The 119,359-nt window shown below is 40.5% G+C and overlaps 3 protein-coding genes across 6 annotated transcripts; all 3 read left to right on the forward strand.

Moving 5' to 3' along the window:
* Window positions 1–2,672: 2,672 nt before the first annotated feature.
* Window positions 2,673–38,269, forward strand: ATOSA (atos homolog A). Of its 3 annotated transcripts, none has more exons than XM_063314400.1 (12): window positions 2,673–3,247; window positions 21,243–21,427; window positions 22,214–22,416; window positions 23,705–23,830; window positions 24,077–25,913; window positions 26,912–27,022; window positions 28,237–28,316; window positions 29,285–29,396; window positions 30,217–30,375; window positions 33,376–33,444; window positions 35,508–35,707; window positions 37,674–38,269. In XM_063314400.1, exons 1-12 carry the CDS (start codon window positions 3,232–3,234, stop codon window positions 37,825–37,827), a joined length of 3,252 nt encoding a protein of 1,083 aa, XP_063170470.1. In that variant the 5' UTR covers window positions 2,673–3,231; the 3' UTR covers window positions 37,828–38,269. The 3 variants fall into 3 exon arrangements, with proteins under 3 accessions (XP_063170470.1, XP_063170469.1, XP_063170472.1); XM_063314399.1 differs by lacking the exon at window positions 2,673–3,247 and adding an exon at window positions 12,686–12,821 and having other exon boundaries at window positions 29,288–29,396; XM_063314402.1 differs by lacking the exons at window positions 2,673–3,247; window positions 21,243–21,427 and having other exon boundaries at window positions 22,396–22,416; window positions 23,775–23,830.
* A 1,903-nt stretch (window positions 38,270–40,172) lies between these two features.
* Window positions 40,173–47,044, forward strand: ARPP19 (cAMP regulated phosphoprotein 19). The gene is made up of 3 exons (XM_063313880.1): window positions 40,173–40,400; window positions 41,680–41,802; window positions 46,396–47,044. The coding sequence occupies exons 1-3, from the start codon at window positions 40,356–40,358 to the stop codon at window positions 46,564–46,566; spliced, it is 339 nt and encodes a 112-aa protein (XP_063169950.1). The 5' UTR covers window positions 40,173–40,355; the 3' UTR covers window positions 46,567–47,044.
* An 8,813-nt stretch (window positions 47,045–55,857) lies between these two features.
* MYO5A (myosin VA) lies at window positions 55,858–119,041 on the forward strand. Of its 2 annotated transcripts, XM_063313879.1 has the most exons (40): window positions 55,877–55,959; window positions 70,119–70,229; window positions 70,568–70,739; window positions 72,616–72,760; window positions 75,069–75,225; window positions 77,572–77,715; window positions 78,648–78,729; window positions 79,167–79,274; window positions 80,576–80,682; window positions 81,004–81,269; window positions 82,046–82,127; window positions 82,772–82,912; window positions 83,377–83,502; window positions 83,869–83,952; window positions 84,891–85,046; window positions 85,486–85,583; window positions 86,135–86,221; window positions 86,312–86,420; window positions 87,735–87,946; window positions 89,588–89,744; window positions 91,433–91,672; window positions 92,956–93,204; window positions 93,685–93,778; window positions 94,802–94,950; window positions 95,260–95,373; window positions 96,393–96,536; window positions 97,134–97,187; window positions 98,238–98,465; window positions 99,560–99,660; window positions 101,041–101,121; window positions 103,863–104,061; window positions 106,573–106,666; window positions 108,047–108,193; window positions 108,860–109,014; window positions 109,341–109,430; window positions 109,650–109,800; window positions 110,707–110,989; window positions 112,585–112,759; window positions 113,339–113,419; window positions 114,471–119,041. In XM_063313879.1, exons 1-40 carry the CDS (start codon window positions 55,933–55,935, stop codon window positions 114,621–114,623), a joined length of 5,553 nt encoding a protein of 1,850 aa, XP_063169949.1. In that variant the 5' UTR covers window positions 55,877–55,932; the 3' UTR covers window positions 114,624–119,041. The 2 variants fall into 2 exon arrangements, with proteins under 2 accessions (XP_063169948.1, XP_063169949.1); XM_063313878.1 differs by lacking the exon at window positions 101,041–101,121 and having other exon boundaries at window positions 55,858–55,959; window positions 98,238–98,487; window positions 99,573–99,660.
* Window positions 119,042–119,359: the final 318 nt, after the last annotated feature.

A 119,359-nucleotide genomic window follows, 5' to 3' on the forward strand; every position in this document is an offset into this window, starting at 1 on the left:
ATTTGGGGTCAGTCACTTCTCTCTTACACAGTGTTTCTCACCCTTGACAACTTTAAGAAGTGTGGACTTCAATTCCCAGAGGGTCCTCCATAGCATCCCTGGAGCTAGTCAGGCCAGGCCGGGAATAAGTGCTTTACTGGCTAGATTCAAAGGCTGCTTCTTCCGCCTCTCATGGTTTACAGATTGGAGGATTCAGAATCAGGCTTTTGCAGTGAACTTGACAGCCCTGATTTCTGTCCCAATTACACCTGGGGGAGAGGAAGGATAAACCTTCACGCATCAACTGATTAAGATTAACAGTCCTTCCCATTACCACATCCAAACTTTTGTGGAATATATTCATGGTTCAGGAACAGTTACATTAATTGGTCTTCAATGATTTGAGATCTAGGTCGATTTTGCAACCAGTATGGTAATCAGGGTCAGCTTTGGTTATTAATGAACAGGAGACCACAAAGAAATCATAGAGCTGTAGTCTAGACTGGGAACTTGTGAAAAGACCCATCAGAAGACAATGGCAGAGCACCTCCCTATGGCTTTTAAGAAAACCACACATCCACAAAATCACCAGCTTGAGTTATGTTTCACAGACCTGCTTCTACAGCTAGTACAAGGACAAATCATGAAATGTCTAATGTGACAACTGCCATTCTGGTGATTAACAAATGTCCTTGTATATTTGCCAAGATTCTGGCAGTATCTGTAAAAAAAGCCAAACAATGGGCTGGAAATGGGAAGTTGGAATCAACTTTGCCCTCTCATAAAAGCAAGAAAATTAAAGGTAGTGTAACTCATTAGGCCCTTTGATCCACTGCAATTACCAGCCTGCTGATGGAGTCCTCAGTCTCCTGTTGTGAAGGCAAGTGGGATGGGGGTGGATTAGGACCAAGGAGCGCCAAGTCCACCCTCAGCCATGAAAACGCACTGGGTAACTTTGGGCCTGTCATGCTTCCTCAGCCCAACCTACCTCCTAGGGTTGTTGTGAGGAAAAACAGGAAGGCTTGCAAACTCCTGGAGGAAAGGTGACATATAAATATAAATGTATTTGTAATTTATAATTACACATACATATAATTTAACAATTTGTAAGCCTCCCCAGAATAGCTGGGAGTCGGGCAGCACATCAATTTAATGATAATAATAATAAATGACAGTGGGCAGTGGTTTAAGTGTAATACCGGCAATGGGGAGACCCACGTTCAAGTTCAAACTCGATAGGAAAGCTCACGGAGCGCCTTCGGCCGGTCCCTCTGTTTCCACCCAGCCTACCTTGATTTCCTGGCGAAAAGGAGGGAGGTAAATCTAGCAAACTAAAGAATCAATAAAAGAGCACCTGCCTCGCGTCAGGAAACCTGAAAGCACGGCTCGCATAGGACGCTGGAGGCAACTTCCACAGACGGCCGGGGAGAACAGGAGTTCAACTCCAGTGCTGTTGGAGGGCGCGAAACAGCCGAGCTGTGACGGCTGCCCCCCAAGCCGCAAGAGAACCGGGGTCGCCGCTCGTCTCGCTCGGCCTCCCCCGGCGGCCCAGCGGGCCGATTTGGGCCTCGCCCCTCAACCCAGGCCTAACTTTGACGGGGTCACGGTTGCTGTGGCAACGGAGCGCCTCTCCGGGCTCCGGCGCGAGCGGAGCCGCGATTGGCCCCCGCCACTCCACGTGACCGCGGCCGCGTGAGCCCGCTTGACGGAGCTCAACCGGCCAGTCTCGGGGGCGCTGCGCGCGCGGGGGCGGCGGGATGGCGGCCAAGGCGGGCGGTGGGGCGGCGTTCCGCGAGGGGCTCGGCGCCGCCGCATGAGAGGCGGGGCTGAGACCCTGCGCCGGCCGCCGCGGTGTCCGCGGGGCTGGGCTGCGTGCGCCCGCTGGGCTGCCGCCCGAAGCGTGTCAGGAGGCGGAGAGTTAGTCAGGCGCCGCGGCGGAGGAGGGAGAGGAGGGCCCGGCGGAGCCATGGCGAACCCCCTGCGGCCGCCGCGGGAGCGCCCCCAGCCCGGCGGGCGACGAGGGGCGGCGTCGTGCGGCTGAAGCCCCCCGGCGCGGCTGGCTCCTGCCGAGGACGGAGGCCCACCGCCGCCCCGGCCCCCTCGGGCTTGGCCGAGGGAGGAGAGTCGCCGCCGCCGACGAGCAGGAGAAGCAGGAGGCGGGCGGCGCAGCGTGATGAGGCTGTGACGCCTCCCGGGAGGGCGGCGGTGGTGGCGGCGGGGAGAGGGACGGTTCCAGGCGGAGGCGCTCGCGGAGGGGCCGCTGCCGGGCGGGGGGGGGGCGGCGGCGGCGGCGGCGGCTCCTCGGGCCCCTCGCGGGGGAAGGCGGCGGGGACGGAGCGGCGTCCGTTGCTGGGCGGAAATGAGGCCGTGAGCCTCCCCGTCCCTTTTCGTCCCCCGCTCCCCGCCGGGTCGGTCCCTGGGGCGCGGATCCCGTTCGACCCCAGGCGTGGCGGGGAGCTCCGTTCAGACGTGGGTTAGTTTGCGTCACTCCCTGCCCCGAATCCGGCCGCGTTGCGTCTGGACGGGGATGTTTTCCTCCCGCCGGGATTAAGCGGCGACGCGGCCGGGCGGCGTTGTGTGTCTCAGGAGCTCCCCCTCCTTCCTTTGATGACGAGCCGCCGCTCCTGCTAGACTGCCCTGTTTGAAAAGGATGATTTAGGCTAGACGCGAGCAGAGAATCGGGGGAGGAGGAGGAGGAGGAGGAGGTCGGGCGCCTGGGAGGCCTCCTCCCGGCGGGCGGTAGAACAGGTATAACGCCATGGACTCCAGGCTGGGGTGACACTGCCCGGAGGCTCTGGGCTTCGGAGCCTTTGATTTGGGTGTGCGCGTGTGGATGCAGAGGGGAGGGGGTTAGCATTCGTTGTCTTAAGCGTTTACCCCGGCAGGTTATAAATAGACCGGTTCAGACGCCGTGTCAGAGGAGGACACTTTGGCAAGTAGGTTCCAGGGAGGGAGGGAGGGAGAGACGGACTGCCTTTAGCTTCTCCCTCTCTATCAAACTGCTGTTGCCACCACAATGAATGCCAGGAGGAGGCCTGGCTGCTACCGATTTTTGTAAGCTACCAAGGAGAAGGGCTAGATTTTTTTTTCCGCTTTGGGGTCTCTGACGGCACCAGTGAAAAGGACGAACGGAGGAAGAACCTGGTGGGAAGCAACATCAGGGAGACTACCAAGGCCAGGGGAGAAAAACAGCCAGGGAACCCGAAGGCCTCTTTTGCTGGGACTTGCCAGGAAGAAAAGATTGGCGTGAAAATGAAGCCGGATCGAGGTAAATGAGTTTGAAAAGCCTGTTGCTTTCTGTTGTTTTATAATTGGGCAAGTGGCTTTGTAATTCTGCTGTTTTATTATTGGGCAAGTGGCTTTGTAACGTACAGCAGTGTTGTTGGGAAGTGGTTTGGTTGAGGTCCTAAGTCTAAAAAGAAATGAAGGAATTTGGAATTGATCAGGAAGGGTTAAAACCTGGAACTGATAATTAGGATATTGTTCTAACATGTTTTTATTTAAGGCTGTTGAATTAACTTGGTTTATTTTGTCAATCAGGAACTGGGATATGGGAACTCATTGTGGAAAACACCTTTTGCCTTCTGAGAGAGTGTAATTTTAAATGTTAAGTATTTTTTCTGAAGCTATTACCATACAATTAAAAAATAAAAAATATTTATTATAATCAGGAATTAAGTAGCAAAACAATCTCTATGTAATACACACAAATATAATAGCCTGAAACTAATGCAAAACAGTTAAACCTATTTAAATTCTTGTAAGCAATTCTGGTAGGATCTTTTCTGGTTTCACCTCTAATTGTGTTTAGAGATAAGCTCAGTAAGACAAATATGCACCAATTCAGAATTTATATAGCTGTTTTAAGAAATTCCTTATCATTAACTAAACCATGACTGCTAATATAGCAAATAAGCTGTTAAGGATTTACTGCTGGAAATCTATTTTACTGTATTAACCAACCTGAAAAATATTTTCAGGTAACAACATACAGTACTTAATTCTCAAAACTCAGACATCCTGTTGAATAGGATTATATTGTCAATTTAATAATACCCCATACTAGAACGATGGTCTGTCTCAACATTTGCTATAATTTAGAACACTTAAACTGTCTATGGCAGGGTTCACATAAGCTGTTATGTGCTTGTTTGTGTGAAGCTAGCCCTTATGGTTTGCAAATTATGATTTATGGTTTAGCATGTTGTGTCAAGCTAGCTAATTATAGTTTGTTCAGTAACCCCTGGTTAAGCAAACCTTGGCTTAGAGTGTTTTGAATTCAACTGCTGAACAGCAGAATACCACAGATGCTGAGGAGTATTAAGATACAGAAGTGCTTTTTTTTTTTTAAAGTATAAGTTAAAGTATTTCTTCAATTGCTTAAGGAGACAGGATACAAGTAAAAACATCTTACTGTTTTAAGGCTGCTTGAAACTTAAAAGAAGAAACATTGATGGGGCACAAATGAATATTACATTTTAAAATATATGCTAAATCCAGGTTAACTTGATTTATACCCTAGCAATATTAAAGGCTACCCAATCTGGGGTGCAAACATCTTGGCAGCCACTAGATGGCAGCAAAGGATGAAGTATCTGTTTCTTTGCTGCCAGCTGGTGGCCATATGGATTTTTGCACCCCAGTTCTTTAGCCTCCAAAGTGTCCTTTAGTATTGCAGCCTAAACTCCCCATAGGAATAGAATAAATTATAAAATATACTGATACGTAACTAAAGGTTCATATCTAACTCCTTTCATAGTCCAGAAGCTTGATGCATATTTGAAATTTTGATAATGTACAGCTGTGAGGCAAATGATCTTTTATAATTAGATATCTCTAAAGTAGTCCATGTAAAGCAGGAAGTATAAGTTAAAATTTCCTGTAGAAAAGCAATATTTAGCATATTGAAACTTTAATGTGTCTAAGATGTTCAAAGAGTTTAATAAATGTAAAATGTATTTTAATTTACTTTTTTTAAAAGCAGGTTCAGTTATAGTTAGAACTGTGTATATCTAATTTAACAATGTTGCTGCACTTTGACCACAGGGGGTTAAAAGTGTGGCCTAAGTGCCACGTTTAATCTACAGATGCTCTTATGAAGGCACAATCATGCAGTGTTTACAAAGCAGCTGCACTACAGGCAACCAGTCAAGTGTGCCATCAAGTGCTTTCATTAGTTGCAAATTAATAGTGGAGGATGCTGGATGAGCAGGGCTTTTAACTAAACTGCAGTAGAATCTGTTTAATATCAGACTAACAGGAATAAGCAGTATTAAGCTGTAAATGAGATTTTGTTGCTGTTGTCTATGTTAATATATGAGACCTTAGTGATTAATAGCTGTATTGAATTAGACCCAGATTTAATACTAATTTGAGTAGACCTACTGATGTAATGGAACTTAAATAATTGAGGGAGAACTTAAGCAAAATTGAGTTCAGCATTTCTGTTTAAAGTATGACTGGCACTGGGTTTCACTTTTTGCTTTCTTCCTTGAATATAATAAACATTCTAAAAAACATCTGTTTGAATGTACATGCACCCTGTTTATTTCAAATAGGATTTTAGGTAGAAAATGAAGAAATGGTACAGCCAAAATCTTGGTTTTGAGAGAGGAAAGAAATGTTTATTGGTCATTATAGAAAACAGGTAATAATATTAAGGTTCAGACTTGGTAACAGTAAAAGATGGTTGAGCCAGAGTGTAACAAAATAATGGTTATGAAATTAATAATCCCATTAATTTAAACTTTCAATTTGTATGAGGAAATGTATCCATTAATGGGATTATTAGATAAATATATGGATAAAAACTTTTTGTGACATACAATTTTGCTTGTTATACAGTATTTCCATTATTGCTGGTTTGTTTTAATTTTGAAGTAAGAGCTAATTAGCATTTCTGCACCTTTTTCATTTAGTTTCTACTTATAGGTCCCTCACAAAATGATTTGTAGCTCACTAGTAATCTTAATTAAATTGCTGACTTAAACTAAAGAAAGTAAAATAATCAGATACCATTGTAGCAGTGTTCCATATGATTATCTGAGGAAGGTAAAGACTAGATTTAATGGATTAGATTTCATTAATAAAGTGCCTGAAGAATTTTGAAATGTGCGACATAATTGAAGATAAAATGAACAACAACAACAAAAAGGAAAAAGAAAAATGACTGTCTGATATATTGGAAAGGCAACAGACAGGAAATTTTGCCCAATTGGTGAGTTCTAGAAGAGGGGAAGAAAATAAGGAGTTATATCTAATAAGCAATGCAAACAAATTGAGGGTAACGATCAGTGGGAAGGACAAGAGATTTATTTAAGAAAATTACAAGAATCATGGGACCCTTTCATGCAAAGATGGATACAATAGAAGGCAAATATCTACAGAAGGAAGGAAGGAAGATACAAAGAAAAGATGGCACAAATATGGAAGAACTATACAAAAAATAAAAAGGGTCGTGGTGGTGCTGCGGGTTAAACTGCTGAGCTTGCCGATCAGAAGGTCAGCGGTTTGAATCCCCGTGACGGGGTGAGCTCCCGTTGCTAGTCCCAGCTCCTGCCAACCTAGCAGTTCGAAAACATGCAAATGTGAGTAGATTAATAGGTACCGCTTTGGCGGGCAGGTAACGGCGTTCCATTTAGTCACGCCGGCCACATGACCATGGAAGTGTCTACGGACAAACGCCGGCTCTCTGGCTTTGAAACGGAGATGAGCACCGCCCCCTAGAGTCGGACACGACTGGACTTAATGTCAAGGGAAACCCCAATACAAAAAATATCCCCAGATTAATGCACTAACTAGATCCAGACATAATGTAAAGTGAAGTGCAGTTAAATGGGCCCTAGAAAACATTGCTAACAAAGCTGCAAGAACTGAAAATGTTTCTTGAAGTTTGTAAGTAGTATGGTAGTATGGAAAACACAGTTTCAAAATTCTGAAAAGTCAGAATACCGTGATCCATATGGATTCCTTCAGCTAGCAAAAATGTTTTAAAAAATCAATCAATGCCTACCCCCAGCCACTACAGATTACACAGAAATCTCTCCAGTCCACACAGAAGGGGAGCAAAATCAATGGTCGATATTCCCCTAAATTCCTGTCCGTGTTTTCAGTGCATCTGTTGGGCCATTTATTGAAAAGTTGGAGCTGTTGATATGTTGGGAAGGTGTATAGCTCCAAATTCTATCATTCCATTGTATGTAAAATCCACTGTGAACCATTATGGTGAAATAACAGTATGTCAACACCTTTGCAGCAAAACATTTTTTTCAGTAGTTGTAGCAGCTGGAAGGTAGGGAGGAATTCATTCTAAACTGCAGAAACTAGGAACACTAGGTTCTGAAGCTCTAGGGATGGGTTTAGTCCAAGACCCCAGAGGTAGGGTGAGGCAGTATTTGTGTCAGAAAAAAGTCTATCCATAATTTCCACAAAACCATAGCTTGTCAAAACTATAACAAACTAACTTTGATATGTTTTTGGATAAACTAGTTTGGAGCCAGCAAAAGAAATCAACTCAGCACTCAGCAAACCAGCTGATGATGGGTGATCAGGCAGAAACAAAACTGATGTCAAACTGCTGCAGAGCCCTTGTGTGGAAATGTGCTAAGGCAGATCCTGCCAATGCTGAGTATTTCTAAGTTTCCCTTTGATTTCAGTGAGTAGTAGTATCACCAGATGTTTAAAGGTTGAGTAAAAATAAATATTACTGCACTTTGGTTCTCTGAAAATGAGAGCCAGCATTTTCCCATTGTATTGACCATGACACTAATATTTGAAGGGCAGAAATGTAAATATACACATGTGGGAACTGAGATTATTTCTTTTCAAGTGTTGCAAGAAAAACACTGTTTAGTATATTGCAGAAATGTATAGATTTTGCAGCTTCTACCTTAATAGTACTTTCAATTGATTTTAAAGAAAATGCATTTAGGATTGGACATCCCAAGAGATGAGCTGTTAGTATTATGATAGGGTAAAGGTTTCCCTTGACATTAAGTCAAGTCGTGTCCGACTCTAGGGGGCGGTGCTCATTTCTGTTTCAAAGCTGAAGAGCCGGCGTTTGTCTGTAGACACTTCCATGGTCATGTGGCCGGCATGACTAAACGGAACGCCGTTACCTGCCTGCCGAAGCAGTACCTATTAATCTACTCACATGTTTTCGAACTGCTAGGTTGGCAGGAGCTGGGACTAGCAACGGGAGCTCACCCCATCATGCAGATTCGAACCGCCGACCTTCCGATCGGCAAGCTCAGCAGCTCAGCGGTTTAACCCACAGGGCAAGCTTAAAAATGGTTTGGAAGAAATTCTTGTGAGCTTGAAAAAAGATGTGACCGCTTTAATGAAAAACTGAGAGGTGCTGCACTTGCACTTGGTCCAAAGCACTTCTTCCAAATAATTTTCAGAGTGTGACTATTCTGTATTACTAGCTAGAATATCCCTGAAGTTCACTGATTTATTTTGTCTAATACTAAACAATGCATCGTTTTTAAAGTGCCAATTTAAGAGTGTTTTGCTGTCATAATATGGTTATCCTATTAATGCTTAGCAGCATAAATTCCATCTCTGGAAAATACAGAACAAAATATATTGAGATATAAAATGTGCTGAGATATAGAGAGATGAACCAACACTTGCCACTCCTTCCTTCCTTAGCAGGGAGAGTTTCTGAATGCAGCAGCCCCATTCAGGTTACGTTTGTTCTTGACTTACAAGAAATAAATTAGAATTCCTCGCCTTGCACACACTGCTAAATAACCCATGGACAGAACGGGCCTCATTTGTTTTCCTGCCTGTGCTCCCAGAGAAAAGCAGGGGCAGTCCTGCTTATTTAGTAGTAAACTAGAATTTGTTTCAGTTCTGGTTTACCACAATGTGTGTTAGAAGTCAACCAGGGGAATGTATTTCCCAGTGTAGGCCTGCAAGGTTAATTTTCACAGAGAGGAATGCTAGATTTGATTCTGGGAGATGAATAATAAACACAAGTGTATGAGTTGTAGATGATGTACTTCCTGTTGAGCAGGCAACACTCCGGCAAAGACTTGTGCTTCTAGTTAGTGATGCCGCAGGTATATGCAAGGAGGAGAGAGTACACTGGAAGTGATGCTGTTTCCTGTTGCAGTAGGGAAGCTGTTTTGGCTGTTTTTCTGGCTGTGGAATTGTACTGAGAAATAAATACAGAGGAGGGATCTGTGATGTATGTTTACGTCTACACAAAATGAGATGGATTATGCAAGAGAGATTTCAAACTGTTAGGTCCCTATAGTAAGCTTTCCAGCCAATAATGCAACCTTGTAGTTGCTAGACTGTTGGGCCTTCACGTAGGCAGCATCTGCCATTGTTATCTATGACTCTTTGACCTTGACATGGTATTTCATTTTTTCCTGGATTAGCTGAGGACTAATGTACACTGTGCACTGTATTGCCTACTGTGAATTAACTTTTTGCTCGGTGAGCAACTGGTCTATTTTCCTAATCAAAATATATTGATAGAACATATACTGAACTCAGAATTTGTGTTGTATATGAAAGGAAGCAGTTACAATTAAAGATTGTTGATTAAATTTAGCACTAGTGTTGAGTTTTGAGGATAATGTTGTCTGATCTGATATTTTTCCTGCCTATTTGCATTTCCTGCTCAGTTTTGCCCTTTTTATGGGGTCACTGTGACCTTGTGCTAAGGTAAAAAAATTTGTTTTGCACTATGATGCACTGTCTTCCTCTTATTACATACTATTACCAAATACTGTAAGTCACTCCCTGCATGTCATGCTGGCAAGCTGGATGTTTGTCTTCTGATTCATTTTTTAAATTAAACTGTATTGTCTTAGATAAAAATGTATTTCAAAAGCAGTCGTCTTTCTGACATCATATGATGGGGTCTAATATAATTACCTATTAACTTCAAATTTACAACATAGATATAAATTCTGTAGAGTGTCATAGAGCATCTCATCTGTTAAAGATCTTAAATCATAGCTTTTAATATATAATTTACATGAAAATGAGTTCTGATTGTTTTGTTTATTCTGTAGTATAAACTACGGTGAGTTTTTTGTAACTGAGTGTAGAAAATCTAAACCTAGTTAACTGTTAAGCCATCATTTTATTTTATTTTATTTTATTTTGTAAAACATACTAAGTGTTAAACACAGTTTATGGCTTAATATACCGTATGAACCCATCCAATTGTGGTTTTTGTGTGTGTGTGTGTTTTTAATAATTGTAAGTGAAATTATTAACACCATGGTTTTGGCATAACAGTCCTTTGATCAAGGAATATTGAGATCAAGTGGAACATGAATAAAATGACGTTGGGTTCAATTTCAGACATTCAGTCTCGAACCATTTTTGTCTGTTTTCAGAATCTTAGAAAATCTTAAATGTTAACTGGCGTTCCAAATTATACCTTTTGTACAGTGCCTAGCATTAACAAACATTTTGGTATTCTCTACAAGGAAACTTGCAGATGTACCATCTCTATTTCCAGCATTTCTGGCTTGAAATAGTTTTCCCTGTAACCCCAATTATTTGCCAATGATGATTCTTAATGGAGCAGAACTGAACAATGAACGTGACTACAAAATTATATTTAGGAAAAGTGGAACAGAATAACTGCTGTCTGATTTAGTATAAGGCTCAGACTATTCCAAGACTGACAAATTACAGATGCATGCCTACTGTGAAAGATTTGTAGCTGCTCGGGTATGCTGTTTGGAATATTTGGAATGAAAGAAATCCTAACCTGCTGTTAACTTTCCATTTGTAACTGTTCTTGCTAATTTCCTGCTAGACTTGTAACCAAGAAGGACTTTGGGAGCTGGACAAGATGGTGCAATGGACTGGGCCAACCAAGGAGCTAGTGGCAGAGCAGCAATAGCACGGCCAATCAGCTGTTTGATGGCAGTGGGGGCACTTAGTGCTATGCTAGAGATGCTGTCAATCAGCTGCTGGAGTTGAGTTTTGTTTCGGTTATAGTGGTGACAAATGCAGCTGTGACTGATATCTTGGGGACTCTGTTTTTCTGCTCAACAGAGGTGATGGCAGTAACTGGGGAAGCCAAGTCTCAATGTTTCAGAGGATCTAGGCAGTGAGTGCAGTGGGAGCGCGATCAGGCCGAAGGCTGAATTGGAGGCCAGCCTGAATTCTGCAGAGCCCATCGTTCTGGGCAGCATCCATCTTGCCATTCGCATGTGGCATTGGGACTGAGGGGGAGAGGATCATATGCCATATTTTGACAATATGTGTCCAAGGACTCTTTTTGCAGAATCCAAAAGAACTGGAATTAGACTGGATTGTGATGACAGTTTCAAGGCCTGAACTAACGTATATAACTTCAGTACAGAACTATTTACTTCCGAGAATATCATGGACAGCCAAGAAAACAAACAAATGGATCATCAGACAAATCAACCCAGAGTTCTTACTCAAGATACAAATGACCAGGCTCAAATTATCCTACTTTGCATACATTATGTGGAGACCTAGCTCTCTGGAGAAACCTCTGATGCTAGGAAGGTGGAAGGAAAAGAAGATCATCACCTGAAAAAAACCCTCTGTGGTTGCTAAGAGTTGACACCGACTTGATGGCACATAATCAATAGATATATTTTAGATTCACTAAAATACAGCTATAGATAGAGGTAAAGACTTGGGGGTTAAGGACAAATAACACATTTCTCTATAAGGAAATTGTTTTAAAGAACCTGTATGGGGAAAAAAATCATTAATAGATGCCTGCATTTCTAAAGGCTGTTAAACTCTCTTGACAGAAAAAAAATACAGTATGAAAGTAAGGTTATAAGAATGTAACTGGGTGACATAAAGATCCTAACTCTTAATGTGCTTTGCTTTAGTCATGGCTTCACATGTTGTGTGCCCCTAACTATTGCAGCTGATTAACCATGGTTGATGGTTCAGTGTGTTGTGGGAGCCAAACCAATTGCAGCTTGTTCCGTGAGCCATGGTTAAACAAACTAGGTGTTGTGTAATGTAGTGTAATGTCTACATATTTCATTGCATCAGAAAGAAACCATGGAAGCAGAAGAGTTCCAGTCATTTCTTCTCAACAGATATGGGCAGTGTCATTGGCTTCTTAATTCATTTTCCTTCAAAGTCCTCCTTTACACCTGGCTTCAGAACTTTCCTGTATCTTGAATATTTTCTCCTCTCCTGCCTTCTGACTGCAAATGCCTGGAATGGGTGGCTTCCTTCCATTCTTTGGGTTATGTGTGATTCTGTTATGTAGACCCAGAAATAGTAGTCAAAGGATCAGCTGGCATTTCTCAGTGGTTTCTGTTCTTTAACAAGGCCTGTAAATTACACGGATTGCCAGCAAAATGGTTTTTGAGAAAAGTTGCCTTGTATGACTCTGTTTTATGTTTAAGAGGAAAATGCTGTTTTTTTAAAGGGGTAGGTAATGACAGCAACCTTCAGTGCCATGTTTAGGGTGTCCTGTTCCTTGTTGTTCTGCTTTTCTTTCCTCTCCTCTTGCCCAAACACAGCTGGGTTCACAAGAGGCAAAAAGAAAACACGATACTCCTGCCAAACAGACAGGAAACTGGAGTAGCCCTTGCGAGCAGCGGAGGCTTGAAGCATGCCTTCCGTCCAATCAGCTGCGAGCTCTGTTGCTATGTGCACTCTTTACTCTGCCTTCTTTGTGGAAAAAATGTCTTGCACAGAAAGGCTGAATATGTACCCAAAGCTGAACATTTTTGTGTTCGCTACTGCAGACATCTGGATCCTCGTGACACTGACAGTGTAGTCCCTTCTGCTGCCAGGGCACCTTCTTTTCCACCACGATTCCAGTATGGTTTACAGTGGAAACAAAGGGCTGCACAGAGAAGGTGTGTAATCAAAAAGAAATAATTCTAAATGCTTAAACGCTCTTAAGTTGTTTATGAACCCAAATGTGTCTGTTTTTTCCTCCTCCTCCTCCTCCTCCTCCTTCTTCTTCTTCTTCTTCTTCTTCTTCTTCTTTGAACTGGAGTTAACCATAGGCTGCAGTTTCTTTGTCTACATGAAAATAATACCCATGGATAATTTTAACAGTTTTTAAGCTCACTTCTGAGGACAAAGAATATTGGAAAGAGTTAAATATTGTTGATTCTGAACAAAGGAGGAAGGAGAAATGATAAGAGGGGAAAGATGTGGTCAAATTCTTCTAGAAGTAACATTTCACAAAGGAATAAAACACTTTGGTGAAGTTGAGCCGTGCTTTTTGATTATCGAATAGCCCCATTATTAATCTCAAAGCCTACAATTGTTTGAACACCACTGAAGTGATAGCATCACGTACTGAGTTGAGATTTTGCATTGCTACATATTCTCTCTTCCCGTAGTGTTCTAGAGATATACCTGTTCAAATACACCGGCTTTGGAATATCAAACCTGCTTGGGTATTTTTTTTGTGACACGGGTTTATGATAAAGAGCAGGTAATAGCCATAGATGCCTTATTATTCACTGTTAAAATGTAAGATTAACTGTGTATTCTTTTGTGTGCATAGGTAAAATTTCAAAGCATGGAGAAATTATTACTGATTCCTGAAAATCATGTGTCATAGTTGTGAATTCACAGTTTGGTATTATACAATTCACAGAAAAGTTGATACAATTATTTAAAACATAGTCATGACTTGAAATCAGACTGGTGGTATGTATCTTTTTTTAAGCTACTACTCAACAAAGGGTGGGGGAGGTAAGGAAACACAAAAAGCCAACACATCACCTTTCATTGTTGCCCTGTGTGGGAGACATAAGGTTTCCAAAGAAATAGAAAAAAATCACGATTAGCTAATTTTCGCTCTATATTCAACATCTTAGTAGCTCAGAAGGTATAGACATTTGATTTAAGTGATCATTGTAATCTCTGTTTACATTCTTCATGGAGGGAGTGTGGGAGAAGAATATTTCCATTGGACTCTCGTGTTTCACAGTTAGAAAAATACTATGCTTTAATCAGAAATAGTATAGCAGAGATTATAGAAAGCAACACCCCTTTTAGGCTATCCTAGTACAATTATGGATAAACATGCCCTTTGAATCTACTTAGGTCTTTGTCGTAGAAACAAATTCACAGGCTTGAATTTCTCAGGTTTTAGCAGTTAGGAAGCTTTGCAAATGTACCAAACATTTAACGTCAGTTGGTGGGGAGATAAACTATGGAAAACTTGAGAATGTTTGACCTTGGTCATTGTAGGCAGTATCACATTACTGAAATCTTTCTAGTGCAATGTAAAGATTCAGTAATACAATGGTGAGAAATTAGTCACTCTCTGGATGTCATAGTCAGTAGTCAAGGATGCTGGGAGTTGTAGTTCAGTAACATTTGGAGGCCAAATATTCCTATATAGACTAGCGTAGCAACATTCTTGGTTCATTGGAGTGGATGTACCTTTTCTTCTCCATGGATATAGCTACTGCTTCTGTATAAATAAGTTGAATTACACTGGAATAAGAATTATTTCCACATACATGTTATTGTTTGCCCATATTGCTAGGCTGAGTTATGGTGTTTTCATATGCACTACTCACACTGGATATTTCTAACTTAGGCTGCCTTGTTTTAAAACCAAATGTTTCCTTACTGTATATATAAACCCAAATAAGTATATTTTGTGTGTAAACTCTCTCTTGGTAATAACTAAGTACTTACATTGTCAGATTTCTTTGTAGGGTTGATTCAATTTGAATTTTGATCAAAATGGCTGTGTTCACACACTAAACCATGATTTATTTAACCATAGTTAAATGAATTTCAGTGAATTCATACAATATGCTAATCTAAACATTGAAATACCTGGTTGAGCATGACGGGTAAACTCACTCTAAACCAGAGAGCAGTCATCACTTCTGACCCAGAGCTGGAGATGTCGAACGTGAGCGATTGAGCAGAGTTCTTATTTACCATCATGGTGTCTATATGTGTCTTTTGTGATGTCAAGGGTCAGCAGCCATTTTATAGCAGCTTGGAGTTGGGAGTGGATGCCTTTGGAGATGCAAAATAGTGAATGGAAAGCAAAGCAGGACTTCTCACATTTCTGGACGTAGTAAGATATGAATGTTATCCTCACTTTCACTATATTTTACCACAGAATTAATGGCAAAACTCTGGGCAATACCTACAGCTAAACTTACGCAAAGCAAACAGTTCTATTATTTCTGTGCAGTCTTATGCAATGTATCTTTGGAGTCTTTGTTTAAGAAGCAGAAATCTGTAGAGGCAGGAGAAAAATTTCCTTAATGGTTGTATGTTAAATGAGTGTTTCTTGTTCATTTCCAAAGATGTTTCCAGTTTAGGCACTGGAAAATATAATCTAAACATGAGCTAAAAATGGGGGATTTGCTTCAAGAAACTAAGTCTGAACAAGTGACCACCATTTCCCAATATTTATAGGGCTATGTATCAACTGTGTTGTGGAGGTGGGATTTAGCCAACGGTGGCTGAGTCTGCATTATGTAATAAGCTAAAATATGGCTGGCTGGTCTGTGTTTTGTGCAGATCTGAAGTAGCTTGTTTGTGGGTCAGTGTGTTGTACAAACCCAATGTGTTGGTTGACTAATTAATTGATGGTTAGTTGACTGTCATGCTAGCACAGCAGTAATGTGTCTTCTAGTCTCAAATGTGCAATACAGGCAGAAGATTGATGATAGATATATAAAGCTTGGGATAAAATACGAGGGCTTTTTAAAAAAATGTTTTAGAACCAGTTTAACTTTAGGGAGTATCTTTTTTCTTTTTCTCCAGAAGAGGCTTTAATAAGCAAGCATAACCTGGAGGGAAAAGAAGCAGTTCCAGAATCTAAAAAGGATTATAATATTCCCCACTTAATTGTGTGACTTCCGTTAGTGACTTTTGTATCAGAGTATGGTGAGCAGTTTGGATAAAAGCAATGACTAAAACATTTCTCAAGGCTGAGTAGGACTGTACAACCATTCATGTCCCCGAATATGCTGGAAATATATTCATTCATTGGCAGCAAAATCTGGAAGAGTAACCAGCTTAAAAGTTTTGTTTTTTCCAGTCCTCTCTAAATAAGAAACACATTACCTGAAATCTTAGAGTTTTCCTGAATGTTACTAATTTCTTACTATATTTCATGTTGAGACTAGGTCTCCTTTCCTTTTTCTTGTTCAGGACTGGAAGAACACAGCTGTTGTTTAGAAAAAGCCATGCAGCCCTGAGCCTGTTCTGATAGGAGGTTCAGAGGATACTGGGACTAACCGACAGTGGAGAAGCTTGTTTTGAGCGGTGAATCCTTTCTCTCAGAAAATGTGTTCTAAGAATATGCTGCCCTGGCTGTTAAAAAACACATATTCAGTAATAACCTTCCTGCAGGAAAGGCTTGCAACTGGGTTAACTCCCTGGGATAAGAAGGGTGAAACTAGGTCAGAGCTGTGCAAGGATCCTTTTGTAGATCATCCTGTGCTTTGTGGCTTCAAACGTCAACTTTCATAAAAGGAATCATTTCCTTTTTTTTTTTTTACCTTAGCATTCATTATTTTAAAGATACAGATTTTTTTGTATATGTATATATGTCTATTAATATTGTACATTGCAAAATAGAACTATAATTAAGCATCAAAGGCATGAGATGTTGAAGTGATATTAGTATATTGGCCAATTTGGACTTTATGCAAGTGCTAGAGAGTCAAGGAAATACCTGCCTTTTCAGCTATGTATAGCTGATGTTCTTATTAAGAAATAATACATAAATTTAATAAATGTTCTTATTAAATATGTTCTTATTTCTTATTAACCTGATTGAATGGGGGACCTCTAGGAAAATCCAGTGCTGTAGGGCTTGCAATACATTTAGGCTGTATTTGCACAACATGTTTAGTTAAGTGTTTGTTTGTGGCTTTGCATGCAGCCCTAGTGTGTGCGCGTGTGTGTGGGTGATAAGAGATTCTCCAAGCACATGTCTGGGCACAGTGCATGGTGATGGTATGGATTCAGCTTGGTCAGTTGCAAATAGTGCAAGCCTCAGATAGCTAAATAGATATTGCTCTGTGGAGGTTATTCCTAAGAAGTAGTCGTGCTAGACTTTTATAATGAAAAGCAAAGGAAGTTTTCTGGACCAGAGTCGACTGTAACACTTGCATGCCACGTGATCCTGAATTGGTGCACAGATATGACTATAGTGAGAAGGAAGAAAGTGTTACTGAGGTCAGAGCTTGTGTTTTGGAATTTTATCCTGTTTTAGTTGAATGTTGATCACAAGACTATAATAATAAGACTTCCTGATAGGGAGCCTCAGATTATCTGAGGGCTTGTGCAAGAAGTAAGTTGTATTGTTTAAGGAAACAGACCATTTTCTCATTATGCATTTATACGTGATATATACGTATTTCTCGTATATGTCTTCTAGCCTCTTTTTCTAAAGAACTTGGGAAAATGATCTTGTATCTGTTCTGTAACATGTAGACCTGAAACTTTATGGAATTATTAATCAATGAAATAAAAGAAATGGCACTTTAAAAAATAATGGGCAAATCCTGTATTGCTTGCTTAAATGTTTGTATTTCTGAAATCTCAGGTTCATTCCATATTTGAAGAGATTTGTAGACCATTCTTTGAAATAATCTTTTTTTTAAAGATTTATCATTTACTGCCTTTGTGGCCAGTCTAAACAGAAAACAAAGCTGAATCCTTCCTCCCTCCCTCCCTCCCTCCCTTCCTGGGCTTGTTTCAGAGGAGATAATCTATTAAATGTAATAGCTTGAATGGCTTTCTTAGTATGCTGATTGTGGCCAACGGAAGGATTGATGTGACCTGATCCCTGCTAGGCAAGAGATCAGTAGAACCAACATTGTCCAAACTTGTTGAAAAAGCACCTTACACAACTTGGGATGTACCTCCTTCTTCAGTTTCATCTCCCTGTTCTGGTTTATCCCTCAATTATTGCACACAACAGTGTGTGTGTTTGGAAGCAGTTTAAATGCCTCTTACTGACTTTTCCTCTTTATTGTGTGCACTATTCATAAAGATTTTGATCTCGTCTAAGTTTGAAGATACATTATTTTTTTCATGATAGTCAGTTGGTTTGTGTATCACATTAATTTATGATTTATTTAACCATGATTTATGGAGTAAAACCAGATGATTAGTGTGATCTATAAATAGAATTAATCTATTAATTGGCTCAGTGAATAGGATGATCAATTTTTGACCATATTCTTCTGGTTTCACAGTTATGTATAAATAATAGGCATTCTTAAAACTAAAACTAATAACTCTATATTCTTGACACACAAAGGTGGTGAATTTATGCTGCCCATCTTGAGTTCCCATCTGATGGAGACTCTCACTCAAGCTATACCACCTAATGGAACATTTATGCTCTCAAAATGCTAAGCAGACCAGGTTAGTACTCGGATGGGAAGCCACCTGGGCAGTAAGCTAGACTGGAAAGTTGAAAAACAAAACTTGCTGGACTTGCTGGAAAAAGGCAAAACATATCCAAAAGCAATGGCAAAATACTTGAATATTGCTTCCAAGAAAATTCCATGAATGTATATTATTACATGGACATTTCCCAGATCAAGCTTGATTGAAAAGCGTCTGCTTTATTTTTCTGTGTTGGATGGATTGCACTTCTGAGGCATTTGAACACACATATACAATGACTGCTGCATATATTTGGAAGGTATTGTATAATACCACGGTTTACTCCTGGTTATGACCTATTACGTGAAAATTTATTCTGGGCAACTGCATGAATTTGGCTAGATGGGACTGGGAAAGTATTATATTATGATTCTGATTTTAGATAACAGGCCTTAGAGTGAAATTCAGAATTTCTTAAGCTTATGAAATAGTTTGAAGTATTTACAATACTTAGACAAAGAGGTAATGTTCAGTTACCAATTTTAAAAAGGGCCTATTCAGACTACTCAATCGTAAATTGCTGTTCCAGATTTTCCTAGCTTTCATGTGTTAAATAGAAATATTCCATATTTCTTCACTGTTTTTTTTTACTAAAAATCTGTTATCTATTCTCTAATTTACAACAGTATTGTTTAAAACTGCAGTCTGAAACATTTACTAGATAATAAAGGAAACCCTGCTGAATAGGAGCAAACATGCATCAGATTGTGTTGTAGATATACAAAGTTCGGATTTGAATTACCATCACAATGCAGACAAAAGCTATCTTACTTTGAATCCTAAGGGGGATCTGCCTGATATCTGTGTTGCTTTTGGATTTGTACATGATCTGAATGCTGGTTGTGACCCTATAGAAGCTTTAGATTGGCTGGAAGCAAAATGCATCAACAGCACCTCATCCTTCTCCTTCCCTCCCACCACCTTAAATCTCTTTCCTATCTAAGATCAAGATGATAGGCAGCATTATCAGCAGTGACACAAAGGATTTGAGATTGTCATTACAAGAAAGGTATGCCTAGCCTCTTGCTGGCTTTTAAGGAGTGGCAAAACTCATTTTATTTAGGGAGCACTCTTCAGAATGCTATTTTTAACAGGATTTCTGCAGCTGTTTCTTTGGCATGTTGATAATGTTTCCAGATTGTTATATTTTGAGTGTGTTTGTACTAAACCAGTGTTCTGTAAGCCACTTTGTATACTCTGGGAAACAGAACTGAATCATGTTAGAAATCCATTTTTCCTACATGGAGGAATCCAGAGTTAGTCAGATTTGGAATAAAACCATAACAATCAATGGGACATGTTAGATGTGGTTGAAATCCAATTGGTTACAGTACTGTAGATGAAACATATAACGAAATATGGATACAGTTCATTGTTTTATACCAGTAAAGTAGTAAGTTAATATCAGATTATGCAAAGGAAATATAAAGGCTATTTATTTGGCCTTCTAACGTAGTTGTGGATTCACATACTAGCATTTTAGATTCTTAATTCACTGCCAAGCAAATTGCCTTATCATGATACTGTCCCTTGGTTTGCTGTATTAGAAATCATATTTAACTAGTTCGAGAAGCTGGCGTTAAAAGGTTGTGTTCTTCTGTAACTAAACTTTTATGAATCATAAACTTACAATAATTAAAAATGCTTAGACACTAAAGCAGGGTGCAAATGCAGTCTTCAGTGTGTCATACTGGGGTGATTGTGATAAAAACATAACAATTAGTTACATAATTCCAGCAGATGCATAATTTTTGAAGACACTGCCAGCTGCTGCTTTATCTACTGAGAATTGCTGAATTTTATTTCTTTGTATTAGTTTAGACTAGACTTGCACTGTAACAATTAATACTCTGTTCCTTGCAAAGCTAGCTTGGGAAAGAAGATGCCCATTAGTCAAAGCTTTTAAAAATCATTAAAATGATAGGTGAGCAAGTTCTTCAAAATTTACCTGAAATGGTATTTATAAAGATAAGATACCTTCTCATCTAAAAAATACTTCAGTTTCTACATTCTTATATGTTCCTGATTTAACAGGACACTGATACAATGCAGAATTATTATTCTTCACATGTGTTCTAACAATGAAAGTTCCATCTTAAACCCCAGGAAAAACATAATCTTAGAATACTCCTGCCACTTAGGAACACTGAGCTCTATGAGCCTTTGAGCTAGAATGTTTCTCATATCGACGGGTCCCGTATTTATAGGTAATAATCTTGGCATGTTTTTTTTTTGAAATAGTGCAGAGTTTATCCATTTAAGAAAATTTGGCTTCTAACACTGATGCCTTGATCTTTTAGTGAGATAATATATATCCCTTGATCAGCAGTAAACAAGAGGATTCAACTACATAAACTTTTAATTAACAAAGCTGAAAATAGCTTAAGCTGGTTTAGCAGATAAAAGGACCTGCCCACCCTGCCTGATCTTGAAAAAGGTTGTGCCTGCTTAGTGCATGGATGGGAAACCACTAAGAAAGCCCAGGATTGTAGGCTAGGCTGAAAAGTCAAGAAGAAAAATCCTGAAAGAAGGAAGGAGCCAACCACTCCTTATTTTGTCAAGAAAACTACATGGTGGTATCCATGAAGCCACCACTAGGCAGCACCTAGCTGACCTTAGCTGATCTCAAAAGCTAAGCGGGTTGGGTCACTTCCTTATTGTTACCAGGATTGTTGTTGTTATCTAGATGTGTTGATGTGGTCACCAAGAATTTATTCTTTACAAGATAAAAAGAACATGTGTAGCAGTATAAAAACATGGTTGGGTTTTGTTGAAGAAAATTAAATGTATGAGCACACACACACATGTATACTTCAAGCTATTTATATAAACTAATTATAGTTTATATAACTGGATCCTTTGTTTTCTCTATTAAGACACCTTAGATGAATACTTTGAATATGAAGCTGAGGAATTCCTTGTCAACTTGGCCTTGCTGATTACTGAAGGTAGAACACCAGAATACTCGATTAAGGGCAGGACTGAAGGTTTCCACTGCCCTCCAGCACAGTCAAGTCAACCAATAACAACTAAACATGAATGCAGTGACAAATTGGCTCAGGTATGATGATCCATGCTTACGATTGTTGGCCAGTTGGTTCTTCTGGAAAATCAGCATTGAATACTATAACATACCATCACTGATGCATTGAATGAAATGCTTTTGGTGCTTGTTGTTTGAGAATGTATTAAACTGTTGCTAACCTTCTCAAAACCCTGTTTTACTCATTGGTCAAATGTATGGAGGTTAAGTGATAGGAGGTTTCATCACACAAGAATTCTCTAACTTGTAGAAAAATAGTAAAACCACCAGCAACAAAACCTGAATGATATATTCAAGTTTGAATCTCTAGATCAGGCCGGGCTGTATTTTATCCTCTAATATTCAGTGATGATAAAACAGTAATAATTATTTCAATTTATATTCCTCCTTTCTGAGCATAGGGTGTAGAACAGCTGAAAGTAGAATCTGAAATAATTCAGAAAGGGCAGTATCAATAAATGTATACTGTTATTAAAAAATGATTGAATCCCTGTTATTTATGGTTCAGTCTCTCACTGTTTGGCCAACTCTATTTTATCTCCTGTTTATGTTAGGCAAGCAATGTATTTAGAAAGTAAATACATTTGATTGTGGGTCTGCCAAATTAACTTCTTATACATTATAATGGTGTCAGCTGGATTAACTGAAAACCACAGGGTTTGATAAATGGAGTTAACCTCTCAAAAATGCATTACAGACTTTTGCCACTTCCATTTTGCATTATTAGAGTTGGGAAAGATCCATGTGGTTTATTCACAGGCTGATGTAAATGTAATATTGGGTTGTTTGATTCTTTTGTTCAAGTGCCGTCAAGCTAGGCATACCCGATCTGAAGTTGCACTGCTGTGGAAGAATAATATCCCTATTATGATAGAAGTGATGCTACTTCCAGACTGTTGCTATAGTGATGAAGGACCCACCACCGAAGGGAATGACTTAAATGATCCTGCAATCAAGCAAGATGCATTGTTGTTGGAAAGGTGGATTTTGGAGCCAGTTCCACGACAGTAAGTTTTTTTATTATGTGAGTTGGTCTGGACTGAAGTTTACTGCAAGCTTTCAAAAATTTCCATTTTGTAACATTCCTTACTACTTTTCATGCAAAGTAGATACTGATTTTCAAGGCAAGTTGATTTTTATTGGAGTTAGTGAAGGTCGGGGCAAGGATTTGGAGGGTTATAGTGGTATAAAAACAGTTTTTTTTTTTAACAAACAGAATTAAAACTTCAACATTTAAGTTCAGGTGCAAGTAAAAAAAATTACCTCACAGATGGACTATCACAGTGCATTCTACATGGGGCTGCCCTTGAAGACCATTCAGAAGCTGTTTCTGGGCCAGAAACAGTGGCACGATAATGAAAAATATATAGTCATAGCTAGCCTTGCTATGACTTTATAACTCCTCTGTTTTTTGAGCTGTACTGGTTACCAGTAAACGTACGGATAAAATCCAAGGTGCTCGTCATTACCTGAGCTCTACTCAGCATAGGGCTTAGTTATCAGAGGGACTGCCTGTCTCCCATAGTGTCTGCCCATCCCATATGATCCAGCTGTTTCAATGCATCCCCCTAGCAGGATCCAGGAAGGGAACCTTCTCTGTTGTTGCCCCTGTCCTCTGGAACAGCCTCCCTTCAGAGAATCATACAGTCCCCACTCTCCCTACCTGTAAACAAGCTTTAAAGACCTGGCTCTCCCCCCAGACTTTGATTAATGTGTGGTTTGGAGGTAGCACAAGTGTTTTTTGGATTTGCTCCCTCTGTGATAATATCTCTGTCGGTTTTTATTGTGAAGCCTCCCAAAATTGTTATTGGAATCAGGGAGCCTAGAAGGTGGATGGATGGATGGATGGATGAATATAAATCAGTAGTCAATCATCAGTTAACTGAATTCAAATTATATGAACTAGGTAATAGGCGCTAGTAAGGCAGAATCTGTTTTTTTTCCCCTACAGTTGCATATATTCATTGAATAGGCAAACAGCTTTCCACTTCCCAGCACTATGTATTCACGTCTTGAAATTGCTAGAAGCCAATTGCCACATAAGGTGGAAAGTCAGTAGTACATCTGGATTAAAATTATAGTTCCGTTGAGTCAAGGTGGATTCTCAGTACATGAATGTGTCCGTGCAGTTTGCTTGGCAATAATACGAAAGGGGAAAAATGGTCATGAATGATTTGGTTATGGGGAATATGCCAGATCTTTTATTTGGGGAGGATAATTGCATTCGGCTACGTTGTTCTGCCATTTCTGTGTATTTTTCATCAATATGTATGTTTCTCTTTGATATGTTTTTAGAAGTGGTGATCGATTTATTGAAGAGAAGACCCTCTTATTGGCTGTCCGCTCTTTTGTGTTCTTTTCTCAGTTAAGTGCTTGGCTGAGTGTTTCACATGGAGCAGCGCCTCGTAATATTCTTTACAGGTAGGTTTTCAGCAGAAAACACCCTCTGTTCATTCTCAGCAGGCCTGTGATGATGAGAAGTATGCTTTTACATGCTACTTTTGATTCCATTAGTCTGCATGATCCCATTTAGGAGAGGTTTAGCTTTATTTTTAGAAAGTCGTTATTTTATATTGTGTGCCCAAAGCCTCAGGAACTAGAATGCGAATTGCACTAAATTATGTCATGAGCTGGCTTTGAAATTGTATCTTGCTTTTAATTTTTCAGAGTAAGCGCCGCTCATGTGGATCTGCAGTGGACGTTTTCCCAGGCACCAACGGAACACCTTTTCCCTGTCCCCAACGTTTCTCACAATGTGGCCTTGAAAGTCAGTGTCCAGTCTTTGCCTAGACAATCTAACTACCCAGTCCTGACTTGCAGTATCCATACCAACTTTGGCTTCTATGAAAAGAGAAGAGAAGAGGATAAAGTATATCAGCACTGTGATTTCGTTAAGACCGAACAGTCCAGTGTGCCCATCTCACAGCATTCTTGTGGCAAACTGATGTGGGCTGAAAGTGTGCTTGGTATGAAACAAGGCCCTGAGTTTAATCCCACTGTCAGAAACCTGAAACTTTTTCCATTAACTGGCCTTGGATCTGACTTTGGATCATTAGAATCTAAAGTTCCGGGCTACACCGCTGCTGTGGACAGTAGGACAGTATTGAAAGAAACATCAGAGAGAGCTTTAAAATCATCTGGCCTGGCTGATACCCATGTTCATAATGGCTACTCTTCCCGCCAGCCATTGGGAGAGTCTATCCCTTTGATAGGGTCTTTACTCCAAGAGCGGCATGAAGTTATAGCAAGGATTGCCCAGCATCTCGTTCACTGTGATCCAGCAGCATCGCCTGTCACGAGGAAGGCTTTTGGTACAAATGACAAGGGTGTGGCAAACACCAAGGCCCTCCATCATGCCTATGAAGAGAAAAGCTTGCTGAAGAAAGGAAGAGAATTGTCCTCTTCTGCTGCTAACTTGGAACACAGTTCTTCAGAGAACGTTGGAAAAGCCCAAATAATACCAGAAACGCCCTTGTCTCACTCCTGTGTCCCCATGAACCAGTGCTTCCGCCAAGTGAGAGAGGAAACTAACCCGCTCATAAGCTCTTTGCTTCAAGAGAGGCAGGAGGTTATAACAAGGATTGCCCAACATTTGATTCACTGTGATCCCCCGATACCACAAGTTGCACGTCCTGTGTTCAGTTTTCATGACATTAGCGCACTTAATCCAAAGGCTTTTCATGGTTCCTGTGAAGAGGACAGCCTGCTGAAGAAAAACAAGGAAGTCTCCTCTGATTCCTTCTCTAATTCTAGATTGGCTTTATCAGCAGATAACCCCAAAACAAAAGTTAAAACATCAACAACCCCATTGCATTCGCTTAGATACGATGTAGACCAGAAGGTATCTCCCAACTCTCATTTTAGAAGAAAGCTGCTGCTAGCAGAGACCAGTGAAGTAGTCCAAAACACATTTCATCAGTCTCCTTCCAGCAGAAGTAAAAGTCCTCCAACTTGCATGACCCAGTCATGTAGCAAAGAAGGTTATAAATCAGAATTGACAGATAAATCAGAGTCTGTGCTTTCTGGTTGTCCCCATAAGCCTCAAGTAGCAAAGAGAGGTATTGCCAAGCAGTGTTCACATTTCAGTTGTAGTAATGAACTGGTTTGTAGAAGTAAATTTAAAGACACAACAATCTCTTGTGAAAATAGTAACCCACACTGTTCAAATAGTCCCCAGTTGGATCGGTACAGAATACTTGAAAACGTGAAGGTGGCTGCAGTGCAGGCATCTGACAGCTGGCACAGATACGAGCCTAAGCGCTTAAATAAAGAATCCAAACAATCAAATATCGGTGAACAAAACTCTCAGCTGACTAGTATTGAAAACTATTTGCACAAAGACCATGAAATTCTCAAATGCAAAAATAAACAAGACAAAGTGAAAAATACAAATGATGAGAATGAAGAGCCAACGTACTATGAAGGACAGAAGCATTGTCAGAAGAAGCCTGTAGAAGGTTCCTTGGCTGCCTCGTTTGAACAAAAGAAGAACGCAGAGGTGCTGGTGGGTGATACTTAATTTACATATGTTCAGTTTCTGTTGTATGTTCCTCCCTAAAGCACTGAAGATGACTTAGAAAAAAGTTAATCTCTGCCTATAGCGTGTGGGTGTAATATACACACACACACTCAAAATGACAGCACCCAGGGGAACAAACTTTAGCAACATGAGGAATAAGAAAGATGTGTGCAGACACTTGACACTGTTTTCTCGCTGAAGCAGTGTTAATTGTTTTCAGGAGGGGATTTTTCTTTCTTTTGGCTTGATTTTTAACCATACATAATTCTGTAAAGTGGGTGACCGAAATCCTTATACTTCACAAAATTTTATTGAGCGTGAAGCTGAATATCCATAAATGCTTTATTGGTTTTGTTAATAATACATGTAGAGCGTACGTAGGAAAGTTGTGACTTGGCTACTGTGCTGCTGAAAGCTTATTGCATTATTTATTTATTTGTGTCTTTATTGCTCGCATTTATATGGCCGCCCATCTCAAACAAGGCAACTTTCTCAAGGAAAAGCATCTTGGCCCATGGAATTTTTCCATCTTTACTTGGCAATCCTAAGATTCATGCTATATAATGGACACCGTATTTTACAAATAAAATATCCCTATTTGCTATGGTAATGAGAATAGAAAGTGAACCAGCGTGTCCTTTATACTTGAATCAAAATATAAATTAGTTTCATTTGTGGCATTTTAGCCCTCTGAAGCCAACTGTCATCTTTTAAAAGAAGTTACCATTGAAAGCACATCTACAAAGGGAATGCAGCAGGTATTATGATAGGACAATGTTTCCTGAGTTTCCTTGATCTGTAGTTCCATCAGCAAAGGAATAAGTAGGAATAAATTATCTCCTAAGTTGTTTTAAAGATTAGATATCCGTAGGATGGGGATTGTCCATGAGAAACCTGTGCCCGGCTATCATCCTAAAGTACTTAGGAAAATGGAGTCATAATTGCACCCTTTATAACAGGATGTTGTCGTCTTGTTTGGACAGAAAACAATACCACTCAAGCATGTGTGGCGCAAAAGTAATTTTCACCACTTGGATGGGACGTCTACTAAGGCCTTCCACCCTCGAACTGGATTGCCTCTCCTTTCCAGTCCTGTAAGTTGCTATTTTAGAGCCATGCTCCATCTTTCCTTTGTTTTCCAGGTTTTTCAATAATAGCTTATAAACGCTTTACGTAACTAATTTCATAATTGGGTAAAGATGTTGTGTTTTGTTTGTGCATTTTAATTTTTTTATACTGCAAAACACCCAGAGGTTATTTGGCAGTATTGATACGGTATGTTATGTTACATTATTTATATTTCATATTTAGTCACCGCTCATCTCACTCAGAGAGCAACTCTGGGTGGTTTACAATAAAATATAAAGAATGCAGGCAAATAAATAAATAGGTGGTACAAATATTTTACTGCTTTTTACAAATATAAACAAAACAAAGATTAAATTTGAAAAAATGCTTAGTTTGATAGCTGTTTTGAGTGTTGATGTCCCAATTACATTTGCAGAAGCTTAGAAGTACTTTTGTCAAGTTCTTTACTGCCCCACCTCCACAGAAAGCAAGATTCTTTCAGGACTTCTTTACCAAGATGTATTAAAAGAGGATAGGATAAGGTTACAGAAATCTCAGCTACTGGATTGTTTTCCCCCTTTAGGATTCAATTTATCTCCCAGGTCCTTAAGGCGGGGACTTTCTCTGCTGTACTCATGGATTCTGGATGAACTGGTGAAGAGGCTGGTTCTCTTAAGTGAGAAAGGAGGAATGTCCAGCTGTTTAGAATGTGAACCTCTCTCTGGTTCTAAATGTACTACAACTGTGGATATTCTATAGCATTATGTGTAGACGACTTTGTTTTTTCCTCTATGCCACCTTTTTTCACAATTCCATGCAGATCCCTTTTTGAGTTAGTTTCCAGTTGCATAATTCATGTGCCATTCTTTAAAACTAAGTAATCATTGCACAAACTGAGGTGGAAATATATTTGAACATAGATATATTTCTGGATTGGCATATCTTATGTATATTGATTCCAATTAAATTCAGTAAAGTCACTCTGCATCATGACAATTGTAGCACTGTATCAAATCATGATGGTGGTAGTAGTGGTAGTGGTGAAGCAATCCATCATATTTGGCCTTCAGAATATCTGCTTGAAAGCTCCAGTTCTGGCACCTGGAGACATACGTCTCATCTGGCCAATTGGTGGTGGTCTCCATTGTTTAATTTCAGTTATCACCATCAATGTTGTATTCACTAAAATTTCATACTCTGTCTTGCAGTGCAAAAACGTACTGTGTTTCTGCCTTTTCAGGTTCCTGAAAGAAAAACACAAACAGGATACTTTGATCTTGATGCATCATTATTGCATCTGAAATGTTTCGCCCCCAAAAGGTATTTTTTAAAATTTTCTAATGTTTGTGTATTCTAAAATATACTTTGGAGCAAATTAGTATTTTGGAAAAAGGATGAATGAGTTGAAGCAGTTCTGTAAAGAAGAGAATATCTTCAGGCTGATGTGCAGGGTTGATCAACAAGTACAGGAAACTTTTGATTGAAATTGCTGCTAAAGGAAATGCCACCCACTACTAAATGTAAAGTTCATATACTCTCCAATAAAGACAGTGAGCGTTGGCTCAAGTGTGTTCAGTAAAATACGACACAATACATTATATTGGATGTTCGTTTATGAAAATCAGATTACATTGTAGGCCACAGTAATGTATGATTACACATCGTTCTGAGACAGTGTTTTCCAAACTTGGCAACTTTAAGATGTGTGGACTTCAACTTCCAGAATTCCCCAGCCACCATGCTGCCTGGGGAATTCTTGCCAAGTTTGGAAAACACTGTTCTAAAGGGTTCACAAATGTTCAGTCATCAGTGTATGTTTTTCCTGAATTCCTATACCATGTTACAAAGATCACAATATAATAGCAGAAGAAATTGCTTCCATAACTTTTTAATTTATTATTGATAAATGTTGCACTGCCCAGATTGCATAATTTGACCTGAAGTAATTGTTGTCTAACCAGTGAGAAAAAAGCAGATTGGTAGCTTAGTTGTGTCTGGCTTGAAGAGCTAAAGGCTCATCATGAAATGCTATAGACTGCTGATGAATCCTGAGGATTGCAGAGAGAGATGTCCTTGTATTACCCATACTAGCATTTTTTTCAAAGTACTATCTATGCAGTGAGTTAATGTTCTTTTGAGACAGCCTTATCAGTATTATAGTGCTGAAATTCTGTACATTCCTTTTACTTCAAAGCCTAAGTATTTGAAGCCTGTGTCTTGAAAACAAATTACTGCAATGCATGTGACTGGAGGAAAAAAGTTAGGCCTCTGTATTTATTTTTTTTTAGTAGTCCACAACGATATATAAGCAAAGAGAATGATTCTGACATCCATGAGAAAGCACTTCTAAGTTCCAGTGCTCCATCTGTTACAAGTCTTAGCCTTCTTGGAAACTTTGAGGTAACTTAAATATTCCAAACACTTTCTTTTTGTAACTGACAAACTGAGTTATGTGTAAGATGATTGAAAATTCACCTCGTTGGTAAGGCTGTTTGTTTGCATGGAGAAGATCCCTGGTTCAGGCAGCTGATCTTCAGTTAAAGGAATCTGGTATTACCAATAACTTCTTCCTGAGACTTATGGAAGCCACTGCCAGTTGGATGGGCCAGTGCTTCTCAACCTTGGCCACTTTAAGCATGTGGAGTCCTTGGTGCTCTCTGAGCCTTGTTGTTTTCTTGCAGACATTTCACTGATAGACTAGGCAACATCTTCAGTGTGGACCCCATTCTCTTTTCACGCTGAAGATGTTGCCTAGCCTGGCAATGAAACGTCTGCAAGAAAACAAGGCTCAGAGAGCACCAAGGACTCCACAGTTCAACCCTGAGCTACAAATATTCGCTTTGATTGGTACTTTAAGCATGCTGGCAGGGGAATTTTGGGAGCTGAAGTCCACACACCTTAAAAATGCCAAGATTGAGAAACACTGACCTAGACTTCCATTCTTCCCAAAGTGCTACAACCTGTTCCTTCAATAGTTGCCTTGGTTCCTTCTCTCTCCATTTTAGAAGACAAATCAAGACTGACCTCTTAGGATCATATTTTCAGTCTTCAGGGTTTAAGATTTTAACAATCATGCATGCATTTTAGTGATTTTACCTCTCTGTTTGGGCAGTTAAGCTCCTTGATCTTCCAGATGGAGGGAAAGGCTGGGAACACGTTGAGCAGTAGAATCATAACTGTCCATGCGCAGGATTTTTCAATGTTACATTTGTCCTTTTAGGAATCTGTGCTGAACTATCGTTTAGATCCCCTGGGTATTGTAGACGGCTTCACAGCTGAAGTGGGAGCAAGTGGAATTTTCTGTCCAACTCACATGACTCTTCCCGTTGAAGTTTCTTTTTACAGTGTTTCTGAGGACAACGCACCCTCTCCCTATATGGTCGGTGTTTGAGCTTTCTGTGCATTTGTTCTGTTTGGTGGGTTTTTTTTTTTTCCTGTTTTGAAAGAAAGCGATTGTTTTATAAACAAATCCCAGGGTTTTTCATGCCTCGAAAATGATACAGAAAAGGAGCTTTAGGCTCTGCCCCGGCACAGCACCTGTTTGCTGTTCATTAAAGTAGCTTGCCTTTTTTCAGGCTTCCGCGTGACCTGAGATTAACTTTAAGAAGCCCATTCCGTAAGCAGTAACGTTTTTTTCAGGCTTGCACAGAAGCTTGAAAAACACCAGGCGGCTTTAATAAATAATAGAAAAACGCCGCAACTTGTGCAAGATGTGTAACACTAATAATCCCCCATCCTTCTCAAAATGCACACAGTTCTAATGTGTACAGATACCCCTTGCTGTCCTTTTTCTGGTACATGTTTGTATTTAACTGTTAAAGTACTCCAGTTAAGATGGAAAAATACCAAAGCCATGCCATCGGCTTTCAAAAGCGCAGACGCACATTTATGTTGCTAGCTTTGTCTGCCATTGACATGGAAGCATGCACACATTCGTCCCTGGCATCTCTGCAGTTTGAATAAGCAAGCCGAGCTATGATTATTACAGCTCGTCTTTGTCTTGCTATTCAAACTCCGAAGGTTCCAGGCTCCAAAATAGACATTATGAATCAGCTGTGACTCCTTTTAGATTGGCGGGAAGTTAATGCAGCTTCTTAGAAGCTGTCTCATATGTTGCCCATTTTAATTTTTGTGGAGAAATGAGCAGCCTGTATGTGAACAAGTATCAGGAGTTCTCAAAGTGTGGGCCAGGATGCCCAGGGGCTTCATGAGCACCTTTTGGGGGGCACAGGTTTTGTTTTGTTTTGAAACCTAATTAGCCTTGCACAGGCAGCATGGAAGTGTGCAAACCCAACTCCAAACATGCAGGCTTTGCTCCTTCCTTTGCCTGGAAAGGTCCTGTGGGGCAGTTGAAAGGTGAAAGGTCCCCTGTGCAAGCACCGAGTCACGTCTGACCCTTTGGGGGGACACTGCTTTCGTGACGTTTTCTTGGCAGATTATAGCGGGGTGGTTTGCCATTGCCTTCCCCCATCGTCACCTTCCCCAGCAAGCTGGGTGCTCATTTGACCGACCTCGGAGGGATGGAGGGCTGAGTCGACCTGAGCCCGCTACCCGAGAGAGGATCCAGCTTCCGCTGGGATCAAACTCTGGTCAAGGGGAGAGTTTTCGGCTGCAATACTGCCGCCTACCACTCTGCGCCACACGAGGCGCAGTTACAGTATTGCACACAGTTACAGTACTGCAAAGCTTGAGAATCCTTGTGACATAGAATTACATGTAATAATTAAAAGTATTATATTCTTTCCAATTCCTAATTCATGAAACTATTACCCGTATTAATGGGAGTCACACAAATTCATTTTTCAGTGTGGCTTGAGTGACATATCCTTTATCCGTATCCTAGGCAAAACAAATGCATAAATAGCTACTCTGCAATGGCCACTGGTTAATCAAAATAAGAGGATTTGTTATTTTTATTAACTTATTAGCCATACTATTTGTTCCCAGAAGGAAAATATGCATGTTTAAAGGTATTTATAAGACAATTACTGGAAGATAGATTCCATCCCTAGAGCTGACAAAACCTTAGTACAGGTAGTCCTCACTTAATGACAGTAATTGGGACCAGTGATGCAGTCGTAAAGTGTGATGTCACGTGACCACATCACTCAGTGATGGCAATCCTGGCACTCCCCGTTGCTGCTGTTAAGTGAGGATTGTGAGTTGTTAAGCAAGTCCCAGGCAGCTTACAGGCAGGCAGGCAAGGTGCGGCATGAGAGCGGCAGGGCTGGGGGTGGCTGCTGCCAGGCAGAGGAGGGTGCGAGTGACCTGCGACCTTCCGTGCCAGCTTCCCCATTGACTTTGCTTGTTGGAAGCTGGCAGGGAAGATAGCAAATGGTGATCACGTGATCACTGGATGCTGCAACTGTTGTAAGTGCGAGCTGGTTGCCAAGTGCCCAGATCACAATCACGTGATTGTTGGGGTGCTGGGACAGCTGGAACTTCAAGGACCAATCATAAGTCTCCTTGTTGAACACCGTCGTAACTTTGAACGGTTGCTGAACAAGTAGTCATTAATCGAGCTGTGTAACTTTACTGGGATTACCCTGGGACATTACCTCCTTTGGATTGAATGAGAGATTCTATGTTGACTTTTTAAAGTGTACTATTGAGTGAGGTGAGAGCCAGTTGGGTGTCGTGGTTCAGGCACCAGGCCAGAAACTGAGAGACCATGGGTTCTGGTCCTGCCTTAGGCACAAAGCAGCTGGGTGACCTTGGGCCTGTCCCCCCCTCTCAGCCCTAGACAGAAAAAGGCAATGGCAAACCACCTCTGAAAATCCTTGCCAAGAAAACTGCAGGGACTTGTCCAGGCAATCTCTGAGAATCAGACACGATTGAATGGATTAAAAAAAAGTGAGTGTGGTTGCTTTGCCTTCCCTTACAAGCACAGCTGTTATTTTCTCAGTGGGTTGCAACTGCCATTCAGTATTAAAAATACGTGACTATTGTTGGCAACTAATAATCAGTGCAAATGCAATTTGTAAACTAAACAGTCACCTAATATTCTATAGTGATTAGGGTTGTGCAGAATCTTAGATTTAAAGGATGATTCCAAGTGTGCAAGGGCACATATGTAGCATCTTACATTTTCTACATCTTCTAGTTTCATGTGGCTGCCACATCATCGCAAGAGAAGATGCATTTGATCCGAGCCACATTTTGCCCTTCAAATCCAGTATTGTGCATAGCCCCAGTAGAGATACTAGGCAGGACTGTAATGCTTCTTACTAATTGCATTCTTGAATGTTGTGACTATGCAAAAATACTTAACAGTTTCTCTTAGGTATAATTTTGTGAATTAATTACTTTGATGTGCTAATGCTTATGTTCATATGCCTAGTTGTAATCTTATGCTTGTTTTCTGTTCCTTCCCTCTCAGGGTGTAATTGCTTTAGAGTCCCTTGGTAAAAGGGGTTATCGGGTACCTCCTTCAGGAACAATACAAGTGGTATGTACTGTGTGGCAGATAATTACATTAACTTCATGGTATCATCGAATTGGAAGGAACCATTTGGGCCATGGAGTCCAACTCCCTGCTCAGTGCAGGAATCCAAATGGAAGCATCTCAGATGGAGGGCTTTGCTTGAACACAGCTAATGAAGTGGGGGAGGGGGGTACCACGTCTTTGGGTAAGTAGTTCCACCATTGAATTGCTCATACTATTAGGAAGCTTCTTTTAATATTCATTTGGAATTTGCCTTCCTGTAACTGAAATCAAGTATTTTGCATCTTGTATATTAGAGAGCGAGAAAACAAGTCCCGTCCTCCTTGTAGTGGGGTAAGCTTTTAGGTAGTTGAAGACTTCTGTCCTGTCCCTCCTCAGTCATCTTTGCTTAAGGCTAAACTTACCAGATCCTTCAGTTGTCTCTCTTTCTGGGACTTAGTTTCTAGTGCTCTGATCTTAATTGCCTTCTTGATGCTCTTCCAATGTCTCTCATTAATGAAATTATTTTTATGTATTAATTTTTCATTATATTTCTCATTAATAAAAACGTTGAAGAGTAGAACACCCAGGACAAATTCTTGTGGCACCTCACCTGATACTACTCTCTAACTTGATGAGGCACCATTGATGAAATCTCTTTTGAGTCAGCTGTGCATCTACTGAATTTTCATGCCCACACTTAACTAGCTTGCTAATCAGTAGGTCATAGAAAGGCTTTGGTACAGCTGAACATTTGCTTCTGAAGAAAGCTTGACATATCCACTTATTAGGATATTCTTAGTTGCCCATCTTGGCCAAGACAAGGAGAATGAAAATAAGCTGGTGCTGTGTTTCATTGTTTTGGGTGAAAGAGTACACTTCTGACCATATTGAAGTCAATTTTGGCTAATTGAGAAATAGGGAGATAGTGTTTATGAAGGTGCATGGTTAATTGCAGAGGCCACATTGCTTTAGGTTGAGAAAAGTCAGAAGGAAACTTACTCTTCACTATTTTTTTCCCACTGAGGATGGGGCTTATTTCTGTGAACCCTGGAGGCCTGCTTGGCAGTAAAGTCTAAATGTTTGCTCTTGGTTCCCACTGCAAATCGGCAACAGATAAGCAAGTGTTCAAAGGAGCTGATTTGTTTCCTATTGAGAAATTTAATTTAATTTAATTTTAAATTAAAATTAAACTGTTTGCAAAATACACAGGTTTTGCAGAGTGTGATTCCTAATGGAATCAGTTCTATTAAGCAATGATTAAGTCAAGGCAAAGGTTTTTATCACACTTAACATGAATTAATTAGCTCACTAAAGCAAAAGTGTCTATGTCACACCTAGAATTGTTTTGTGAAAGGCAGTAATCAATATGCATTTATCAGGTGTCTGCATCTCCAGCATTTCATTTCCTTTTGCACCTCAATTTTGTTACTCTCCTGATGTGTCCGTCTGCCAGTTAATTTTGTTCAGGCTAAAACTCCATAGATAATTTGTAGTTCATGGAAACTGATGTTGTAATACATTTATTAGTTTTTTGGGTGCGAAGTAATGTATGGTTTTTGCTGCAATACCCTAACATACCTAGCTCTTTAATCAAAATATTTAGTAATTATTTGGAATACCGTCCCTGAACAAATGAGAGTATAGTGCTCAAGAAATTATGAACAGAAAGGCAGAAAACCAAGCTTGGACATTGTAAAGAGATTTTTTTTCTCTCTCTTAGAAGTTGTTAATTGAATTCTTACTTGGAACAGTATTGACAAAATTGAAATGTACATAAGAGAAATGTTGACCACTGGCTTAAAATAAAGATTGCTTATTGTATTTGTCCAGAAAGAGGGGAAAACATGTTAAAATTATTTTTTGCAGCTTGAGCACCAGTGAGAAAACTGAGGGTCTGATGTTAGATTAGGGTTGGCCAAAACCACAGTTTCCTCCATTCCACTGATGGGAACATTGGATGAAAAAAATTCCATTGAGGATGCCATGGATCCATCTCTAAATATATTTGATTTTTTTTATCTGCTTCAGTGATTTCAGTGAACTCATACCGTTCTCAAACACATGGCTGTTCTTTTTTCCTGTAGACCTTATTTAATCCTAACAAGACTGTGGTGAAGATGTTTGTGGTGATCTATGACTTACGAGAGATGCCTGCCAATCATCAAACATTCCTGCGGCAAAGAACTTTTTCTGTCCCTGTGAAGCGAGAAACAAAAAAAAGCATTATTAAAGGAAATACTCGACATACTGAAGAGAGACTATTACGCTACCTCATTCATCTGAGGTGAGGCAGTAGCTGAGGAAGCAAAGTTCTGAGATACCACCTGGCATGACCTCTGGGGGTCCGAGGGCTGCACTTGACATAGCGGGGGGGCTGGGCTGAGGATCACAAGGGCTGGCATTGGGTTCTTTGCTTTTTAATGGTTGTATCCTTATTACAGCACTACGCTTTTCCCCAAATAGGGAATGTGCTGTCACTTGTCAGCAGTAACGGTCCAAAGGGGCCTTTAAGGGGTATGTAAAGGGAACTTGGGGACTGTATGAGCTCCTGGGTACACATTACCAAGCCCTTTCCCACCAAATTTAGAACCCCCCTACTTCTGAGTAGTGATGGAGCATCTTTTGGGACAAGACAGTGACTGTTAATGCTATTGCGTTCACGTAGGAGGTTAAAAAACAGATGGACAGTATAGATTTTCTTTGACAGATTTTTTTATATCCTTATTGTAACAATAGACTTGATATTAGTGACTCAAGTTTAGCTGCTGACATCATAGACATTATTTCCAAAGAAATTAAGTCTTGGGATGGTCAACTGTTTAATGGCTGAATCTCCTTGGGAGGCCCTAATTTAGGATGTATCAGACTTCCATGGTGAAGCGACATTAGAAAGTGGTGGTCAGCAAAAACATTTGAACCAGACTAAAGTTGACATTTAATTTTGCAGCGCCCCTGCGGTCATGTGATCAAGATTTGGGCACTTGGCAGCCCATCCACACTTAAAACTGCAGGGGCGTTTTCAACTCCTCCCACCCGCCTGTCTCCCCCCCATCTCTGCCCTTTTGGCTGCCCTGCCCCCTGCCTTGTGGGGCAGCAGGCAGCCCCAGAACCACGTGGCTCAGCTTGGTCTTCTGCAGCTCTGAGGCTGCAAGAAGCCTCTGATCCACACACAGTGCAGCACCACCCTTGGAAGTGGCAGCGCTCCAGCCCAGACACAGTCACCCGTGGCACCCTGAACTCCAAGACCCAGGGGTGAGGGTGACTGCAGCTGGGCTTGGGCGGCTGAGGCTTCCAGGGGCGGTTTCGTGCTGCAGCTGAGAGGCTGAAGGCTAAAGGGCAGAGATGTGGGGAAGATGGGCGGGTGGGGGGAATTGGAGGCAGTCCCTTACCTTACTGAGGCTCAGGGCTGGGAAGAGCCAAGCCCGGAATGGCTTGGATTAGGGTGGGTCCTCGGCTAATGACTGGTGGATTTGCTTAACAATGACAATGGGGATTGCCGTTGCTAAGTGATGCAGTCACATGACTTTGCACTTTAGGACCCCATCACTAAGTGATGGAAATTCCGGTCCCAGTTGTGGTGGTAAGTTGAGGACTGCCTGTAAAACCTAAGAGGTCAATAATGCAACTTTTCATGTGTACTCATTAGACTTCAAATAAGCTAATACCCAAACATTAATTTAAGGGTGTACTTGCATCTGGACTGAAAGTCAAGCTTGTTCTTCAGAACTGCGGAAGACAGTCCAGAGAAGAAATAGAAAAAATAAGGGCACTGTTTCAAGAGACACACATTAGTGCTATGCTATGGTGCTTTGCCTGAATATTCCAAATACAGTTACCAGTTTGCAGTCACATTTTTAATTTGCTCTTACTTCAAATGACTGAACCTTGGGGAGCAAACATCCAACAAATGAACTCAAAAACAGTGATTCCTTTTTGTACTAGTTAACATTGTACATTGTTGTTGCGAACAGGAACAGAACACCACCCGTGTGATGCCAAAGAACTCATAAAACTTGAGGATATTGGCAAAACTGTAATATGAAATAAAAATAAAAATAATTTACTTATAAAAGTGGCTGAATCTTGGGAGACCTTACAAGACGTTATTTGATGAAGGCTCACTAGATTTCTAGGCAGAAACATTGGTAAATCTTACTGAGGCCCATGTAAGATTTTAGTCTGGTGTGATGTTGACTGTTGTTATGTGATTATTCCTCAGTGACCACTCTTGGTAAATGTTCCTCTCCCAGGTTCCAGAGTTCCAAGTCTGGAAAGATCTACCTCTACAGAGATGTAAGACTTCTGTTTTCCCGAAAATCCATGGAAGTGGACAGTGGCGCTGCATATGAACTCAAATCTTACACTGAATCTCCAATGAATCCTCAGTTTTCACCCCGGTGTTAGCAAAACACAACAGTGAGAATATTTCCTCAGTGACCAGATTATTATTATTCAAGACGAAACAATAAAATGCCCTGTGTAAAAGTTGAATAACGGAGATAGTGAGAAGGATGGTCAGATGGGAGGCAAAGCTCTTGGACCAGTTCAAAAAGGCTTCTAGAATGAGCTTTGTGTATTCTGAATAGACTGGAACACACTTAGTCCTAATCTTTTTATACTCGTTTTAAACCACTTCATTGGATGTGTTGCAATAGCAGATTCCCAAATTAGTTTAGTGTTTACACCTTATTTTATTTTTTGGGTATTTAATATTTAATGTTCCTTTCACTTAAGTGATGTTTGTCTTTACTGTTCTAATGTAGCACAAATCCGATGTAAAATCATACTACGTATTTTTGACATTAATATTGAAATCTTGAAATATATACAGAATCCTTTACTTCGATGCGTGATGTGTTTTTCAGTGATTCTTAAGTCGCTTAGAATAAGGATGGGATTTTGAACTTCCATTACATTATCACACTATGCAAGCATGTGGGAGCAGGAGGGGGTCATGTATGTCTTTCATACTGCTCATTTCTTTCCACGCTTAGTTCCCATGGTAAACATAAAACCATACCAAAAGAAAAAAGAAAAAAATTTGATTACTCATGATTCAACTCAACTCATAATTAGCACACCCTTTCCCCTTTAAAAATCTCTCCTCAAAGCATTTCACTTTATCCTTACAGATACCCACATTTGACATTACACTGCTGTCCCATACCTGACTTTCTCAGACTGTAGTTTTTTTTTTTAAGATGTATTGTGAAAACAAAGTAGTATTTATATCGTAAATATATGTGAAAACAGCAATATTTGAATTCTGGTTTTATTTTGAGATGGTCTTTGTGCTCAGTGGGTGGATTTTTTCTTTTTTGATCCATGGGTGGTTCTAGAAAGTTTAATTCTTTTATTGCAGTATGAAATAATTGCAAAATAACTGCCCATGCCATATGTTAGTACAGCTGCTGTAATGGAAGAATACTATTTAGAGTATTCTCTTAATGTGGTTAATTTTTGAAAGAATTAGAATTAAGAAAAGCATTATTCTGCTATTGGTCATAATTATATTTCTTTTCCTATTCAGTCCCAAAATGCAGTGTTAAGTAAAAAAACAACTGGTTAAACAAAGGTTTATCTCAACAGCTGACCCCAACAAGCTTAGTTCCTTTGTAGGTCTGAAAAACAAAATACAGTCTCTCAGAAAGAATGGCTCCAAGGCCAGAGATACTTTGTCTCTATCCCAGCCAAAGTTCTGGATTTCCCTTGTTTAATTGGGTATAAAATCCTTTTCCAAAAAGCATGTAATGAAGCAAATTAGGCAATTTATTTACTCCAAGTTTTGGCAAATCTTACATTCCTAATGAGATGAAGAGAATATTTTAATAAGACTAATTAAATGACTGAAACTTGGCATGCATTCAAATTATCAAGCAGATCTAAAGTTAAAAGTTGCTTCGTGAAGGCATCTAAGAGATCCAAAGGTCTAAGATTTGGTGCCTTGAATTAATTCTGGATAAGCCACTTTGGGCACTAAACAATGGAAAGGGGGGTTATAAAAAGGCTGAAATGTATGCAAGCCTTATGTCCCTTTGGGTATGGAAACTAGAAGGATGGCTTATATAAATGTGCCATCAGTCAAATACACTGGGTCATAAAAAGAGCTAACAGATGAGTATGCACAGAGACAATTGCCTTAAAAATTAAGGTCACTTGTAAGTACTTCCCAATTTTAGATAGGTTTATTTAGAAGCAAGGCCAGCTCTTGATCCGATCTACTTTGGCCTTGTAGTTTAAGACTACAATCCTTTGCAGGTTGCCTGTGGTCTAATCCATTGTTTCTCAGCCTTGGCAACTTGCCAGCTAAGAACTGGGTGGCCAGCACAGCTGGCTGGGGAATTCTGGGAGTTGAAGTCCACACATCTTACAGTTGCCAAGATTGAGAAATACTGGTCTAGTCTTTACAGAGTCGAACATTTCCAAGTATGCAGACATAAATCACTTCGTTAGACCTACGAGGTATTTCTGAAATTCCAGAAAGACATGGGTCAATAGTGCAATCCCATATATCTACTCATGAGTAAGCGCTGCTTGCTTCTCTACTGCATTATAGCCTTAATCGTTCCTCTCCGCCTCCCCTGGGACAGTTAAGACACCAGGAATTTTCTCCAGAACTTCAACTCCCAGAATGCTCCAGCAAAGAACTCCGGTGACGGAGGAGATGACGCAGCCAGCCTACGAGCCGAGCTCGCGCGGGAGAGAGCAGCCCTCCGCGCCTCTCCGGCGGCTGGCTCCTTAGTTTTCTCCTGGGGGACATCGCGAGCCGAAAGAGGAAGTTTGACCCGCTCGACTCGCCGTCTTAACCGGCGGCCATCTTGTGAGCGGTTGTGGGGATAGTAACGGCCGCAGGCGGTGGTTGCAGCTGCGCTTTCCAGGCGGTAGGCCTTTCTCGCCCGGTGGGTGTTTCTGGTGGTCCGGTTGTGGGAGCCATGTCTGCGGAGAACCTGGAGCCCGCTTCGGCAGAGGAGCAGAAGGTGAGGCGCCACTGGGCAAGGGCTGTAGGAAGAGCGGCGGGCGGGGGCGGCTGGGCCGCTGCTCGGCGGAGGAGAAAACTTAGGCGAGGCGAGGGAGAAACGGGTCGCCTCCCTGGTCTGTGCCGAGCGTTTCGTGGCGCGGTCGGAGGGGCCGGTGGGCGTGAGGGGGTTCTCGCCGCGGCTCGGGGGAGGCCTGCCGGGCGGGGTGTGTGTGAAGAGAACGCCCTTCCTTCCTCCCCCCAGTCACCCACCCACACACACACACACCCACACTCCCTGGCGTCCGGCTGCAGGCAGCGTTTGCTCGCTTTCCCTGCCGGTCTTCCCTTAGGTAAGCGCTCCCCCCACCGGCGTCCGTGAGGCGCAGTTTCTTCGCCCGCCCCCGCGGGAAGGCGGGAAGGGGCCACACGCCGTCGCGGCGGGTGAGCCTCTGCGGTTTTAGCCGCCGCCCCCGCCCAGTTTCCGTCTCCTTCGGATCCCCGCGCCCTTGGAGATACTCCGAATTTTGCTCCCTCAACGAGCGAGACCGGCGTCCCGGGAGCCTCCGGTGGGCGTGGTCCCCCGTGGCTGCAGGAGCCGGTAGCGTCTGATTGCAGCAGGCGAGGCGGGATTGTGACATCATCAGGCTCTAATGCGCAGCCCCCCCCAGCAAACTAAAGAGCAAGGATCAGATGCTGAGACTGTGCCCTGCGCCTCCTGTGATTCAAGGTAGCCCATCCGCCGGATCCTCGTAGCTTGCGTTCACACCTTTGTCTTCACTCAGTGCTCGAATTTAAATAGCCTTAAGGATGAAAGCTGTGTTCTGAAGAGAGCCGAGGGTCCATACGATCACCACTTGTGTTCCAAGACAAGGCCGTCCTGGGTCATGCTTCAGACCCGTAAAGAAAGAGCAGAAAGTGGCAAAGAGAGTTATTTTGTTCATATTTGCCTGGTAGTACCCTGACTTTCAGTGTGACAAAACAGTTGGATTGTGTTGACTTGCATTGGAGTCCAGGCTCCTAAGTAGGGATCTTACAATACTATTATGGGTTGGTTCACACTGGTGGCATATTATACCTACTATTGCAATGTTATAGTCAATAGTATGTTCAAAGTACATAGTGTAATTGGTTTTTACAAGTTATGTTTCTGCAAATCATGAACATAAGCCTTATTCCTCTAAAGAAACAATTATGGTGTGATTGAATTATCATGTACTTTTTAATCCAGTAGGGTACTAAAATATGAATTGTGAAATTACAAAACAGTGAAATAAAATGCCAATTTCTTGTCTTTTTAGGAAATGGAGGACAAGGTGATTAGTCCTGAGAAAGCTGAAGAAGCAAAATTGAAAGCCAGATACCCTCATCTGGGCCAGAAGCCTGGGGGCTCAGATTTTTTGAGGAAGCGGCTTCAGAAAGGAGTGAGTAAGCCTAAATTGTGAAGCTAACCTGGCTAATAAAGGGAAATATTTTACTCTTTCTGTATTAGTCTTAGCTGTGCGTATATGGTTATGATGATATTTGCTTTAAAAATAACACTTTGAATCCCAAAACATTTTCTGAGCAGGGAAGACTGGATTATTTCAATTAAGTTTTAATCCCAGATGAGTATCTATTTCATTCTTAAAAATCAATTATATCACAATGACAAGGCCAGCCCTCACTAATAATTGCTTTGGAAATAAAGTATGCGAACATCTTGTTTATTCCAGAACATACTATCTCATCTAGTTTCAAAGAGTATAATACAATGCAAAATTGTGGTGTTAACATATTTTTATAGTATTTATACCTCTATAACACTTCAAAATTAGAAATGACAATAGCAATATAATTAGGTGGGCAACTGTTTAGCAGTTGAATGAAAATTTTAGCTTTCTGAAATTAGAGGGCTGTCTTGCTTTGTTCAAAGGTCAGCGAAGTTGCTAGGAAATATACTCTAAATTAGCAACTTCCTTAGATTAGGATGCATTTAACTGGCTAGAAGAGCCTCGTGTGGTACAGAGTGGTAGGCGGCAGTATTGCAACCAAAACTCTCCCCACAACACGGGTTCGATCCCAGCGGAAGCTGGATTCTCTCTCAGGTAGTGGGCTCAGGTCGACTCAGCCTTCCATCCTTCCGAGGTCGGTAAAATGAGGACCCAGCTTGCTGGGGAAGGTGACGACTGGAGAAGACAATGGCAAATCACCCTGCTCTATAGTCTACCAAGAAAACATCGCGAAAGCGGCGTCTCTCCAGAGTCGGACATGACTCACTGCTTGCACAGGGGACCTTTCATCAACTGGCCAGAACAGCTTGCACGAGTAACCTTAAAGTAGGTTTTAGTCTGAGATACCCCTTTCAGGTATCTTGGCCTTGACTTTTAATAATTATTTTCATTCAGTGTGGTACAATACTTCTATTGCATCTCAGTAAACTTCCTGCAAGACACTGTTTTTAAATGGTCAGTTCCAGGGATTGATTCTGTCTTGAAACCACAGTCACCAGAAAGCACGGAGTTCATGAAGGATATTCTTCCCCCGAACAGAGATTTTTGTATTCCAGACAACATCTTTATCCCTGAAGTATATTGCTGCTATTCATTCATTCATTCATTCATTCATTCATTCATTCATTCATTCAATTTCTGTCACTGCCCATCTCCCCCTGGAAAGGGGGACTCTGGGCAGTTTACAAGAAAATTAACCATTTAAAAACATGAACGTATAAAATTACGAAGTAAGCAACCAAGATACTAAAATAATATAAATATGAAAATCAGCTATGTTCCTCAAACTAAGTTTTTAATAATGAAAATACTGGGTATGTTATCAGTGACATTCACCTCCATCCATTATATCTATCTATCAGAAGGGTGTGGAAATTAAGGATAAGACTTGGCTACTGAAAGAATATAAGGGCCTGACTCCATCTGAAGCCCTAGAGACTGCTAAACAAAGGCTCACAACATTGGCTACCAGGCTGAGGTACACCAGAGAAGCAGAGGCCAAAGAGATAAATGCCATTTGCCAAAGAACCATCCAAGGTGTACTCCCAACTGCAGTGCAAGAACACGGTAACAACAGAGCCACCAACAGGAGAAACTGAACAGTACTGGCAGAACACATGGGAGAAAGAAGACACACAACACCAGTGCAAAGTGGCTGCAGAACCTGAAAGCAGACCACAGCAATCTTCCAGAACAGGAGCCAGTCACCATCACAGTAGCAGACATCCAACAGCGGGCCAAGAACATGAGCTGGACAGCACCTGGCCCAGATATGATCCACACCTACTGGCTCAAGAAACTTAACAGCAATGCATGAATGCCTAGCAGCACAGATGAACCAGCTGCTAGCAGCAGGCTCCCACCCAGACTGGCTAACACAAGGAAGAACAGTGCTGATCATGAAAGACAAGGGAACAGCACCGTCCAACTACCGGCCAATAACTTGCCTCTCCACAAAAAGGAAAGTCCTATCAGGCATCCTAGCTGCCAAGCCACAGGACCAGATCAGCCAATACACAAGCACAGCTCCAGAAGGGCATTGGGAACAACACCAGAGGCTCAAAACGGCGGTTGCTCCAAGATAGAGCAGTTGCCCAAGACTCAAAGTCTAGACAGACCTATTTGAGCACAGCCTCAATTGACTACCAGAAAGCCTATGACTCAGTGCCACGCACATGGAACTGTGAATGCCTGGCACTATACAGAGTCAACAGGACACTAAGGATCTTCCTGAAGAACTCAGTGGAACTGTGGAAGACAACAATGGAAGTCAAGTCGAGACAGCTTGCACAAGTGGCCATCAAGGTGGCATATACCAAGGTGATGCTCTGTCCCTACTACTGTTCTGCATAGGCTTGAACCCCTTCAGCCACATAATCACAAGGACTGGGTAAGGATACAAGTTCAAGAGTGGAACTACCATCAGCCGCCACCTCTACATGGGATGACATCAAGCTGTATGTTAAGAGTGAATGAGACATTGACTCACTGATCCATCTGACACGGATACACAGTGAGGACACTGGGGTGTCATTTGGACTTGAGAAGTGTGGCCGGATGGTAGTAAAGAGAAGGAAGGTAGTTAAGGCTGATGGGGTGGAACTACCAACAGACATACAGACCAGCTATAAGTACCTTGATATCCCACAGTCACATGGGAACCACAATGAGGAGGCAAGGAAGACAGCAACATTCAAGTACCACCAAAGGATAAGACAGGTCCTGAAGAGCCAGTTCAATGGGAAGAACAAGATCCACACTATCAACACATATGCCCTGCCAGTCATCAGATACCCTGCCAGTTTAGTGAGCAGGCCAAAGGAGGACATGAAAGCTGATGATGTGAAGACCAGGAAGCTCCTCACAATGTACGGAGGTTTCCACCCCAAGTCCAATACCCAGAGACTGTACACCAGCCAAAAAAAGAGTAGGCAGGGTCTGGTGAGTATCAAAGCCACTGTTCTGGATGAAACCCAGCGCATCCAGGAGTATATCAGTAAGATGGCACCCAAAGATGAGCTGCTGAGAGAATGCCTGAGGCAGCAGCAGACATGGGAGGAAGATCAAACAAAGGAAGTGCTGTGGCAAGACAAGACCCTGCATGGGATGTACCATCAACAGATAGCTGAGGTGGCTGACATTGGGAAATCGTACCAGGGACTGGACTAAAAGACAACACTGAGGCACTGATCGTAGCAGCACAAGAACAGGCACTAAGCACCAGATTCATGGAAGCAGGGGCTACCACACTAGACAGGATCCAAGGTGCAGGCTGTGCAAAGCCTCAGACAGTCCAACACATTGTGGCAGGGTGTAAGGTGCAGGCAGGAACAGTATACACTGAATGGCACAACCAAGTAGCTGGCATTGTGTACAGAAACATCTGCACAGGGTATGGGCTAGACCATTCCAAGTCCAGATGGGAGATTCCACAGAAGGTCATGGAGAATGACAGGGCTAAGATCCTGTGGGACTTCCAGATCTAGACGGACAGGCAGGTACTGGCCAATCAACCAGACATCGTGGCAGTAGACAAGGACCAGAAGACAGCAGTGGTGATAGATGTAGCAGTGCCAAGGGACAGCAACAACAGGGAGAAGGAGTATAAGAAGCTGGAGAAGTACCAGGGCCTGAAGGAGGAACTAGAGAGGATGTGGAAAGTGAAGGCCAAAGTGGTCCCAGTGGTGGCAGGCGCACTCGGGGCTGTGACTCCTAAGCAGGAAGAGTGACTCCAGCAGATCCCAGGAGCAACATCAGAGCTCTGTCCAGAAGAGTGCAGTGCTAGGAACAGCTCAGATCCTGCGCAGAACCCTCAGACTCCCAGGCCTCTGGTAGAGGACCCAAGGTTGAGGAAGACACACACCACCCATAGGGACGAGAAGGGAATTTTAGATAGGATGAATGAATGAATCCATGAATGAGTTGGGATTGACACATACCACTCACCATCCCTCTCCCTGTACATGAATATGACTTAGTTTAGAATAAGAGATGATAGCGGTAAGTCCAAGACCACTAGCGAGGTTACTAGATAAGAAAGAATCAAGCCTTCACATTCCTAGATCTAATCCTGTACTTTCATTACATCATTGCTCTGAAACTGAAACCTCTATCCTATTAGAAATCGTACAAAATATCCAAACAGTTTAATTCATCTTCAAGGATGCAAATGAATGCTATTAGATTCTTCTTTTGTGATACTTCATGCATTTTGTTCATAATGAATGTGTTCTTGGCATGTAATTTCAGTGTTAAATACCCTATTGATTAACGTGAACAGGGTGTTGTAAACAATTCTAAATATCAAGTGATAAAATCAGTGTTCTCCATTTTGACAGATTGTGTACATTTAATTAAATTTTCCAGACAAGTATCAGCTTGTTTGGAAAATCAAGCATCAGCTTGTCAGTCTTTTATATGCATCAACTTGATTAAATTAGCCTGGATTATGAAGCATGTATATAATTCTTGAGGGAAGTACTTTTATATTTCTGTGGTATTTCACTCGACAAATTTATCTTGCAGCAAAAGTACTTTGATTCTGGGGATTACAATATGGCAAAAGCAAAGATGAAGAACAAGCAGCTTCCTACTGCAGCTCCTGACAAGACTGAAGTCACAGGTGACCACATTCCTACTCCACAGGATCTTCCACAGCGGAAACCATCTCTTGTTGCTAGCAAGCTGGCTGGCTGACTAGACCGGCAGAACTGCATGACACTTCTTATCCCCTTACTCTTCCCTTAAGTCTATTTCCTCACAGTTTTGTTTCCTCTAAGTCATTGACTGACTGCTTGGCAGGTAGTGGTAGCGTGTGCTGCTATTGTTAAGAGTCCAGTTAAGAATTGTGTAGTCCTTGGATGAGTTGAGAACAATGCACTGATTTTTTTAACAAAGGACATGTTTTGTTAGAGCAATGTAAAGTAATCTACTTGAAAAATGTACATATTACCTGTCAGCTAGTGTAGGGCTGGTTCCAGCAAGTGACATAGCAAGTTTGAAATTTTTTAATGTTTTGGCGTTCCTTAGTTCACTTTAATTATAGTGTAGTATGTTTGTATCAAATACAAGGTCTTTTTTTTTTCTTGTGTTTTGGTTTTGTAAAGTAGAGGTTTTAGACAGTAAGTTGCTAGAAGGTAAAGGATGTATTAAAAATGATGGGGCTCTCACTTAATTTGTGTATCTACTCTTGAACTTGAATGGCCTTAAACCTACTTCAGCTTTAACAATAGATTTTTACCTGAGCAATATTTGCTCATTTTGGTGTAATTCTTGTAAACTTTGTGCTTATTGACAACTGCCTGTTGAAGCTGGTATTCTTTTTGGTCCTGTAGCATAGAACACATTTTTAAAGTGGATGAAGTGTGCATGTGCATAGACTGCATTCACTTTCGTGCCATGTCTGTAAATAAGATAGTTTTGCACAATTTTTGCAAATATCTGTTAACCATACACTTTTAAAAATGTGCCAACTGCAAGCACAAATTATCCTGTCTCTTGGAAAGTCATGATACTCATTTGAATCAAACCTCCTTAGTGAAAAGTAACAGACTTGTATGTTTAACATCTGTTAAAGGACTGTGGTGGATCAGCTTTACCAGTGCATTTTTCCCTGTTAATTGCTATAATGTTCAGTATAAATATATACTATAGATACAAAACAGCTTATCTAAAACAAGGAAGTTCTACTTATTTCAAGGTATTAAATTTAAACACATTAAGCTACTTTTAGATCACCATGTATCAGGACTTTCAACATTACTGTATTTCTTCATCAGCACATTTGAAGACTTCTTAAACTTAAATGCAAGAAATTTAAAACATGAAATTATGGATACACCTGTGCTGCTACTGGGGGCCTCCAACATATAAAAACAGCATCTGCTATTTTAGGAGTAGTTAAAAAACAAAATACAAACACTTTTTAGATTAAGCAGTAAAAGTGGCATTGGTTAGATTTTATATGTACTATAATTCACGATAAGTATGTCTTGTAAGATAAGAGTGCTTTGTCATTGTATATTATAAATATTAAAGCAAAAGTTACCATAGTTCTTGGATATAACTGGATACCTAAACCACATTAACAAAAATACTATTTTGTCTGTCTTAAAATCGCAGACTTAATTACTTGACATTTTCACTCTGAAAGACTCTGTAAAGAAGTTTGAGAGATTTGACTTTATCATATTAGGCAACAGATAACACGAGTTTTCCAAGTAATGTCTCTGACAGTAAACAAAAAAAAAATAAAATTATGGGCTTCTTTTACAAATAAATTCAACATCATCCATACAACTTAAAGAGTAAATCAACATGGCCTGATTTTCAAAAGTATTAGATACAGTCTTGCTACATCTCAGATTTTAAAGTTATTTTTTACTTATCTGAGTTAATCTACTGTTAGCTATATGGGTGACAGGTTTAGATAAACTGGAATTAATTCCAAGTTTATTTGGGAGGGCTATTTTGTCAGCTCTCCCCTAAAGAAACAAGATACTTTGCCATATTTTTTTCTTTTGTCTGAGATCTATTCTTAATATAATCAACTTCAGTTTTATGTCCCAGTTGTGTTGGAATTTGAATGCTGTGAGCATTGAAACCAACACCAGTAAAGAGATTTCTTAGGTGTAACACTGAGGAGAATAACCATGTAACTGATTCAAGAACATGTGACATTCAATGGCTTTAATGGAAGCTGTTCTAAGAAACACAGTTTATTTCTTGTAAGAGGAAAGGGTAGACCTTATTAACTAGCCTAAAATGACTTCCTAACAGAAAATGACTTGACTTGATGGGTTTTTGATTTGCTGCAGATTATGGTAAGGTGAATTGGTTTGATGTATAAGGAGTTATAAACTAATGTATGTCAATCTAAACATTCCATCCCCCTGTACTGATACGACTGGGCAGATGTTAAGGATACAAGGAGAACATAATCTGAGCGATGGTGCTCCAGTATGTACTCCAGTACCAGTCTGCTTCAATAATGAATTTCTGTCTCTCTGAAACCTCAGCAACTGAAGTTAGGTTGGTCTTCCATTAAGGGTACAAATAGTTTGATCAGTAATAATTTCTCAGAAGAGAGAATGGACATCTATTTGCAGCTTATTCCAACAAGATAAAGCTGTTAAGTTTGTATATATACTGCATAATATGAGTTTTACCATTTGATACCTTTTTCAGAGATCTGCACTACAGCCTCACAATCTGCTTTATGCAGTAATTAGTGATGCTCAAGTATGTGTGTACCCAAAATAGCCTTCAAACTCCTCCCCAGTAGTTCAGTAACTCTAATCAAGTGGTACAAATTTTCCTGCTTCTGCTCCATCCCCTGACTGAGAATGTGTGTGTGCATGTGTGTATGCAGAGGCCACACCGAGAATTGTTTGGTCTGATCAGTTCTCAAATGCATTCCATAAGCTGAGGCAATGAAAATTTCAGTTGCCACCCACAGCTTTCAATCTGTACAGTATGCATAATAAATTCAATTAATTTGTTTTCACTGCTCTGTAGAAATTCTTCTGTTTTACTGATTCCCCATTACCCACAATAACTACACTGAGTCCCTTATTTCTGACTAAAGCATTGATTTCAATTAATTTTGTATCAAGGAAAAGGCTTCTGTTTTCTAATTCTGTATTCAATATTAAACCTATAGTGTTCCTGACTGTAACTCTTTATATACCTCAGTTATTTTTCTAAAGAAATGTATTAAATGTTATGATTTGATTTTAATACACTAATAGGCTTGTTTCTATGCAATGTCCTTTGTGAAAATTGATTCTTAAAATTAATCCCAAAATCCTCAGAACGGATTCTTCAGACAAACTTCCTGAAGTAGGCATTATGTAAACTCTAGTGTTCTGACTTATTCTGGTTCTTTCTAGTACAAAATTGCAGGTGCAGCCTAGTTTTTGTCTGTAGTAGCTTTCTTTGCAGATACCATGGCACATTTGTATCTGATGCATTCTTCATGATTTTGGCTTACTGTGAAAAAGCTGAATTGCTCCTGGATAGCTAACCTTAGCTCATGTAAGTGTATTTGAAAGAAATACCTTCTACTTATTGATCAAGCTAGAATATGATCTATTCCAGCTAAGGCAGCTATGCACAAGTTGAATGTAGGCCAACACTTATGAATTGTGGTTTGATGGACATCATGAAACTTTTCTTACATTGTGTAAGAGCACAGTTATGAAGTAGCTATCATGTTTGTGCCCAGAGTCCAGTCATTCCTGGTTAGTCCACCTGTAAATTGGCTGACCTTTTGGCCTAATCTTTAAACTGGCAATTCATTTTGTGGGGTACATTAAGAAATCAGATGGACCTTGTTGGACTAAGCTTAGTGGAAGCCCAAACTTTTGTTTAGCACATGCTGGCTGTGTGTACACAACACACTGGACTATCAAATTTACCACTCACATTTTAGCTTACTATGTTGTGAACCCAGCCTGTGTGGTTGGTTTATTCGGGATACTGTACAAATGGAAAGAACGGGACTGAGCGGCAGCAGGTGGCAGCACCTACCTATCCATGGCTGATCTTGAAAAAGCTAAGTAGGGTTGAACCTGGTTGTTACTTGGATTGGAGACTACTGCAATTCCCAGAGCTGTAAACCAGAAGGATTTCCATATGTCCATATGCTTTATCAGGAACTGAGCTTCAAAAAATGGGTAAATTTGGTATATGAAGTCACGATACAGAAAAAATGTACTCAATTCTTAAGAATGGTGTTCTTAAAGGCGGTGTATTATAATGACTAGATTTTAATGTTCAAATTAATATGTTCTTAAGTATGTTACAGTTATTCCTTGGTTCCTTAGCTGGGAGGCAGTATCACATCCTACATACATGGTTGTGGTTGTTACATCTTTCACACATTTGCCAGAGACCCAGTGAAAGATCTGTTCTGCTATAATCAACAGACAAGTAGTAATCCTCAAGCAACTTGCCATGTCTTTAGACAGAAAATCTGAAAAGCTATTCACGGTGGATCAGATGATGCTATGGCAATTTCCACATCTGGTTCAGTAGCACAAGCGGAGAGCCTAGTGGACTGGCATTTTATTACTATGTTCTGTTTAGCCAGAACGTAATAATCTTCGCTCTACCTCAGACACAACTGAAGTTTACTAAATCTAAAGCTTTACAAAGAAGTTTAATGTTGGCTCAATGTGTTCAGTAGAGACACCACAAAGTGCACTGTTGTGAGTGGTGTTTGTTTAACCAGAATTTATTAACAGGACTGAGATAAAACTCAGAAAACACTGCAGTGATTTCTCTTGCCACTGTATTATTGAGATGTCTCTCAAGGGTCCTTTGAAGTAAAATACTTTAATCTTAATAAAACCATTATTAATGAAGCCGAGCCAAATTTATGTATTTTAAAATCTTTAAGGATCTTTGATTGTTGTATAAATATGCACACAAATATAAATAGCACAAATACAATAACTATAATCACGTCCCAAATGGACTAATGCACTGTGCTCTATGTAGGGCTGCCCTTAAAGAGCATCCAGAAGCTTCAATTGGTATGAAGTGCAGCAGGGCAAGTAGCTATGGGCATTTCTCCACCTGCACATACTACATCTCATCTCTGCGAACTGCACTGGTTGCCAATAGGCTTCTGGTTTACGTTCAAGATGTTGGTGATGGCCTATACAGCTCTCCCTGGCATGAGGTCAGGCCATTTATGAGACTGCCTCTTCCTGATCGTGTCTGCCTGTCCCATCAGACTGAGGTGGAGAGGCCTGTTAAAGGCCCCACCAATTAAGGAATCTGGTGGGACCCAGGAAGAAAGCTGTTTCTGTCCCTGCACCTGCCCTGTGGAACATCACCCCCGCAGGGCACAGATTGGCTCCAGCTCTGCTGGCCTTTCATGAGGCCCTGAAGACGCAGCTGCATTCCTGGGCTTGAGGGTCGGAGCATCTGTTGAAACCGGTGAATTGGTTTTGCTGAAATTACTGTATTTGTATGGATGGTCATTTCAGATTGTTTTTATCTCAGTTGCCAATTGTCTATTCATCATCTTTGGTGTGGGTTTTTTTCATGTTTTTAAAATTATTGTTAGCTTCCCAGAGTTACTTGTTTGAGATAAAACAGGACATTCAGAGACCCAAGAATGAAGAAGAATGGTAACTAGGGATTGTTTAGAACATGTTTCAAATATGTGGTTTAAGCATAATTCTAAGCAATGGGGTGACTATAAATCTAAAAGCATGACTGGTTTGATGGTTTCTGATGAAAGAAATAGTGTAGGATGCTAGTTAATGCGAAGCACTGCGGGTGGGTTAGACCATTCCTAGGTAGTATCAAGAATAGACTTTAAGAAAAATGGACACGGAAGTAATAAAAGACTGAAAGTGGAACTATATATATATATAGAAAATATGAGTCCTGTATGATGGGAAAATGAACAGAGAAATTTCAAGATGCACAGATGCTGGTAGACAGTGGACAGGATGTGGTTTGTTGAAAGGAACAAGAGTAGCTTCATATAGAAACATGCACCTGCCCAATTTGTTCTATGTAAGTGAGCGTTGGGTATGTCAAAAGAAATGTAAATTGAGTGCGATAGGAACAGACTATTGAAGAAGAGGTTGGGTCAAGAATTAAAGGGTGCTGGATGAATGACTGTGCCCCACCCTCCTTATGCTGGTCTTTGACCATAATGAAGATTCGTTTGTTTGCTTGTTTGGGTGCCAGATGAATGTGGACTGAATATGAATGTGCGCAAAGTGTGAAATAAGTGTGTTGAAGTTATTTGGTTGCAGAGAGAGAACGAAGGAGTACTGAACTGCAAAACAAATACACAAAAATGTGAACAGATGGAGAGGAAGACTAAGCCAACTGTGGTTGGATTGCATGAATAACATTCTGGAAAAAAGGTGAGAAATTTAAAGGAAAAGCAGTATGTGAAGCAATTTATGGACACAGTGAAAGCAAGCAAACATTTAAAAAAGATGGTGAATAATACTAACATCAACTAGTTTTAGCCATGTTTCATTTTTCTTACCTCATGCCTTTAATCTTTCAAATACACTATGTCTTGTTCTTTTTCTGCTCTGCAACTTATTTACCCCTAAAGGCAATGGCATAATGGGCGCATACGTATGTCTGTGTGGCTTATTTCGTGATGGCTTAATATATATGTAGACTATAGTTATTTTGAAGAAATCATGACCTCGGCTGTTACAGAGAGCCAAAGGCTCCACTTCACCTTAACGCCTTCCTTGGAAGTGGATTCTACAGAACTGAGCAGGATTGATTCCTGCTAACATCTTTATGGAGTTCTTGAGGCTCTCTGAGCTTGGTTGTTGGCTTGCAGACGTTTCACTACCGAACTAAGTAACATCAGTGCGAGGGAGTGTGGGGTTTGCTGCCTGTCTATACACAGTATCTTGCCCTGCCAGTTTTGGTGGGGGGTGCAGTTTCCTCCTTGGTGGTTCCTGGATTACAGTATTTTCTGCCTCATTATTTGTCCGGTGCTGATCCCTACTTATTTGAATTGGGACGCTGGAGGGGATGCATTGCAGTCTTTTTGTTTCCTTCCTAGGTTTTTTGTTCTCTCTTGACTGGTGTGTCAATGTTGTCTCTTGCAAATAAACAGGCAACAAACCCCACACTCCTTTGCACTGATGTTACCTACTTGGGTAATGAAACATCTGCAAGCCAACAACCAAGCTCAGAGAGCACCAAGGACTCCACAGTTCCTCTGAGCTACAGATAATTCTCTTCTATTGGTCTTTTTAAAAGATAAAAGAGTTGTAATAATATGTCGGAATAACCTTGGGAGACAAGAGGAAGAGCTGAGGTAAATGAAAATTGAGTCTGAAGGAAGAGCGGTGGTGAAAGTGTCTCACGAGGGCCCCCCCTAGTTTTCGGGAGAATAAAAGTGACCGATGGGAGGGGCACTTTCAGACTTGCAAGATTCTGTTAATGTAACCTTACAATAAAGAAGAGCTATTACTTCTGGGCATGCTTCTTGTCTAGTCTACCTCACAAGACTGACAAGAGTTGAGTGTAACTTCTGGAGCTACACACAGTTTTCTTGGCAGCAATGGAAGGTGGTGGTGGTGCTACTCCTTCCAAGCTGTTTTTCAGCTTCCCAGTCTAACTGCATTCTGGGGTGTGTGTGTGTGTGTGTGACTCCAATCCAAGTATGAATAAGGTCCAGTCCTGGTTAGCTGTTCGTAAATCAGCTAAGTTCAGTTAGAGGAAGCACCCTCCCAAGTGTCACAAAACCCAGGGGATACTGATGGGCCACAGGTTTGTTGAGCTCAAAATGTGCCTGTGCTGGATTTGCTCACTGCACCAAGCTGTGTATTTTTTTTTTTTTTGGCTTTGGTTTAGGAAGGTGGTCAGTATTGACCTCCAAGGGTCAATGAGACTGCCCAAGGGTGTCATGCTCACTGTTTCAATGTGCGCTGTACATCGTAACGTTTCACAGGCCATGGTGCTGACGCGCGTTTCTGTTGGGAGGGAGCTGCTGTGATACCTTGTGCCAAGCTCTGTATCTGTGGAATGTGTTTGGGTTATGTGGTCTACTCAAGGACTTTTCCCGCAGATCATCAGGAGCCGTTGGGAGCACCTGGGATTGTGAGCCTGGGAAGATTCTACGGGGGGAGGGATCTCGTTTGTACCAAGGGTTTTTTAGTTTGCATTTGGTGCGCTTTTCCCATTCTCAGCTTTCTTTGTGATCCTTCATACTATTCTTAAATAAATCAGATATCTTTATGATCCTGTTTATGAGTCTGATGGTGTTTTAGGATAGGCAATCCTTACAAAGGGGTTGATAAATGTCTGGGGTTCAATAGGTGGTCGATAAATGATGGAAGGTCGACTGGGGTCAATTCATGTTTTGGAGCCTCTGTAGAGGTCCACACCAGTACCTAGTCCTGAAGATGAGGGGGCTAGTGGCGAAAGAGTGTTACCCAGGGTTGGATGGTCAGCCACCAGCAAGAACAGCCTTGAGTAGTCTGTTATCATTCTTCATAATACTATTAAAGTATTATTTTCATACAATAAATGCTTGTGGGAGCCAGTTTGGTGTAGTGGTGAGGGCATCAAGCTAGAAACCAGGAGGATGTGAGTTCCAGTCTCGCCTCAGGCACAAAGCCAGCTGGGTGACCTTGGGCCAGTCACTCTCTCTCAGCTCCAGGAAGGAGGCAATGGCAAACTACTTCCGAAACACCTTGCCAGGAAAACGGCAGGGACTTGAACAGGCAGGCTCCGAGAATCGGACACGACTGAACGGATAAATAAATAATAAATGCTTGGGGGTCAAGGGTCGATAAACAGCCTGAAGTCTCATGAAGGGGTCGATGAGCTAAAGAGTTTGGGGACCCCTGGTTCAGGACGATGGAGGCCGTGGACCCAGCCATCGTAACACGGAGAGCCACTACGGGGTAGCGGCTAAAGCGTTAAGCTGGCACCCGGGAAACACAGGTTCTGTCGACCCTCCTCTCGCCCTCCCATCAAGGCCGGCGACTCCCCAGCTGGGCAAGGAGGAGGACGGAGCCCTCCGGGGGGGGAACGCTTACCAGCCGCGGCTTCACCCAGAGGGGCAGCGGAGGCTTTCGCCCGGCCGCGCCCCTGGACTCCCGGACGCCCCGCGGCCGCTCCACCTCCGGCCCCGCTCGCTTCCCCGGGCCGCCGCCGGGCGCCAGGCGAGGCGAGGCGAAGCGGGGCTCTCACCCCGGCCCCCCACCGCCGGCGGGCGGCGGCCGCGCGCACGCTCGGGAGCCCTCCGCCGCCGGTACCCAGAATGCCTGAAGAGCCACCGCCGCCGCCGAAGAGGAGGGAGGCGGAGGGAAGGGCGGAGAGGCCGGCTGCCGCCGGGCCGCATCCGTCTTCCCGGCGCATTCCAGGTAGCGACATGGCCAGCCCGGCGCGGCGGCGGCGGCGGCGGCCGCTTCCCCCGTAGGACAACCAGTAGCCTCCCGCGCCACCGCCTCCCTTCGCGCTCGCCCCGCCCTTGGCTCCTCCGCCGGCCCCGAGGCGGGAGAGCCGACCTCGCCGCCGGCCTCGGGTGGGAGCGGCGGCGGCGGCTCCACCATGGCGGCCTCCGAGCTCTACACGAAGGTGAGGCGCGCGCAAGAGCGAGCGAGGCCTCCCCGGGCGGGCGAAGGCAGGCGTGGGGTGGCCGTTGGAGGGTGCCTGGCAACGCCGCGGGCGGGGCGGGGGGAGTGTTGCTGGGGGCGGCCTCGCGCCTCAGGTGCCCGCGACCCTGCGCGGGGGGGAAGCGAGGGGACGCGAGGAGGGGCGGCTGGCCGCCGTCTCCTCTCTTTTCGGGGGGGGGCTGGGGTCCCTTTCCGCAGGTGGGGGAGGAAAGGAGGCTCGGCCGTAGGGAAGGAAGCCCCCTCCCCATCCCTTCCTTGCTTGCGGCATTCTTTCCTAGGTTGGTCTTCGTGGGTTTTTTTTTTTAAGTTATTTCTCGCTCTTTTGTTCCCTGCTCTGCTCTGTTTCGGATTGCGTTTTTCCAAGATAAAATACAAAGCAGGGCGACATGGCGGGCCATCAGCGTGGGCCTGCAGCATCTTTCAGCCCGCACCTTACTGCCGTGTCCTCCATTCATTTTATCTCCGTCTCCATCTCCAAATGCAAGAGAAGGGGGTTGGGGCATCTTCTTTATATCGTTTTTTAATTTATTTTTAGGACTACGGTAGTTCACTCCTGCTTTCTGCAGTTTTTGCAGGCCCTCCCTCAAGATCCCCCCCCCCCCCCCTGTTGGGAATTTTAAGTCCCTGCCCTAGAAAGACTAAGAAAGCATCATTTTGTGCATTGGAAAAGCTAGCAACGTTTAGGGCGGAAGAACTCTAGGTGGAGCAAAATCTGCTTCATCGGTGCCTGGAGTGCTGTCTTTGTTTATGATGAGGCTTCTTTGAACTACATGAATCATGCTTGGTTTAATTTTGATTATTTACGGTACTTATAACGCACCCCAGTCCCAAAGGACTCTGGGTGCTGTACTGTGCAACATTTAATGAAAAGAAAAAACATTAAATAAGTACATCCAAATTAATGTTAGAACCAAATATTAACCACAAAAGAAAAACGAAGATAACACCCACAACATGCATGCACTGTCAGTCACGTGGGACCAAAACCATTTTTGATCAGCTTTAATTTGTTGATGGAATTGCAGCAAGGTGGAAGCTGCAGGTAACTCTGGAGTGAGAATACTGTATTCCATAAGGTGGGGGCTGTGTTAGAGAAGGCCTGCCCTGTGAACGTGAGAAGGGGAGGGAACTTTCAGAAGGTTCTCTGAATGACCAGGCTGGATGGGGAGATTTAATTTTGGCAAATCTTTGCCTAATTGCAATGTCATTGTGATATTTTCTTATTCCGCTCAGTAATAAGTTTGTTGTCCCACTGTTGTCCTTGGTGGTAGCCGTGGTAGTTCTGGTTTCCTTAGGATGTACAACTAGTGATGGGCTGTGCCTGGGAATGAAGAATAAGGGATTTATGTTACTGTTGATCAAAAAAAATCTTTCACATCTGCAAGGTAGTGGCTTTCATGCTGTAAATTACTTGGCTGCAATTATAATCAAGGCAAATCTTAAAACAGAAACTAGTCTAAGCAGGTAAAACCTATTTAATTCCCTGTTGTCTGGAATTCTCCATTCTTTATTTCTGGGGGCAACTCTTTCTCTTGTTCCATATATATATTGGTGTTGCAGAGATGTTTGGTGGAATAAGAAAAGGACCTGGTCTGTAGGATTCTTTAAAAAAAAGTCAGCTGTGACTGTCAATTTTTTTTGATCCCCAGCACACACCCTGAAGGTTTCTGTTGTTCATACAGTATGAGAAATTAAAATGCCTGAACAATTAACTTTTCAAGATGAGGATTCAGCAATGGCCAAGGGAGCTTTAACTTAAGATGTGTTCCTGCCTAGAGATTCCCAAATTCACCTTCAACTCTTCTATTAGTATTTTTGCTTTCCTGCTGTTTAAAGAACTGCAGAGCCTAAAAGAAATTGGTGATGTAGAAATGGCAAATTTGCTTTTTTTTTTTTTTTTAGACTGGGGACACATGTTACATTGACTAATTTTGGATTAGCATGTTACAATTTAGTTAACAAACCCTAGTGTGAATCAGATCACTTTTTATTTTACTCATTCCTTTGCCATTTTTGAAAAAGGTTTTTTGGGGAGGTGCCTTTGAGTCAGTCTTAACTCCTGGCAACTGGCTGGACAAGTCCATGCAGTTTTCTTGGCAATATTTTTGGATGTGGTTTGCTACTGCCTTCTTCCTAGGTCTGAGGGAGGGTGACTGAGCCGGCTTTGTGCCTAAGACAGGACTATAACTCAGGTTTTTCCCAGTTTCTTACCTAGTGCCTTCAACCACTACACTAAATTGGCTCACTTTGAAAAGTTACATGAGCTTAAACCTTAAACCAATTCTTAGGTCCTGAAGAATGTACAACCTAATAAATACTCCAGTCACTTCATTTGGAGAGGGAAAGAAGACTGGTGATATTGCAGTCTTAGCTTTAATTGACTCCATTCATAAGTCAGTCAAGCTTATGTTCTTTGAATACATAGATTGGAAGTAATGCCGTTCAACATAAAAGTCAAGAACCACGCTATCAAGTGAAAACCCCCTAAATACTGTAGCAAGGCAACAAAATCTCACTACTTGTGACATTGGCTCTCACTAAATGACAGATGGTGCTGATCTGTGGAAAGCAGAATAGAATGATTTTGTTTTGAAAATAAGGCAAGACATTTAGCAGCTGAATCTGTAGTCAGAAGTACGCCTTTCAGTGAGGTTTACACCCATGTAAGTGGGGCAACATAGATGTCTTGTTTGATAGCCCATGTACATCTGATAGATTGTTTGTGTTGAGAAGTATGTGCAACCATCTATTCTTAAAGGATACTTTAAGTTGGATGACTGTTAATTTATCAGTTAAGAGACATCGTGCAACTATTTTTTGTTTTCCTTAGTGGATTTTCTTATGGGGGCAGGTGGTGTGGGGGGGGCAGATGAAAGAAGCAGTAGGAAAACAGTTGTGGAAGATGTTCCCTGGACCTTTCCTCCCTGCTTTTTAAAATTCAGTGAATGAGGCAGGATGAACATTTGCCAAAAGTGTTGTCTGGAAGCATCCAAATCTTACTGGCCCCTGCTTAAGGACATTTGCAGGGTGTATAGAAACCTTGATGAGCATTGTATTCCTGATAGTCTGTAATTTAGAGGATAGTTACATGGCACAATGGAGAAAAGATGTTCTAGATCAGCTGACCAGTGTGGCCTGTTTGTTTCAACAGAAGTTACATACGTGCGTAAGATCTGAGATCGGATTTGGGAGATAGAATGTGTCTGAAATAAGCAGAATATTAATGACTTTGAGAAGAAAGCAAGACATTCCTTCTGTGAGAAAAAGTAGACAAAGACACTTTGAAGAACAAGGAAGCTTTGAATATGTTCATCTTAGAGGTTGCATGGTACACATGAGGAGAGGTGTGGAGAAGAGTGGCTAAGGCAAAGTATCTCTATTTTTGTAACTTCATAAAATAAATGAATTGAAAAACTGAATGGAATTGTATGCTACTCCTTCAGATAGAAGGCGTATAAACTTGCTTTACAACAAGAGACTGCTTCTGTAGAGATGTGGTTTTCCAATGGCTGAAGAGAACATTCAATTTTTTAAAATGGCTAGTAAAGGAAGATTTCTATGCATGTTCTTACATTGTCCTCTGGAACAAGGTTCCCCCTGAGACCCAGATGGCTCCCACTCTGCTGTTGTTTAGAAAAGCTGCGAAGACTGAGTTCTTCACCCAGGCCTTTGGTGGGGAAGAGTGAGACCCCTCACTTCATCATGCTTGCCATCTTTTATCTTTACAGTAAAATCAATAAAACATAACAAAATAATTTCTTTGATTGTTCTGAGCTGCCCAGAGTCGCTGAGGCTTGGGCAGCATATAAATTTAATAAGTTGTTATTTTGCTAAGGGTGAATGTTAAGCCATTGTGCATGCTAAATGACTTTTCCCTTTAAGGTACAAATAGTAGAATTTATATCCTTAAGAAAAGTACAGATTTTAGTCATTCAGGTTTTTCTTGTAATTGCTTTTGTCCCAGGCATAGAAATTGCAACCTATGTGGCATAGATAGTTCCTTCTTGATTTCAAGAAACGCATACTGAAGGGAAGAGATCCCTGAGCTTGTTCTGCACTTAAAGTAGCCTTAAATTGTTCTGTGATTGGTATAAAATAACACTTTGAATATATCAATACTATGATTAATATAGAGGCAAGGAAATAGTGGCCTATTTGCTGATGCAACTTAATAAATTCAAAGTTGCTTCCTTGTTGTATATGATCAGTTCTTTTTAAATTAAGGATTTTACATCTTTTCACAAATATTTTTGCTGGTTAAGTTAAAAAAAACCTGCAACATAAATAATCTCTCTGTAGTTAAGTGCCTTTACCTCTGTGCTGAATTGTGAATTCTGAACTGTTTGCATATTTCTGAGTGATTCTGCAAGTGGTGAAATGGTACTCCATGCAACAAAGAATGTTAAGCCATCAGCTTTGTTAACATTACTTTTAAAGAGATTTTCTTGGTATAACATTACTCTCTTTGAAGTACCTTTCCTATCATTGTTGCATGAAATACATTCTTTAAAATAATATTTTAAAATAATTAAAATAAAGGACTTTGGGGCAGCTTATAATACACCCAGAAAAGACCAAATACAAAACAATCCAAAAAAAAAAAAAAAATCCAGAAGAGTAAAACAACTAAACATACCCCAAACAGACAAAAAACTAATAAAGGCTCGGGATCCATCCTAACCCCAGACCTGGGGGCAGAGCCACATTTTGGCAGCTGAGCACCACAGTCTAAGAGACTAGGTATAAAATTGCAACAGCAGGGTAGGATAGAAACAGGCTTGGGTTTCAGCAGTTACAGAAATGGTGTGTGAACACAACTTCACAAATATGCAAAGTGTTGGTAGAGTGCCAAGTTGCAGTTACAGTTTCTAAGGAAAGAAATCTTTCTTTCCATGCATTTAAAAAAAGCCTTACAGACCAACAGTTACATTTTGGTTTATAAGGATCGAACCATGTGGCTTATTCTAAGGAAGGTATGGTGAACATGGGCAGGGCTGACTGCAATGTGAGAGGCAGGATTTTATTTATGAAGAGATAGTCTTGCTTCACAGGTCAATTCATAGGAAATGTTTATTAATATATGTTGTACAGACCAAAATCTGCAGCTTCAAGAAATCAGTCTGGATGTATTGCCTCCCCTCCTGCTGAAATTCTTTGGAACAAATACCCTCATGTTTGTGTATTTGTGCAAGGACACTTGAAGAGGTAGACTTCTGCGATCAAGGCCTCATTTTAAAATATGTTAATTAGAGCAAGCACCTAACCATTATGATTTAAGTCTAGCCAAGTGATAGCAGTAATATCTTGCTCACGCATGTGAACATCTTCAGTGTTAACATTATTTTCTGTAGAGAATCACAGTGAATAGGGAAGGTGTTCATGGCTCTGTCCAGGATGTATTTTGACTAGTTGGTGTTTAGTGAAATGTCAGTAGCTTGTGTTTCCCACCTGCTGCATTACTGCCAGGAATTGGGCCTTTTTTTTTTTTTTTACTATGACTGCCCATGATGTGGGCTGGAAACATGTTCTTAAAGGACAGTATATATGCTTTCTGTGCATAGGTTATAATCATGTAAAGTTTCTCTTAATAGTTGAAATTGTCTGCTTTTAAAAATCTAGTCTTGTAGCATTCATTCATTCATTTTCTATCCCACCTTTGTTATTTTTATCAATAACTCAAGGAGGTGAACATACCTAATACTCCTTCCTCCCCCTCTTTTCCCCACAACAACAACCCTGTAAGGTGGGTTGGGCTGAGAGAGAGGGACTGGCCCAAGGTCACCCGGCTGGCTTTCACGCCTAAGGCAGGACTAGAACTCTCAGTCTCCTGGTTTCTGTAACAATATGTATTAGCATTTATTTTTAAAATGTCTTTACCACTTTAAGCAAAATTAATTTACTTTGGGGTGTGGTAGGCGATTACTAGTTAAGTGCTGAATAGGCTCAAATATCTAACCACTAACCATTCCCTTCTCCTTGTTGATGCAATCCATCCTATGAATCAGTACTTTGCAAGACGATTTGATATAGTTCTTTAAAGGGGGTTGCAAAAGGAGAATTCCAAAGTTTCTCTATGTCCCCATGTAAGGATAGAGTCACACAAAAGTATAGGATGCCAAAGCCATGTATCGTTTGTATGCGTGATATTCCCCCCATGGTTATTGATATACATTGAAAAGAATGATCTGTAGAAACATGTGCTTTACTGCCACCCAACTATAGGTGGGTAATAGCCGCTATGCCTGTAGCCAGCTGTGGCAATCTGAAACATTTATCATAGTAATATTTGGGCTTACTGTACAGACTGTCCTAACCCATGGTTTGTTTTAGCATGCTGTATTGACTAACCCACATTTTGCTGGACTTCCATAATATCAAGCCATAATGGGAAAGTTTGCAAATCAAAACTAAGCATACTACCCAGGACTTGATATGAGATATGAGTCCAATCATTCTAGCTGTAGCTTGATTCAAGTGCGCTGCTGTGTGATGTACTCCTCTACTGATTGGTGGAATATGCAATGCGAGCGTATTAAGTAGCACTCTGGACCCCAAATGCCCTTTGGAAACATCCCATTTTAACAGCATCCCTGAAGGTTAACCTTGAGGGGAGGCAAGCTACAGTATTCCAGACTTCTTCTTCTTCCTAGCGTTATTCCCGCGCTATGGCAGGGTCCGCTTGTCGGCATATCCGTCTCCATTTGGCTCGATCCAAAGCATCTTCAGGGGTGACGTTCACGCATTCCATGTCCTCCTTAATGTGGTCCATCCACCGTTTCTTGGGTCTACCACGGGGCCACCAGGGTCCAGGCACACAGCTGTTCTTGCCACCGAGTCTTCTTTGCTGCGTATGACGTGTCCATACCATCTAAGCCTTCCTTCCCACAGTTTTGCCACAATTGGCGCGACTCCCAGTCATCGTCAGACATCATCGTACAGTATTCCAGACTGAGATGGCTATAACCCAAAAGACATAGAGTATGTCCAGGCTCCTGTCTCCTTAACAGTGCAGAGGGCAGGGCCACTGAATAAAATGGTTGACAATACGGCAAAAGTGATTATATCGAGAGTAGGTTTGGGGGATAGCATGTAATGAATGTGAGTAAGAAGCCAAGATTAAGCAGGTTATTGAATATTAATATTTTTGCTATTAATCTCACTATTTCTAGAGAAGGAAGAGCTCATTTGGGAGGTGCAAAGGGCACAGTGCTAGGAGCAACCTCTTTGAATGTTAGCATTTGATGACTGTCACAAGACGGTGGGATTTTGCCATTCTTCCAAGAGGCCCGGAGAGCAAACACTCTTGTTCTTTGTGCTGGGGAAGGAGTAAACTGAACTTTTGTGAAGAACCCTGGCAAGGAGAGAATTCAGCAGTCTGACATGGTTATCATTCATTGATCCTTACGTAGGTTTGAGAGTCGATAGGATCACTTTGCCTGTTATAATCAGTTTAAACCATCTGGCTTACTAGTTGCCAGCACAGAGTAGATCTTATCCCATGTCTTGCTTACAAAGGTGACAATGATTGCTGCCCAGGTTACCAGAAGCTTGCACCACCATGAATACTGGAAAACAGTGGATGGTTTGAGCTATATGTATATTCAAGTAAGTTACTTTCTTATTCTTACTGGTAGGATTGAGCACAAGATCTCATTATTCACAGATCATAACCTCTTTGCCCAGATTGCAGTCCTATTTAAGTCACAGAAGAAACTGGTTGATTCAGTTGTAATGGATTATACCCAAGGAGAACTTTTATGCATGTTATGGGCTAGGTATAGAGTATAGTTTTAATAGAGGAGAATAATACTCTATAGTTTTGTTGTGTGCATTTAGTGATCAAACTGTGGCAGATTGTTTTCATGGTCTAAGTAGGTCCTGAGTGTTGTAGAGCATGGCTGTGTTTTTCGTGTTCTACCTATGGAAACTGACAATTTTGGAATAATAATTTTGGAGTGATGTTTTCCCAGTTGACAGAATCTAACACTGCATGCTATTTAAAGTATATTAATGTACTTTGATTTTTTAAAAAAAATGATACTACATATTTAACTTTATTTTAATTATAGAGGATGATGTATTTTCCAGTATTAGTTTGGGATACTGGTCTTAAAAAATACTTCCCCAAGCTACTACCTTACAGTGTGTTGGCTCTAATTTTATGGGAGTTAAAGGAATTAAAGATAGCGGAGAGCACCAGTTTAGGAAAAGCTATATTACATTTTATTGCAAATTGATTACTGTTGAATGTAGTGGAACTTATTTACAAACAGAGACCCATTCCAGTCTTGTTATATTGTTGGGGCTTCAGTCTGGCTTGGTGGGGTTGCTACTGAGTGACAGCTGGAGAAACTGATGGTTCTCCAAACTGGACAGCATTCTACTTGGACAACAAAGCATTTTACTGGACAAGTTTTATTTGACAAAAATTTCTTCCTAAAATTTGTCTAAGAAACTGTTGTGAGATTGTAATGATTTTTAAAATAAAGAGCTTTCTAACAGAAAAAGCACCCATAACTACCCAACACAGATTTTGCTCAGCTCTCTTTCTAATATTTTTAAGGGGTTCTCTTAAAACAGCTGCATGAATGCTTCAAAATAAATGTGTGCTCTGAGTCCCCTCTATGTTGTCATCTTATGGGACCGAAGGAGAATGCCTTCCACGTTGTGGCCCCTGCCCTCTCGAACGGCATCCCCCCAGAGATACAGACAGTGCCCTCTTTTCTGGGGTTCCCAAAAGCCCTCACGACCTGGCATTGGTCTCACGTTTGGTGTTGATGTGTTGCAGGGTCTTTGTTGTGATTCCTTATCATGGTTTAGGAATCGTTTTAGTCCAGGATGTCTGTGCTGTTGGATGTTTTTTAACTGTTTTTATTGCTTTTGGATTTTGTAAGCCATCCCAAGTCTACCAGAGTGGGTGGCTATAGCAAATTTAAATAAATAAATAAATAAATAAATAAATAAGCTATTGTAATGCTCTATTTTCAGACTTTTTTTTAAAAAAATGCAGATATGTAATCTGCTAAACTTATTTAAAATTTTAACCTACTTTTTCATGTCTCTGCCTTCTTACATTAAAACTGTGAAATAGAATAAAAAAACAAGTACAAGAGATAGTCTTAAAAGAATTTCACTTCTCTCTTTTTTAGTGTCTGTAATAGTGTTCGTATGTAAGTCATACAGGCGCAATTCATTTGGCTTTGATTTGATATATTATGTGAACACGCTTGTGTCAGTCTCAGTGTCTCCGTGGAGAATTGAGTTTTAATCTCAGCTCTTGTAATATTAAAGTTCGGGTATCTCTCTTGATTTCTCTTGTTAGTTTAGGCACATCAGGACATCTCAAGAAACAACCATAAGTCATTGGTCCAATTTCTAATTTTGACCTGAAGGTAAAAGTGTTTCTTGCAAGGATTTATCTTTTTATACCACATGCCTTTTTCTGATTAATAATAAGGCAGTCCTAATGTATCTGCTCCCAAAATAAGTCAATTTAATATCAGTGAGGGGTGCTCCCAGTCCTCAAAAGATTGCAGCTTAATTGTAGCGTGACTTCCTTGTGTGCTTCATTTCTGCTTTTCCCATTGCTGACTTTTTAGCTACTAGTCTGCGTACAGTCTTCTTCCTGTAAAGGTGGCAATGCAGTACAGTGAAATACTTTTTAAAAAGCAAAGTTTAGTCATGTAGACATCTAACACAGTTTGCTGCCTGTAGTTTTTTTAAAGTAGAGGAACAAGTTTTTTAAAAAAACCCTTGCTGTTTGAAGTAACACAGTCCACTCAATAGAGAGAGAGGTTAAAACCTTTTCCCCTACTGTATTAGTTTGCTGTTTGCAAGGGGTTTTAGAGGACATGAGTGTTTTACCTCTTTTTCTTCCTCCTTTTCTCCACTAAATTTGGTACAGATTTGCTAATCTTCTATCTTCCTGTTCTTGCAAACTAAGGAAGCTACATAACTGAACATTGTGGTCTGACCAGGGGTGTGCTGTAGCTGAAGAGCTGATGGATAGCGTCTCTGTTTCAGCCAGAAATGTACTTTTATACTTTTGTTTGAGACAGGATTTTGCCTTCTGGCAATGCTGTACTCTCAATTCCTCTGTTTGTACTTTCTAGGCTGAAAGGATAATCACATTTCTTTTGGTGCCACTGTTTTGGGTATGAAAAATATTGCTCTATTTTCTTCAAGTAGGAGGAATTCAGTTTATTGCTACGAAAGGAAGAATCCAACGAAGTGAAAACAAAGGCAGTTAAAATATTTGGCACATCACAAAAAAAAATCCATTTCTTAACAGTTCAATAGTTTTAGACCTGTGGTCATGTCCAAAAATGTACTGATTGGCATTGTTAAGTAGCACTAAGTAGACCACAGCATGTATTTTTTGCTGTGTCATAACATAAAGATTTAGCTCTACATCACCATAATGCGGAGAAGGAGAGTTTGTGGTCCTCCAACTCTTACTGAATGACAACTCCTAACCTCCCTCTTTGTTGGCTGAACTGGCAAGGCAGCTGGGAGCAATGGTTCTCCAACATCTGGGGGGGGGGGTGCAGCAATATTAAAATGTTTGATTTGCTCTGGTTTCAATTAAGTTGTATTTGTTTGATCCAACCCTTCTCAACATCCAGTTGGCCTCCTCCTTCCTGCCTGTTGGCCACACTGATGGGAAGTGAGGCATATTATAGCCTTACAGAGCTGGGCCTCACGTTTTGGAAAGGAGCAGCTAAAGTATAGCTAAAAGACAAAATAAAACAACTCTTGCTGTAATATTAATGGGTTTAAAAATGAGTATAATAGGAACAACAAATACTATTTACTAGGTTTGAATTTATTTGACAATATTTTATTGATTTATTTGATGTGCATCCCGCTTTTGCTTTAGGAGCTCAAGGTAATGTACCAAGCCCCCCCTTCCTCCCATTTTTCCCCACAACATCCCACCCTGTTGGGCCGAGAGAGAGAGTTGGTGGGCCAAAGATACCCAGTAAACTTCCATGGCTGAGGGTGGATTTGAACCTAGGCTTCCTCCAGAGCAGTCCAACACCTTAACCGCCACCCCACCCTGGTTCTACTGACATTTTACTGCTGCCAGAGGAAAAATTGGTCTTCTTTTCTTCCTTAGCATTCTTTGCCACCAAATATCCTAATTTCTGTTAAATTATCAGGGAGACATCTCCTGCACGGCTTGCCTTTGGAAGCCTGAAGTTTATGTATTCAGAAAAATGGTGGGGGTGATGGGGGGTTTGGTCGCTATAAGCATGTTACTACTTTTCCTTTATTGTGTAAAATACTGCAGAGGTTGGTACTGTTGTTTAATTTATGTTTGGAATATGTAAAACGATAGAATTTGAACAAGGAGACAAGAAACCGGACTGAAATCACAATTAGTGCTGACAGATGCTGGATCCAGTGGGTTTGATCCAAAGATTTCCCTCTTTTCATGTTGGAAAGAGACCTTCCCTGATTGCTAGAAGAAAGGGAGACATTTGGCTCAAGGCCAGGAAAGCATTATATTCATTGGTGCTTAATTTGGTATGAAATGTTGTTAGAATGCTGCTTTGTATCTGTAACTGATGATTTGATCTTGTTTTTCTGACAATAACCTCTTCTCTTGCTGTCTGTCTTGATTTTATATGTCCACAATGTACCTATATTATTGAACACAAAGAGTAAGTGCTATTCAGTCTTATTTGTTAGTAATACTGCTTTTTAAATTTAAAACAAGTTTTAAAAACTCAGTGATGCACTTAGACCGTTCCTGTGTGTTTTTAATAGACCTGAGAAATGTACTGCATCCTGGGGGAATGTTTCGACAATTCTTAGTTTAAAAAGTACTTATTTTTACCACCACTGGCGTCTTTGGGAGACGAATGCCTCAAGTGAGTCTTATGATGTGAATGTTTTGGTGGATAACTTGGTCTGATGATTTGCTCATATGATCTTAGATTAGATCATGAAACACAAGGAAAAATTTGCTGTGACACTTCGGTTGTTTCTGTGGAAAAGAATTCTGTTGGTGCTCTTTTTATCCAATTTTAATGTGGGTGCAGTTGAAAAACTTCAAAGGCCCTCTCATCTGCTGGTTGTTCCAAGAGTTTGTGATCTCAATGTATGGAGATTCAGTGAAGAATACTAGATGTCATTTCATTATTTTGGAAAAATCAGTCTGTATTTTACTTATACAAAACGATCTTTCCATGAGATTACTTAGGAGATTCTGCCTAGCCTATCTGATATTTCTTCCAATTAAGAAACCATTTCAAGTGACCGCTTGAACTTCTAGTGCATTCACTACCTTAAAACATGCCTTTTTAACCTTTTTTTTTTAAAAAAGTCCTCTAATTCTTTGAGGAGTGGATGGCAGCTTTTTCAGGGGAATAGGTGTTGCTTTATTTTATTTTAGACCAGATTAAAGTCCTGGGGAAAATCTGTGCTATTCTATGGCTATGGTCGTGAGCCACCTTGAGTTATATGTATATAAAAAAAGGTGAGAGAGCCAGTTTGGTGTAGTGGTGAAGGCACCAGGCTAGAAACCGGGAGACCGTGAGTTCTAGCCCTGCCTTAGGCACAAAGCCAGCTGGGTGACCTTGGGCCGGTCACTTTCTCTCAGCCCTAGGAAGCAGGCAATGGCAAGCCACTTCCAAAAAACCTTGCCAAGAAAACTGCAGGGACTTGTCCAGGCAGTCTCCGAGAATTGGACATGATTCAAAAAAAAAAAGAAAAGAAAAAGGCAGGATAAAAATATAACAACACAACAACAACAACAATATTTCTACAGCTATTTCTTAGGCTTAGGTTCTGAAGCATAAACTTCACAAATCCATTGCGGGACATTGCTATCCAAGCAAACTGAGTGTAAGCCATTCTGCTATAATGTATGTAGCTTGCCCAATATAAACATATGTTTGATCCTCTTAGATAGAATTGGTTGAAATTCAGGATAAATAGGAGAAAATAATCACAACTCAGCCAACTTGTATAGTGTGATTATTAAGAGAATTCTTTGGTACTGTTTTGGGGCTTACTGAAATATTAATGTAGAAACACAGGTGATCAAAATTGCATGCTGAAATGCCATAAGCATCTGGTGGTGGCAGATCTTACTCCTTTAAATATCTCATGTGGTAGGCGCTGTTGGCTCTGGTAGTCTGGTTTCTATGGAGATCTGTTCCCTTGCTCCTTGTTGTTGCGAGTGGTTGATGCTGTGGTTTCCCCAACAGAAATTCACAAGGCTCCAGTGCTGTGGCATTAGATAATTGATGAGAATGGGATCAGCAACTAGGTATTAGCAATGACACAAGTGGGTAGGGCCTTGGGGCAGAGATGCAGGGCTCCACGTGCCGGAGCAGCCCAAATGCAGCAGGTAGCTTGCCATGTTCACACTATTTCCATAGGGTTATTACATCTAGTACTTATCCAACGGGCAGGTAAATATGACTGCCTTGAATGACTATTAATTTGTATGTGTAGCCTATAGTAATTAAAGTTTTGTTTTTTATGGAACACAGCAAGCAGAAGAGTCTCTGTAACAGCATGCTCTGCAATTTCTTTTAGAAAGCTTTTAACTTCCTGTTTTCCCCCTGCCATTTATGTGTTTCACATTTCCCAGAAGGATAAGATGTATCTCAGTAAATAAGCCTTTTAGCTACGAAAGAGCTTTAGCATCCGTGGATAAGTACAGGCAGTGAAAGGTAGAGCTTCACTTTATCTTCCCACCTTTCTTTGCTAATGTTTTCTCTCCGCTTCCAGTGTGCCTCCAAGTAACTCACCTTTGGATGGCTTGGATGTATTTTGTTGTAGACTTCACTCGTCTCCTATGCAATCCAGCTTGTTCTTGTTCAATTCCTCTGCAAACTGAGCTTGAGGGAGATGTAATTCTGAGTTCAGTAAGAGAAAGATGGAGTCTCTTAAAGGGAATTATCTGAAAGTAAGGACTTGAAGATAGAGTTTTGCCCAGCCAGTGGGAGGCGAAATTTGGTATTAATTAAGGGAGGAAAAGATCAGAAATACATAAAGTTGAATTGAGAGAAGAGCTGCAAATATTAATTGACGAGTTTGGTTGTGCTTCTAAATATAAATCCCTTTAAAAATCCAGATAATTGTTTTAATCGTTTTTGTTTTCAGTATGCAAGGATTTGGATACCTGATTCAGAACTAGTCTGGAAGTCGGCGGAACTTCTGAAAGATTATAAACCAGGAGACAAAGTCCTCCATCTTCAACTTGAGGATGGCAAGGTAATGCTAATCTTACCATCTCATGCGGTAAGGTTTGTTACACTTAGATTCAGAAATGACCCTATTTATTTGGAATCTGCATCACCTGCTATTAAACATAGTCTTCGAGTTGGCCTAAGGTATCCTTAAAATAAATAAAATTTTAAAAAAGGTAGTTTATGTACCCAGACAGAACAATCAACTTGAGAAAAAAATTAGTACTGTATGCTGTTATATAATAATTTTGTAACTTTAGGACATCTTTTTCCTCAAGTTTCTTTTTAATTCACACAGCTAATGAACTTTGTGAAAAATTTAAAAATATGTCTCCAAATGTAATTTATTTATGTTATTTTTAGGGTATTGAATATAAACTTGATGCTAAGTCTAAGGACCTACCACCCTTGCGAAATCCAGACATACTTGTGGGGGAAAATGACCTGACAGCGCTCAGCTATCTTCATGAACCTGCTGTTCTTCATAACCTCAAAGTTCGATTTATAGACTCAAAACTTATTTATACATATTGTGGTAAGCACAGACCCTCTAAAGTCTCCTTCATGTTATTCCTCACTAATGTTCATAAATGACACATTCCAGGGCAGGAAGGAAAAAAATCGTCTGACCTCAGTTCTGAAAAAGTTTATAGTATTTCTTTCACAACCGCTGGGGCCTGAGTGTTTTTTAAATCATGAAACTTCTATATCCTAGTTGGCTGTGTAAAACCACAATGATGCAATGATTGGGTTTTTCCAATCTTGGCATGAGTTGATATCAAATAAGTTTGCAGAATTGACATGATAACTGAGTTTCACATATACACAGGCATTAAGTTTACCTGACCTTGTTAGATGCAATTTTAAACTTCAGTGTCTAAATTATTGAACAAAGTCACATCATACTTTCGTGTTTACAGTTCTTTGTTGAGAATGCGTGTGTTTTATGGGTATCTTTCACCAGATTCTTGGAAGTTGGTGCAACAAGGGAAGTTCATTTAAAAAAGGCGGAGAACATCTTACGAACGCATGAGAATTAGGAAGAGATTTAAACAGAGTTTCTATGAGTTTAATAAACTTTCTATATGTTTAACTAAGTTCTTCATACTCCTTTTCCCTTCTCTATAGACTCCTGTTGTTTACAAGTATTCCGTAACTGACGTTCCTTATTTTACTCAATGCTTGCACTCTTTGTAAATTAAAATTAAAACTAGGGGAATACGTACAAGTCACCTAATAGATCTGATTTTTTTTCATGCTTCATTTTCAGATCTAAGATTGAAAGATTAATTATTCTGTATTATTCTGGGTTGCTGCCCTGGTCTTTTTGAGCTTCCAAACATTGGTCTTAATTGTAAAACCCATATATTTAAGATGAATAAGTAATAGTAAAAATAGTGTTCATATATATGTAATAGCATTCATATAGAACATTCTAAATGTGTTACCTTTAATATCTGTTTGCTTGTAAATTGAGATTCCACGTATATAAAATTATTGCTATTTTAGGAACAGTTTTGAAATTTTAAAAAGTTTTAGGACTTGTCCCTTTAATGTAATTTTTTTTAATCTATTGAGTTTTATTTTAAAAGGTTAAATTGAACATTTCCAAATGTGATTAGAAAGTAAGGTTGGCTGGCTTAGCGTCGGCCACTGCTGAGAGCAAAGATATTTCCCTCAGCTCCTGGTGCTCAAACCCACGGTCATCATCTTGTTTGCAGCCAGCCATGACTCGCATCTGAAGCCGGGTCTCCTTAAATTCTGCCAAAGCACTAAGTAGCACTTTTAGGAACCTTGTGTGACCAATGGCTATCACATGCTATTTTTTTTTCCTGAAAATTGTCTCTCTGTATTTGCTACAATGTTTCTTGGATAAAATGAAACAGGTGGAAGTGTGTCCTTAATCATTTGCAGGAGCAATATATTTTCTAATGCTTATATAGACACTGAGCATCATGGCTAAAAAATGATCATACGTAGGTGTCATTCATGTATTCACCTGTTGAGAATTTTCCATAAGGAAACTGACCTGTTCTATGACCTTGTTCCATTGCCACTTCCTGCAGAAAAAGACATTTTTGCCTCTTTACTGACTTACTGATCAAATGCTTCTCCATTGAGCTGTAGCTGCTGTCAGGATCACTGGAGAACCAGGAAGAGGCTTGGTGCTATTGCTCTGCATGGGAATTATATCTCCTTTTTTATTGTGGCAGGGTTACAGATAACCCCTCAAATCACATTCCTCATGACATCATTATCATTTAGCCAATACATTGACAAAAAGAAAGGGGAAACATGTTGTTGTTGTGGTTGCAGTTCAACATGGGTTAAATCTTTCCTGCAATAATTCCACTGCTTTTCCATGTAATATTTGTCAGTGATGTCTTCTTTCTGTTACTATTTTGTTTCAGGTATAGTTTTAGTTGCCATAAACCCTTATGAGCAGCTGCCTATCTATGGCGAAGATATCATCAATGCCTACAGTGGCCAAAATATGGGGGATATGGACCCCCACATCTTTGCTGTGGCTGAGGAGGCATACAAACAAATGGCCAGGTTTGTGGAATGAGTGGTGTTGGCTTTTCACAGGAATATCATCTTCAATGAAGTATCACTAATGTTTCAGAAGAGATTGTGGCTAAGTTAAAAATGACAAGTGTGGTGTCTAGGAAAATCCTCTGTGAATAAGGAGACCCCATGGTTCAAATGTCAGCTTTTCTCTGTCCTTATCAGTAATTTGGGGATTAGTATACCAATTTCCCTTTTTGGATTTGGGTGTGGATTGCCATGTAGCTTTGAATAAAAAAGTAACGCAGAATTCTTACAATGTGTAGGGTGTTCACAGTCAATGGATAAAATTAGGGATATGGTAACCGCTCTCATAGAATTTAGGATCTGCAGCAGAATTTGACAGTTTGCACAAATTCCTCTGATCGTGTGCAGTGTTAACACTACAGGGAAAGCCACCTGTTGGTTGGAAATGTATCTCTTCTATGAGGAGAAGATGAAAAGAGTTTATAAACAGGTAAAGGGTGCTGTTGGTTCCTGTTTACTGGCTAACACCTTGGTAATTGTGCTCTGTTGATTTCCAAAGACGGGGGGTGTAAATGTGGTAAATGTTGGACCCTGAGATTCATGCAAGGTGCCCTTCTGGTTCCTTCTCTAGCAGGAGCCATCAAGATACGGATATCAGTGTAGCAAAGCTCTCAGTGTCTATCAGGGTAAGCAGTGAAGAAAATATAAATTTGAGAACCAGTGTTGTGCGTTGGTTAAAATGTTAGATTGGCACAAGGAAGACCCGGGTTTGTCTCAGCCACCGAAGCTCAGTGGGTGACTCTGTGTTCTCCTCCTCTCAGCCCATCCTGCCTCACAGGATGGTTGGGGGGAAAACTGAAAGAAGGAATGCTGGGTATGCCCCTGTGAGCTCCTGAAAGAAAGCAGGATATAAATCCAACACATAAATAAGTAGGCATGAATAGGGGTGCTCTTGCTTAGCGTACCTATCAGCCAAGAAGTCATGCCTTCGTTTGGAATTTGTCATTCTGCTGCCAGCTTTTATTTCCACTTTTTTCTCAGCAAGCAGCCCTCTGTGGCTATTGATCACATTGTTTTCATTGGTTTGGGGTTGTTGCATAGTTTTGTTCCATTAGGGCCCCCCCACCCCAAATGTTTTCTTCACCTGCAGATCTTAGGTTCTTCAAGTCAGGTGGGTAACACAGCCCTGGTAGGTATTGAGGCAGATGGCAGCAGGCACCTTATGAACCAGGGTCATCAGTTATGTAGGGTACCTGTGACAGGTGGAGATGGGGACCTGCATTTTATTATGTTCATAAAAACGATTAAGTGGCTGAACAATTGTCCTATATTATAGAAATATATTTCCTGTCCCTGAATCTTCCTTCATGAAGCAAAAGAAGTGTGTGAGCTTGTTGGCACTTTCAGCAGGTGTTGTTAAGAAATACGTTTTTGTCACAGCTTTGCCTGTGGACTCTTCCTAGAAAAGTGTTGGGGCTGCTTCAAACATTCAGACAAACAAGGGCTTAATGATTACATGAAAAAGAAAATATAAACTGGTTGTTAAAAGTTATCACACCTGCACTGAGAAGTTTGGGAGGCTACAAGATGCACAGCAAGCTCTTATTTAGAATGGACATCCACTGTAGCTTATTCCACTTATTTATAGTATTTCTTTGCCAAGTACTTGCCAGATGGTATTATAATAGGGAATGTAATCACAGATCCTGCAGGTTTCTAGTAAGAGGAAATACGATGGGGGAGTGCCCAGTCTGCCGATTGTAGTTAAAGTGGTAACGTTTGTCTGAAGGATTACTCCAAAAGGTTTAGGAATGTTTTCTGTAGGAAAATGTAAATTGCTTCTATCCTTAAGAAAGCTGTGTTGCCTGTAACAGTTTGAGTAGTTCAGTCTTCCCAATCTGGTGCCCTCCAAAACCGCTGGACCACAGCTCTCGTTATTACATGCCATCATGGCCATTTTTCTTCGTATTCTTGGGCCTTGGATTGGAACATTCCCTGAATTTCACACAGATCTATAAAATTAGCTATTCTTTCTTCTCTGACCTCCCATCCCAAGTCTTTGATGAAACATTTTGATACGTGGCTTTTAACTTAAGAATACAAATATTTCTGTTTCAAATTCCATATTGGAAACATGTATCCATAAAAGCGGAGATGGAGTCATGAACTTGGAATGAAAATTTTCAAGAACTCAAAAGAGAGAAAAGCTACTAAGATGTTTTTTTAGATTGCATCTTGTAATATGTGACCTCCCCCAAATAAAGTAAGCTTGTTGCCGTCATGATGAATACAGCCATATACAATCAAAACTAATTCGTTTCTATTTCAGAGATGAACGGAACCAGTCAATCATTGTAAGTGGGGAATCTGGAGCTGGAAAAACCGTGTCCGCTAAGTACGCTATGAGATATTTTGCCACAGTGAGCGGGTCTGCAAGTGAAGCTAATGTTGAAGAGAAAGTATTAGCTTCTAATCCTATAATGGAGGTAAGACCAGAATATGGCCGTTTTAAGTTTAAGTAAAGGTAAAGGTTTCCCTTGACGTAAAGTCCAGTCGTGTCCGACTCTAGGGGGCGGTGCTCATCTCCGTTTCTAAGCCGTTAGAGCCAGCGTTGTCTGTAGACACTTCCGGGTCATGTGGCCGGCATGACGGCACGGAACGCCGTTACCTTCCCGCCGAAGCGGTACCTATTGATCTACTCACATTTGCATGTTTTCGAACTGCTAGGTGAGCAGGAGCTGGGACTAGCAACGGGAGCTCACCCCGCCGCGCGGTTTCGAACCGCCGACCTTCCGATCGACAGCTCAGAGGTTTAACCCGCAGCGCCACCGCGTTAAAATTTAAGTTTAATAAACTTAAAATTTAAGTTTATTAGGGAGCAATTTTACCACATGGGTGACTTTTTCCCCCTTTACTGCTTCAGCCATACCGGATCATATCTCAGGTAACTGATTTGGATTTTTAAGCGTTAGCAGATTTTGAAGGAAAACAGAGGAAATGATGGAAGCCCTTAAAGATATGATGCGAAAGAGAAATGGATGGGGAGGGAAGGCTTAAAAAAAATTCTCACTGATGATTTAGATGCAGAATATTCAAGAGATCTGCTGACAAATTAAAACCAACTTCCCCTTTTCTTGAATATTTTAAAATATATTTTTTCTTATTTTAAGCATTTCTTGAAACTCAGACAAAAGTGGAGGTGGCACTATCCGCCCTAATGCAACTTTGTCAGAGGTGTTTTTGATGTATTCAGAGCTCAGGTAATTCTGCCTGGTTTGCCGTGTTGTGTGGAATTTGCAAGCAACTTTACCAAACACTTATCAGTAAAATGTATACTAACCAATAGGCATGTAGTGTGCACTTTCACTTTTCCTTCCAGGTGTAAAATGATCCTGATTTGTAAGGGGGATTTCTCAAAACTCCTTGCTACCCCATCCAGCTTTTCTTAATTTTGTCCCTAAGATATGAAAGATTGCAAGTGGCTATTGCAATTTTTCTCATATTTCTAGTGAACATTTAAAATTCTTATGTTTGTTACTCTCAGCTGCGGGAGACCTGTCCTGGGGCTCTGAGAGGACTGAACATGAGAATCCCACATTGTTCACTCCATGGCAAAGCAGACAATCTGCATCATTATGAAGAAAATTCAGCACAAACTTGTTCTCATACAAAGCTTTTCTTAAAATGCTAACTTGCTTTAACTGGTTTCACGTTTTGCTTGCCATGATAGGCTCCATCCAGTGCAAGAAAAGCACGAATAAAACAAGTGGCATAAAAACAATATGTAGACATATACAAATTCTATGCACATATTTCTCATATATAATAGTAACGCAAGATTCTAGCTTAATAAAACGTGAGATAAATGGGCAGTGGGTTAATGCATGTAGGCAATTCCTTTCCATTCTCTTGCTCTATATTTAGAAGGGGCAACGATTCATGAGGCTGGCAGGGATGGATTAGCATATGGATACACCAAATGGTGTGATTATGCTGCTATTTTGCGGAGGTTTCCCAAACTCACCAAGGTTTGGGAAAGGGACAGCAAAGACGCAAGGTATCCTGAAGCGACGTACGACAATAATTCAAGACTGTTTAAGACTTCACATTGCTCTTCTCTAGGAAAAAATAATTCCCTACCTAGTTTTTGTGAGGATTGCAACTGTGGTCGCAGAGAAAACACGGAACTCAGAGAAGCTGACAGATGGTATTTGCCTGCTTTAAAAATGTGCATTAATTTTTTTGAGCCTGTGCACTTCCCTTCACCACATCCCTGGTGATGTACAAATATAATCACTGTTCTAAACATACTCCCCAATCCTCAGTCTCCAACAGAACCCCTGCTTCAATCCTAGAATGAGCAGTCCAAGTTGGCGGGCGTATGCGGCACTGTCACTAACATGCAGTTATTGTTAACAAAAGTGCACGGACGAGGAGACCTGTTTTCTGAAAGAAGGTCTGTTGTACAGTTACCTTGGATATGGTTTTTAATAAAATGATCCTCTTTGCCCGCACAAAGAAGCCTACTTGTGCCTTGTAATACTGTGTGCATTTGAAAATGTTAACTGCAGACGTGTTATAGATTAAACTAGGGCTAAAGGCCTCACTTTTTAATATGAGCTTTAAATTATCAATTAAAATTGGCAATTGTTAAAGCAGTAGTTCTTGAGCATCGTCCATCTTTGTTTTTAGAAAGTGCACATGTGTTCTCCCAAAGCCATAATCGTAGAAGAGGCATTCCCTCCCATGTGCGTGAGAAAGAAGCACTTCCTAAGGTGCCGTCTGTAACTGGAGTGGGTCTTGCTGAGCCTGTTCTGTTTCCTTCCCCACAGTCTATTGGGAATGCCAAAACTACAAGAAACGACAACAGCAGTCGCTTTGGGAAGTACATTGAAATTGGTTTCGATAAGCGGTATCGAATCACTGGTGCTAACATGAGGACTTACCTCCTAGAAAAATCAAGAGTGGTGTTCCAGGTAATTCTACCCTATTTTGAAGTTGCGTAATTATGAGTTGTGGGGCAGAACTGTGTATGATGGCACAGCGAAGTTACTTACATCTGGAATGGGATGCTGTCAGTCTTCCTCTTTGCAATTTGGGCTGGAACCAGTGAATCCAAGGAAGAAAGTATCTTACTGTATAAAAGACACCTATAGACAGGCAATTTTGGGTGGTTAAACTCTTGTCCATTTCCCCCCACTTTTTTTTATGAGGAGGGCGGGCAGGTTGTTTCCTTTGTGAAGGAGCAGCAGTCCGTGTGTGTAGCTGCTTTGGTAACTCTTTCGCCTGTCTGTGAGAAGTAACTCACAAATGCCGATGATGTCGCTGTTGAACGATCTTACATGGTAATGGCAAACAAGCAACGACCGATCTTTCAACCTTAAATAGTATTAACAGAAGGATAGCAGTCAGAGTTTCATGACGTTCAGTTCCATTATATCCGTTCAGTTTCCACTGGTCAGGCTGCTTTTGGACTGTATCTAGTCCTAGATTCTACTTTTTAAGAAAGGTATTGAGAAACAGATTCCAGGTACTACATGATTTGCTACGTGCGCATGCGCTGTGAGGGACGATGGGCGAATTAGGTAACTTTCATCGGGAGAAGTGAAAATTAAAGGGAATCGCAATAGCAGGCTTTAGAGGGAGCAGAAGAGTTCTAGAAATTGAACCAGTGGGTGGAAACGGAAAGGGAGCAACTTATGGGTTGCTTGAATCAAAACTTCCTAAGCGTACTATGTGTCAAATAGAAATTCATCCCCTCTCTCTCTCTATATATATATATATAGTTTATGTGTGCGTATGTGTTTGTGTATAATTTATTTGTTCCAGGAGACATCTACCTGTGTGGTTGCTAAGAGTCAGCACTGACTTGCTGGTACATATTAAATGTATTTTATTTGTATTAAAGGCAGAAGAAGAGAGAAACTACCATATCTTCTATCAGCTTTGTGCTTCTGCAGCCTTACCTGAATTTAAAGCTTTGCGATTGAGTATGTATTGGCATCTGTTGTACTGTATTTTGGCATTCACCAAAGTAATTTTAACATCTACTGAGTAATAGTCATATATCTTCCATGTAGAAACATGAACCAGATCTAGTGCTATGCATACAACAAATCTGTTAACAGTATCAGTGATATTTTAACCGAAATGATTATTTTCTTGAGCCCTCTGACTGCATTGAATCTCTGTAAAACCTGATTTTGAAGTTTAAAGAACATAAATTTGGCTTAATTCCAGGAGTCTCTTGTTTAATTTTTTTTTTAGTAACTTCAGCCTACAAAGCAAGGGGTCTAAATTCTTAATAATGAACAAATAGTACATTCTCAATTTATTTGGTTGCAGTTACATGACTGCTGTATGAAATTCATAACATGATTTTGAAGTGCATTTTCGTATAAAAATTAACTAGTTCTTGTTCAAATAGGGAATGCAGACTATTTTCATTATACAAAACAAGGGGGCAGCCCAGTAATTGATGGAATTGATGATGCTAAGGAAATGGCTAATACCCGACGGGCTTGCAGTCTATTAGGTAAGCACACAACTCTTCAGTGCTGCTCTTAGGATAACTAACCGATGTTGTATAATATTATTTGCAAAAAGAAAAAAAGCTAAAAGGGTGAATAACTGCTTAAGACAGGGTTCCACTTACTGGGCATGATAGTTTGCAAAATACAAATTGCTCTGGGGAATTTGCCAACAACAGTTTGACATCTCAAAGGCACCATAGAGGAATTGGGGAGGAGCCCATGTCTGTTTCGATTACAAATCATTTGGCTTTCTTAAAACTGTGCATGGTTACTAGAGGCTGAGTTTCTGGAGAAATTAAGATTTGAAGCACTGTAAGACTGTCACATTGATTTCTTGATGCAAAACTCAGTATTCTTTCACTGTAGGCATCTGCCTTTTTTAAGGATAAAAGTATGCATTTATTAAAAATATTAGTGCATTGCTTTGAGTTGTAAAAGTGCTGAAGCAGTGTGCTATACAGGTAATCCTCGCTTGACAACCACAATTGAGCCCAGAATTTTGGTTGCTAAGCAAAGTGGTCATTAAGCAAATCTGACCCAATATTACGACTTTTTTGCAATGGTTGTTAAGCGAATCACCGTGGGTGTTAAGTGAACCACATGGTTGTTAAGCAAATCATGCTTTTCCCCACTGATTTTGCTTGCCAGAAGCCAGCCGGGAAGGTAGAAAATGGCAATCTCATGACCACAGGACGCTGTGATGGTCATAAATGCGAACCGGTTGCCAAGTGCCCAAATTATGATCATGTGACCGTGGGGACACTGCAACAGTCATAAGTGTGAGGACTGGTCGTAAGTTGTTTTTTTTCCAGCACCGTCGTAAGTCTGAATGGTCACTAAAGCTAATGGTTGTTAAGTGAGGACCACCTGTAATTATGCAAGCATGTGACAGTATTAGCATAAAAACCATTTGTAAGAAGACAAATATTAAGGAGAGATTATTTAGGGACAGACTGACATAGAAGCATTTATATTTTATGGAGACACCTAAAATTTATGAATGTTGGGCTTGCCTGATCATAAACAGGGAGGTCATCACAAAGGGTAGATAACAACCTCAAAAAAGCCCATGTTTGCCTCTCCCCCAAGTGGCAGTCTGCAGTCTGAAAGCTGGATGTGGCTGTATGTTCTTGCCTTTTTGGTAGCAAAACTAAAAGGGTGACCCTTTCCCCACTCAGTGACTAATTATTACCGTATTATTAACTATACCTTGTATCATTCTTGTTTAGCTCCTTAATAGGACGCTGTTATTCAACTGGAATTTTTATTTATCTTCCCCTGCTTCCCTACCCCAATATAACAGGCATTGTTGATTCCTGCCAGATGGGAATTTTCCAGATCCTTGCTGCTATTCTTCACTTGGGCAACGTGTCATTCACGTCTCGAGATGCTGACAGCTGTACAATACCAGTAAGTTCCAAAACAGTTTAAATATTGTATGTTGATCCCATTAACATTTCTAATCTTCCTACTCTTGTGTTTTTGTGTTGTAGCTGCATTGCCAAAATGGAGATAAGCTGTATTTTCCCCATCCCTGTTCATATATAATTTCTTTTTTTTTCTTTTTAGTTTCTTTCTCATTTTTCTTCAAATTCCATCTTTCCAAATGGAAGGACTTTCTCATTAAATCTAAGGCATGGTAGGGGGGATTTTTGTCTGCTTGAAAAATAATAGATGAGTTGTTAGTAATAAATACTGTTTTCAACTCTGAGGAGATTATTGTCATTGCAGCCTAAACATGAACCCCTCAAGATCTTCTGCGATCTCATGGGAGTGGAATATGAACAGATGGCTCACTGGCTTTGCCATAGGAAGCTTGCTACTGCCACAGAGACCTACATCAAACCAATTTCCAAGCTGCAAGCCATCAACGCCAGGGATGCTCTTGCGAAACATATCTACGCTAACCTTTTTACCTGGATTGTCGATCATGTGAACAAAGCTCTGCAGTCCACGGTGAAACAGCATTCTTTCATTGGCGTATTGGACATTTACGGGTGAGTGCTTTCTGTCCCAGTGTCTTCATCCGTTTATTCAGTTTCTCTATCACCCCAATGACTTCAGGTGGTTTATAGTAGTCAAAACTGATAGATTATCAAACAATATCTTGATGTTTCATAGAATAAATTATATAATAGACAAAATAGCTTACATCAAGAATCCTGCTAGTGGTGTCCAAATGAATTTGAGGATAATATTTATGTGAAAGAGAGCCAGTTTGGGGTAGTGGTGAAGGCACTAGCCTAGAAACCGAGAGACCGTGAGTTCTAGTCCCTCCTTAGGCACAAAGCCAGCTGGGTGACCTTGGGCCAGTCACTCTCTGTCAGCCCTAGGAAGCAGGCAATGGCAAACCACTTTCAAAATCTTGCCAAGAAAACTGCAGTGGCTTGTCCAGGCAGTACAAGGAATCAACATTGACTTGAAGGCAGCCCCCCAAAAAAAGAAATTATGTGAAGGGTTTGTAGGCTGGTGTCTTCTTCAAAGTTGCCTCTTTGGTGGGATTCTTTTCATTCATCTGTTGTTTGCTCTCCGTTTCCTCAAAGAGGAATTCCAGGGTGGGAATTTCATGGTTTTTCTATTGCTAGTGACTAAACTAGGACTGTTTCCTTCTGCTAGGAATGTAGATCTTGTGTAAATACTGTTTTGTTTTCATCTTGCCCCTCCTTTCCATTTTGGTGTAGCTGAAATAATTCAACTGAAGCTTCTAGACCTCAAGTAGGAAACTGTTAACTGAATACTTTAAGATATGCTGGCAGTTGGCTTTGTTTTTCAGGTTTGAAACATTTGAGATCAACAGTTTTGAACAATTCTGTATAAATTACGCCAATGAGAAATTACAGCAACAGTTCAATATGGTAAGCAAGAAACTTGGGTTTTTTGGTGTGATCCTGTCCACCCACAGCTTAATTATCCATTTAATAATTAGATCTTCTGGACTGACGTGAACTTCTTAGGGGTCACGTCCACACTAGCTTCCTTAGAGAGGTCCAAGAAACAGCAGGTACAGTACAGATGTCTTTCCAATAATGTTGTATTGTATTCCTGCTTTTGGTTCTTATTTCACCCCTGAAGTTTTAGCTTCTAAAAGGGATCGTTTCCTTATTCTTTTCCCGCTTATGTCATGTTCATACAGACAGGACCCTTTTAAAAAGTGTATAGGATTTCTCTAGGTGGTAATCACAATAATAAAAGCTGGAGGCGTAGTCTGAGCTATGCAATCCTATTGTATAATTTTTTTTGGGTAATTTTTTTCATGCGCTGCAAGCTTTTGTAACTGAATCCTGGTTTGAGAAGTATATTTGACTTGTTTCTCTGCTTAATAAAGGAGGTCTTCAATTGTATCGTTTTCAAGAGGGATAGCTGTGTTCGTCTGTTGCATCTGACAAAACAGGCTGTCCATTTCAATTTCTGTATCACAGTTAAAGCCCAAGGAAGAACACATAGCAAAGTCAGTACTGTGACATTGCTCTTACGGTCCATGCTCTCCCCTCTCAAACAGCATGTCTTTAAGTTGGAGCAAGAAGAATACATGAGGGAACAAATTCCTTGGACCTTGATTGATTTTTATGACAATCAGCCCTGCATTAACCTCATAGAGGCCAAATTGGGGATTTTGGATTTGCTGGATGAGGAATGCAAGGTAAGTAGTTAAACTTATCTCATGTTTTTCCTGTAGAAAAGTGTCTGTAGAGCAAAACAGAAAGAGTTAAATGCCCACCTATACCCTCCCTGGTTTTGGTGGAACATCTTTTTTATCTCCCTCAGCCTCGTTTGCCTGTTGGCATGTTCTGAGCGGCATCTGGCTTCTGCCAGTTCACAACTTTCATAAGGAATTCCCGTCACCATCCCCACCCTCATTTGAATTGGTGGCTGAGCTTTGCTCGGTGTCATTTCGTGTATCTCTTTGGCTAAACTCTGGAATAGAAGGGGGTTTGTGGCTCCCCTGGGGACAGCACTAAAGGCCAGTTAAAATATTACAAAATTCCTGCACAGGAAAAATGGAATATCTCTTCCTTTCACAATGGCACCATTTATAACTTTTCGGTGATTACTGTTTCCCCTGTCAGGAATGTGAGGTCATTTCCCCATCTTTCCCTTCTCTAGATGCCTAAAGGTTCAGATAATAGCTGGGCCCAGAAATTGTACAATACCCACTTGAATAAGACGGCACTTTTTGAGAAACCTCGTTTGTCCAACAAAGCTTTTATTATTCAACACTTTGCAGATAAGGTAAGGGATTCTGTTTCCTGGCTGATGTGGATATTACTTCCTCTTGAACTTACTCCTTCTGGGCCTGTCAAAAGGCCCCTTTGCAGTTGTCCTTGGAAGGAATTCTCTAGGTAGAAAATGTTTGGCAAGCAGTTCAACCAAAGCACGTATGCTTTGTGCTGGGTGTCATGGCTTCTTTTATTAACTTCCACAATCAGAAACATTGGCACAGCATTTAAATTTAAATCTGAAAGTGGAAATCTCATAAAGCAGAAGACATTTGTGCTCATCTAGGTGTATCTATCTTTCTGTGCCAGTGATTCTATAATGTTGTTGCTATTACTACTACAGCCACTGTTTGATAAAATTAGATACTTGCATTTCCAGGTGGAGTACCAGTGCGAAGGCTTTTTGGAAAAAAACAAAGATACTGTCTATGAAGAACAGATCAAGGTTCTCAGATCAAGTAAGGTTAGTGTTGAGATTCTCCTCCCTGCCACTTCGCTTAACCATTGTTAAACGAACCCTATAAAGACTGAGTTTTCATCATCATTTTCTGCCTTTAGCTCCTAGAGACAAGCAGGACATAAACCTAACCTGGTTATAGCAATAAATACGTGCAATGTGACAGATCTACTCCTTCCTTATTGTATTATAGGAAACTTAAGTACATAGTTGAAATCAGAAGGGAAAGTTGTTTTCCTTCTTGTCTGATTTGTGTTACCTTTCTTTAAAGCTTACAGACTTCTGGGCATTTGAAAACAATTCTATTTCCCAGTAATCTCTTTTTTAATGGAATATGGTCCCGTATTTCAGTGAAGGTGCCATTTTTTCCTCAAAGTTCACAATGGAAAGGAAATATGAGTGAGAAATACCAGGCTGTCAAATTTCACAGCTTTCAGAGTGAGCAACATACGACAGTTTCTGCAAGTTGCATTGTTGGAATGGCCACTGTTGAACCATTTGTGGCTGCGTGATTTGAAATGACCTTTTGGTCTGGTGCAAGCATAAGAGATTAGGAATGTTGCATCCGCAGCATGCTTGAAGTGAGTAAAGTAGTGCTTGGTAATTGCTCTGTAGGAGCAGTGGAGAAGGTCTTGCATCGCCACGTGCTGCTTGTGAGCTTCTTGGATGCCTCTGGTTGGCCTCTGTGTGACACAGACTCCTGGGCTAGCTACGCCATTGCTCTAATCTAGAAAGGGCTATTCTTACATTCTGAGGCTCATCTAAATTAACATGCTTTATAAAGCAAAGCAAAACTATCTTATTTTTCAAAGCATTGGGGAAGCAATAAAACAAACCTGTGAATCTCTCCTGGTTTTGGTTCCCCTTTTTATTGCATTACCTTGGGGAAAATGTTCTCTTTCCTAATTCAGAGATGACCTTTTAAAACTCTGTGTCTTAATCAGTTTAAGATGCTACCTGAGCTGTTTCAAGAGAAGGCCATCAGTCCCACTTCAGCAACACCCTCTGGCCGAACCCCATTGTCTCGAGCAGCCATAAAACCAGCCAAGTCGAAAATGGTCCAAGCAAGCAAGGAACATAAGAAAACTGTGGGGCATCAGGTGAAGGGAATGTATTGCTGCCAATTGAGTACTACTGCATTTCTCTGTTTTGTGCTGTTTCCAGACTGTGCAACCCTGTATTCCCAGGGGGATCCCTCATGTTGATGGAGGATGAGAGAAGATACACTTGCTGTAAATCTTTGCCGAGAAATAGCGAAATGCACTCAACAGTACTAGAGCACGTAAAAAGTCTTATAAAAAGCTCAATTAAGGATAGGATACTTAGCTTCTTAGACTATTGCATAAGTCTGATCAGGACTTATTTCATTGAATAATACAGATGCAGACTGGCTTTTTTTTAAAAAATGGATAGTAGATTACTTATTTGTCTGAGATGTTATTGGAGATTGCTGCATGGAGAGGCTGCAGTCTAAAGAAGGAGAAAATGCACCAGTATTTTCTTGTACATTTTTTTTTCCTTTTTTGATCTTTCCTATAGTTCAGAAATTCTTTGCATCTCTTGATGGAGACCCTTAATGCCACAACTCCACATTATGTGCGGTGTATTAAACCAAATGACTTCAAGCTTCCGTTTATGTAAGTTCACGATGCTATAATATTTGCCCTCTGAATGTCTATTGTGTTAGAGAAACAAGTGTTGGTATTTGATTTGGATTGAATCAAACAGACACCATGTCCTTGCTTGTTTTATTAGCTATAGCTAAATTTGTACTTTGGAAAATGTCAAGGCTGTTGTCCTGCGATATAATTTTTATTAATGGAACATTGTTTCTGTGATGGAACATGAAAATGATTTGTATTCAGTCTTGTTTATGAGTTAAACGCATTGAGATAAAATGTCTGAGTAGCTGGTCCTTTGGTTTATTATAGCAAGCGTCTTATACTCTTATGGTCTTACTTGACTGCTAAACTAATTTCAGTACTTCCTGCCAACAAACCTCTACTGGAGCCCATTCTGGAGGCCAAGGACTCATTTGCATCATTTTGTTGCTTTTTGGGCAACTCATCCTTTCCCTCATGGTAAAAGTTTCTGTGCTATGATCCCACTTCTGTCATTCAACACATACCTGTAGGGGTTTACAGTTTTCTGTCTCCCCGATAACTCCACGCTGTATGTTCATATGTAGGTTTGATGAAAAGCGGACTGTACAACAGCTTAGAGCTTGTGGTGTGCTAGAAACAATCCGAATCAGTGCAGCTGGTTTCCCTTCAAGGTAAGCATGTTACACATGAGATGTGGGAATACAGTTTGCACTTCAAAGATCTTTTCTGATGGCTAATGCCACCTTGCCTCTTGAAACCAGGTGGACGTATCAAGAATTCTTCAGCCGCTATCGTGTCCTGATGAAGCAGAAAGATGTCCTCAGTGACAGGAAACAGACATGTAAAAATGTCTTGGAAAAGCTGATTCTGGTAATAGATTTATGGCACTTAATGTCTCTAAAGGCAGCCCATGCTGGGTTGATCCCTGTCATTTTAAGGATGCTTGGTGAAATGGTTCTCCAGTCTTCTCTGCCAGTGTGGCTCAGTTGTTAATTCTAATCCAGTTTTTCAGATGGATGCTCTTGTTTCACCCCCAGTCCCAAAAGATGGGCCTACACCCTTGCTTGCTGATCCATTTAGATTATATTCATATTACTGGACTATTGGCTTCTTAATCTCAAGCATTCAAGAATTGGTGTGTTTTATTTTCCACACCCTTAATCTTTTCTGTTTTCAAATGGATTCTATGGATCATATTTAGGTAGGGTTTGCATTCTGTTTAATTTTTTAAAATTATTATTATTACTTGCTAGCACCTTTAAGAGCTAGTTGAGCATAGAAGGGGAGGAGATACTTATTTTTAAAATTGTTTCCTCATTTTCAACATGTAAGTCTCACTTTTCATGGAGAAAATCTATCTATATGGCTGCTAAGAGTCGACACCAACTTGATGACACATAATCAAAATATTTTAATTTCTCACCACACTCTTAAGAAAAATAGTAGCATGGGAAGGGGAAGCTTTTTTTTAGCAGGAAAATAGCATGGTATAAAGACTCCTTTGCCTTGATCTCAGTGAGTTACCATCCGTCCTCTGAAAACTGTTTTTAGTTCCTGGGAAAGATATTAGAAATTCCAATTACAGAAGTCTGGTGTGTCATGTGCAATTTGACCTTTGCTCGGGGTGTAGAAGTGAAAGTACAATCAGAGCCTAACAAACAACCATGTGTATGTTTATGCAGAAATAGTTCCCTCCACATCCCGAATTTATTGGGTCTTGTCTCAGGTAAGCGTATATAAAATTGAAAATCTGTTCATGCCATGGCAGCTAAATTGGATAAAAGGTTTCCTCATTTAGAGGTCCTGTAGAGAAGACTGGAATTAATTTAGATTCCTAATTAAATCTTCCTTTTAAACTTTGACACTTTGGTATATTGATATGTGTTTAACCTTCCTGCTTTTTTGGAAGTACCACTAATGCTTAGAATGAATTGCCTAATACAGAGTGAATGATAACACCCTAGATTTTCTTGACATTCTGAAATTATCATTATATAAATAGAACTATATGATCTAGATATTTTTATCCTTTAAAATTTATAGTTTATTCTGCTGCTTCTGTATAATATGACCATAATATCATAAGATATTTTTGTTCTTCTATCACTGAGTTCACTCTTGTCTTTTTATTTATATTGTAAAGTATCAGTCTGATACTGATTATACTTTTCCTTCTGAAAATAGGACAAGGATAAGTACCAGTTTGGGAAGACAAAAATATTTTTCCGGGCTGGACAAGTAGCTTATTTGGAAAAAATAAGGGCTGATAAACTAAGAGCAGCTTGCATCCGTATCCAAAAAACCATCAGAGGGTGGTTGATGCGAAAGAAGTACCTGCGCATGAGGAAGGCAGCCATCACTATTCAGAGATATGTCCGTGGGTACCAGGCACGATGGTAAGCTCATCCTCTGGGGAAGCTTCCTTAATTCCTTGCTATCTGTTCAGTTTTCCTTAAAATCAGATTATTATAGGCTATTTATTGAAAGTGGGCCTGTGCAATTGGATAATCATAAGACAAAAGCTTTCTGGTTTGCTGCCTGCTTATGATTGGAAAGCAAGAGGTTGTAGAATGTCTGATGGAGCATAATGTGGGGTAGATGAGCTATTTTAAGTTTGATTAGGGGCATGAAAATTAGTTGCAGGCTTGGAGTAGGCTGAAAAACACAAATCATGAAAATTGAATATTGGTGGCTACCAGTCATATGCATTTTCTGTGTTCAGGGGCCGTGAAGACTAAATCCTAACTATGGGAAGTAGAGACATTTCTTGAAGACCATTTCTGATCACCTTGGAGGCATTTGGTTGGCCATTCTGACTGATGCTCAACTAGACGAGCCATTGGTCTTATCCAGCAGGGCTCTTACCAGAATGTGCAGCATTCTGTGCTGCATCTTTGACTTTCCCCAAAATTATGTTTGATTATCCAGATTTTATCTAATATAGTTTCCTGAGGCTCTATATAAAATAAACTCAGAGAGAATAGCATAGAACAATAGATCCTAATCTTTCCTTTATTCAGACTACTGACTACTACATCATCAAAAGCTTTTGAAGACCACCACGTAAGCCAGTGTAGTAACATAGTACCTATGGATAACATGTTTGTGACTATCTTGATGGCTTCTGTGGGACCCAAAATTATTACTGTTATTTTAGATTTTTTTTAAGTAGCTGAAATCTTACAGAACTTGAGTGAGAACAACAAAACCTTGCAAGACTTGGTGCTTTGCCAAGTTTTTGATAGGTTTTACATAATATTTTAATTTTATTTTGGCGTCTGCAACAAGGGCCACCTTTAGTATCAATTATAGTCAGACTACAGGTCAGGAGCTAGGGTGCAGAAACATGGTGGAGGAAAGAGACATTTTCCAATGTATATTTCTACTTGGGCTGCTTGTTTCTTAGATGCTTGTTTATGACTGCTCAGGTTTGAAGTTTTGCTCCCAAAGGCCTAACTTTTTAAGATCACTGTAGTGAAGGATGTGGAGGTAATTCTAGGAGCTTATTAGGTAAAATAAAGCCTATCCTTTTTTGAGGCATTTAAAAGTCTGCTGCAGGGGAAGAAGAAGTGCATTAGGATTTATTCATGTATACACAGTGTATGTGTCAATCATTTCTTCCATACTTTGAGGGTTGTAGTTTCCATGTGGATTGCAGCATGAACTGTGGTGTAGTAGGTAGGAAACAGAACCTGCACATCTATGCTCTTTTACATAGAGTAAGGTCGTTGAACAGAACCATTTCTGAACAGGAACACTTTGGAGTTGAATGCCAGCTTACAGGTGCTCCAGAGTCCCACATTACCAAGATAGGTGTTTCCAGATTCCTTGCAACTTTACACAGAAAATAAAATTTGCCACTCTGGGACCTCTTGGTGAATCTTGGTGACTCAGTTCAACTTGCCTGGAGCTGTTGGAATACATTTGAAAGAGGAACTACTATATGTACTACCTGGAGTCCATGGAGGAAGGTACCTATTCTAATCTAATAAATTAATTTTCATTCTGTCTTTTCTTTCTCCCATTTTCCTGGTCAGCCTTGCAAAGTTTTTACGAAGAACCAAAGCTGCCACCATTATTCAGAAATTCCAGCGCATGTATGCTGCCCGCAAGCGGTATCGACACACCCGAGCAGCTACTGTTGTTCTCCAGTCACATTTGCGAGGCTATATTGCCAGGAAAAAGTATCAGAAGGTAAGCAAGTCCTTGGCTTATGATTTTGAGCTCTCCAAAAGTTATGATCCAACGATACTTTCTGCCAGGTTGCTGTAGAATGGATAAGTGTTTTAATGTTATTTCTGTGTGCCAGTTTCTCAAGGTACAGATCAGTGCACTTGAATCCCAACAGAGAAGAATATTGGTGGTGCAAATCTCTGCAAATTAGGTATCCCATAATATGTAATATGCAAATTATATATCCTATAATTGATATTCTCTCTAATCCTTTTTCCAGTGTGTTCAGTGTTCATTCGGGTTAGCTGCTGACAAAAACATAGCAAGCTGTAATCCTGATGTATCGACATCCAGAATTCTATATTTAGTGGGTTTTGACAAACACTTATACCCCCTTATTTGAACCAACTCCCCCCTTTTTTAAATGAACATTATTGTGTAGGAGAAATTTCACTGTGTTCTGTTAGATTGTAGAAGCCTTTAAAACTAGATGCTCCTTCAGTTTCTGAACTTTTGTGGTTTTGCAAGAATTTCAAAGATGGCCCAGTTGTGTTGATGGATAATGTCTTCTGACACAAGAATGGTATTCTGGTAATTAAAGGTGATTTCATTCTACATGGCATGTTCTACAATAGCCTGTGGAAGCTATTGCAACAGATGCCTTGTAATTATAAGAACTGGTATGGATAATAATTACTGGCCCCATAATAAGAGTTGAATCATCTGCTTACCTGTTCTGAGGAGATTCCTAAATGAGATTCTGTTGAGAGCCGCACAGTTTCATAGGAATCTCCACGGTTCCAAGTCTATAGATGCTGATTCGTAAATAATCTAATGAACTTAGGAAAGTTTCTGATACTTGAATATTCTTTGGATATACTGGATTATTTGTGTCAGCCAGTGGACCTGCTGTGGCTGTTGAATCAAGGTATTTCTAGAGCATTTGAACAGAGTAATGGCATAATGATAGTTGGAAGTATGTTGTTGTGTCAGGTATCTTGGTATAACTTAGGTATAAGAAATAATATTCAAATGACTAGGCTTTAAACATGAAAATAGAGAAAAGCCAGTTAATGTAGTATTAGAAGGCCGCCTTCTCTAGATTGTTTTCCTGATTCCCTGAACAAGAATTACAAGTGGAGTTGTTGGCTGGCAAATCAGGGAGTTGTCGCAGCATAATCCTGAGGTCACAAGATGGATAAAGGATCTTGAATCTTTCCTAATAGGTGTGTTCATTTTGCGAGTTTTAATTGTTTGTATTGATTTGGACTATACTATAGAAATAAAATAAAAATACCAGAAGTGATTAATTTGTCAACTGAGTCTATCAGGACTGGAATAAAGCAATATTAATTTGAGTTGTTTATAAAATATGAATTTTTAGTCTGTGACTTATGACATGAATAATGATTTCCAAAAAGGGTCAGAAATCAGCCTGTTTTCTTGGCTGTCCAAAAGTTTGGGTCACTGGAGGGATCAATGAATTTGTCCCACCATTTTAGCCTTGGGTGGCAAAGCAAACCACTCCTATAAATTGGGAGCATATAGTTGTTTTTCCTTCTTAGTCTTAGGGTTTGGGTAGTTTTTACTTTTCACTTGGCCACAGCTCACTTTCCTTGTGCTGTCAGTTAATTGTCCCTTGTAGCAAATTTCAGTCAAAGATCTGAAATGCAGGAGGAGGATGCTCAACCTGTCTTTTAAATGTACAGATGCTTTGGGAGCACAAGGCCACCATTATACAAAAACGTGTGCGTGGCTGGCTGGCTCGCTTGCACTACCACAGGACTTTGAAGGCAATTATTTATCTGCAATGCTGCTACCGGCGCATGATGGCAAAGAGGGAGCTGAAGAAACTGAAGATAGAGGCCCGCTCTGTAGAACACTATAAGAAACTCAACGTTGGCATGGAGAATAAGATTATGCAACTCCAGCGTAAAATTGATGACCAGGTAAAATGATGTGTAACTGTGGATTAAATGATGAGAGGTCTTACATGATCTGCATTTGAATTGGGGGCCCTTGAATGTTGGAAATCTAAAATCTGAACCTACTGAAAAAGATCTTCATGGAAAGCATGTCCATTTAGCGAATAGAATACAAGCAGGTGTATGTTAGTGTGCAGAAATGGCTATCATACGTGACAATCTATACATCGATTTTTAAAGATCTATAACCCCATTTTTTACAAGTGAACTCTGAGGATGTTTACAACACAACAGCATCATACAATTTATAAAAATACACCAACTCTATAGGTAGAAAATAATAAGCTGTACTGTAAAACATTGGGTATGGCTGGCTCATCCTGTTCAAAAACACTTTCCATTTAGGATCTTACGCTCATTAAAAACTACCCTTGCTTTGTAGAGACATACAATTGTTCTTGCTTTCTTTTCAAGCATATCATTTGTAACCAGTAGGTAACACACCCTGTTGCTTCATTCACACTAGCTGATATATTACTTTTAAACCTTCTTAGGGGTATAACTAAGTACAGTGCAGAGATTAAAAGAGGAGACACTCCCTGCCTCAGGAGAAACTTGATAGCCTAATGTTCTCTTCCTACACACCTTTATTTATTTATCAATCAATCAATCAATCAATCAAATTTTATCACCGCCCATCTGCCCCCCAAAGGAGGGACTCTGGGCGGTTTACAACAAAAACAGAGTTTAAAATTCAATACCATTATAAATACAATAAATTTAAATGTAAATAGACAATGAAAATATAAAATGTGATAAAATCCTGATGGCTGAAGATTGTATCTCAGTCTGTGAGTATAAAGGGCCATTCTAGGGCGCCAGCCTTCCCCACGAATGACTATTCCCCTTCCTGCTCCAGGCATGCTGACAAAACCAGGTTTTTAGTTATTTACGGAAGTCCAGGAGAGAGGGGGCTTGTCTCACCTCTGGGGGAAGAATGTTCCAGAGAGCGGGAGCTACTGCAGAGAAGGAATTTAATACTGAAAGCAGTGTTCCTCAACCTCAGCAGCTTTAAGCTGAGGAATGACATAGAAAGGCTTTGGATGAGCGAAGAAGAGACCAAGAATGAGTGGCTGGGGAATTCTGGGCGGTTGAGAAAAACTGACTGAAAGGATGGGGAAGGTACAGTTGTAATGTGGGATGATGTGCATCTTTTGAGCAGATAGGATACATGATGATCCATAAATATTTACCCTGTGTCTGTTGTACTCTCAAGATTGATCTGCATTATTTTGGGTTTCATTCAGTCACGAGATTCCAGATCCCTGGTTGAGAAGCTAACTAGTTTAGAGACAGCATACAATTCCGAGAAGGAGAAGCTGAGGAATGACATAGAAAGGCTTCGGATGAGCGAAGAAGAGGCCAAGAATGCCACCAATCGCGTCATTAGCCTTCAAGAGGAGATTGGCAGGCTCCGAAAGGAGCTGAACCAGACCCAGACTGAGAAAAAAACAATTGAAGAAAAGGCAGACCACTACAAGCAAGAAACAGACAAGGTAAAGTGGTTTGGTTCCGAAGCACACCAATTTTAAGTACTGCCGATGAAGGGCAACGTGGGGATGGGTGCATTAGTCTTGTTCTCTTCCCCACGCTTTTGCTCCTGTCTGTCCCCAGTTGGCTGCAGCCTGTAGTCGAAGAACAACTTCATCAAAATTACACTTTAAAAAAGAAACAGTTTTACCATATGTATCATTTTCGTCAAAACTAGGGAGACCCTTATATTGTAAATCAGGCTTTTTCAAAGAGGCACCTTCACAATGCTGGCTGGGATTCATAGGGCCCCAGCTTGAGGAAGTCTGATCTACAGTATAATGTCCTAGACTAGGTGAAATGCTGTGTATAGACAAGATTTTGATAATGATACCAACAGCCTCATTATAAACTTAGCAATTAATTTTATTGGAATCATGCGGAAAAGCTAATCAATTTATTTCCAGAATACTACAAATCTTCCCCTTCAAACCTTTTTTTTTTAGCTGGTCATGGAACTAAAAGAGCAAAACATACTTCTTAAAAAGGAGAAGGATGAGCTGAATAGTCGCATCCAAGACCAGGCCAAAGAACTTACAGGTAAGCTTAGCTTGGGAATTTACTTTGGGTGATTAAAACCTAGTTTCCATGTTTAATAGGTATATGGATCTGAATATGGGACACTGGGCTAGAGGGAATTCCTATTTCTCATGTGTAGGGAGAGAGCAGTGAGTGAACTGGGCAACTCAAGCATGATATGATGGAGAATCTTCTTGGTTGAGAGCTGCATTGTGTTGGGAGTTCCTGTGCCAGTCATAGGTGGGACCAGAGTTAATGGCAAATAGGGCCATAGCCAACATAGGCAATACTACCCTTTCCTCTCTTTCACTGATAGCCCCTCTTATTTCCATAGTTCTCATGTTTATTCGAAACCTCCCATACCCATTTGTAGGTTTTTTGGGACTGCAGACCTGAGATGAATCAGTTTATTATCCCCAATTTCGATACTACCCCGATATAAGGGTGCTGTGCATTAGAATTTTATTTCATCATGCTCAGGCATGCTTCTGTCCTTCAACCTGAGCAAGTTATGTAACACTAATCAGTCTGAAGTGTTCTGTATATACTGAGGAAAAAAGGACCTGAAATGGTCCTTTGGTATATTTAGGGGAAAAGAAGGAAAGAAAGAGAGCTTTATTTATTTTTATTGCTTTATAAAATAAATAAATAATCAATATACTGTATAAAACAACCCCCCCCAGATCAAATGGCACTATAGCAATTACTTTTTTTATGAATCAGTACTCCGCTTGATTGTATTGTTTATGACTGTTAGCTATTGTATGGAGTCTTATTTAAATTGGGCCTTGGCCACGCAGTGACTTAGAAATGGTTGAGGAGTGACAGCTGGATGTTTAACATTCCTGTGCTCTTATCTCTGCCCTGTAAGATGCCAAGGTAGCTGAGGATAATTGAAGTAGAGATGGGCATGGACTAGGGCAGGAGGGAAGGAATGGATGGATGGAGTGATGTAGAGATGCAGAAACTTTGGAGAAGAAGCACCTCTTCACAGGTGACTCTGATATAGGTAAGTCTTGATTTCATTTTTCTTTTTCTTTGCAGAGGTCATGGAGAAAAGGCACCTTGAGGAGACAAAACAACTGGACCTAGATCTGAACAACGAAAGACAGAGATACCAGAATCTGCTCCAAGAATTCAGCCGGTTAGAAGAGCGATATGATGACCTCAAGGACGAGATGAAGCTGATGGGGGTGAGTTGGCCTGAAGCGGAATTCAGGATTCAGTATCAGTCTTGGGTCTGGAGACAGATGCTGCCTAGTAGCTCAAAAGGAATGTGAATGTGCACAATTCAGATTGAAAATGCAGTGAATGGGGAGGGCATCCTGCATCTTCTACCTGCTTCCTGCTTCTCCATCTGCCTTTATTCAGCAAAGACTCTTCATTTTTCTCCATAAATTGTCTAAGTTCCCGCCCCTTCAAGAGATGAACCCATTAAAAGGCAGGAAACGTTTAGCCTGTGGAGGCACCAAAGTTAATGCTGGTGCTCCCTTTCCTTCCAGAGTGTTTCCAAGCCAGGGCACAAGAGAACAGACTCCACCCATAGTAGCAATGAATCAGAATACACTTACAGCTCTGAGATCACTGAGGCTGAAGAGTTACCAATGAGAACAGAGGTAAGGTTGGAAACCACACTACAGTTTGTTATTTTCTCGGTCATGATGCAGCAGTTGTGCAGAAATGACAAGATCTCATCATCATACAGCAAATCAGTTCTGGAGATCATTTTGGAATATCCCGAACTGTTCCAGTGTACTAAGTACCTGATGGCTGAGCCACATTTTTAAACTATGATTTAAAATATCTCAGTATTATAAAGTTACAAGACCTTTGTGTATTCACAATTCGTATTTGATTCTTAACCTGGATTTTTTTTCCATTCCATAAAAATAATACAGAAAGCCATGGTTTATCATGGACCTTAAACTGTGTACTAGGTTTCAATTTTTGAAGCTTTAGGATAGATGCTTTTTAAAAATTTGGTTGTAAACCACCCAGAGTCCCCCTGTGGTGGGGGAGATGGGCGGTGATAGAAATTTGAATGATAGATAGATAGATAGATAGATAGATAGATAGATAGATAGATAGATAATGTTTGGTTATCTAACTGACTTTAAAACTTTTGATTTCTAAAATTTATTTATTTATTTATCAAATTTATCACTGCCCATCTCCCCGGAGAAGGGGCTCTGGGCGGTTTACAATAAAACATAGATAAAAAGCCATATAAAACTATAAAATAAATATAATATACAATAAAATATAAATATGGTGGGAACCCGATGGCTAAAAGTTTGGAAGAATTTGAACTTCAATAAGCAGCAATTTTAAAGAAGTAAAATGTATGTGTTCCCCATCATGTCTTCCCCTGTATTCTTGCTTTTATGTTCAGTTTGCACATTAATGTGTTCATTTAAAGCCAGCTTGGGGTATGACCCTCACGGAGACTTCAAACTGTTGCTCTGATGTGGTTGCCACTGCAGGTGCTCCACACGGTGGGCCCTGTTTCCTGAAAGCTTATTTCCATGTGTTTCCATCTCTTCCTCACGGTGACAAACAGTGTGTAGGCTGCCCCTCCTTCAGTAGCTTGGGAGCTTTCTGATCCCCAGCCTTACCCATTTGCCTTGTAAATTAGGAACCAGGTGAGAAGAAGGCACCTTTGGACATGTCTCTCTTCCTCAAACTACAAAAACGAGTGAAGGAGCTGGAGCTAGAAAAGCAGTCCCTGCAGGGTGAGCTGGACCGGAAGGAGGACCAGGTTCTCCGAGCTAAGGCCAAGGTAAGACGGAAGAGATTGTGTATCTCTAGAATTTAGGCTTGTCCAGGTGATGGTGACAGTTGGGATCCTATTCCAGCAATGATACTCCATTCAGCAGGTGGAAGGTAGAGCCATGATTCCCTCCAGGGGAAGATGCAGAAAGTAATTAAGGAATATGCGAAACACTGCCAGTGCTGTCACTGCAGTTGTCCATTCCTTAATTTTTGGGGTTTCGATCCATTGGTTTTTAGAAGCAGGTTAGAATATTTTTTTTCCTTGTGGTGTTTTGCTTCACGAACATCCCTTGTGAACCTCAAAGGATGTTTTTACCCTTTATCTTAATGTTGTTGATACAGTCAGCTGAGCCATCAGTGGTGCTTTTAGTAATTGTAACCTTTGGAAAATCATTCTCCTTTCCCTCTTGGCTTAGGCTGCAGAACCCTGTCCAAACCTACTATTGTATGTTGCTTGAAATGCTTAAACATTAAATAAACATTACTCATTATCTAAAAAGGAATACAGGGAGTTCACTGAAATATCCACTTCTTATTGATAATGGCTGAAATATTCTGTTTTTAAAAGTGGAATCTCTTTTTTTTGTCCCTGGGATTTTTCCAGGAGGAAGAAAGGCCTCAGATGAGAGGAGCAGAGCTGGAATACGAATCACTTAAGGTTGTATTTTGGATCACTGAATCCTGTGCATTACCCCCAAAGTAGGCTAAATTAGAAAAACAGATTTAAATGGTATTTACTGAACTTTAAAAAAAAAAGTCCTGATGTAGGGAGCCTCGTGTGGCACAGAGTGGTATGTGGCAGTATTGCAGCTGAAACTCTCCCCAGGACCCGAATTTGATCCCAGCAGAAGCTGGATTCTCGGGTAGCCGGCTCAGGTCGGCTCAGCCTTCCATCCTTCCGAGGTTGGTAAAATGAGGACCCAGCTTGCTGGGGAAGGTGACGACTGCGGAAGGCAATGGAAAACCACCCTGCTGTAGTCTGCCAAGAAAAGGTCGTGAAAGCGGCGTCCCCTGCCCAAGGGTGAGACATGACTCAGTGCTTGCACAGGGGACCTTTCACCTTTTCACCAATGCTTCGTGTACATACTACAGTACAACTATATATGGAAGCTGGTAGCCAGTAGTGATTTGGTTATTCTAATTATTAGGCTGAGGCACATTCACAGAAGTACCTGGAATTTGTCCAGCTTCCATAATATGGAAATATCAGCGTGTCTGGAAGGTTCCAAGATTTCTAGACTACTTTTCCACTCTAGGAATGTCTAAGTCAGTGTTTTTCAAACTTGTCAACAGTAAGATGTGTGGACTTAAACTCCCAGAATTCTGGCTGGCTGGGGAATTCTGGGCATTGAAGTCCACACTTTTAAAGTTGTCAAGTTTGAAAAACACTGGGTCTGAGTGTTTCTATTCTGTATATTTTAACTGATTGCCATTCCTTCCATGGAAGAAAACCAGACAATACAAACACAAAGACAGGTCTCTCATGACTTCATCTGTCTACCAATTCATAGAGTTCTTTAGTGAAAAACACAAGGGTTTCACTTGGAATAAAATAGACGTATGTTTGCCATATACATAAGGGTCAGAACATCTTGTTTCAAGCCCATCAGTAACTAAAATTGGCTTTTTTACCTTGATCTTGATTTCTGTTAGGACAGCTGGTGAATGAGGACAACTGTTGTTGTTTTTCCCACCTTATACCCTGCAGCGTCAAGAGCTTGAGTCAGAGAATAAGAAACTAAAGAATGAATTGAACGAGTTGAGAAAGGCCTTGATGGAGAAGAATGCTCCAGATGTCACTATGCCTGGTGCCCCAGCATACAGGGTCCTTTTGGACCAAATGACATCTGTTAGTGAAGAGCTGGAGGTACGCAAGGAGGAAGTCCTTATCCTGAGGTCTCAGCTGATGAGCCAGAAGGAGGCAGTGCAGCCCAAGGTGAATAGGAGAAACAAAACTGGTTGTATTATCCATGTTCATGTTAGTTAACAGCGCAGGGATGGTTTATATTGCTTCTTTTCTCCCAGTGTACAATCTAGAATCAAATCAAATGCTGGCATGGATTTTATTCTGTAGCACATTAGCTATGTGTAAAACAGATTAAGTGCAGGATTTATGTGTAATCTCTTCCACTGCAGGAAACTGTTCCTCCTAACTATTGAGTATGTTTGAGTAACCATTGGTCTTCATCAACTGTTGTATTAATTTATGGAATGTTGGGGGTGGGGGGGCAGCACGCTCAGTTCTTCACCATTTGATTGCCACAGTGGTCTGGAGTGGCCTTTCTGAAGCTTAGAAGTTAGCAATTTCCTACAGGAAACAATTTCCCTTGAAGCATGTTAGGATAGCAAACGGAAGAATTGCGGGAGCAGCTGCCCCCTCCTCATCAATCAGTTTTAAAGAGTATGTATGTTGGATGACTAGTCTGTCTCTTTATTTTCCTGCTTGCACATGGATTACCAGGATGATAAGGTAACCTTGTTGCATGTAATTTTATTTTTAATGCTAGAACCCTTGTAAACCTGCCACGTGTCCGTCCAAATGTATTCAAGCAAGCCACTGAGATGACCCCATGAAAGTAACAAGTGATGTTTGATCTGCAGTACATTACCCATTTTACTATTTCTTTGGCTATAGCTAAAATAAGGATGTCCAAAAGAAAAAGGTGGTTCCCCTATAGCACTTTAGCTAGAGAAGAATTTTTTTATTGTGTTGCTGTATTTGTTACGGCTTTGAAACAATCTTGGGAGACGTAATTAAAACAGAGTGGGTGACTGGGCCAAGGGTCATCTAGGGAAGTTCATGACTCAGTCAGAATTTGAACTCAAGCCATCTCATAATGCTAGTCCAAAACATTTAGTGCAAATTTCTTTAGCAATTCCTCTGGAAGAGCAGTACAGTAGAGACATGTCTACTTTAATGGTAACTAAATAATGTTTATACCACACAGTTTATACGCTGCTTAGGCAGGCATGTACTTAAACATGTACTACTGAATCTTTCTCATTTGTTCTTTCATTGGTTATCTCCAGAATACCATGACAGACTCTACAATCCTTTTGGAAGATGTACAGAAGATGAAGGACAAAGGGGAGATTGCTCAAGCTTATATTGGACTGAAGGAGACAAACAGGTATATGAACTCAGATCATGCCCTGAGTAAAAGTCTCAAATCTTCGTCTCCTTTTTGTCCCCCAACATTAATCATTTTTTCCCCTCAATCTCTCTCTCTCTCTGTCTCTCATACACACACACACACACACACACACACACTTATGGGGTGTACAGAACATTTCAAGAGTTGAACTGCTTTGAATTTCAAAGGTCTGGTTTGCATTTGAAACAGGGTGCTTGGAAGTGCTTGTAACTTGAGATATAATACCCTGAGCCCTAAACACTTCCAAAATGATCAAAACAGCCCATCCTGAATGTAAGACAGTTGCTTCAAACTCCAAACAGGGTGTTTGGAATTCAAAACGTTTTGCACATCTTCAGCATTTTCACTCCATAAATTTTGACTTTCAAACATATACATTTTAGGTCCTTTTGTTTTAATCTCTCTAAAGAGCAAGATGGTTTCAGTGCCTTCAGCTTTCATAGGAAAATAAACCTTAAATCAGCTTGCATTTGACACTTGAAAATATTTTGTGGGAGGTGGTTTTGGTACATTATTCTGAAATTTGCTAAACTGTGTGTTACCCTCATGTGAAAATATAGCTTAATTTTATGCCTTGGTTTTAATCTCTCAGCATTGTTCTTTTAAAGGAAAAAAAAGCAAACTTTTTAACATACAAGATTGTTCCAGGGACAGAAGGAGGTTGGTAGATAATGTAGGGGGCAGACGCTACCTCTTGCCAACTTTGGTTGCCATATCAGACCTGCCCTTAGACTGAACAGCAGCGAAAATACTTTCAGATTGGCCTCATTGTCCTTGGAATATTGCATTGGCCTCCTATCACAGTGAACAAAGGCTAGCTGAAAAGATTCTTTCCTTCTTCAATTACTTACGCTGTGTAAAATCCTTCTCATCAGGATACAGAACCTTAAACTTCTACATTTACGTATAAGAATATGGCTTATTTGCTCTGGTTTAATGAATCTGGAATAAAGCAGCCTTATCCGGACACATCTTACGATCTGGATTGCTCACAGGGTATCTTTTACAACTGCATTACCTTAAACTTCTATATTTACATGGGAGCAAGTCCAGTGAAATCACTGGGGCTTGCTTCTTAGCAGATTTTTATGGGATTACACAAATACAAGTCGGGAAGGTTGCAATCTTGCTTAAATGTAAGCATTAGGATCTTTGGAACCACATGGGATTTGCTTCTCAATAAACTTGTATAAGATTGCATTAGTATACGGCTTGGAATTATACTTACTGAGATCAAGGCTTCCTTTTTTCCCAATTACACTGTCTTAATTTGCATTGTCCTTTTACCATGTCCCATCATCTCCATCACATGTCCCTCTTTGTGTTTCTGCATTTTAAAATCATTTTGCTTGGAAGTTCATCTCTTCAAGACTGTCATTTGCTGAACGAGGATGGAGAACTGTGGCTGGTATATGAAGGGCTAAAACAAGCCAACAGGTTACAAGATTTCTCAGGATGGGGGTTGTTATTTTCATTTCCTTCCTTCCTTCCTTCCTTCCTTCCTTCCTTCCTTCCTTCCTTCCTTCCTTCCTTCCTTCCTTCCTTTCTCTCTCTCACTCACTCACTCACTCACTCACTCACTCACTCACTCACTTTCTTGTGTTACTAACATGCTGTGGAGCTGCTTTTGGCAATTACTTTCAATCCAAATATGTTTGTTAAAGGAAAAGAAAGAATAGTATGCATTTATTTATTGATTAAATTTACATACTGCCTGACTCCAAATGACGTTGGGCATCTAAGCCTCATATTACAGTCGAAAGATGTCTAGTGTTAGGATCAACATGTCTGGGCATCTTCTGGGGCCATGAGGAAAGGTCCAAGCCGTAAAAATGTAAATGCAGAGGCAGAATTCATTTGCAGATAGCGCATCTTCTACCTTCAGCAGGAGAGGACAAGTGAGCATACGATGGAAAGAACTCCATCACAGCCAATAAATGCAAAATCTGTCCATGTTTCCTACTAGACGGGAAAAGGAGGAGGACCGACTGTTGTTGTTCTGGCATTAACACATTCTTCCTCGGGGGAATTTTGTTTCTTTATTTGGCAAGAAGGTGCGTTCCTCTGCTCCTCCTCCTGGCTTCACTGCCTGAATGATCTCCATCAAGATATTTAACAGAGCAGAAACAGGAGCCACAGTACCCACTGCTACAATTTAGGGGGATTCACCGTATTAAGGGAGGAAGTGGGCATATTTTTCAGAGAGTCCCTCAAATCTTGGTGTCAGCTGGAAAAGGTTGCAGATCAAACTTTAATTATTAATCTCCAAAAAGAATGCCTAGTCCAGTACCTATCCTAAGATTAGCAGGATGAAACATACAAATAATTAAACATATTATTTGCCTGTCAGTTTAAGTCATTACAAATAGCTATTCTGCAAAGAGAAAAAACACCATTTCAAAATACCAGGTTCAGGCCATTTTGAGAAACTTCAATGATCTCAACACAGTCTGTATACCCAGTTCTGTAAATATGGCTGTTAAATGCATCCGCTGACTTGAGAATGCGGGAGTCAATTTTTTTGAATATATATATATATGTATTCTCTAAACCTTTACTCCTTTGTGCTGTTTTTGTAGTTGAGCAACAAAAGTAGTTTCATTTTTAGCTTGATAAAACAGCAAAGCTCAAAAAACGACTTTTGCAATGAATGCTGATTTAACTAGTGTCTTTCCTTTTCTTGTACTGCTAACAAAACATGTACAGTTAACTGCATCTTTTTGTAAGTCTGCTAAAATCTAACTTGGGGGTGATCTGTGCTGCAGGGAAAACAGGGGAGAGGTGGCTCTGTGGCTTTTGTTTCTTGTCCTCGTGTTCTAGAACTGCAAGGTTCTAGAGCAAGTGGAAAAGAAATGAAAGGTAAATTATTCACATTTACCTTCACGTGCTGGGTTGATGTAGCTATTAGCTGATCTGCTTAGGCATATTTAAACCCTGAAAGGCTGTGTCTGATCAGAGTGGTCTAGTGAGGTGTGCGCCTGTTCATAGGAAATGCAGTGTTAGCATTGATAGTGATGCTTGAAGATGATTTGTTCTTTTCCTCCACAATTCACGTATGGCGAATAAATCATTGGTTCACATGCCCAAGGCTGTGCAGTGAATCAGTAGCACAGGGTCTTTTGTTATCAGTTCTTCTGTTGGCCTTTGGATCAGCACTAATCTTAAAACTGAAGCTCCGATCTTTCAAAGGCTGTGATCATTTTTGCTTTAATTAGGATACTTCTGTTTCTCTCTGAGCAGAATAATCCTGAAGAAGGTAACTGCGTGACAGACAATCCTTCACTGTGATAGATTGCTTTGTCCCGTTTGAGATCTGACTGTTTGTAAGAAACTAGTTACAGGGCCCTTAAGGCAGGGTTCCTCAACCTTGGCAACTCTAAGCTGGCTGGGGAATTCTGGGAGTTGAAGTCCACACAGCTTAGAGTTGCCAAGGTTGAGGAACCCTGCCTTAAGGGTTAGGGTTACTTAACAGTTCTCTGACGTTTAGGGACCAGAGATAACCTAAGATGTTAGGTGTTTGAGGCAGAAAATCTAAATACTTCCTATGATGGTAAAAATGTAGTAATAAATGAATTGTATTTATTTGTAATAAACTACCCTTCAGCATAGGTGGTATATGCAATCTTGTTAATTAATTGTTATAAATAATTTGTGATTTTCTGTCCTCTCAACAGTGCCCCACAGACATTTATTCTGAAGTGTCCTCCTTGCAGTAAATATGGCTCCAGAGCAGTGTTTCTCAATCTCAGCAGCTTTAAGACGTGTGGAGTTCATCTCCCAGAATTGCCGGGAGGGGAATTCTGGGAGTTGAAGTCCACACATCTTAAAGTTGCTAAGAATGAGAAACACTGCTCTAGAAGGATCACCTGCTTTATAATTTTGTAGTTCAGCTGTCCTTGAAATAAAACTTGAAACACCAGCATGCTCATCCAGGATCAGCCATAGTTCTGCTGGATGTGTGAAGTCAGTCAAGCGAAGTTCAGTCTGAAGACACTCAAAAGGGTTTAAAGAACGCTCTTCTAGTTTTCTTACTTTTCCTGATAAGTTGGTTGCTTGCTTACTTCAACAGCAATTGAAATTTCAGATCTTTGATGAGCGTGTGCAGTCTTATAATGTGCTTTTCTACTTCTTTCTGGCCCTTCCTTCTCTCTTGGCCTTCCTCAATTGGCTTCTTGTAGGCTTCTGGAATCTCAACTGCAGGCTCAGAAAAGAAGCCATGAGAATGACATGGAGGCCCTCCGTGGAGAGATTCAGAGTCTGAAGGAAGAGAATAATCGCCAGCAGCAGTTGTTGGCACAGAACCTCCAGCTGCCCCCAGAAGCCCGAATAGAAGCCAGCCTACAGCATGAAATCACCCGCCTGACAAATGAAAACTTGGTAAGGGCTTTTCATAACTCAGTAGTCAGAAGCACTGAGCTCTACTTCCTAGGTTTTGGGGAAGAGGACAAGGGAGGCAGAAGCCCTGATTTGTTGAGGCCTTGAAGACATAGCTATGCTTTTCCAAGCTGGACTTTAGGACCCCTTGCTTCCAGACATCTGAGGCAGGCAGATACTGACTTTTCATATTTTATTGTGAAGGCTTGCTTTGGTACTTCCAAGGTTGATGCAAAAAATCTGGTGGGATTCTTCTGTGTTTTGGAAGTGTCAAAATTTGAAATTGCTCTCGTTTTGTTTTTTAAAAAAGCACCAAGTTGGGTATGTTTTCTGTTGCTTGCAACATTTGTACGAATCCTAACAAAGCATCTGCAGCTCACTAATTATTCTCATGTAATGCCTTGGAGGAACCTTGGAATAGTTTTCCCCCAACCTAAGGCCCTCCAGAAGTCTTGTGGGACTGTAACACGCAGCATGGCCAGAGGTTGGGAGGATCAAGTGAGACATGGGAAGGTGGGCATAAGTATTTTTCCCACACAGAGCAATGGTAAAACATCATAGTTTTTAATTCTCTCTTATGAGTCTGATTCTCCACTGCTACTTCCAGTATTTGGGGGAAAAAAACCAGAAAGAGGAACAAGGGTTTATTTCAATCAGACAGCTAGTATTTATCAGACTTCTGGCCTGCCCAGGGGGACTCCAGTTGACCACTGCTTGTCCTACTTCCACACTGGTGATATGCCAAGCTGTAATAGACAGGTTGCTTTTTTTATTTTGAAGGATCTCTCACTCCCTCAACAGCTTTGCAATATGTTTTCATGTTTTTTCAGAAGAGCCATGTATTTGTTATGCTTTATGAGATGAACTGTATTTGTGCCCATTTTTCGAATTCTGCCATTGTCTAACTCATGGAGCTTAGTTGGAAGGGAATCTGATTCTTACATAGAAAAAAAACGCTTGTGACTTAATGTATCTAGAATGTAAAGAGCTGTGTCGATGTTACTTCAAATAGGTAAACCAAATGGGATTAATTGTTCCACCATGCTTTTCTTTACAAGTCAGCTGCACCTCCTTTATCTTCTTCAGTGGGGTGATAGGAATATCACTGTGACCTGAACTGTGTCATAGGCTCAGTATTCTCAAACTGAACAGTAGTAAATGGTTTCACTTATGTTTGCCTTTTAGTTCTGAGAGATAGACACATCTGTCTCTTTGAAATGGGCCAATAAACTATAGTCAGGGCCAGAAATACTGGAACAAGGATACCTGTTTTGGCATTTGGCCTCTGTACACCACCGCACTGAAGTTGAAAGGAAACACACCCAGATGGGAGCAAAGTCAGGACTTTCAGCTGTAATTCAGGGGGGTTGACAAAAGCACAGTCCTGTCTGACTGTACTTCTTTTGCTGCATCCTTGCTCTGTAGGAGATTTTCAGAATTTTAATCCCTTAACATGCAAACGGTATTGCACAATGTGCCTGTTTGTGTGCAGCTTTTTGAAAACTGGGCACCTTAAAAGAATAGGAAGAATCTGTATTTTATGCCTGTTGTTTCAGTATTATGAGGAGTTATATGCAGATGATCCCATGATGTCTCAGTCATACCAGATACCACTTTATAAACGGATGATTGTATGTACCTGGTTCAGATCCCTCTTTTTTGTTTGCTACTTCTGGAGAACTAAAGAAAGAACTGGCTGTCCACTCTCAAAGGAAGTCCTTTTCAGAGAACTTTGTTGTGCTGTTCCTCTACCCAGACCCTTCTGTTGCAGCAATAGTGTTAGCATGTTTCTTCTGCCCACCCCTACCCCCGGTCGGTGCACATTTTGTCACTAATATGAACACTGCAGCACGATGGAAATAGGAGTGTCCTAGTGGTGAACTTTACGTTCTGGAAAGGAGCTGGTGGCCTTTCATGGTTCTAGATTGCCTCTGAGTAAGTATTTAGATAGTAATTTTTAATGCTGTCATGTACCAGAATGGACTGAGAAGAAAGGCAAAGGCTAAGCAAAGTTATCATAAATATAAGGAATTGGCGAAGAGGGGTTTTAAAACTATTATTTCAAGGATGATGTTTACTTCACTAGCCTTACGATCAAAATATATGGAAAGGACCAGATTATTTTTGTCTCTGCAAATCTATCCAGAACAGGAGCGGGCCTCAAGTCTGCCAAATGTTCTCAAAGGTTAGATGATGACTAGCTCAGTCTCCTTAGCCCTGTAAGAGACTGCCAGAGACCTGGGTACTGGATCTGTTGAATTTCTGGAACAAGGCCACACAAACCCTCTGTCAACGCTGCAAGTATTTCAGTGTACTTTAGAGAGCAAGATTTTTATCTAACTTCTGATGTTCTCGGCAATGCGCAGGCTTGCAAATTTTAGCCAGATGGTGGCATTGCCTTTCAGCTGTCCTGAGTTTCCCTTGTAGCACTAACAGCACTGGTTCTGTCTTGTCTGTTGCCTTTCTGGCGCTTTTCAGCCTCTCACCCGTTTTTTCCTCAATTTTATTGGGTAGGATTTAATGGAACAGCTGGAAAAACAGGACAAGACTGTTCGCAAACTGAAAAAGCAGCTGAAAGTTTTCGCCAAAAAAATTGATGAGCTTGAAGGTACAGTACTTGCCTGTGGTCAAAACTGTTTCTGCCTCTAAACATAAATACAGATGTATTTCACTGTCTGCCTGAGACCAGGATTTCTGATGTTGCTCATGCAAAGGGCAGCAGTATTCTGCAATAATAATTAAGATCAGATACATTGAAGAAGCAGTACAGATTGTCATGGGAGCTGAGTGGAAGCTGATTAAGGGAGGATAAACATTCAGCATATTTTTTGCTTACCAAAGGACAGCATTGGTTTTTTGCCAAAAGCAAATGCTCCTTGATCAATACTCCCATTCCCTTGAATATGAGAGCCCTTGGTATCAGAGCTGATAACAGTAATATATTGACTTTTGGATCTTCCCTTGTAACAGCCATATAAGACAGGATTTCATACACACAGGAAGTCCATGATATTGTTAGAGCTAGAATACAAGGCAATCTACACCCTAATTAAAGCGTTCCTGAGCTCTGCTCTTGGTTTGCTTCATAACCCAATCTTCACTTGATTGCATTTCACCCTTTGTAAGGAGACGACACATAGAAATCAGGGACTTCTTTACCTAGTAGGCATTTTTGCAGAGGGAACAACACACCTGGGCAGGAAAAGTGCTCTCTTAACAATTACATTAAAGGAGTGGCTGAGATCTAATCATTGCCTTCCCTTTGCCATGCTAAATATAGCCTGATGTGTTGGCAGTGCAAGTGTGTTTCAGGTCTTTAGTTCCTGAATTAAACCAGGCATGCAGGCAGCACAGGGAAATGTCAAAGCTATGTAGAAAGTCTGGATTCTGGATGCCTTCTGTCATTGGTCTGCTATCGGTTAACCTTAGCGGTTTTTCCAGTTGCCATGTGTTATATTTATTGTCCTGGACTGATACAAGACCAGGTTAAGTTCTAGCTGATCAGCATTCCAGAGCGCATTCCTGATCTTCACTCAGCCTGCTAAGGGATTCTTGTAGCATTTTTTAGAAAAACAAATGATGGTTCCCAATATTTCCTTAAAAGCGTTCTGTAGACCCATAGCCAAGCCTTAATTATTTAATTGTTTTGCTTGTATGCTGTAGAGCAGGGTTCCTCAACCTTGGCAACTCTAAGCTGTGCGGACTTCAATTCCCAGAATTCCCCAGCCAGCTTTTGGCTGGGGAATTCTGGGACTGGAAGTCCGCACAGCTTAGAGTTGCCAAGGTTGAGGAACCTGCTGCAGAGACACACCCAAACCCAAGTTTTTGGATGGTTCATAAACAACATGTACTTTCTCAGCAATAAGTAAAACTCCTGATGCTAATTCATTAATTCCCAGTAAGAAAACTCCGCAGTCCTGTGCCAGCTCCCTAGATCAGATTTAGCTTTTGTTCACACCCCACTCCCTTCTTCTTTTTCTTGATTTAGTGGGCCAGATGGAGAACATTTCACCTGGACAAATAATTGATGAGCCAATACATCCTGTTAATATTCCAAGGAAAGAAAAAGACTTCCAAGGAATGTTAGAGTACAAGAAAGAAGATGAACCAAAGCTCGTTAAGAATCTTATTTTAGGTGAGAGATTTCTATTTCTCTACTTCCTATTTATAAAAAGCACCATGTGGCAGTTTAGCAAACTAAGTTACTTTTTCCATTATGTACAGTTTAGTTGTTCATCTGTTGCACTACACAATCCCTTTTCTCCGATAGTTTTAAGCTCTTCTGTTCTACAATAAGCCCAGATAATTTTTTAAATTGATGCTTGCACAAAGAAACACAAACTTGGAATAAAATCAGTAGCATCCATTTTAAAATGACAAAGACTTATTGATTACTTGAAAAGCTGTACATTTTATTTTATTTTATTTTATTTTATTTTATTTTATTTTATTTTATTTTATTTTATTTTATTTTATTTTATTTTATTTTATTTTATTTTATTATTTTATTTATTGTGCCTTTAAGTCACTCTTGACTCCTGGCGACTGCCTGGACAAGTCCATGCAGGTTTCTTGGCAGTGTTTTCGGAAGTGGCTTGCCCTTGCCTCCTTCCTAGGGCTGAGAGAGGCGGGCTCAGAGTGCCGCAGCTGGCTTCATGCCTAAGGCAGGATAAGAACTCATGTTCTCCTAGTTTCTTGCCCAGTGCCTTCACCCACTTCTGGCTCTCTGCGGTCTCACTAGAGCATGTTAAATATAGTGATCTGCGAATTCCTGTGTTCCTCTTTGTGACTTCTCCCTCAGACCTGAAGCCTCGTGGAGTGGCAGTGAATCTCATCCCAGGGTTGCCAGCTTACATTTTGTTCATGTGCGTCCGCCATGCTGACTACCTTAACGATGATCAAAAAGTGAGGTCCTTGCTGACTTCGACAATTAACGGCATCAAAAAAATTCTGAAGGTCAGTTTACAGTTTCAGTTAAAATGTCAACCCAGAGCTGTATTAAAAGCGCTGCTGCTGAGCTTGTCTCTAAATCACGGTAACAGTTCAGTTTTTCTGTAAGAAAAACAAAAGACACCAGCATAATCTCCATCCATGGCACGGATTTCATGATGTAGAAATTGATTCAAAGAGAAGCACACAGAACACTGTGCAGAATCTAATGCGATGTAGAAATACCTTTTACTTTAGCAAAGGAAGTGTTCCATTATCGACAACCTTGCATTTTAATCCTCTTTTAATGCACATTGCCTTTTCATTGATACTGTTGTTATTTTTGCTTTTAGAAAAGAGGTGATGACTTCGAAACCGTCTCCTTCTGGCTGTCCAACACATGCCGATTTTTGCATTGTTTGAAGCAGTACAGTGGTGAAGAAGTAAGTTTCTGCATTTCAGTTTTTCTCTGTTGGTTAAAGCACTTTGAAGTGGGAGAGAGGTCTCACTCCCCTAGCAGGCCTAAATAAAGTTAACCGTACTGTCCTTATCAAATGGAATTTTTGTTTTTTTAAAAGTTGCTGTCCTCCTCACCTCTTTGGATATGACAGTATAAAATATACCAATACAAACTTGGCTGGGTTTTTTTTCTGTACCTGCAGAGTTTTATGAAGCATAACACATCTCGTCAGAACGAACATTGCCTGACTAATTTTGACCTTGCTGAGTACAGACAAGTCCTAAGTGACCTGGCCATCCAGATCTACCAGCAGCTTGTTAGAGTTTTGGAGAATATTTTGCAGCCAATGATTGGTAAGGTGAAATGGAATAGCCCACGGGAGAAACCTGTGGCTTCTTTTTCTAATTAAGAGGGTCATTTTCATCATTTGGATTTTCCTCTGGTAATTTCCACTGACGTTACAGTGGAAGGATTTTGTCTTGTATCAGTTGTATAAGCCAAGTTCAGAGTGTTGCACTGCTATGTGCTTAGAGTTATTTAGGCAAATGAACGCTCTGGCTATCTATAGCTACTACTTAAGATGTCTATATCCTGCTTGCAGGACCCAACACGGTTGGCTGTTGAATACTAGTCACTGCCAAAGAGGCTTTGTGGTCCTTGGGACCTGCTTATGGACTTTCCAGCAGTAGCTAGGCTGTGGGCAAGAGAGCCTGCAATCTGTCAAAGCAGGGCTGTGGTTAATATTCTCCGAACCACCTGGTTCCCAAACTGCCAGAATATTGGCTGGATCAATTAATTTCTTTGTTGTTGAAATTAAACAGCTGCTTCTGTTCCAAATAACATGTGGGACCTGATGATCACAAGGACTGATCAACATGAGAACACCTGCTCTGGGTCACTGAGTCCATGGGTAGCCAAACAAACTTGAGCTGTTTCACTGCTTGTGCTACTGATTTAGTAGGTCTTCCCCAGGTGGCTTGTCCTGCCCTAGGACAGTTTATCTCTTGCCATTTGGTAAAGACTTCCCTGTTTCAGGAGATTTTTTAGTATGGAAAGTTTTCAGACTTTTGCTTTTGTTTTAGCTTGGCTTATGTTTCTGTGTCACAGGGTTGTTTTCTTCTTACCGCTCTACCATTTTCTTGCTTGAATAGGCAGTGGGGCTTGACGTTTCAAAATGCCATAAAAGTTTATTCATGCTTCTTTTGTTTTTGTTTTCAGAAATAGTATTTCTCAACTAAATTAATGATATCTCTAATCAGTTTCAGGAATGCTGGAGCATGAAACTATCCAAGGAGTGTCAGGAGTGAAACCCACTGGCCTCCGAAAGAGAACCTCTAGCATTGCCGATGAAGGGACATACACCCTGGATTCAATAATCCGACAGCTGAACACCTTCCACTCCATCATGTGTCAGCATGGGATGGATCCTGAGCTCATCAAGCAGGTGGTCAAGCAAATGTTCTACATCATCGGGGCTGTGACCCTCAATAACCTTCTCCTGCGAAAAGACATGTGCTCCTGGAGCAAAGGCATGCAGATAAGGTGGGGATATCTCCTTTGGTATTTGAAGTCCTTTGAGAGGGACTGCTCAGCTGAACAGGAAATTATTTTGAATCAGCTGGTTGTCTTGTGCAATCTTACTTGTAGAAGAGGGGATGTGGGAGAAAGACTGCCAAACCAAAGGGATGCTTTCAGAACATTCATCCATTCATTCTGTATATAAATATGGGGGCAAACTTCCTCCCTCTCCACAGCTAGAGACTTGCCTGCTCAGTAAATAGGTGCGCTGATCTAGCACAGTAAGGCCTTCATGTTAAGAACACAAGACAATCAGCTGATTGTCTTCTCATGAGGCCTCATATACAGGGAACTTGTGTGGCTGACTTGGTAATGGTATGAATGTGGCTTGAGGGATTTCTAGCATCTAATCAGCAGCAAAAGATAGGCATTATGTGTAGAAGATCCTGGTTTGATTTTCCTGCCTCTCTCAACATGTGAAAAGCTGTTTCTAGACCATGGCAACAGTCCTGGGCAGCTAGATGTGGGTTGTGAAAAATAATCTTGCTGCAAAGAATGATTTGGCCCCTTGTTGGCTTGTAAGTTAAGGGAGACGCATCCAAACATACCGTTTTCTTTTCAGCTTATAATGTACAGTTAGTCCTCACGTAACTACCACAATTGGGACTGGCAACTCTGTCACTAAGCAATGTGGTCGTTGAGCGAGACATCATGACCGTGAAGGACTTACCATCTCACTTTTGCCATGGTAGTTAAGGGAATCACCCGCGGTCGTTAAGCGAGGCATCACATGACTCCAGCGTGCAATTTTACTGTCAGCTTCTCCATTGACTCTGCTTGTCAGAAGCTGGCTGTAAAAGCAAGCAAATGGCGATTTGGCGACTGCGGGGATGCTGCGATGGTTGTACATTCAAGGACTGGTTGTAAAGTTACTGTTTCAGTGCTGTCGTAGCTTTGAACAGTTGCTGAACAGGGCAGTTGTTCATTGAGGACTACCTGTAGTATTAACTCCAGTGTTCTCAATGGGATACCCTGCCAAATAATTTTATTTTCATATGATGGTTAATAATAACAATAACAACAACAACAATTGATTAAATTTATATGCCGCCTGACTCCCACCAGCTCTGGGTGGTTTACAAATTGTTAAGAACACAAAAAACAACAACACAAAACGAAGGAACAGAGATGGCAGAGAAAACAAATAGTCTGTTGATTAGCTTGTTTAAAAAACTAGAATTCCTGAACAGATTAGTGTGGTTTTGTGCCTGAATCAAAACCCTGTTTCCCCTGCTAAGTATAAAGGAAGATGAATCAATGAAAAACCATTTCCCTCTATCCAACTTGAAGTACTAGAAAGAGTAGGAATTGGGGGGGGGTTCATTCCTGCCTGCTACATGTGATTCAGTGTTTTGTGTTCTAAAGGTATTCTGTACGTTGCTTGTCCATAACAAGGAGCTGCTGTTTCACCTGTAGAAACATTTTTGTTAATAATTAACAGAGTACCGCTTGAAGGGCTGTTGAGCAAGAATGCCTTAAGAAAATGATTTCTGCTTGTTCAGGCTGACTGAAAAGGTTCTTAAAGATTGTGATTTTTTTCAAAAACATTAAACATGTAGGTACAATGTAAGTCAGCTAGAAGAATGGCTTCGTGACAAAAACCTGATGAACAGCGGGGCAAAGGAGACCCTGGAGCCGTTGATCCAGGCTGCTCAGCTGCTGCAAGTGAAAAAGAAAACAGACGAGGATGCCGAGGCCATCTGTTCCATGTGCCACGCATTAACCACTGCACAGGTAACCACCACCTTGGACACCTTCTTGGACTTCTGTCTGCCCTTTGCCGTTTTGCTCTTCCTGTGGAATGAGCGGTCATTGCATGCTCAGCTCAGAAGGGCGAACCGGATAAAAACCAAATGATGGAACAGGAGGAAGCTTTGGAAACTCATAGGCCAAATGTAGATTACATTAAAGAGAGCCATTAAAAAAACAAGGGTCTTAGTTTTGCTTTTAGGATTTGTTTCAGAGAGAAGAACAGAATAAGGTTCTTTGTTCTTTTAGGGAGAAGGAATTTTCTTTTAATCCTTTGGAACACAGTGTGATGTATGTTTAGTATAATTTTGACTGCAGACATTCCAGTTTCTATCAACTGCAACAAAGAGTAGACTTACTGAAGAATTGTATATACCAATGCTGATTTAAAAAAAAAGCTGGCAAATGATTTAAGATTTCAGGCTGACTGCAGATTTTGTCATAGTTAGGAGTGATCCCATTGCAATCACATCATGAGTGACAACGACTACTGACTTAAATTTAAAACATTTGTTGGGGTAAATAGCAAGAATCTGTTAGCCATATCTTTTTTTTTTCTTTTAGATTGTGAAAGTGTTGAACTTATATACTCCCGTTAATGAGTTTGAAGAAAGAGTGTCTGTGTCTTTTATCCGGACGATACAGGTAAAAACCGTTTTCTCTCTTCTCAGGGACTGCGTCTTCTGATACCAGAAGAGAGTTAGGAAGGTGGGAGAGGAGCAATGTTAGTAGTATCTTTCTTAATAGGAAGGGAAAGAAAACGACTACTATCATTGTGGGCTCTCCCCCCCTTCCATACCTCTCTTCTGATAAGCATATAGCATTGTTATTAGTAACAATAATAACAAAGATGATGGAGTAAGACTGTCTAAGTGGGTTTATTTATTGCAAGAGTTGGGAAATGGGAGAATGGTAAAAGTAGGTTAACTTGAGAAAATGGAGATATGTTTGGGGAGAAATGGTCCCTGTTCCCAGCTTTGGAGAGTCAGCCATTTCCTGTCTGCATACTCCACTCTTCATGTGATCCAGCAGTTTCTGTCCCAGTTCTGCTGCTCTGAGGCAACAGAGCTTTCCCAGCTAGCCCCATTAGCAGTTTGTGCGTCCAGCAGGGAGCTAACTGAACACCTGTGGAACTTCAGGCAGCATGTATGCTGAATGTCTTATGGATGAAAAAGACAAGCCTGTCCCAAAGAGAAGCTGACCTGGGTTAGTTTGGGGAAAGAAGGTGCAAGAGTCTCAGAGAATATGTTCATATGGATGGAACAGACCTCTGTGTATTTGGGAAGAGGAGTGAAAAGTTCTTCCAGGCAGTTTCTGGCACACTCAGCTGGTAGGAACTGGGACAACAAACATTTGTCTGTTAGCAGTAAATTGAGGAGAATGGTATTAACAAATTGTATCAACGAAAGCACATGCATTGAAGAACAGTGTGCAATGACGACAGGCAATTCCCTTTGCATGGAAGCATTGCCTTCCCAACTCATGCCTCAAAAGAGTGCTTAATATCTACAAGTGTGCATCTGATGCATGCTAATATCGCCGTAAGCTACTTTAAAACAACATGTTGTCTTTTTTTTAAACAAACAGGAATAGGATTGTTTTTTAAAAGAATGTATTTTATCCAAACAGCCTTGGATGAAATGTCAGTCTATGTATTTTAATAAGACACTAACGTGATCCATTCTTACCTTTGCAGCTGCGTATGCGAGACAGGAAGGATTCCCCTCAACTGTTAATGGATGCTAAGCATATTTTCCCAGTTACTTTCCCATTTAACCCATCCTCTCTTGCATTAGAAACTATCCAGATTCCAGCAAGTTTGGGTCTAGGATTCATCACTCGGGTCTGAACCAAGAACAGAGTTAAGCTGTTGACCATCAGTTTCTACTTACAATCTCTAATAATGAAAATAAATTCAGTGAAAAGCCATTGGGGGTTGGGGAGGAGTAGAGGAAAAGTACTGGAGGAAAATCGTGTATATGCTCTAAACTGCGTTGCAGAAAACTGGAATGCTGCGTAATTATCTCACAACTGAAGGCTGATGGAAACCATGCACATTTGTACAAATTCACTAGTCTTGTGCTGAGGCCTACATAAAGCTTTGAGATTAAGAAAATCTTCAGTACACACCTAAATGTGTTTTTCCCCCCCCCTGTTGGTTGCAAGCTGTCCTATATTTGCATTGTAAACCAAAAACAGTCTGTGACTGATAAATAATGATTGGGTTTTTTTTTCCCTTTTCCTTTTAAGATCAAAATTACAATGTGTACCTGATGGCAAAGAAAAAAATGTGTGAAATTTTAAGTTTAAGAGTTCTGAGAATCCCTTCATACGTTCCATGTTTCACACGTACACTGTTCTGTACCAAACAGCAACCAATCGCAGGTTCTGTCTGTGTCTCCACTGGGTGGAACAGCTTCATACAACTGCTTCCAGTGCGGTGGTGTGTGTGTGTACAGCCAATCCATAATGTGTTTCTGATTCTCATGTTGACCACGAAGCTAAAGCTGAGGCTATATTAAAGCTCCTTATAAGACATTTCAGTGTAATTAAGTCATAAGTGATCTGCTAATTAACAGGAACCAGAGAGGAGCTAAAGCCAGATGAGATTTTCAGTGAAGGATGGAAATGTTTAAGGATAACTTCTGTATACATACATACATACATACATACATGTCAAAGATCTGAAAATGTAACAGAAACGGGCAACGTACAGTGTAATTGATCAGGCATTTTGCCTATACAAACTGTATTGAAATAAGTAGGAGAAGTCATACTCTTGGGAAACACCATTCATTATGACAAGATTAAATAGGTTTTTTTTTACAGATTTCACCCTGAGAGATAATTGATCAAAATTGTTTCCCTATTTATGTCAGTGTGTGACAAATGATCATCAAAATGTTTTGGTTTACTGTCTGGTACAACAGAGCTGCTTACTAGTACTGCCTCAAAACATCTCAGAAGTGTCATGGTGTACTGTGTACTTTTAAATGTACAACAATTTTTAAGGAGCAGAAATGCAGGTTTATAAAATCGATACTACTTTAATAGTCCCATCTTTTAACTGGATTTGTGCAAGTGTCAAGAAACATAAATGGTAATAGGAAACGATAACTAAGCACAATACAAGAAACTGGAACCCGGATAAGGATTATTGGAATAAGGTTTTCTAAAGTCAAAGAACAACCCAACTATATTATATTTTATATTTATTTATTGTTTGGATCTATGTTGGCTTTTCGTTTTGGTTTTTTATTTGCCAGATGTGTGATAACTGTGCAATATTTATTTTGGGGGGGTTGGGAGGTGGTTTTTTGTGGTGAAATGGCTCATCTAAAATGCATCTCAAATATTTATCTGGAAAATAAACTATTCCCCTACTACCACCCCCACTCCCAGTCCTATGATTTTTCTGAAGACCTTGCTACACATTAATTAATTTAAATGTAATGTTATCCCTGATCTGGACCTCCTTTATTAAAAAAGAAAGAAATGTTCCCTTTCTGTTTCTATGGGAACATTTCATCTGGACACATTATGAACAAGGATATCATGTGATTAAAAGGTTTTCCAGAATCTCTCAGGTTGCAGATACTCGTCATGATTTTCCTCAGTGTGAAACTGACATTTTGAAATGTTTGTGAACCCTCACTTAATGTTTTCCAGACCCTTTTTTAAAAAAATAAAAAACCCAGATACGGTGAGTGATGATCAGACATACATAGGAAGATGTTGCAAACTGCCGCGTGCAATATTTTAATGTATCATAAAAATCGAAGCGTATGTTTATTTTCAAACATATCTCTGCTGTAAGGGCACGTTATTAAAATGATGTGGTACTGGACTTAATTTCTCTGTGCACCTAAAAGATGCTGTCACTTGAAGAAAGAAACAGGTTTAAATAGGCTTTTCATGGGTGAGAAAGAGATGTGACTGATAGGGTCACTGTTGAAGTAAATAAAACAAGCCCAATATTCTAATAGCTGATAGCTGATTTGGGACATCTTCCCCCTATTTTTATTTTGTTTTATTGTGGATAAGAAAGTATATGCTCTTTAATTGATTTTTTTTAAAAGAAACATTCAGGTACCTACACTCAAGCATAGCCTTTAATGTGTGTTCTTTATTTATGGTACATTAAAGCGTTTTTACTTGAACATGCTTACTTTATAGCTGGCACCATGTTTACAAAAATGCCTAAGAAAATGTGTTCCTTCTAGGATTACTTTAAAATGCTCTATTAAAAGGCAAGCTTCCTCTGTGGCTGTAGCCAGTCAGAGCTTGTTACCACAAAGGAGATGAAAGTTGCTGTCCTAGAGTGGCCATTTCCACATTGATGGCTTCCTAACTTATTTGCATTGTATTCTCATAATGCAATCCCAGCCACAGGTGTAAATTAGACTATTTTTTGTGCAGAGGCTGCAATTTCTTATGCAGGGGCTGCAGTCAAATAATTGGTGTCCAAAACACCCTTCACAGAGCAGGTGAAAATACAAAACAGGACTAATAGTTTTAATCAGTCGTCTTTAGGGTTATAAAGCCCCAACTCATGCTCCCAGCAAGATTAGCCATACTGGTTGTGGATTATGAGCATTCATGTTCAGAATCGGGGGGGAATTCAAGAGTAACCTTAGAAAGCCCTGGATTGGCCAGCTTGGGATAATTACTGCTACTTACATGGCGAAGTACACTAACTTCTGGATTTGCACTGGATTCGTGGTATATCATGAAAAGGCTCTAACAGAAATGATTTAAGGAGACAGAAGTACTTTTAAACTCTAGCACCCCAACTATTTTTCCCCCAGTATATCTTCCTACTGATTCTCTAGAAGTACTGGAATTCTGCCTTTTCATTTCAACTGAATATTTTTTCCAAGGATTTGGCAATTCCAGAAGTGATAATATTGTTTAAATGTATGATTTTTAATTTTCATTGTATTTGTATAAAAGCCTTATTGTATCTTGTTTACTAATAAGAGTGATAGATGCCTGTAGGCATTATCCTCATACTGAGCAGTCTGATTAATATATCTTTGTCACATTAAAACTGAATGCTGCTTTTCATGTTTTAAAGGAAGCTACTGAGTTTAACTGTGCTTTGTAATTCATCAAATACTTTACATATCAGTATTTTACATGCACTTTTCATAGGTTTAATATTTTAATGTTACATGCTATAAAACCAGCTGTTTTCAAGTTAGAATTTGTAGAATCTAACACAAATCTAGTTTTGCTTATTTTTTTCCCGTTTAAAACATGATCATGTTGTTTTAATGTGGATGTGTTGCTGTTTCTAATTTTAACCAATATGCTATATCCTCCCCAGTGCTGAAAGAAGTGCTTTTGAAACGTATAGTCCCGAAGTATTCCTCAAATATTACCTCATTAAGTTTCAGGTAGTTTTTGTTTTTTCTTCCAATGACACGTTCACTGCTTCTACTACATAATCTTGTGCCCTATTTCGAAGAACGTTTCTCTAGCATCTGTCTGGAACAATTTTGTTTCATGGTATGTTAATCCGTTGTGCATTCCTGCACACACTTTTTAGAGCCCTAAGAAAGTTGCAGGTGGTGATTAATGTACTGTACTTAAAACACACTTGCTTTGATCATACAGCTGCTTTCTTGCTTGTGCTGGCCCAGTTGTTTTCAGTGCACTTCCCCACAGAATCCCACCATCATGAGGGTGTCCTAGGTGGGTTGGGGGCATTGATTTTTCTGTTTCCACATGTCCAAAGCTTTGTGCATCTGGTAGCAGTCACAGTAAATTTGCACTATTCGTAATAGGTCTCTCCTGCTGATAGATGTCTGCTTCTGTGGGGCAGATTCTCCCAGGACATCTGATCTCACAAGCAGCAGATTTTAGCAAAGGAAACCATTTCAGGGCCATACATGGATACAAAGTCCTCCTGATTTCAGTAAAGCTTTTCTTAAAGCAGCACTCTTGGCTTTTTGAGTTAGTTTGCTATCTCAAACCATTTTTTTTTCTTTCAAGACTTTAAAAACTGGACACATTTCAGCAGCATTTTTTTAAAATCACTTGATCATTGTACTTTTAAACTTGCAATTACTTTTGAAGCAAAAACAACAGGGTGTAGGGTCTTCTCCCCACTAGACATTGCCAGAGTAGATAGAAACCAAAATGTTATCCCTACGACTTCAGCTTGGAATTGTCATGGTGTCTGACATAATTAATTAATGTATGCTTCATAAATGCTGTATCTTAGAAGAAATGTCCAAATAAAAGGAAATGCTAAAAAGTCTATTTTCAGTCTCTTGTATGAAAGGCTATTTTTGAAGGGATTGTTTCACGTACTAAAGTATCCTATCCATTAAGTCACCTGAATGTGTCTTGGGCCCAGTAAATGACTGTTGTGTGCATGTATATAGGTCTATCCCTGTTGCACTGAAGTTGCTTTAGAAAACTATATTCCCAAATGCCATCACTTGTATTTGATACCTCATTTTTTCCAGCCATGTCGACATTGGAAAGTAAATACATGAAAGGTGGTGAGAAGAATGGCCTTTTTGTTTCTAAAAGGGGTGTGTGGGAAAAATACTGTCCCTGAAGCCAGGAGGGAGC

The sequence above is a fragment of the Candoia aspera genome, chromosome 13, assembly GCF_035149785.1.
Source record: "Candoia aspera isolate rCanAsp1 chromosome 13, rCanAsp1.hap2, whole genome shotgun sequence".
Classification (NCBI taxonomy): domain Eukaryota; kingdom Metazoa; phylum Chordata; class Lepidosauria; order Squamata; family Boidae; genus Candoia; species Candoia aspera.

Bases quoted from the DNA above. Each gene is read 5' to 3' on its own strand.
- ATOSA (XM_063314399.1), top strand. From the start codon at position 12,785: ATGGTTTACAGTGGAAACAAAGGGCTGCACAGAGAAG. The intron at 29,397-30,216 runs GTAACTTAAATA...TTGTCCTTTTAG, and splicing joins GCCTTCTTGGAAACTTTGAG to GAATCTGTGCTGAACTATCG. The intron at 35,708-37,673 runs GTGAGGCAGTAG...TTCCTCTCCCAG, and splicing joins CGCTACCTCATTCATCTGAG to GTTCCAGAGTTCCAAGTCTG.
- ARPP19 (XM_063313880.1), top strand. From the start codon at position 40,356: ATGTCTGCGGAGAACCTGGAGCCCGCTTCGGCAGAGGAGCAGAAG. The intron at 40,401-41,679 runs GTGAGGCGCCAC...TTGTCTTTTTAG, and splicing joins CTTCGGCAGAGGAGCAGAAG to GAAATGGAGGACAAGGTGAT. The intron at 41,803-46,395 runs GTGAGTAAGCCT...TTTATCTTGCAG, and splicing joins GGAAGCGGCTTCAGAAAGGA to CAAAAGTACTTTGATTCTGG.
- MYO5A (XM_063313879.1), top strand. From the start codon at position 55,933: ATGGCGGCCTCCGAGCTCTACACGAAG. The intron at 70,740-72,615 runs GTAAGCACAGAC...ATTTTGTTTCAG, and splicing joins ACTTATTTATACATATTGTG to GTATAGTTTTAGTTGCCATA. The intron at 81,270-82,045 runs GTGAGTGCTTTC...TTTGTTTTTCAG, and splicing joins GGCGTATTGGACATTTACGG to GTTTGAAACATTTGAGATCA.